At 40.1% G+C, this 129787-nt stretch overlaps 1 pseudogene; it reads left to right on the forward strand.

Moving 5' to 3' along the window:
• The first annotated feature begins 16718 nt into the window (after window positions 1-16718).
• On the forward strand, window positions 16719-121328 carry LOC149162984 (pentatricopeptide repeat-containing protein At4g01400, mitochondrial-like; annotated as a pseudogene).
• The last annotated feature ends 8459 nt before the right edge of the window (window positions 121329-129787 follow it).

The raw sequence follows: 129787 nt of genomic DNA on the forward strand, positions 1-129787 counted from the left end.
AAATTAATGTTGTTGGTAAAGAACATCACTTGTCTATGGAGGATTGTATGGAGGTTGTGGAGAAAAGTCATGATGTGAAAACACTCCAATATTCTTATAGTATTAATAATTTTAACAATGAAAAGGATATGGTTACTGAGTTGTATGGAGAGAAGCCTTCTTCGGAACAAGTCTTGGAGATTGTGAAGGAATAAGTTTAATTTATCAATGAAAAATTAAGGAACAAAGTGAAACTTAGATTGACCCTAGAACTTTTAACGCTGGTTTGAATATTGAATTGGGAGGTTGGATTAATAATGCAAAGATATTGGTTCCTATCACAGAAATATTAAACATCGTCTCTCAAAAGTATAAGCTATTGAAGACTTTTGATGCTCCTTGTTATGAACCGAAATCACAAAACAGAAGAAAAGATAGATCAACGACTTGAAAATTAGCCTCTTCAAGGGGGAAACCTCCTTTACGTCACATATTCTTGTATGATACAAATGAAAAGCTCTCATTGTTATATATAGGAGTCGAAGGGGTCACAATATAATCAGAGCCTACATAAAAATAATAATGTAAGGGCACAACAATAACAATAATGGGCTTCTATGGGGCACAACAATAACAATATGGGGGCTACATGGGAACAAAAATAATGATAAGGGGGATAAAATAATATTATAGGTACCTAATATGTCCCTCTCCTTCAAAAAAAGTGTTGTCCCCAACGCTTCAATAGTTCTAGATGCTTTTGTATAAAATTCTCATCCTCCCATGTGGTATCTTTAGCGGGTAAGTTCTTCCACTTAATGAGATGCTTTGAAATTGATTGATTTCGTAGCTGTCAGGTTCTTGTTTCCATGACTGCTTCAGCCTCCAATATGATTTTTCCTTCGTCATCAAGTTTTGGCAATATTGTTTGAACTAGGACCTTGTCACTTATAACCTTCTTTAAGCACGAAACATAAAAAATTGGGTGTACTCGAGAAGATGCAAACAACTCCAATTTGTATGCCATAGTACCAATCTTTTGCAACATCTTGTAAGGACCATAGTACTTGGGTGATAATTTACTATCCTTCTTAGCTTGCTTGAGGGGCATTTGTTTGTATGGCTGTAGCCGTAAAATACCTACTCATCTATGTCAAAGCTTCTTTCATTGTGATGCTGATATGCTTGTTGTTTCATTCGATTATGCACCTGAATGAGGTTATCCTTTAAGAGTTGGAGAAATTTTTGTTGATGCTCGATGTGATCTTCCACTACTTGAACCTTAGAATTTTCTCTTAAAGATGATGTGATGGACGATGAATGATATCCATAAAGTGCCATAGATTGGGTCATTTTTTTTGTAGTATGGAAGGAATTTTTATACCACCATTCAACCTGAGGTAACCGCTTGACCCATTATGTTTGTTTATCATATACAAATAAACAACAATATATTTCCAAACATTTGTTCACTATCTTAGTTTTCCCGTCAGATTGAGGATGATAAGATGAGTTATGAGCTAATTGAGTACCATGACAAGAAAATAATTCCATCAAAAAATTTCCAATGAAAATGGGATCTCTATCACTTACAATAGTCTTTGGGTTTTCTTGTCAATTTTGAATTGTTTACATAAATGCATTAGCAACTGTACTAGCTTTAAAAGGGTGAGATAATGCACAAAAATGTGCACACTTGGTAATTCTATCAACTACCACCATGATGATACTCTTTCCTTCATAATTGGGTAAAAATGTGATAAAACCATTAAGACCTCGTCCCAACACTAACTTGGAATGGCTAAAGGTTGTAACAGACTTGGGGTCTTAATTGTCTCAACCTTTTTTTGTTGTAAAGCCAAACATTCTGCCATAAACTTCTGAATAACAAATTTAAGGCCATCCTAAAAAAATTCCTTCTTGAATCTATGGTATGTTTTTAAAAATCATGAGTTCCCTCCTAAAGGAGAGGTGTGTGATTCCAAAACAATCTTTTTTTGAGTTGGGAATTCTTACATAGATATAAGTGATATTTGTACGATGACGAGTCATTTTTCCAGATAAATGTATCAGATGTACTAGGATCTTGTTGAAACTTTTGAATGAGTGTCCACACCTCTTTGTGATTCTTCCACTCCTTCCTTGCTTTATTTATCTAGTCAAGTTGGATAATAGAAATGACGTAGAGAAATGATTCAACATCCTCATCCCTTCTTGAGAGTGCATATGGCAACAACATTTTGCTTCCCTTTTTTGTAGATGATTTCAAAGTCATAACCCAACATCTTAGTGACCCATTTTTTTTGCTCTTCTGGAGATAATCTTTGTTTCAAAAAGTATTTAATACTATCATGATATGTTTTTACCTTGAAGTGTCTTCCCATTAGGTAAGAGCGCCATTGATTTAGGGCATGTAGTATTGCCAACATTTCCTTCTCATAAATAGGTTTGTGTAAATACTTTGACTTTCAAAAGCAATTGGTCTTCCTTCTTGCATTAAAAAACACCAATTCCATTTCCCGAGGCATCAAATTCCACCATAAAGGTTTTTGTGAAGTTTAGAGTAGCTAAAACTAGAGCTTGGCACATTGCCTCTTTAAGATGTTCAAAGGACTTAGTTTATTCTGGAGTCCAAAAAAATGCATCTTTCTTCAATAATGTTGTTAGAGGTGCTGCTATTTTCCCATAATGCTTAACAAACTTGTGATAATACCCTATCAACTCAAGAAATCCTTGAAGATGCTTTAGGGTTGTGGGGATTTTGCATGCCTTGATGGCTTTAATTTTGTTATGATCTACCTTAACATCCTCATGAGATACAATATGATCCAAATATTCCACCTCCTATACCCCAAAGAAACATTTGGAGGCTTTTGCATACAATTATTTCTCCTCCAATAGTTTGAGCACACTGTCAACATGTTGAACACGATCCTTCCAAGACTTGTTATAGATTAATATATCATCAAAAAATACTAACACAAATTTTCTAAGGAAGGGTTTGAAAATGGAATTCATCAAACCTTGAAATGTGGAAAGTGAAATAGTAAGGCCAAAAGGCATGACCAAAAATTCATAATGAACTTCATGAGTTTTGAATGTTGTTTTCAGAATGTCTTCAATCTTCATTCTAATTTGATGATATCCTAAACGATTATCTTGCTTGGTGTAGTAAATTGCTCCATGTAATTCATCCAACAATTCATCAATGAAATGAATGGGAAATTTATCTTTAATAGTGAGCTTGTTGAGCTCCCTATAATCTGGACACATACGCCATGATCCATCCCTCTTATGTACTAATCCTATTGTAGTAGAGAAACTTTGGCTAGGGTGAATTATACCTACCTGTAGAATTTCTACAACCATACATTCAATTTCACTCTTTTGGGCATATGAATATCTATAAGGTATGATGTTTGGAGGAACACTTCCTAGAATCAAGTGAATACCATGATCATGATCATGAATAGGTGGGAGGCCTTTGGGAGTCTAAAATACCATGGAATGATTGTCCAAGATTCTTTGGAGATATGGAGAAACAAATGATTTTAATGTTTGAACATCTAGTGAGCATAATTGTGCAATTATGCCTCATTGTTCTTTCTTTAAAAGATTTGTCATGCCATTAGAGATGTTTATCTTCCCTGGTTTCACTGCGATGTCCCTTAATTCAATTTCCTTTCCTTCCCAAGAAAATTTCAAGCTTTTTTTTTTTTTTTTAAATTAAAAGTTGTCGTCCCCAAAGATTGTAACCATTAGAATCCTAATACAACATCAACACCACCCATTGGAATCGAAAACATTTGAATATTTGATACATATTTTTCCATGGTCAGATTGATATTTTGACATTACCCTTGTTGGCATTATGACACAGGTTTGGCACTATGACACAGGTGTTTTCCTTGATGGCAACTCACTCAAATGACAGATCACAGTTCAGGCTCTCAGAATAAAGGAAAAGGAGGTATACGCAGGTTCTCTTTGACGAAGTCGCGTATACATGCGTGATCGCCGATCAAAAGGCACGTATGCGTATGCATGCACTTTCATTCAAGGAAAAGCGCGTACATGTGGGAAAACTTGTTTTTAGTCCATGGTATTTAGTCCTTGGTATTTGGACCTATGGTTTTGGACCATGGTATCTCATCCGAAGTGTTGAACCCAAGTATTGGGTCCAAGGTATTGATTCTATATGGTTTTGGACCATGGTATTGAGTAAGGCCTAAGACTATAAAAGGGGAAGGAGATCATTAGGCAAAGGCACTCAAGTATTGGATATCTTATGAAGAACAAGATCTATAATATTGGTCATTAGGTAATGGTGCATAGCTAGCTCTGAATCAAGGAGGAACCTGAGCGCTAGAAGAAGGATAAGTTCTATTGATGGGTCAAGATCTCAAGGCTTGAAGAGAAGTATATTTGTGTGATTTTGATCTGTTACATTTGGCGCATGACTTGATCTATAAATCTGATGATCTGGGTATAACTTATGTCTAAATATTTGAAAAAGGGTAAATTATCTTTTATAGATCTGTACGCAGGTTCCGCATAAAAAAGGCATGTATGCATGTTGGTTCGGTATATCAAAACTGCGTATACGGAGGTTTGCCTTAATATAACAACATATGCACGTAGGTTACACATATTGAAGTAGCGTACGTCTCATGAAATATGTTTTAGCTACCTCTGTTTATTGCTGCAGTGTTCTGGGTTCAAGATTGGTTTCTGGTTGCTATCATTGTATTTTGGTTACAACTTTCAGAAAAGTGATTTTTTGATTCAATTTTGGTTGGTACAAAGGAGATTGGTTGATGCATATATCTTTAATGTTTGATTGATGTTATTGATGGATCCAATCTGAAAATTTATGAAACATGGTCCCTAGAAGAAAAGAGAAGGTTGTAGCCTTCTGTAGGTCAGCACCTACGTACTAGTACATCGGCTAGTACAAGAGCAATGGGGGTTGTAGCTCCCTTCTAGGAGAAGCTGGAGAACAAGAGAAGATTGTAGCCTTCTGCATGTAGAAGCCTACGTACTGGTATAAGACTACACCAGTAGAGAAATATTGTAAAAAGAAGTTTCTTATTAAAAGAAGATAGAGATGAATTGTAGCAGGTGGTTTTCACCCACATTGGGTTTCCACCTTATATCTTGTTTTCATGTGTGTGATTGTCTGTACTGTTTACTGCACTTGATTACTATTTTATGGTAGAATTCTGCAAGATATACGTGTTTTTCTCTAAACACAGTTGCGTATATACGCAAGTTTAATTAACAGAAGTAGCGTATATCAATTTGTTTATGGAAATGAAAAATTGTTAAATTGATAATACTGATTCACCCCCCCTTTCAATAATATTTTCAACAATTGGTATCATAGCAGGTCCTTCAGAAGAAGCTTGATCACTTGAAGGAAGATCTATCATCATGAGCAACTACAAAAAAGAGGCATCTATCAGGCCACCAATCTTTGATGGGAGCAACTTCGTCTATTGGAAGGTAAGAATCACAGCCTATCTTCAATCTCTTGGTATAGAAGTTTGGGACATTGTGGAAGGAGGATACACATTTCCATCAACAACTCCTACAGATACGGCTGGTAAGAAGCAGTATGAAGCAAATGCAAAGGTTGTCAATACTCTATTAGGGATTTTATCTCAATCAGAATTCGTCAAGGTTATGCAGCTCAAGACCGCCAAAGAAATATGGGACAAGATCGTTCTGAGCTATGAAGAAGATGATCAGGTAAAACGTGCAAAACTACAATCTCTCAGAATTCAATATGAAACTCTAAGAATGAACAATGATGAAAGTGGGGCTAATTATTTATTATGTATAGATGAGATTGTTAATCGTATGAAAAACTTGGGTGAAGAGATAAAATAAGTTACTTTGGTTGAAAAGGTTCTAAGATCTTTGTCTTCTAAGTTTGAATCAAAAGTTTCTACCATAGAAGAAAAGTAGAATCTACAGAGTATTACCATGTCACAGCTGCACAAAATCCTAACTACTTTCGAAATGAGAAAAGGGGTTCCATCAGACATGAAAGAAGCCGCATTCAAAGCTTCGGGAAAAGTAGAATATAATGAGTCAGGACATACATCAGAAGGAGAGGAAGAACCAAACTTTGTCAAAACCTTCAACGGGGTTCTGGAAGATTCAGAGGAAAGCTACCTTTCAAATGATTTGCTTGTGGAAGAGTCGGTCATTATGCAGCCAAATGTTCTCATAAAGACAAGTTTGATAAAGGTAAGGAACCAGTTAAATGGAACAAAAAACAGAACATAAGTAAGAAGAGCTATTGTACACATGAAGACAGTGATGGATTATCAAATAGTGATGAAGATGACCATGGTAATGATTATATACTTTTGATGGCTTTTGAAGACGATGATTTCTTGGATGCTTTAGATGAAGTTGATCTCTATGAAGAAATTTCTAAACTTAAAATCTGTTTAGAAGAAAAGAGTATGATTATAGATACTTTGACATTCCAACTTGCTGAAAGGGAAAAACAAAATGAAAAGTTAGAATGTGAAATTGTGGGACTTAGGAAATATATTGAGAAAACAAAAGCTCTTAGTCTTCGATTTGCTAAAGGATTTGAAACTTTAGATGAGATTATCAAAGTGAAGTGTTCTCCTCTAATCAAGACAGGTCTTGGATATACTGAAGAAGCATCTCAAGCACAGAATCCATCCACCTCCAAAAGTTATCTTGATGTAGCAATGAGAAGTGAACAGGTTGACAATCGTCAACAAAGGCATAAAGCGGATCACCAGGTAAATCGGGGTCAATCTACTTCAAGGATGAACATAAGCTACAACCAACCGCACGTAAATCATTCTCAATTTGCCTTAAGAATGAATGCTAATGGAAACTACAATCACCTGGTCAGTGGATTTGATAATCGCAGAAATTTCTTTAATGGCCAATATTTCTCATGTCATAACTTTGGACACAAAGCTGCTCAATGTGTTGCCTACAAGACTATCATGACTAGATAAGCATGAAATCAAAGGAGTGTGACTGGGATCATGAAGAGGACCTACAATAACTTTTCTGCTCTTGAAAATGAAATAGAATTCTCTATTTGTAACAACTTCGGTCATGAAGATTCTGAATGCAGGAGTAAGTTTCGGCAAACATCTCAAAAGGAGCAAGCGTCATTGGGTCCCAAAACATGGAGAAAGAAAGAACCACAACCAGAAATATGTGGTATAGCCTTATATGCAGAAGGACAGGAAAATCAGTGGTACATAGACAGTGGATTCTCGAAACATATGACATGTGATAAAGAAAAACTTTAGTCGTATAGTGCCTTAGAAAAGGAAAGGAAGGTCTCATTTGGAAATGACACTCCTGCACTCATAAAAGGTAAAAGCTCTTTTCTCTTAAAAGAAAAGGTCAAAGCTGGAAATGTTATGTATGTTGATGGATTAAAGCATAATCTATTTATTTTTAGTCAATTATGTGATCAAGGAAATGAGGTAGTATTTCGATCAAATGGATGTATTGTTTGTGAGCTTGATATAGGAGAAATAGTGATCAAAGGCATAAGAACTCCAAATAATTTATACATACTCAAGGGAAGACAACAACAATGCTATCTAAGCAAAAAGGATGAACACTAGCTATGGCACAGAAGATTGGGGCATCTAAGCTTCCCTCAGATAAGGAAAGCATGCAAATATCAGGTTGTTCACAATCTTCCTGACATTAGAATTCCAGACAATACGATATGCAAATCATGTCAATTTGGTAAGAAAACCATAACACATTTTCCTGAGAAGGAAGGATCAGCTAGTAAGCCACTTGAACTTGTCCATACTAATTTATGTGGTCCATCAAGGAAGAAGTCACCTCATGGAGAAGAATACTTTATATTGTTCATTGATGACTTTTCTAGGATGTGTTGGATAGGACTTCTGAAGCATAAAGACGAAGCTTTAGAAAATTTCAAGCTTTCAAAGCCTTGGTTGAAAATGAATCAGATTGCAAAATCAAATGCCTCAGGTTTGATCGAGTAGGGGAATTTACCTCGGATGAATTTTTCGAATTTTGTGAAGAACATGGAATAAGAAGGGAATTCTCTACCACAAGGACTCCTTGGAAAAATGGAGTAGTGGAAAGGATGAACAGAACGGTTCAACAAATGGCTTGTGCTATGCTTGATGAGTCTAGAACTCCTGCAACCTTCTAGGGTAAAGCTTCATTTTCTATCGTTACTATTCTCAACAAAACAAACATCTAGGTAAACAACGCTCAAACTCCTCATGAAATTTGGCATGGTAAGACTCCTACGGTAAAATACTTCAAAGCTTTTGGAAGCAAATGTTACATCAAAACGACTGATGAAAACCTTGGCAAGTTTGAACCTAGAGCAAATGAAGGCATTCTCCTTGGTTACTCTTCTTGAAGTAAAGGATATAAGTGTTACAATAAAAGACTTGGAAAAATTGTTGAAACTATTGATGTGGTGGTTGATGAAGCAAGCGACAATTCCAAACAGATAAAAACCGAAGATTTTGAAGATGAAGAGGACTATCCTTCAACTTCAATCAAACGAATGATGAAGAAGAAACCTATGAGGCACCAGAAGAATAGATAAGGGTAGAAGAAAAGACTCCATCCAGGTTTGTACAGAAGAATCATCTAGAGACTCAAATTTTGGGGCAAAAAGAGGTAGGTGTTCAAACAAGAAGAACTATTACAGAAGCTTCAAGCTATCTAGCATTGCTCTCCTCCATCGAACCACGAAATGTAAGTCAAGCATGCAAAGATGAATGTTGGGTCAAGGCCATGAATGAAGAACTTGAGCAGATTGAAAAGAATAACACTTGGGAATTGGTTCCTAGACCTAATGATAAGAATGTCATAGGGACCAAATGGATATTCAAAAACAAGTTGAAATGGAGATGTTATTAGAAACAAGGCTAGACTTGTTTGTAAAGGGTATGATCAACAAGAAGGTATAGACTTTGAAGAAACTTTTGCAACAGTAGCTAGACTTGAAGCCATAAGAATGTTCCTTGCTCTTTCTAGCTTTCATAAGTTCAAAGTATATCAAATGGATGTGAAATTTGCCTTTCTAAATGGAGACTTACAAGAACAAGTGTATATTGAGCAACCGGATGGATTCATCCTTGGAAATGATCCAAAACTTGTATGCAGACTCAGAAAGGCTCTCTATGGTCTTAAACAGGCTCCAAGGGCTTGGTATTATCATTTGAATAAATACTTCCATCAACAAGGTTTTTCAAAAGGATCAGCAGATAGCAATCTATATATAAAAATTGACAATGATAAATTACTAATACTTGTTGTGTATGTTGATGATATCATCTTTGGTAGCAATGAAGAAGCCATGAGTCAAAACTTTGCCTTGGTGATGTAGAAAGAATTTGAAATGTCCCTCCTTGGTGAGCTCACATATTTTCTTGGTTTACAAGTGCAACAAAACAAAGGCAGTATCTTTCTATCACAAACCAAGTACCTCAAGAAGATCTTGAAGAAACATGGCATGGAAGATTCGAAACCAGTATGTACCCCTATGGTAACAGGATGCAGTCTCAACGCAAATGATGAATCAGTAGCAGTGCATCAATCAACCTATAGATCCATGATTGGACGTCTACTCTATCTGACAGGTACCCCACCAGACATCATGCATGTAGTGGGAATAGTTGTAAGATTCTAGGCTGATCCAAAAGAAGCACACCTTCAGGTAGTTAAAAGGATTTTCAAATATCTTCAAGGAACACAAAATTATGGCTTATGGTATCCTAGAGATACAGATCTCACACTTCATGCATATATAGATGCAAATTGAGCAGGAAGCGTGGATGACAGAAAAAACACTAGTGGTGGTGCATTCTTTATGGGTTCCAGATTAGTATCTTGGTTCAGCAAGAAACAAAGCTCAACTGCATTATCTACAGTTGAAGCAGAATATGTGGTTGTTGCATCTTGTTGCACACAACTCCTTTGGATGATGCAAAATTTGCAAGACATTCAAATCACTTGTACTCCACCTATCTCCATTTTATGTGATAATACAAGTGCAATCAGTTTTTCAAAGAATCCAGTCATGCATTCAAAGACCAAGCACATACCTATCAAATATCATTTTCTTCAGGAACAAGTGCTTGAACAAAATGTCAAATTGGAGTATGTTCCCTCCAAGGAACAGGTTGCTGATATATTCACCAAACCACTGCCCAGGGAGACATTTGAATACCTCAGACAGAAGCTGGGAGTAGTTGATGCATCATCTTGTTGTTGAAACTTATCTGTTTAAGAAAAAAGTGGTTGTACACGAGTTTCATGAAGCGTATCCGCATACATACGCCGATTTTTGTAGATACAGTCACATATATGTTGGTTTGAAGACAAACAGTGGGCCAGACTCAGGATGAAAAGAGTTTGATATGGGTCTAACGGAGACCATCTGGCACAGGTTCAGGAGGAGCATATACTTCTAATAATGCATTGTTGGCATTAAATTAGAAGATCTTGGTTCAATTTCACAGCTATTTTTGTTTCAGGTGGAACAGGTGCAGAGGGAGATCATGGTTGCTAGTCTGGATGATGATTAACAGATGCTACTGATAATAGTTGTTGATGGCTATCAAAGTCTTGTTTTAGATATTTTGTCTCTATGTCATGTATTTCTTTTATTATCAAGGTCATGTAATGACCTATCTTGTTTCCCCACTATGCCTGGGATGGATAATGTAATGTTCTTAAGCTTTTGATGTATTCCCACTTGGTTGGGTGGATGAGTGAATCTTGGTATATCCATACTTCGTTGAGAGATGGATGTATGTATGACTCTTTGGTGATAGGAAGGTTATTTATGATGTATAAAGTCATGTTCTGCAGACCCTGCCTACAGTTAGGGGGAGCATGGACAGCACAGCAGAATAGAGATTTCAGCATGTACTCAGGGGGAGCATAACCCTTTGCCCTTGATGAAAAAGGGGGAGAATAACTTTGAGTGACTTGGGGTTGCCATCAAGTCCAAAGGGGGAGATTTTTGGCATTATGACACGGGTTTGGCACTATGACATAGTTGTTGTCCTTGATGGCAACTCACTCAAATGAAAAATCACATTTCAAGCTCTCAAAATAAAGGAAAAGGAGGTATACGCAGGTTCCCTTTGATGAAGTCGTGTATACACGCTTTCTCGTCGATCAAAAGGCACATATGCGTATGCACACACTTTCATTCAAGGAAAAGCGCGTACATGTGGGAAAACTTTTTTTTAGTCCATGGTATTTAGTCCTTGGTATTTGGACCATGGTATCTCATCCGAAGTTTTGAACCTAGGTATTGGGTTCAAGGTATTGATTCTATATGGTTTTGGACCATGGTATTGAGTAAGGTCTAAGACTATAAAAGGGGAAGGAGATCATTAGGCAAAGGCACTCAAGTATTGGATACCTTATGAAGAACAAGATCTAGAATACTGGTCATTAGGTAATGGTGCATAGCTGGATAAGTTCTATTAATGGGTCAAGATCTCAAGGCTTGAAGAGAAGTATCTTTGTGTGATTTTGATCTGTTACATTTGGCACATGACTTGATCTATAAATCTGATGATCTGGGTATAACTGATGTCTGAATATTTGAAAAAGGGTAAATTATCTTTTATAGATCTGTACGCAGGTTCTGCATAGAAAAGGTGTGTATGCATGCTGGTTCGGTATATCAAAACTGTGTATACGCTGGTTTGCATTAATATAACAATGTATGTACGTAGGTTACACATATTGAAGTAGTGTATGTCTCATGAAATATGTTTTAGCTACCTCTGTTTATTACTGTTGTGTTCTGGGTTCAGGATTGGTTTCTGGTTGCTATTACTGTATTCTAGTTACAGCTTTCAGAAAAGTGATTATTTGATTCAATTTTGGTTGGTACAAAGGGGATTGGTTGATGTAGATATATATAATGTTTGATTGATGTTATTAATGGATCCAGTTTGAAAATTTATGAAATGTGGTCCCTGGAAGAAAAGAGAAGGTTGTAGCCTTCTGTAGGTTAGCACCTACGTACTAGTACATCAGCGAGTACAAGAGCAATGGGGGTTGTAGCTCCCTTCCAAGAGAAGATGGAGAACGAGAGAAGGTTGTATTCTTCTGCAGGTAGAAGCATGCGTACTGGTATAAGACTGCACCAGTACATAAATATTGTAAAAAGAAGTTTCTTATTAAAAGAAGATAGAGACGAATTGTAGCAGGTGGTTTTCACCCACATTGGGTTTCCACCTTATATCTTGTGTTCATGTGTGTGATTTCCTGTACTGTTTACTACACTTGATTACTATTTTATGGTTCCGATACATAGATTAAGATCAGCTAACTAAACTAGAAGTCTGCAAGATATACATGTTTTTCTCTAAACATAGTTGCGTATATACACAGGTTTAATTAATAGAAGTAGTGTATATCAATTTGTTTATGGAAATGAAAAATTGTTAAATTGATAATACTGATTCACACCCCCCCCCCCCCTCTCAGTATTATTTTCAACAACCCTGAGCAATTTATAGTTCCTCCATTTTCAATCATCACTTGACACTCTAGTGGTGGATGTTGAAAGAAATTCAATTCCTTGGAAATCTTACAATGAATAAAATTATGGGTACTACTAAAATAGATCAACACCATTACCTTTTTTTCCTAATATATCCTTCTATCTTGAGAGTTTGAGGAGTGATAATTCCTACCAATGCAATCCAAGATATGGTCGAATTATTTCTTCTTTCTTTGGGGTTGGTTCTTGATGTATATCTTCTTATTTCGATGTTTATTGTTCCTTTTCTTCCTCCTCTTCACAATCTATGGAAAATAATTTCCTCTCAGCACACTTACGACCCTTAGTGCATTTTTTTATCACAACTGTAACAAATTCCTTTTACTCTTTTTTCCTCCAGTTTTTGTGGTTTCAACCTTGTAGGTTGTGGGAGACTATGAACAACAACACTTTAATGTTTATAGTTGTGAGCGGTAGACTTCCTTGTTGCCATAAACTTTCTTTCAACTTTTCTTGCCACCTTGAATGCCTTGTCCAATGAATTAGGTTTGCAAAGGCGAACCTCATGTTGGATGTTATCCTTTAAAGTCCCTATGAAGACATCAATCCTATGCTCCTTTAGAATATCATTTACCTTGATATTCAATATTTGGAAGTCTTCAATGTGCTCCTCCATTGAACCATTTTGTTTGAGATTTATGAAATGGTTAAAGAAGATATTTCTCTTTGTATCCTCATAATTTGCTACCAATTCTTTCGTAAAAGTTGTCCAAGTGACAATTGATTTATGATAACAAAGCCATCGATACCACACAAACTGATTTTGTTCTAAACATAATGATGCAATTTGTGTGTGCAACGCATCATGTAGATCAAATAATTCCTCCATAGGTAGTATCCATGTTACTGGATCCATGCCATCAAACTTCCTCATATCTAAATTCCATCAAACTTCTGATAAAGAATGAGATTAACTCAGACACGTTACAGAAAAACACATATAAAAGCCAGAGACACAATATTGACGGAAAAAGGCTGAAGCCTCATGTATTCTCTCTCACTCTCATTCTTACATCAAAATAATTGAAATACTGTTACAAATAAATAGATGAGAGACAGTGTTCTCAAGATAGTGTGTGCTCTCTTAGACACCTTTGGTTGAGATAATTTCTCACCAGACACACCAATATAGGAGTTACCTAAACTAACTCCTATCTTAGAGGAACAACCCAAGAGTTAGGCACAAATTCCTAACTTGGAATTTTTAATTAATTAATTTATTTTTGGATTTATTATTGTTTTATGAGAGAGGCTAACATTCCCCCCTTCAATGATAAATCCAAAATAAGAACGAGGAACCATCTTCCAAGTTCTCATGTTGATCCTAAAAAACATTGCCTGAAAAAACCGCCAAATCTGGATGCTGAACAAACCGCAAAATGAAGAGACTGAGTCAGCTGCATGACTGATTCATCTCAGAGGGATGCTTGACAACTCCATCATGTGCCAAGCCGCAAAAGGATCCAACTGTCCTTTGCTTGAAAACAGCATCCGGTGTCCACTGACACAATTTGATGAATGCCCACTGGCGTGTTTGCTGATGATGATTGCCCACTGGCTGAAGATGTCGAAAAACAACTCAATGTTGTTTTTGCTATGATGAAAGCTGCTCACTGCTGCTTTGGTTTTCGATCGCCCACTGGCGAATTTGGTGATGCTCACTACTGATGACAAATGCCCACTGGCTGATGAAGATGCCCACTGGCTGCTTCGCTGATGTTGTCGAGACTTTCAGTCTGACAACCACTTGTCAATTTCATTGACATTTTCCCCCCTTTGTCAGCTGAAAGGAGAGACAATCTTCTCCAAAATATATTTGACCTCCCCCCCTTCACGTGTAGGAGAGTTTCACTGTCGTACTCCCTCATTCAACTGCATGAGAGTACCATCATCTGTTCACTGCTGGCTGCACTATGTGTGATTGTAGTCGGTTGTAGAACTGAGACAATCATTTGACTGTGGATGACCATTCCCAAGGATCAATCCATTCGTAATGTATCTTCAATCTGCCTGATTTTTTGTGGTTGTGACATTTTGCTGAGGAATGATTGGGCTTGCCACAATGGCAGCACGGATGGAGATCAAAACACTGATCTTCCATATGATCGACTCTTTGACAATGAGAGCATTTCGGTTGAACATGAACTTCAGGTTGCATGCAATTTCGTTTGTCTACAACTTTCTCAGAACCTACTGAGGTGAGTGGTTCAAGAAATCCTGCACTCACAAACTTAATTGGCTTGGAATAATCTGGGATATGTAAGTTGGTATCATCAGTGACATATCCTAAGCCACGTCTATTCTTGTTATTTTGAATTTCTTCCCAGGGCTTGATGATGGGTTTGGAAGAAATTTGAATTTGATCATGAACAACTTCGACACTTGAAGTTGTTGGGATGAATGACTTATCATCTGGATGGTTCAAAGACTTGAAAGTATCACTCTTTTCTTGCAATTCATTCCTTTGAAGTTGGGACTCAAGCTGAAGAAACTCAATGGTTTCATGCGTTCGCTGTAGATGCCGTGAAATATCAGCAAGAGTTTCTTTGCTGACGTGCACCATGTCTTCATCACTGGAGAGGATCAAACTGTGAAGAATGTTTAATAACTGAATATGCTGCGCCATCTGAACTTGCTCACTTGAAATCAGGCTCTCTTGTTGTAGATGTCGTGCTTTGAACTGTTGCACTTGATATTGTTACTTGGATGACAGGCTCACTTGCTATGGGACTTGACTGGCACGCTTGCTTGATGACGATTGCGTTTGTGTGAACGCTCACTTGAATGAATAACCACGCTCGCTTGATGACGATTGTGAACTTGTTTCTTATTTGCTTTAGAATTAAAATTCGTGCATTCAATAGAGTCTGCTTAAAGGAAGGGTGTCGAACACTGTCGAAAATGCACCCAAAAAAGCGTACAATGGTTTTAATGACTCACATAAAACAAGGAATTCACTTGTCTTAATTTGACTAAGTTGAAGAGAATGGACGTGCTTGACTTCTGATCAAATCAAAACGTGGGTGTCGGTTTCAACCGAGAATGCACCCGTACAATGCAATGTAATTGGAATTTGATTCACAAGTTCTTAAATTTGTTTGCAAGAATGTTGATGTAGACTTTGCTTTGAAATGCTTTAACTTGATTAAGTGAAGTTGCTTTTTGATGTAGAATGTTGATGTTGAGAATCTATGATTTTGAGTTGTATTTGCACAGATGCAAGTGTCGAGTTCAATTGTCCTTCCTTGACGCTATTCTTTTACAAGTGTTGTGCTTGCTTGCATTGAACTTTATGTGTGTGGTAAATGCGATCATTTATGTGTCACAACTAGACACAAATCATAAGCAACAACATGAAGCCATAAAAACACTCGCCATCACAAATACACATGGTGTACCTAAGATCCCCTTATTCAATTTCGGGCGGATCTAGGACACAATCACCACAAAAAATATGATATCTTTATTAATCACTGAGTACATCTGAAGCAATGATAATGCCAAGCTGAAAACCCTTTGAAACAACTCGCCTTAAAAATCTGAATGGATAGTGACACGATCCCTCTCAAAGTAAAACAATACTTTGAATTGCAACAACTTTCCCTTATCACTCCAAATAAAAGATCACTTCTTACTTCAAAAAATTACAAAACAAAATTCACCTTATTGAAGGAAAGGCATATTGCAGTGGAAATTCTCTGGATTTATCGGAATAATTGAATTTGAAACAATGTCGCCAACTACATCTGTTGATCTGAAGTTTCTGGGTGTTCATAACGCGTCTGTGGCAAAAAAACAGGAATAGTTTGGAATTCGGCTCTGAAAAACAGCTACAAAAGCTGAAATTCATGCAAGACCTGTCGCAGATAAAACCGCAGATGATTCAAAAGGCGCTTTCGTCGATCGGGATTTCAGAGTACAACGAATGTCAATTTAACTCATGTCAATCTTCAAGCCGAGGGCTTTAACGGAAGATCTGAGTCATCAAGTCACACTGAAATGTTGAACTTGTTTCCCATAAGCACCTGCACCGGTTCCAGTTTCGGTTCAACTTCAGCAGTGGACTGTACACACACACACATGATAAAACAACAATTAACTCAGAAAAATATATAAATCAGAGATCATTTTGTACAGTTTCCCCGTTATTTCATCACATTGCGATTGCCTCTTCTATTGATGCATTCATGAATAAGGCCGGGTTGCTCCGCAAATCCAGTTGGATTACTAAACCCTTGCCATTTTTAAGCACCCTTCTTAAATTCTCGTCATATTCTTCAAGAGGGGACCATTCCTCTGATTCTTCTTCTATTTCACACTCGTCCAATATCCAAAATCAATCTCCTATGCTCACCCCTGCGCGCGTGCACAAATTAATTGCTAAGCAGACAGATGCATTGTTAGCAATGGAAATTTTTGAAGTTGCATATCGGCAGCCCGGTTTCAAGCACAATTATTCTACTTATCATACCCTTATATGCAAACTGGGGCGCGCGAGGCAGTTTAAAGCAATGGAAGGTCTAATCCAGCAGATGAGAAAGGATGGCTGTCCATACACACCAGGTCTGTTTGTTGATATAATTAAAATGTATGGAGAATTTGGAATGCCCAATGAAGCTATTAAGGCTTTTCATCAGATGTTAGATTTTGGTTACGAACCATTGGCAAAGTATTTCAATGTTCTATCGATTGTGCTTATCGAAAACAAATGCCTTGAGACAGCTCTTTCCCTTTTCAAAAAATTGCATGAATTTGGAATAACCCCAAATACTAGGTGTTGGAAATAATACTGAGAGGGGGGGTGAATCAGTATTATATAATTCTTTTAATAAATCTTCTTTATTTGTTCTTTGAATTATTTTTGCATGTCAGTACCATAAAATAATGAGCATGAACAAAAGAAAACAGATAGTCACACCAAAGAACACAAGATGTAAGGTGGAAACCCAATGTGGGGAAAAAACCACCTGCTGCAATATGTCTCTATCTTCTTTCAAATTAGAAACTCCTTTTACAATGGTTTTGTACTGGTGCAGTCCTTTACCAGTACGTAGGCTGCAACCTGCAGAGAGCTACAACTCTCTCTCATTTTCCAGTCTCTTCTGGAAGGGAGCTACAACCCCCTACTTCTTTTCATACAAGGACCACTTTTCATAAATTTTCAAACTGGATCCATAAGCATCAATTGATCATCAAGTGTAAGAGAATCACCCAATCAACTGTAGTAACCAGATCAACAATAATAGGACCAAACCCAGAACACAACAATGATAAACAAAGATTTTAAGAGAAGGAAGCACCCTGTTCAACTGCTAGCCTGAGTCCGGACTCACCCTGCTCAACTGCTAGCCTGAGTCCCTGGACGCACCCTACTCAACTGCTAGCCTGCGTCCCGAACGCACCCTGCTCAACTGCTAGCCTGCGTCCCTCGCACTGAGTCTATTGGACTGCCTGCGTCCCGGCGCACCTGAACCCTTCTGCGCCTGCGTCCGCCGCACCTGAAACGCTTCGCTCCTGCGTCCCGGACGCACCTGAACCCTTACTGCACCTGCGTCCCTCTGGGCATAGAGAATTTCAAGACTTTAGAAATGACCCAGACAGTTAGATCTACAGATCCGAGCAAGAGCCGAAGAGATCTCGGTCCATCAGATTCGCCTTGTTTAGATCTAGACCAGATCTAGCCCTCATAAGATATTCAACCCAAAACCATGCTCAATCCAAATGATCTCCTTTGCTTTATATAGGCAAGCTCCTCCTAAAATCATGGAACAATACCACGAGCCGACACCATAGTAACCAAAAACTGTCGGCTAAATACCAAGAGTAAAGCATAAGAAACCCCCACGTGAGCTTTTTCTGCCTTGAAAAGTGTGCACTGGATGGACGCACCCCCTGAACGGCTGGCCTGCGTCTCTGGACGTGGACCCTGCATGGTGTACCTGTGGGTACACACCTTCTGAACTGGCTTCCTGCGTCCTTCATAATTTTTCAATAAAAAGAGAGCTGATCATCAACCTTTGCTGCTGACATGAAGAACAGTGATCTACCACCTGAATGGGTTGCCATCAAGGACAACACCTGAACCATAATGCCAACACTAGGACCTATAATATTCCATATCGATAGGTTAAGTCATGCCTATTTTCTTTTCAACAGGATGAACAAGCAGGGTTGCATTCCTGATGTTGAGACTTACAACATTTTAATGCAAGGTCTTTGTAGGAAAAGTTAGGTTAAAACAGCACTCGGTGTCTTGGATGAAATGTTAAACAAGGTTTATGTTCCAGATGCTCTTACCTTCAACACACTGCTGAATAGCTCTCAATTAATGCAATATCGATCTCATCTGCGTTTTCCTATTCCTCCAATGGTGCTTCCGGCTTCCCGCAAAGTTCCTAGTCATAGTCATTTATCGAACCAACATTCCAGGTCTCACAGAATTTCCTTTCATAGAAATTTCAGCCTCTCCTTCAAAAGATTATCACGTATACCGAACAATAGTGCTTCAATAGTCAACTGACAACGATTTAGTCGGCCACACATAATCCATTCTCCATAGGAAGATGCATTACACCTTTCCAAGCTCAGATCTAACCTCGCACTGTAGCCTCCTCCAAGCGTCGGACAGACAGTTCTTTTTCCATGCTTCTTTTCTGGTAGCACAATTGCTTTGGATAATTGGCGATGGTAAGATGGAAAACCTACTACAACATAACAAAATTCTTGTTCCACGCCGCAAATACAATCAATACCCACTAATAAAGTGCTCACTACATAGCGACACAACAACAAGTAGTTACCACTTCGTCGCTAATGAGCTAGTTGGAGGAGGCGTAAATAGCAGCGGTAACCAGATCTGCCAGTTCCTCCAATCCGTCAAATTGCCACCACAACTCTACTCAGGGATCCGCAGGTGTCATTAGATCTGCCGCTCTTCTTTATATGGGCACTGCTGCTTTCCTTTATCGCTTTTATTGTGTCATCGTAATCTTCTAACACTAGGAAGAGTTTCGTAGTTAATACCAGCTCTGATACCACATGATAAAGAATGAGATTAACTCAGACACGTTACAGAAAAACACATATAAAAACCATAGACACAATATTGATGGAAAAAGGCTGAAGCCTCATGTATTCTCTCTCACTCTCATTCTTACATCAAAATAATTGAAATACTGTTACAAATAAATAGATGAGAGACAGTGTTCTCAAGATAGTGCGTGCTATCTTAGACACCTTTGGTTGAGATAATTTCTCCTTTGGTTGAGATAATTTCTCACCAGACACACCAATATAGGAGTTACCTAAACTAACTCCTATCTTAGAGGAACAACCCAAGAGTTAGGCACAAATTCCTAACTTGGAATTTTTAATTAATTAATTTATTTTTGGATTTATTATTGTTTTATGAGAGAGGCTAACAACTTCCTCATATCTATCTTTGGAATGTGGTGGGTCTTAACCCTAGTATTTGAATTTGTAAAATCATATTTCATATTCCTTTTATCCTCGTCAAGATTTTCATGGATTACCTTGCCACCATTGGGAAACCTTTCTTATAGAAAATTTGTAAACCTTCCAACTTGATATTCATCATATCCATGTCTGCTTTAAAGAATCCCAAGTTTGCTTTTAAACCATCCTTCAAACCTTCCATCTTTCCTTTTATCTTTCTTCTAAACCATCCATCTTAGCTTCTAGTTCATTTTTGGTTATTCTTTATGAGAGCGAAATTTGTTGCACTTGGTCTCGTAATTTTGATGTATCATGTTGCATTTCTTCCTCTTCTTCATGCGTCATAGTAGATCTTTCTAATTTCTTACTAGGTGTATCCATTTTTTTGTTTTGAGGCATTTTGGAATCAAACAACAATATATATGCTTCACTATGTTCTTCGAATCACTTCAAACTATTTTTTCAAACAAAAGTTACGCAAAATTAAAAAAAAATAACACACTTTTTCTTGATTTTAGGAGCTCAATAATGAATTTGTTGTATCTTTGTAGTTTCAGATTCCAAAGGTTTGAAACTTTGTCTTTTGGTAGCCCTCTTAGTATTCTTTCCAATGCCACAAGTCAAAGCAATATTGGATTCTTCAGGATAATTTTATGCCAAATCTCCCATGATGACTTGATTATGGACTAGTTCAGTAGAGCGAACTTTTATGGGATGCCACATGTCACTGTTTCAACCATTAACCCTAAAATTGATATAAGAAAAATAAATTCCATGCAATTTTGGTTTGTTTTTACTAAATTCAAATCCGATGCTCGAAGAAAAATTTATGACGATTTTCCCAAATTCACACGTTTGAGACTGAATTCTGGAGCATGCATAAACCATAAATTCTTCGAACCATATCTTAGAAAATATAACAAACCAAGATTTGAAATTTTTACAAGAAATTCACTAAGATTTCGGCTCCACGTGGTCGGAATTTCAGCTTCTAAAGCCTCGTAGAAAAAAATTGAAGATGACTTGTTTGAAGTAGTGAAAACCTATAATTCAAAGCTTTGATAAAAAATTTATGCAACGAGATCACAAAATAGAAGAAAATATAGATCAACGACTTGAAAATTAGCCTCTTTGAGGGGGAAACCTCCTTTAAATCATAGAAATGAACAATTCTTAGGTGATACAAATGAAAAGACCTCCTTGTTATATATAGGAGTCTAAGGGGTCATAATATAATCAAGGCCTACATAACAATAATAATGTAAGGGCACAAGAATAAAAATATTGAGCTTCTATGGGGCACAAAAATAACAATATGGGGGCTACATGGGCACAACAATAAAAATAATGGGGCTACACTAAAAACAATAATAAGGGGGCCACACTAGTATTATAGGGACTTAACACTCCTCATGGAAAAGGTCTTGAAGAGGATGCTCTGGATCAAGATTATAAAAATCATCAACCTTTCTACATTACCTTGCTTGTCAATGGTGTTCATCTGTATAATTTAACGTTGGATTCATGTGCATCAAATTGTGTCATGACTAAGAGGGTCATGGAACAACTTAACTTAAGAGTCTCTAGACCATATCATAACATTTTCTCCATGGATTCCAAGAGGATTGAAGTTCATGGTTTGATTAAGTACTTGCAAGTTCATTTTTCTGTTTATCCTGATATAATGATTGTCATGGACATTGTTGTGATTGATGTAGCTTATGCTTGGGGCATGGTTCTATTAAGGAAGTGGGTTTTTGATCTAGGAGGAAGTATTTAGATGATTTGGTATTACACTACTATTCCCTCACCTACAGGTAGTGATTTTGTTAGACATTATAGGGAGCCTGAAAGGAGATTTCATGTGGAAGACCCAAAGATGCCAAATAATGAGATTATATATGAAAGCATTGGGAATTATTTTGTCCTATCTAACTCTATAGTTCCTTTGGATGAAAAAGCTGATGGTTTGTATAATCAAGTATGGCATATGTATTTCGATGGTGCATATTTTAAGCATGGTAAAGGTGCTAGAGTGGTGCTTAAATCTCCTCTTGGTCATACTTTCAAATATGAATTTAGAGTGGAGTTTCTAGCAAATAACTATTGAGAAATATAGGGCATCAAAAGATAAGGTATTCTCTTCTTTGATAATTGATTATGATTGCCCTTTTAATTCTTGATTATGATCTTCTCTTTCTTATGTTATTATTGTGTTATTTTCATCAAGAAAATTACCAATTTGTGAACAATAAAGAGACAACAGACACAATATTTAGGTTTTCATCCGAGGCCAAAACCTCTCACTCTTTGAGAGGAAAATCCAAACAAATTATTCTTATGGAATCTTCAACTGATGAATACCAAGACCATGATAAAGAACCTTGACACTAGAGCCCTTCCAAGACCAAGTCACAAGCCCCCTCTTCACCCTTAGATCAACACTTCCCTTCTTGTTCATCTTCTTGGCTTCCTTCAGAATTTCAGCTCTTGTATGTCTGCAAATTTTGCTTCACAACTGAAACCCTAGGTTAGATTTTGATCCTTGAATAGTCTCCTTTTAGAGGGAGACTCTTTTCACTTCTACTCAAATTCCTTTAGTGAAGTATTCACCAAATATAGATCACCCTTGTATGACTGCAACCTTCGGCCTCCCTTTACAAACTTCAGATTTGCAATCTTCAAACATGTGAGGGTAGACTAGCCCAAAAAGAGTCCCACAATGATGTCATTATATTCGCTATCCCTTCTTCTTCCTTCGCTGATGTTAGGGCTCATTCTAAGATGATTTTCACACTTGGTTATTTCAAACTTGCTTGATCGAATTGTTGGTATCCAAATGAGGTCGAGTACTACTATATATAGTGTTTTGTCCATGACTATGAGGCCGACCTTATCACTAGAATAGGACAACATCATCTTTCTAGTATTGTTTCTTTCATTGTAGGTCGACTTGAGAGAGAACTAGTGACAAGGTCTTGGAGGGTGAATTAAAAAAAAAATTGACTTTTACAAAGTGTAACATGCCTTAAATACATGACAATGACTCTTTAGACCTTTTATGGCTACATGACAAAAATCCCTAAGGGCTCGCAATGGGATCCTTTACTAAAAATAAAATCTCTTTCTCATGAAACTCATGAGGCAAGCGTTACAATAATTTTATTTTTCTTCTTTACATCTTTTACATAAAAAATAAAATTACAAGTCATTATGAAGACCAAACCTTGTTACACTTTTCAACACTCCCTCTTAACTAGGGAGGTATTCATAATGGTACTTAGTCATTCTCAATCTGAATAATTTATCATAATAAGAATCATATTGGTAACCAATCTGTATAACATCATATCAACCATCATTGTCACATAGCAAGGCCTTGAATAACAACTCTATCTCTCCAAAATATCTGAGCTCAATGTTGGTGAGACTAATGATTTATAAACACCCTTATCATTGTCTCTCCTGGAACATACCACACCCGGATTCTCAGGGTGTGCTCCATCAGGAATATTTTTATCCTGGATTCCCACTCCTCAAATAATATCAATGCTTTATGACTACTCTTATATTGAATTAGGCCTATCTCATCCTCAAAGAGAATTAGATGTCAGATGATTACCCAATCCTCCATTCTGTGTTTCCAAGTGAAGATCAGAATGATGTGTCTATCTCTCCCTCTCAATTAGAGAGGAAATATTGCTTCCAAGTTTCTATCAAGTAAGAAAACTTGTTTTAGGCTCCCTCCTAGCTAGGGACCTATAATAGTTCCTCATGTGGAGATGAAGGGACAACCAGTTGCTTGAAGAGTTCCTTCCTTCGATGTCATGAATTTCTTCTTTGTCACATAGTTTTCATCTTTTAGGACTTCTTTATAGGGCACATACCATCCATCACTTTCATTCACAAGTAAGTCATGTTATCATTTCTTTCATTAGGAATTGATCTATCAGTCTACATTTGGCCTTGATTCATGTCATTTTTCCTTCTTCATGTTATCTTCTTCGGAAGTATCTTACATCATTATACATGGTTCTCTTGGAAGACATTCACAATTCTTAGCTTAATGGTCCTCCATAAGACCATCCAGATATTTGTTCAAAAATAACAAATGAACTTAAATTAAAAAATAACTTTGTGATGGTCATTCATCATGACATATTTCTGTTGGCATCAACATCTTGTATACAAGTTGACACATTTCCCAAACATGTATATTGTCAAGGGTCTCCATCTTTTTCAAAATTCCATCAAAACCTCCATATCTTTCAGTGAGATCTCATAGTTAAATGTTTTAGTTCCCAGATGTTGATTGCCTTCTTCCATGGTTGCATAATGTATGATATCTTCCTTCCTTTCTTCACATGTTTCATTCCCTTGAGCTTCCAATCAAATTTCCTCCAGTTATTGTCAATCACCTCATATTCCATATGAGAACATATTATGTTGATTTCATCTAGTGTGACCCATGCTTTGCTACATCCTTATATAGAAGAAGATCCTTTCCCTTTGATCATGCTTCTCAAGATAGAGGAATGATCCATGTTACCTGTAACTATTTGACATGAATTTATAATTTTGAATACATAGATACCTCATTTTTCTTTTAGGTCATCTAGGCTTCTTTTAGCGGCTTACTTGATTGAAAAGAGCTTCAATCCTTGATCTGCTTCAACTCTTATGTCATCATATCATCATCCAATGAATTCTACAAGTTGGATTTCCTAAAGAAACACTTGCTTCCTTTATATATTGGTGAATATTCTGATGAAGACTTTATCAAGGAATCTTGAGGATCTAACATATCCCTATCAAACAAATGTTAACTTTTGACTGATGTATGATAAGCCTCGCCCTAGATGACTTCTTAATTTTTCCCATAGGTTTCATTTGAGCTTTCAATGAGATTCTCAAGAGCTATATCCTTCATAGTTTACTGCCATAGATTTTGTGTCAAACATTCTTCATGTTTCCTATGGTGATGTCACAAGCTCTTACTTCTAATGATTCTCCCATGATGTCATCTTCTAATACAATGCATTCTACAATGCTTCCTATCTAGATAGCTATTATTTACATAACTAAAGGGCACTTAGTGGAGGAGATTATCTCAATCATAGTAGAGATCTTTCACTTCCTCCTTCGTAAGCTTATTTTTCTCATGCTCTTCCACTTATTTGGCAATATGGGCTTCTTCCTTATTTCTCTTATTGTTGTCCTTCTTAAGTTTAGGAAAATCTCTTCTACAGTGCCCATAATCTTGAAAACCATAACATTGAATCTTAGCCATGTCCTTGTTCTTTTTATGAGGACCAAATTTACCAAACTTTCCTTTCCTCTTTGTCATAGCAGCATATGCTTGATTTTTCTCATTTGATCCTACATCAGTTTTTGCCTTCAGCCTGGTTTCTGCAATCTTGCATAGTGACCATAGATCCTGGAAAGGAGTGCTTCTTTCTTCCCATAAACACTTGAAGTTAAGTTGCCCCATTCCTCTAGTAGAGAGTTTAATACTACAATGTTCATTTCTCTGTTAGACATTATTTCACCAAGATCTTGAAGTTGATCTCTTATTTCAGAAATCCTCATGAAGTATGAGACTATTCCTTCTCCCTTTGAGATCTTCAATTCATAGATTTCTTGCCTTAGTGAGATAACTTCTCTTGCAATAATCACAAAAAACAACTCTACCAATTTGTTATATATATCTTTTGATGTGCTTAATTTTGATACATATGGGATGAGGGAGACCTCGATGGATTCTATGAGAATCCTCTGACCCCTCACTTCCCCTTTCATGTACCTAGCAAGTGCTTGAGCATCTTATTTAGGAGGTTGGGTTATTGACCCCTTGATGTGTTCCATGACTTCATTCTAAAAAAGGTTTAGACTATTCTTTTCTTCCATGCAAGAAAATTTGAAGCCCCAACCAATTTGTTGTTCTCCTTGCAAAAGGAAATTTTGATAGATTCAAATGAAGTCATAGATATACTTCCTTGAGTAGATGTTGCTTTCTCAACTTTCTTCCTCCATTAACTTGATAGTGATATGGATAGTAGAATACTACTTCTTGATAGATTTATTTTACAAGAGTAATATTTGATCTCTTTGGGAGAGAGATCACTTTGATGGTGTTCCTCAAAGGTTAAAGCTTTTCTTTAATGAGAGAGATCTTGCCTCACAAACCCTTCTGAATATGATGAAAATGTTATTCGATCTAGCCTTCTTTAGTATTTGAAAAATCTTCTATTCCTTAGATGATGATTGAGTGATGCTTCTAAGGTTTTTGGTCTTTCTTTTTGCTTCCTCCTTGATGATGATTCCAACTTGCTGAAGTAGATTTCTTCGATCTAGGGTTTTGGTATGATGTATATCTTGAAATTTCGCTTTAGTACTCTTCGAATCGTTTTGACCTCTTTATTGAAACTTGACCTTGTGTGTCTCTTTGATTAGATGTCCTCTTCATGAATTTGCCACCTTAGCTCTAAAAACATGCTAAGAAATCTAGGGCATCAAAAGATAGGTGATTTCTCTTCTTTGATAATTGCTTATGAGTGCCTTTTTACTTCTTGATTATGATATTCTCTTTCTTATGTTATTATTGTGTTCTTTTCATCAAGACAATTACCAATTTGAAAACAATAAAGAGACAAGAGACACAATATTTAGGCTGTCAGACAGGGCCAAAACCTCTCACTCTTTGAGAGGAAAACCCAAACAAATTATTCTTATAGAACCTTCAATTGACGAGTGCCAAGACCATGAAAAATAACCTTGACACTAGGGCCCTTCCAAGACCAAGTCACAAGCCTCCTCTTCACCCTTAGATCAATGATTCCCTTCCTGTTCCTCTTCTCGACTTCCTTCAGAATTTCGGCCTCTTCTTATAGGTATGCAACTTTTGCTTCAAAATCAAAACCCTAGATTAGCTTTTGATCCTTGAATAGTCTCCTTTTAGAGGGACACTCTTTTCAATTCTAGTCGGCTTCCTTTAGCAAAGTCTTCACCCAATCTAGATCACCCTTGTATGTCTGCAACCTTCAGCCTCCCTTTGCAAACTTCAGATCTACAACCTTCGCACGTGTGAGGCTAGACTAGCCCAAAAACGGTCCCACAATGATGTCACTATCTTCTCTATCCCTTCTTCTTCCTTCGTTGATGTTAGGGCTCCTTCTAATATGATTTTTGCACTTGGTTATTTTAGACATGCTTAACCGGAATTTTTTTCTCCAAATGAGGCCAAGCACTGCTATATATAGTGGTTTGTCAATGACTATGAGGCCGAGCTGATCACTAGAATAGGTCAACATCATCTTTCTACTATTATCTCTTTCATTGTAGGCCAACTTTAGAGAGGAATAGTGACAAGGTCTTGGAGGGTGAATTACAAAAACAAAATTGATTTTTACAAAGTGTAACATGCCTTCAATACATGACAATGACTCTTTAGACCTTTTATGACTAGATGAAAAAAATCCCTAAGGGCTCACAATGGGAGCCTTTACTAAAAACAAATCTCTTGCTTATGAAACTCATGAGGTAAGCATTACAATAATTTTATTTTTCTTCTTTACATATTTTACATAAAAATTACAATTACATGTCATTATGAAGACCGAACCTAGTTACACTTTTCAATACTAACAAAGTGGTTGAGTATGAAGCCCTTATGTTAGGTCTTGAGTTGGCAAGAGATCTAAAATGTTAAATTTCTTAGTGTTAAGGGATATTTTGGTCTCATTACTGAACAAGTCAAAGCTAAGTTTTATTATAAGAATGATAGGCTCAGGAAATATCGAATTGCAGTCTCGGATACTATAGATGTAGTGTCCCTTCTTGGTTAGTTAGTTTTGGTGACATGTGGAGGGTGATTTTGATGGACTGTATAAAGATTATATATCTCAGACTTATGTATATGCGTGTACACTATAGAACTGGTTTGGGTCACATGGTTGTTGTATGCTTATGATAATATCTATGGTTGTGTGTATAAGACTGATTTTGGTCAAGTGCATATTATCGATGTTTCTCTTTTGGCATCCTATTTTTACTTTGGTGCATGACATGAATGATGGTCTATGATTGTGACACATGAACAAAAGCTACTATGTGGAGTATCTAACAGACCATAATCTTGTTGATGATCTATGAATTACATGATTATGCATGCTTAACCATGTATTTAGTAGGAATTGGCAGGGAGCTTAGTTACTTGTCGAGAAGGATACTCAAATAATAAATGGCCGTGGAGGTCATGTAGATAGTTGGGTAAAATGTGATCAAATTAATTCATTATGAATTTCAACTGATGTGTTTAATATACAAGGTTATGATGCATGCAGGCCTGGGGAAACAAGACCTTGCCAACAAATCATCAGATGAGTATGAGCTCACAACCACTACCTTGAGGCAAAGCATTGAGCTTCAAAGAAGCATATATGGAAAATTGGAAAAGATTAGGGCACAAAATCCTAATTTTCTAAAGATCAAGGTGTGGAGTCTTGGATCTTTGCCATAGATCAAGTCATGGAGTCTTGATTCTACTAGGATGCAAAGTCCTAGGTACATGGCAAGGGTGCATAGTCCTAACAAGTTGAGAGAGGTTCAAAATAGGGGTGTGGAATCCCTATTCTCTTACTAACAATAAACACCACTTAAGAAATTACATCAAATAGGTGAATTAATCTAAGTTAAACTTTCAATTGAATTAACTCTAATTTACCCACTTTAGAGGGTCATTTGAATAAAATTATTTTAATACAAAAATATTAATTGCCTATTTTTGAAAAATCAATAATAGAAAGTTTTATAGAAAGGACATATGGGGGGTGAATATTAGATCATTAAAGTAATTAAATAATTAAGAAAAAAATGAGAGGTTTCCACCTCACGGGAGGGTGGTGAATAATATGAATTATAATAAATTAAAAATAGGTTAAGTTTTGCATGAAGGGGCTGAGGTGTCACTCCACTCAATGCTTATAGAAATTGAAAGAACTTTCCCCATGGGAAAGGATACCAAGAAGAGTAGGGAGATGTTGTTGAAATGACTACTAAATTCCTAAATTAAAAATCCCAATAAATTTTCCTAGTTGATGGAAATTGACTGGTGTGAATGGAAGATAAGATAGCTTCCTTAGTTTGCCCAAAGTTTCTCACGAGGTTTCCCAGAACCAGTTCATCTTGAGATGGGGAGCCAAGCCTCCCTAGATTTAAGGAAGTTGTTGGAAACTTCAGTTGTATAAATAAGGAGGCCTAGAGCCTCATTAGGATTCGTATTTTTTATGGAAGATAACTAAGAACTTTCAAGTTGAAGGATTGTGGCAAAACACTGTTATGTATTATTTTTTTATATGTTAATGAAAATGAGAATTTCCTTGATCCAGCACTAAGTGGACTCAGAGGGTTGAAGCTCTTGGGTTAGGGCCCAACCCTAGTAGCATAGATTCCTCTTATTGTACTTGTATGCTTATGTTATTTCATATATTACTTGTTGAATTAATTTTGCCATTATTTCATTGCAAGTATTAGTGAATTTGATTAGTGTGCTTCCATTTGTGCATTTCTTTAGTAGTAGCTTTAAAGAGAGAAAGGAATACCAAAAAGGTTGATAACAAATGGTTATTGCCTCACTCCTCCCTTCAGGGACCATGGTTTGAAGGAAAAACTCCCATTCAACCCAAAAAGACAGAATTCTGATTTCTTATGAAACATAGAGTTTTATGTTAATTAGGCTAGCATCTTCAATTTTCAAGGATAGTTTGCAGTTGTTATCTCTGTTATCTCCAACTTTGTATTAGATTTTATGATGTTTCACAATAGGCTGCAAAGTATTTCCATGCATGAACTAGGCAAATGATTGATGAAATTATGTTTTCTTATGTTGTTGGAGATCTTTCTTGTTTTGACATGATTTATGGATAAATTCCAGTGATGTGTGTATTGCGGGAGTTTCAAGAGTGTAAGAACACCTCATGTCAACAGCCCTAGCCTAACCTCATCTATCCATAATCACCAAAATCCACTAAGTCCATAAATTGAGTTATCATTTGATAAGACCAACTTGCCATGCTTGTTGAGAAAATCCAACCATCCTAGAAACATTGGTTTGAGTTCTGAGGGAGTCCTAGCCACTTCTTTGCCTTATTCATTCCATCACTCACCTTCCCTAAGCCCTATGCCATTACCTAAATTAGTCCTTAATCTTTTGGCCTGATCCTCTAGGAATACAGGGGATCATATAGGTACATTAGGACATCCTATAGACACCCTGTAGGATGACCTGTAGTGGCATGTTTTGAGGCCAGCTTGTGAAAATGGAATCAAGAAAGATAGGAGAAGACCCCTGATTTCCTCTCAAGCCTTTTGACCCTTCACAACCACCTCTCTCCAAACCTAACCCACCTGCCATTAAATCAAGAAGAACTAGCATTCATGTTTTCACAAAAAGGACAAAAAGAAAAGGTTGTTGTGTTCATTCATATGCACAGCAGTCAAGTGTTTTGATTAGGTCAGATTGCATGCTTAGGATAGTTATGATTCCACATGTGTTAGTTTAGAATTATTCTAAAGCAAGATATCTTAACAGATAGCTAGATGAGTGGTGTGTTTTAAGCATTTATTTCATTATTTCATTATTGCAGTAGATAATATTTCAATTCTCTCAATTAGGGAAAAATTCCCCTTTCTCCATTGCTAATCAAACTTCTTATAAATCAATAGAAGGTTGGTTTGAGAAACCCTAGTGGTCTATCGCCAGCTTAGCAGTGACAAAGAGTGGATCCATTGCATCTATTTGTGTTTATAGCACTGTCACTTCCAAGTTTGTACAAACCCCGAGTTGATAAAGTAAAGTTGGTATCCCCAGGAGTCAAGAAGTGAATTCTTGGTGAAACTTCTCAACCATGGGCATCGTAGTGAGAACAAAACCAAATGGTAGAAAATTTATGGAAGTATGTTCATAGGTGAAAGAAATGCTGTAGAAAGTATAGTGTCTAGAGTTCATGGAAAAGTTTGATGGTTTTAACAAGGAAGTAACCAAATCATTTGCGAGATCTTTTGATGGCGTAGAAGTTGAAATTGGAGACATCAAGTTTGCAATGACAAAATCTCTTATTGTTGAAGCCACCAAACTGTTAAGAATCAGAGAGAGATGGTTTAAGAACATGGTTATTGAAGGGGAAGAATGGAAGACTTTCTTGAAAAAACCATGTATAGATACCACTCTTTTTAAGAAAGGAATTCCCAGTACAACACTTAAGGGTAAATGGAGAAATTTGTTGCTAGTAATTCAGAAATTTGTCACATGTGAAGGAAGATTTGGTTGTATGTTCTTTTACCACATTTGTTTGATGATGCATTTTCTCAAAATGAATGAAATCAATCTTCCTTATTTTCTGTTAAATAGCTTAAGGAAAATGTCTGGGAATATTCAGAAAAGGATCCAATTCAAAGAAAACACCATGTATCACCACGACCTTATAAAAATACTCATTGAATTTCATCTGGAAAGCCCAGAAGATAATTGGTATAGCTTCCTAGGTAGAAATAATTTTAAGAAGCGGGATCAAGAGCCACCTAGCAACAACAAAGCAAAAAGTGGAAGGAAGAGAATATCTGAGAATCCTATTAAAAACTTACCTCAACAACAAATACAAGAACATTCAGAAGATGAGACTCCTATTGCAGAAATTTTAGGAAGCATTAAAAGGAAATTTGTTAGAAGAAAGTGTTGGAAATACTGAGAGGGGAGTGAATCAATATTTCTTTTTCTCACTATTGTTTTACTAGTTAAAACATATATGTTCAGAACACAAAATGAACAGCAGGAATAAATGCTTTTAGTAATATAACTGTGCAGAAAAATAAATACAATAAATAGATTGTCACAATTGGTTGCCAAGCTCCAACTTGGACTTTGGTGAGGCTCCAACCTCCTAAGCACCAACTCTATTTTGCTAAGACACCAATCTTGGACTTAGGAGCACCAACTCCCAAGGACTTCAATCCTGTTCAATTCTGAGGCTCCAACCTCTTTGATATACACTGGTGTGCTGTTGCGCTCTTTTCAGCTTCCACTACTTCTGCTGCCCCATTTTCTTCTGTTGTTTTCACTATCTCCTTCTCAGGTTATACCGTTCACGAACAACCACTATAGTTCTCTGTTTTTGCTGCTTTTATATGCTCCATGCCCCTATCCATTCATTTCCTCTTACATGCTGGCTCTTTGGCTTCCTCCTCACTTCATCGCTTGACACTTCGGCTTCCATTCCTTTGCTTCTTCTGTCTATACAAGTGTTCCAAAGTCTGAGTAGAAAAACCCAAACTCCCCTTTCTTAAATAAAACTCGGCCCTTGACCTGTGGTTAATACCTTAAAGGCTTTATCGGAGACGTTTAATCACCCATCAGAAGCCACCACCCGAGTGTTTTAATCAACCATCGGAAGCCACCACCCGAGCATTTTAATCACCCATCAGAAGCCACCACCCGAGTGTTTTAATTGCGCATCGAAAGCCACCACCCGAGCTTTTTATCAACGATCGGAAGCCACCAACCGAGCCTTTAATCAACCATCATCGAGCACTTTAATCAACCATCGCACAGGTTTTAATATATACCTTAACCCCGCGGCCATTTATCATATAATACACGAAAAACATTATAAACCCCTGCTCTAATTCAAATGCCGGACTTCAATTATTATGCACCCGCCTTTACAATTATCGGCGGGTCCGGATTTCGGCGGTCGCAATAACTCTTAAGCCCAGACCTCCGACGAGGTGCGGACCCGATATGGTTTTAGACTCCCTTTAATATTGTTTCGGGTCCGATGAGCATCGGCGTTCGCTGTAAATAATAGACCCATTCCTCCAATGTAACGCAGACCCGATGCCTCCTTACATTTCTTCCTAAACTGAATTCAGATCCGTCATATCAGCGGATTCCTTATCGGCGAGTCTTGATGGGTTGCGGACCCGATCTCCTTTAGGCTACTCCAAATATAATTTCGGCTCCGGATGATTTCGGCGATCGCTACCTCCGCTGCTCCGATGCGATACAAGAGTTCTGCGGACCCGATATGGTTGTATATTCTGCTCTATAAGATTTCGGCTCCGGGCTGTCGGCGGTGTCACATATCGCATCCCCCGATCCTTCCGACGCGATTGCTCCGATATGCCGATTGTCGATTAGATCTCCGCCATCCATTATTCCTTCAGATCAGATGATCAGCGCTAAATCGCATATCGCGTCCACTCTCACCCCTAAGGGTTCCGATACGATATCGCTGCTATTTTCCTCCACTCCCGATAATCGTTAATACATGCATATGTGGGTTTTCATTGCCCGAACAATCGCCCGATAGTATTAATGAAGGAATATATGGCTCAACAGCTCCCGATAATGTTGTCTGAGGCATATATGGCTCTGTTTGCTTCACTTGCTCCTCCGATGGCTCCTCTTGCTTTGGCATGTATATGGCTCCTCCGATATGGCTCCTCTTGCTCTGATATATGTGGCTCCTCCGATATGTTCCTCTCTGCTCCAATGTGGCTCCTCTGGCTTGGTCCGCTCCTCTTGGCTCCTTTTGCTCCTCTTGGCTCCGATATGCTCTGTCTCCTCCTCTTGAATATTGCCATATTGACATCAATGACAATCTGTGTCCAACAATCTCCCCCTTTGTTATTGATGGAAATATTCTTCTGCCTTCTCCCCCTTTGACATCAATGGCAAAGGAATGCAGACGAACTCCCCCTGTCAAGTTTCTCCCCCTGTCCTGCTGCATCTTTATGAATAGACTTGAGTGATGATAAGGGAATAACCCCCATCTTTTGTCGCAGGTGTTCGAATGCTTCCCAAGGAAGAGGTTTTGTGAAAATATCAGCTATCTGCTCCTTAGTACTGATATATTCCAGAGCGATGTTTTGTTCAGCTACTTGCTCACGGAGGAAATGATACTTGATTGGTATGTGTTTGGTTCTTGAGTGCATCACTGGATTTTTGTTGAGACTGATAGCACTAGTGTTGTCACAATAGACGATAATCGGTTGATTTGTACATATGTCGAGATCTTTTAGCGCTTCCTTCATCCAAAGTATCTGAGAGCAACAGTCTGTTGCAGCATTATACTCGGCTTCGGTTGTGGATAATGATATGGATGACTGTTTTTTGCTGAGCCAGGATACCAAACAGTCTCCTAGGAAGAATGCATTCCCACTAGTACTTTTCCGATCATCTATGTTTGTAGCCCAATCAGCATCGGTGTATGCAGTTACAGTCAATGTTGAACTCTTTGGGTACCAGAGACCAAAATCATAAGTTCCCTTCAAATATTTGAGAATTCTTTTTACAGCTAATAAATGAGATTGTTTGGGAGCCGATTGAAATCTTCCCACCATTCCTACTGCTTGCATTATGTCTGGTCATGTGGCTGTTAAGTATAGAAGGGGTCCAATCATTGACCTGTAATGAGTTGCATCTACTAGAGGGGAGTCATCATCTTTGCTCAGTTTGCAGTTTGTGGTCATGGGAGTGCTCATGGGTGCACGGTCCTCCATTCCATATTTTTTGAGCATGTCTTTTAGATATTTGGCTTGAGATATACACAATCCTGCTCTGGTTTGAGATACTTGAAGTCCAAGGAAGTGGGACAGTTCACCTATCATTGACATCTCAAATTCTTTTGCCATGCTTTGAGAAAATTCATGGCTCATTTCATCATTATTACTAGCAAAAATCAGATCATCGACATAAACAAGAGCAACTAGTAACTTACCTTGATCTGTCTTTATGTATAGATTGCTTCCAGCCACTCCCTTTCTGAAGCCTTGTTGTTGGAGATAGTTATCCAGTCTTGCATACCAAGCTCTAGGAGCTTGTTTCAACCCATACAAAGCCTTTTTCAACTTACAGACTAGGTCCTTTCCTGCTGTCAGATCAAAACCTTCTGGCTGCTCCATGTAGACTTCCTCCTTGAGTTCGCCATTTAGAAATGCTGATTTCACGTCCATTTGATAGATTTTGAATCCTTTCGAGCAAGCAAATGATAAGAACATCCTGATAGCTTCCATACGGGCCACTGGTGCAAATGTCTCTTCAAATTCAACTCCTTCAATTTGTGAATAGCCTTTGCAGACAAGTCTTGCCTTGTTTCTGATAACCTGTCCTTCCTCATTCATTTTATTTTTGAACACCCATTTGGTTCCTATTATGTTTTTGTCCTTTGGACAAGGTACCAGCTCCCATGTCTTGTTCTTCTCAATTTGGGACATTTCTTCTTCCATTGCTTTTACCCAATGAGGATCCTTACTTGCTTCTATGAATGTTTTTGGTTCTATCATAGATAGGAGGGCAATGGCTTTTCTCTTGGGTGAGGTTGTTATCCTTCTTCTGGTCTGCACACCTTCATCTTTATCGCCAATGATCTGTTCTTCTGGATGATATCTTTCTACATACTTCATCTTTGAAGGGGTATGAGGTGGTTCTCTTTCATCTTCTTCTTCTTCATCATCTATCTTTTCTTCTTTAGATTCTTCTTCTTCAATGAGAAAGTCATCTTCTTGTTCTTCAATTTCCTTTTCTGGAAGATCTTCATCAACCTTTACATTGATGCTTTCCACTATTTTCTTCAGTCAAAAATTGTAGCACTTGTAAGCCTTGCTCCGTGGAGAATATCCAAGAAATATCCCCTCATCAACACGAGAATCAAATTTTCCAGGTGAACCATCATTTATTTTTATGAAGCACTTGCTTCCAAATATTTTGAAATACTTCACTGAAGCAGGTCTCCCTTTCCATAGCTCATAAGGAGTTTTGTTACAACTTGGTCTCAATTGAGTCCGATTCAATGTATAGGCAGTTGTCCCTACTGCTTCCCTCCAGAATTTAGGTTGTAGGTTTGCTGCTAACAGCATGGTTCTTGCAATTTCTTGGACAGTTCGGTTTCGTCTTTCAACTACCCCATTTTTCTGAGGTGTTTTGGCAACCGAGTATTCCCTTCTAATTCCATGAATATTGCAGAACTCTCTGAACTCGTTTGATGTGAATTCTCCTCCTCGGTTTGTTCTGAGACACTTAATTTTTGAATCTTTTTCATTTTCTACAAGGGCTTTTAGATTCTTAAAACACTCAAAAGTTTCAGATTTATACTTTATGAAATATATCCACATCATTCTAGTATAATCATCAACAAATAATACAAAGTACCTTTCTCCTTGGAGTGCTTCATTTCTAGTTGGCCCACACACATCAGCATGTATGATTTCCAAGGGCTTTGATGTATAGTGTTCCTTTGTCTTGTGGCTGGTTCTGGTCTGTTTTCCATGTTGAAATGGACCACACATAGCTTGATTTGGTTTGGACAACCTTGGGATGTCTTGTACAGCTTTGATCTTGTTGATATTGACCAGATTTTCGAATCTGGTATGTCCAAGTCTCTTGTGCCACAACCAACTCTCATCTGCCTGAGTCAAGTAGCATTTGTTTTCCTGAATCTTGTTCAGAACGTAAATGTTGTCTGATGTTCTCACTCCTTTTGCCACAAGTTTCCCTGAGGCAGAGTTCCTTATTTCACAGTCTTTGGTGCTGTAAAAAACCTTATGTCCTTGATCACAAATTTGGCTGAAACTCAGAAGGTTGTGTTTGAGTCCGTCAACCAGCAGAGCATCTTGAGCTTTTCCTTTTCCATTGATCATAGTAATTGTTCCTCTTCCTGCAATTTTGCCAGTTCCGCTTCCAAAGGACACATTCCCTTCCTTTTTGCTCAATGAGATAAATTTCCTTCTGTCTCCTGTCATGTGTCTGGAGCACCCACTATCCACAAACCACTGGTTTCCATTATTTTGCGCAAATAGAGCCAGGCCGCATTTGTCCATTGTAGAGATCTTGCTGCTTGTCTTTCTTCCTTTGAGTGGATAGTTTTGTTCATAGTGTCCATTATTGTAGCAAAAAGAGCAAGTCAGATAAAATTTAGTCAAGGGATCGAATGAATTGAAGGTTTTGATTTGTCCCTGTCTTTTGGGAGCATATGAGTTGATTACTCGGTCCTTTTGCATTGTCTTCTCACTTCTGCGAGCCATACAGTGTCTAGCTTGGTGACCGAAGTTTTTACAGTGAAAACAGTGTCCAAGAAATATGGTTTTGAAGTAACCACGGTTTAATTCGCTTTCCTTTCTGAGAATTACTCCTCCCTCGTCCTTTGGATTTTTGATGGGCCCTTGGTGGGGTACAGATTTGTATTTGCTGTAGTGTCCATGATTCGACTCCACATTCTTCTTTGGAGTAACTCTTTCTTTATTCTTGGAATCTGGGATGCACTTTTGATAAGATACTTTTTCATCTTTTGGGTTGCAAGAAAGTGCATCGGCATAGCTTTTCACACTATTCTTAGTGATTGAGGATTCTCCCTTGAAACCTATTCCAAACTTATCATGTTGAGGTTTTTGATTTTTCAGAATAGTATCAAGTATTTGAGAGCTTTTACAACCCTTTTTAATTTGCTCCAACTCCTTTCTCAGAGATACTACTTCGGCCTCACGTTCTTCACAAGTCTCTTCTTTTTCCTTAAACTTTGTTTCCAAGCGATCTTCTCTCCTTCTTATTTCCTCTTTTTCCACTTTGAGAGAGATAATTTTGTTCCGCAGTTTCTCGTTCTCTTCAATGGCACTTATTAACAGTTCATACACATTTCCTTTTGGCCCCGAGTCATCATCATCTGTGAGTGCCATGAATAATGCTTCTTCGCTTTCATCATGATCGCTTTCCTCATCTGATTTCTTTTTGATGACCATAAACTCATCCTCATCAGACTCACCTTGCTTGGAGAGAAGGTTTTTCTTATTGAACCCTTTCTTTTTGTATGTCATTCTTTTAGAATTTCTTTCATCATCACTGTCTTGTTTATGAGGACATTTTGCTGCATAATGACCTATTTTACCACATTTAAAACAGATAAGAAGATACTTGCCTTTAAGCTTAGATCCTCTCTTCAGATTTCGTACATATTGAGCCAATTCGGATTCCACATCTGACTCATCACTACAGTCATTCCTTTCTTTCCCTTTCTTTGACTTTGAGGCCTTGAATGCTGCATCTTTGGAGCTAGGTCCACCTTTCCTCATTTCATAGGCAGTGAGAATTCCATGGAGTTCATCCATTTTTAGGATGTCAAGATCCTTTGATTCTTCTATAGAACTTATTTTGGAGTCAAATTTGTTTGGAAGGGACCTTAATACCTTTTGTACAATAGTACTTTCTTCAACCTTTTCATCCAATCCTTTCAGGGAATTTACCACTTCAGCTACTCGGAGGAGGTATGCTTCAATATCTTCTTCCTCTTCCATCTTCAAACTTTCAAATTGTCTTCTGTGAGTTTGAAGCTTTGCCTTTTTGACTTTTGAGTCTCCATCGTACAAGCTAACTAGCTTCTCCCACATTTCTCTGGCAGAGTTGCAGTGCATGATTTTTGTAAACTCGGAATCAGTGATTCCACTGGTGATAGAGTTCATGGCTTTTGCATTTGCAATGTAGGATTTCCTCTCATCTTGGTCTGTTGGAAGAGTGGAAGTCGCTCGGTATTCAGTTTGACAAAAATGCTAGACTTCAGGTCCAAGGGACATTAAATAGTAAGTCATTCTTTTCTTCCAAAACCCAAAGTTAGTGCCATCAAAGAGAGGAGATTTTCCTGATGCTTCATGATTTCTCATCATGGTTGTTGATCCTTCTTCAAGATGTTAGGCTAGAATGAAGAAGCCGGCTCTGATACCAATTGTTGGAAATACTGAGAGGGGGGTGAATCAGTATTTCTTTTTCTCACTATTGTTTTACTAGTTAAAACATATATGTTCAGAACACAAAATGAACAGCAGGAATAAATGCTTTTATTAATATAACTGTGCAGAAAAATAAATACAATAAATAGATTGTCACAATTGGTTGCCAAGCTCCAACTTGGACTTTGGTAAGGCTCCAACCTCTTGAGCACCAACTCTATTTTGCCAAGACACCAATCTTGGACTTAGGAGAACCAAATCCCAAGGACTTTAATCCTGTTCAATTCTGAGGCTCCAACCTCTTTGATATACACTAGTGTGTTGCTGCGCTCTTTTCAGCTTCCACTGCTTCTGCTGCCCCCTTTTCTTCTGTTGTTTTCACTATCTCATGCTCAGGTTATACCGTTCACGAACAACCACTATAGTTCTCTGTTTTTGCTGCTTTTATATGCTCCATGCCCCTGTCCATTTGTTTCCTCTTACATGATGGCTCTTTGGCTTCCTCCTCACTTGATCGCTTGACACTTCGGCTTCCATTCCTTTGCTTCTTCTGTCTATACAAGTGTTCCAAAGTCTGAGTAGAAAAACCCAAACTCCCCTTTCTTAAATAAAACTCGGCCCTTGACCTGTGGTTAATACCTTAAAGGCTTTATCGGAGGCGTTTAATCACCCATCGGAAGCCACCACCCAAGCATTTTAATCAACCATCGGAAGCCACCACCCGAGCGTTTTAATCACCCATCGGAAGCCACCACTCGAGCGTTTTAATCGCGCATCGGAAGCCACCACCCGAGCATTTTATCAACCATCGGAAGCCACCAACCGAGCCTTTAATCAACCATCACTGAGCGCTTTAATCAACCATCGTACAGGTTTTAATATATACCTTAACCCCGCAGCCATGTATCATATAATACACGGAAAACATTATAAACCCCCGCTCTAATTCAAATGCCGGACTTCAATTATTATGCACCCGCCCTTACAATTATCGGCGGGTCTGGATTTCGGCAGTTGCAATAACTCTTAAGCCCAGACCTCCGACGAGGTGCGGACCCGATATGGCTTTAGACTCCCTTTAATATTGTTTCGGGTCCGATGAGCATCGGTGTTCGCAGTAAACAATAGACCCATTCCTCCGATGTAACGCGGACCCGATGCCTCCTTACATTTCTTCCTAAACTGAATTCGGATCCGTCATATCGGCGGATTCCTTATCAGCGAGTCTTGATGGGTTGCAGACCCGATCTCCTGTAGGCTGCTCCAAATATAATTTCGGCTCCGAATGATTTCGGCGATCGCTACCTCCGATGCTCTGATGCGATACAAGAGTTCTGTGGACCCGATATGGTTGTATATTCTACTCTATAAGATTTCAGCTCCGGGCTGTCGGCGGTGTCACATATCACATCCCCCGATCCTTCTGACACGATCGCTCCGATATTCCGATTGCCGATTAGATATCTGCCGTCCATTATTCCTTCAGATCGGACGATCAACGCTAAATCGCATATCGCGTCCACTCTCACCCCTAAGGGTTCTGATACGATATCGCTGGTATTTTCCTCCACTCCCGATAATCGTTAATACATGCATATGTGGGTTTTCATTGCCCGAACAATTGCCCGATAGTATTAATGAAGGCATATATGGCTCAACAGCTCCCGATAATGTTGTCTGAGGCATATATGGCTCTGTTTGCTTCACTTGCTCCTCTGATGGCTCCTCCGATATGGCTCCTCTTGCTCTGATATATGTGGCTCCTCCGATATGTTCCTCTCTGCTCCAATGTGGCTCCTCTGGCTTGGTCCACTCCTCTTGGCTCCTTTTGATTCTCTTGGCTCCGATATGCTCTGTCTCCTCCTCATGAATATTGCCATATTGACATCAATGACAATCTGTGTCCAACAATCTCCCCCTTTGTTATTAATGGCAATATTCTTCTGCCTTCTCCCCCTTTGACATCAATGGCAAAGGAATGCAGACGAACTCCCCCTGTCAAGTTGCTCCCCCTGTCCTGCTGCATCTTTATGAATAGACTTGAGTGATGATAAAGGAATAACCCCCATCTTTTGTCGCAGGTGTTCGAATGCTTCCCGAGGAAGAGGTTTTGTGAAAATATCAGCTATCTGCTCCTTAGTACTGATATTCCAGAGCAGTGTTTTGTTCAGCTACTTGCTCACGGAGGAAATGATACTTGATTGGTATGTGTTTGGTTCTTGAGTGCATGACTGGATTTTTGCTGAGACTGATAGCACTAGTGTTGTCACAATAGACGATAATTGGTTGATTTGCACATATGTCGAGATATTTTAGTGCTTCCTTCATCCAAAGTATCTAAGAGCAACAGTCTGCTGCAGCAATATATTCGGCTTCGGTTGTGGATAATGATATGGATGACTTTTTTTTGCTGAGACAGGATACCAAACAGTCTCCTAGGAAGAATGCATTCCCACTAGTACTTTTTCGATCATCTATGTTTCCAGCCCAATCGGCATCGGTGTATGTAGTTATAGTCAATGTTGAACTCTTTGGGTACCAGAGACCAAAATCATAAGTTCCCTTCAAATATCTAAGAATTCTTTTTACAGCTAATAAATGAGATTGTTTGGGAGTCGATTGAAATCTTCCCACCATTCCTATTGCTTGCATTATGTCTGGTCATGTGGCTGTTAAGTATAGAAGGGCTCCAATCATTGACCTGTAATGAGTTGCATCTACTAGAGGGGAGTCATCATCTTTGCTCAGTTTGCAGTTTGTGGTCATGGGAGTGCTCATGGGTGCACAGTCCTCCATTCCATATTTTTTGAGCATGTCTTTTAGATATTTGGCTTGAGATATACACAATCTTGCTCTGGTTTGAGATACTTGAAGTCCAAGGAAGTGGGACAGTTCACCTATCATTGACATCTCAAATTCTTTTGCCATGCTTTGAGAAAATGCATGGCTCATTTCATCATTATTACTAGCAAAAATCAGATCATCGACATAAACAAGAGCAACTAGTAACTTACCTTGATCTGTCTTTATGTATAGATTGCTTCCAGCCACTCCCTTTTTGAAGCCTTGTTGTTGGAGATAGTTATCCAGTCTTGCATACCAAGCTCTATGAGCTTGTTTCAACCCATACAAAGCCTTTTTCAACTTACAGACTAGGTCCTTTCCTGCTGTCAGATCAAAACCTTCTGGCTGCTCCATGTAGACTTCCTCCTTGAGTTCGCCATTTAGAAATGTTGATTTCACGTCCATTTGATAGATTTTGAATCCTTTCGAGCAAGCAAATGATAAGAACATCCTGATAGCTTCCATATGGGCCACTGGTGCAAATGTCTCTTCAAAGTCAACTCCTTCAATTTGTGAATAGCCTTTGCAGACAAGTCTTGCTTTGTTTCTAATAACCTTTCCTTCCTCATTCATTTTATTTTTGAACACCCATTTGGTTCCTATTATGTTTTTGTCCTTTGGATGAGGTACCAGCTCCCATGTCTTGTTCTTCTCAATTTGGGACATTTCTTCTTCCATTGCTTTTACCCAATGAGGATCCTTACTTGCTTCTATGAATGTTTCTGGTTCTATCATAGATAGGAGGGCAATGGCTTTTCTCTTGGGTGAGGTTGTTATCCTTCTTCTCGTCTGCACACCTTCATCTTTATCGCCAATGATCTGTTCTTCTGGATGATATCTTTCTACATACTTCATCTTTGAAGGGGTATGAGGTGTTTCTCTTTCATCTTCTTCTTCTTCTTCATCTATCTCTTCTTCTTTAGATTCTTCTTTTATGAGAAAGTCATCTTCTTGTTCTTCAATTTCCTTTTCTGGAAGATCTTCATCAACCTTTACATCGATGCTTTCCACTATTTTCTTCAGTCGAAAATTGTAGCACTTGTAAGCCTTGCTCCGTGGAGAATATCCAAGAAATATCCCCTCATCAACCCGAGAATCAAATTTTCCAGGTGAACCATCATTTATTTTTATGAAGCACTTGCTTCCAAATATTTTGAAATACTTCACTGAAGCAGGTCTCCCTTTCCATAGCTCATAAGGAGTTTTGTCACAATTTGGTCTCAATTGAGTCCGATTCAATGTATAGACAGTTGTCCCTACTACTTCCCTCCAGAATTTAGGTTGTAGGTTTGCTGCTAACAACATGGTTCTTGCCATTTCTTGGACAGTTCGGTTTCGTCTTTCAACTACCCCATTTTGCTGAGGTGTTCTGGCAACTGAGTATTCCCTTCTAATTCCATGAATATTGCAGAACTATCTGAACTCGTTTGATGTGAATTCTCCTCCTCGGTCTGTTCTGAGACACTTAATTTTTGAATATTTTTCATTTTCTACAAGGGCTTTTAGATTCTTAAAACACTCAAAAGTTTTAGATTTATACTTTATGAAATATATCCACACCATTCTAGTATAATCATCAACAAATAATACAAAGTACCTTTCTCCTTGGAGTGCTTGATTTCTAGTTGGTCCACACACATCAGAATGTATGATCTCCAAGGGCTTTGATGTATAGTGTTCCTTTGTCTTGTGGTTGGTTCTGGTATGTTTTCCATGTTGAAATGGATCACACACTGCTTGATTTGGTTTGGACAACCTTGGGATGTCTTGTACAACTTTGATCTTGCTGATATTGACCAGATTTTCGAAGCTGGTATGTCCAAGTCTCTTGTGCCACAACCAACTCTCATCTGCCTGACTCAAGTAGCATTTGTTTTCCTGAATCTTGTTCAGAACGTAAATGTTGTCTGGTGTTCTCACTCCTTTTGCCACAAGTTTCCCTGAGGCAGAGTTCCTTATTTCACAGTCTTTGGTGCCGAAATCAACCTTATGTCCTTGATCACAAATTTGGCTGACACTCAGAAGGTTGTGTTTGAGTCCATCGACCAACAGAGCATCTTGAGCTTTTCCTTTTCCATTGATCAGAGTAACTGTTCCTCTTCCTGCAATTTTGCCAGTTCCGCTTCCAAAGGACACATTCCATTCCTTTTTGCTCAGTGAGATAAATTTCCTTCTGTCCCCTGTCATGTGTCTGGAGCACCCACTATCCACAAACCACTGGTTTCCATTATTTTGTGCAAATAGAGCCATGCCACATTTGTCCATTGTAGAGATCTTGCCTTTAAGCTTAGATCCTCTCTTCAGCTTTCGTACATATTGAGCCAATTCGGATTCCACATCTGACTCATCACTACAGTCATTCCTTTCTTTCCCTTTCTTTGACTTTGAGGCCTTGAATGTTGCATCTTTGGAGCTAGGTCCACCTTTCCTCATTTCATAGGCAGTGAGAATTCCATGGAGTTCATCCATTTTGAGGGTGTCAAGATCCTTTGATTCTTCTATATCACTTATTTTGGAGTCAAATCTGTCTGGAAGGGACCTTATTACCTTTTGTACAATAGTACTTTCTTCAACCTTTTCGTCCAATCCTTTCAGGGAATTTACCACTTCAGCTACTCGGAGGAGGTATGTTGCAATATCTTCCTCTTCCATCTTCAAACTTTCAAATTGTCTTCTATGAGTTTGAAGCTTTTCCTTTTTGATTTTTGAGTCTCCATCGTACAAGCTAACTAGCTTCTCCCACATTTCTCTGGCAGAGTTACAGTGCATGATTTTTGTAAACTCGGAATCAGTGATTCCAATGGTGATAGAGTTCATGGATTTTGCATTTGCAATGTAGGCTTTCCTCTCGTCTTGGTCTGTTGGAAGAGTGGAAGTCGCTCGGTATTCAGTTTGGAAAAAATGCCAGACTTCAAGTCCAAGGGACATTAAATAGTAAGTCATTCTTTTCTTCAAAAACCCAAAGTTGGTGCCATCAAACAGAGGAGGTTTTCTTGATGCTTCATGATTTCTCATCATGGTTGCCGATCCTTCTTCAAGTTGTTAGGCTAGAATGAAGAAGCCAGCTCTGATACCAATTGTTGGAAATACTGAGAGGGGGGTGAATCAGTATTTCTTTTTCTCACTATTGTTTTACTAGTTAAAACATATATGTTCAGAACACAAAATGAACAGCAGGAATAAATGCTTTTATTAATATAACTGTGCAGAAAAATAAATACAATAAATAGATTGTCACAATTGGTTGCCAAGCTCCAACTTGGACTTTGGTGAGGCTCCAACCTCCTGAGCACCAACTCTATTTTTCCAAGACACCAATCTTGGACTTAGGAGCACCAACTCCTAACGACTTCAATCTTGTTCAATTTTGAGGCTCCAACCTCTTTGATATACACTGGTGTGCTGCTGCGCTCTTTTCATCTTCCACTGCTTCTGCTGCCCCCTTTTCTTCTGTTGTTTTCACTATCTCATGCTCAGGTTATACCATTCACGAACAACCACTACAGTTCTCTATTTTTGCTGCTTTTATATGCTCCATGCCCCTGTCCATTCGTTTCCTCTTACATGCTGGCTCTTTGGCTTCCTCCTCACTTGATCGCTTGACACTTCGGCTTCCATTCCTTTGCTTCTTTTGTCTATACAAGTGTTCCAAAGTCTGAGTAGAAAAACCCAAACTCCCCTTTCTTAAATAAAACTCGGCCCTTGACCTGTGGTTAATACCTTACAAGCTTTATCGGAGGCGTTTAATCACCCATCGGAAGCCACCACTCGAGCGTTTTAATCAACCATCGGAAGCCACCACTTGAGCGTTTTAATCACCCATCGGAAGCCACCACCCGAGCATTTTAATCGCGCATCGGAAGCCACCACCCGAGCGTTTTATCAACCATTGGAAGCCACCAACCGAGCCTTTAATCAACCATCACCGAGCACTTTAATCAACCATCGCACAGGTTTTAATATATACCTTAACCCCGCAACCATGTATCATATAATACACGGAAAACATTATAAACCCCCGCTCTAATTCAAATGTCGGACTTCAATTATTATGCACCCGCCTTTACAATTATCGGCGGGTCCAGATTTCGGCGGTCGCAATAACTCTTAAGCCCAAACCTCCGACGAGGTGCGGACCCGATATGGCTTTAGACTCCCTTTAATATTGTTTCGGGTCCGATGAGCATCGGCGTTCGTTGTAAACAATAGACCCATTCCTCCGATGTAACGCGGACCCAATTCCTCCTTACATTTCTTCCTAAACTGAATTCGGATCCGTCATATCGGTGGATTCCTTATCGGCGAGTCTTGATGGGTTGTGGACCCGATCTCCTTTAGGCTGCTCCAAATATAATTTCGGCTCCGGATGATTTCGGCGATCGCTACCTCCACTGCTTTGATGCGATACAAGAGTTCTGCGGACCCGATATGGTTGTATATTCTGCTCTATAAGATTTTGGCTCCGGGCTGTCGGCGGTGTCACATATCGCATCCCCTGATCCTTCCGATGCGATTGCTCCGATATGCTGATTGCCGATTAGATCTCCGCCGTCCATTATTCCTTCAGATCAGATGATCAGCGCTAAATCGCATATCGTGTCCACTCTCACCCCTAAGGGTTCCGATACGATATCGCTGTTATTTTCCTCCACTCCCGATAATCGTTAATACATGCATATGTGGGTTTTCATTGCCTGAACAATCGCCTGATAGTATTAATGAAGGCATATATGGCTCAACAGCTCCCGATAATGTTGTCTGAGGCATATATGGCTCTGTTTGCTTCACTTGCTCCTCCGATGGCTCCTCTTGCTTTGGCATGTATATGGCTCCTCCGATATGGCTCCTCTTGCTATGATATATGTGGCTCCTCCGATATGTTCCTCTTTGCTCCAATGTGGCTCCTCTGGCTTGGTCCGCTCTGTTAGTGCTTGAATTTGGCCTCAGGCTGAAAAAGACAAAATCCAAGGCAACATCAAACCACTTAGCCTCGTAGCTAGCCCTACGGGGACAGGAGAGGGCTCTCTCCGGGTCTATCTCGGCAAAAGGTCTTCAAAGGGATGAGATGACCAATAAAGAACACTGATTTTAGGCTAGTAAGCTGATAGGGAAAGTTTGATTTTAAATTTTTAGGGTTTTGTTGGAAATCTGAGCACGACAATTTTGGGTGCGGGGATGAGACACAGTTTTTGCAGAGGTCTTTTTGGGGCAAGGTAGGAGATTGTCTTGATGCCTTTGAAATAAGTGAATGGATGGATATGACTGGTGAGGAGCTAAGGAGAGCAAGAAACCATCGAGAGTTCTCCTTAAACAGGTGAAAACATTGATATTAAGCAAACTTAAAGGCAGAGCATAGAAACCATGAATTCTACCTTAACACTTCATTTACTTATTTTGCAGAAGAGAATAGTAAGAAAATGATGCACATAAAAAACTTACAAGTACATGAGAGAAACACACCATCAACACAAATAACCACAGGAATCCCAAATAGTGCTGCAAAACCCTGGTCTTTCCTTTGCCAAATTGCAGAGATACAAAGTATAAAATAGTCTAAGCTTATCCCTCAAGAGTCCAACCTCTCCAACCATGAAAATGATTTAGAAAATACATAATATAGACCATGCCAACCCATTCCCTAGCCTCTAGGGGTCGAGCTCATCATCCTAGGAGCTGTTTCAACCAATTCTAAACAAAGCACTACAATCTAGGCAGTCAAAACAACTTGCCTCTATAAGCTAGGAAACCAATTCATTCATTAATTTTTTGCCATTTTATGAATGAATCTTCTAGAATAGGTAAAAAAAATGTCATGTAAACATGAAAATACATTAATTACATCAAGGAGGATGAAAAATCCCACCAAAAAGTCAAAACTGGTCAAATGATGCGTTTTCCTGAGCTGAAGGTGAAAAATTGAGAAATTGTCTTGATGCGTAGCGCGCCATTTCGCAACGCGTAGTGCGCCTTTGAGCCCACTTTTGGGGCACTTACCGGCATCCAAATGAGGCACAAGTGTGCTTGTTGGAAATTTCTAGATGTTTACTCTCTAGCCTAAGTGGAATTTCTCAATTTGGTGGCCATTTGCCCCTCCAAAAATGCAATTTCCCAAGACTGCTTCCTGTGTGTCCAAAAAGTGGTATAAGGTCATTTTTTGCTTGTTTTTTGACCTTTTGGGGCTCAAATGTCCATGAAATGTCTTGGCAGTGGCTGAGCAAGTGTATTTTGTCATGAAAAATCCAAAAATGCTGAGTTTTCGTGAAATGGACTTCCCCAACTTAAGGGTAGCGCGCAACGCGCTATGCGTTGAGGGAAAAAACCTGTTTTTGGCACAAAAAATTCAAAATTGACCAAAATTGCTCCAAATTTCCTGAATTTTGAGATGGACGTGTATCATTGAGCACCATGCTCCCTCAAGGTGGCTTCAGCCAAAATCTGAAGTGGATCGGGCCTTTTCCTCCGTTTTAGTGCCTTGGCCAAGCGTGCTTTGAGTACCTTCATTTTTGCTTTGCACACATGCATGCGGGCCCAATAATGATTCTTCATGTGACAGAGCATGTCTTTGTCCCTGTTTGCCTTGGTTAGCAACTTCTCTAAATTAGTGTTCACCTGAATGAGCATAGATCCTTGCTCAATAGGTGTCAAATCACCGGGTCTCTTGCGAGCCAAGTTCCGGTCTTCTCGGATCCTCCGCAACTCATCAAGAGTGTGTTCATCCTCCAACTGCTTGTTGCGTTGCTCTAAGTATGTGATTGTCCAATTTTCCATTTCCAACTTTTGCTGCAACAAGTCATTTTCAGCCTTTTGTTGCTGAATGATCTCCTTAAGCTCTAAGCTAGGAGAACTGATATCAAGGTCAACAATATCTATGTCTGGATCACCTGATGGCCCCTCATCAATCTTGGGATGCTTGCCTCTCTCTTGTACCTGTGCTGTTTTCGAAAGCGAGGCCCCTTCCACCTGATGTGGAGATAACACTCGTTGTGCTGATGAAGAAGGCGAGACCCCTTCCACCTGGTGTGGAGATAATACTCGCCGTGCAGATGCAAATAAGACCCTGTGGCCTCTCTGATATGTAACATATGGAGGAGCGCTGACATGCTCTAGCTCAGGAATGTCAAACTGATGTGAAGGCCCTCCCTCATCATGGACATTCTCGGGAGGTGGCTGTGGCACCATGAAGAAGTCGCAAGAAATGAAATCCTCCCAAGCAATACCCTGCTGTGCCAACTGATGCATCACTATGATCTCGATCATTGCATAATGATATATACTTTTGAGTTGCTGTGCGGGGTTCTTCCTTTGCACTGCGGGCACCATCTTCTCTATATTTCGGCACATGAAAAATGGAATGTTCATCATTCGTACCCAGGTGAAATGCATCAGCAAACGGATATGGTACGAATATAAACGTGAAAATCTGCCCTCACAAGTGAAATAGCGCATAATGAGCCTCATCAAGGGTACATACTCATACCTTAGGAATCTGAAAGGAAAACCAGCGGTTAGGTGTCTCATGCATCCAGGTTTGATGTATGGTTGATAATGGAATATGTCTAGCAGGTTGCGCTTGGTCCACTCTTCCCCAACATTTGGTATCCCGGTGGCTTGAGCAACCATTTCAGGTGATAGGGTGAAATCCACTCCTGCAAGGTTCACATGGCCATTGTGCAAATGTAGGACAAACAAGCGGACCAGTTCTCTATGGTGTTGAATTTGTGAGATCCTCTCACAATATCCAAAGCATGACTGATACTGAAAACATGACATTGCAAGTGGACAAGCTTGCAAATGAGCCAAAGAAGTGGGCTCTTCCCTGACATGCCGACCACCCTTACCACCCTTGTGATGCCTCCTTGGAACTTCTACCTCTGGTGTTGATTCACTGTCATAACTCTGCTCATAATCTGATTCGGTTTCTGACATGGTTTTGAAGGCAAGATGGCTGAAATGTACTGCTGAATTTGCACCCAAGTAACTGTTGTTTGACCTTTTCAAACGCTGTTACCAAGGGGACATAAATACAAGGGAATGGTTAGGGATAGGGGAACATGAGGGAATTAGGGAAAATAAACATAAAGAAGGAATTTAGGGAAGGCAAGCATGGGAAATCATAAAATTGTGGAATTTTAAAGTGAAGTAGGGTTTAGGAATTAAGTATGTTTTAGGAATTTTAGAGAGCGGAATTATGGAATTTCATGGGAAAAGTTGAAAGGAAAAGGTGATGAAAATGAGGGAAAAAGGGATTACAAATGGGCAACCTTGGACAACAAGAAAAATTTGAAACCCTAGCACCATTTAGACTTTAAAACTTTCACAACAATGTAGGGTTTTGATTTATCATTTTCATAGCCTTTGAACATATTAATTTTCTCTTTCATCTTGCAAAACCAAATCTAGCCATGGAGGAGAGGCCTACCTACAATTTTCCTGAGAGAAAAATCGATTTGATGGCTTGCTGGCAGTTTGTTGAGCTGAATACCCAACGCGTAGCGCGCCTTGCCCAATGCGTAGTGCCCCTTTGACGTGTAGCGCACCTTGCCCAACACGTAGCGCCCCTCTGACGCGTAGCGCACGTGCAAAATAACACTGAGAAAGGCTCCCTGACGCGTAGCGCGCCCTCCCTGACACGTAGCGCGCCTCTGAAACTGCTCAATTTGCTCAAGAACTCCTAAAATCGCCTTTGCAAGGATTCACTTAGCTTGTGAGAGGCAAATGAGTTACTAATGGAGAGTGATGTGATTTTATAGGCTTCCTTTAGATTTTTACTTGCCCAAAACCCACTTTATAATGTTTTGAGTGTTGACACTTTTTGAATTAATTAGCTCTGACTTTTGGTTTCTTTTCTTTGAAAAATTGGTTGAAATGATGATTTCTTCTGAAAATTTTTGCAGGGATAGCTTCTAAGGTGCTTTGGCAAAGGAGACCAAGGCTGCACTTCGACATTTGGAGAGTTTGAAATTTTGAGAATTTTTACAAAAATGAGATAATGACCTTTGTTTTTCAAAAACAGAGTTTTGAAAACAAGGTGAAAATTTAGTTATACAATAGTGAGAATTGTTGAAATGATGCTTATGAAGAACATCCCTCTGGCCTGCTGGTCCTTTATGAATTCTCAAGACAAAAATGGACTCAACCCTAGACCTAAGACCTTGAAACTTAAAGCAAGATGAATGACCTTTTGAAGATTTTATTTACTTAAACAAACCTGAACCAGCAGTGCCAAACAAGAGGGGAATAAAAGACACAAACTTCCTCCACTGGGATTATGGCATGCCTAACGGAATGCAACATGATCACACTGATGGGACACCTAATCATGAAATGCAAAGAGCTTTGATCCCTGGTGGAGGGCTACTAGACCGACTCTAACATTGGCTCCAATGGGGATGGTAGCTCCTTGGAGATGCCAAGAACCTCAGACCTCTGGGAGAGCAGACCAGTGCTTTCAACCATTGGGCGATGGAGTCATTATTTACTCACTTGACACAAACTCTGACAGCTTTATTGACTGCAAATTTGATTGAAAATTGGACACAACTTTGACCCAAACTAACTCAATTGTGGACAGAAAATGGACTGATAGAAACACCTTGACAAACCTCAAATCAACCAATCTTCATCTTCAGAATTATAGCCTTCACTACGGGTCCCAGACTGAGGATGAAAGATCAGTACACACATGCGACAAAATAAGAGTAAAACGGTATGTACAATGATGGTGACAAGAACAGAAAATGCTCAGACATGGTACCTCTTTAGCAACCGACCATTGATCGACCCTCCGAGATAATCATCTCCGTTCATTTCCTTGAGAAGAAAAGCATTTTGGCCACGATATGTTGCGATCTTATAGGGAACCTTCCATAAATTATCAAAATTGTCCCACCTCAAAACCACATCATCTATTTGGAAGTCATCTGGTTTTGCTTTCCTGTCATAAATCTTCTTTATGCGCTCTTGCAACTTGAGGGTATTGTGAAGAACTTCCTCCCGTGTCTACTGTAAATGAATCATTTGATTAATCCACCTCTGCATGGGATCTTCCTCACTATCCGCTTCTTGAAGCAATTTGACCACAGGAATAGAGAGCGAAGTAGGAAACACTACATCTGTCCCGTACACCAGCTCAAAAGGAGACATGCCAATTGACTTTTTCTGACTTACCCTATCAGCCCACAGTGCATTCACTAACTTTTTATGCCAGCTCTTCTTATTGATTTCCAGCAACTTTTTAATGATATTTACCAAGGACTTATTTGAAGATTCTGCCAACCCATTTCCTTGCGGATGGTAGGCGGTAGAATGCCCCAAGCTGATATTGTATTTGTAGCAAAAGTCAACCATTCTTTTTTATTTAAATGTTGCTGCATTATCTGTAATTAACTTACTTGGACAGCCAAATCGTGACAGTGTATTATTTTCAAGGAAAGAAATAATTACCGCATCCGTGGCCTGCCGGGTGGGAATGGCTTCAATCCATTTTGTGAAGTAATCTGTAGCTGTCAATATCCATCTATGCTGTCCTAATGATGCCGGGTGAATCTCGCCGATAAAATCCAAACCCCACTGCTGAAATGGTGCGCTGACTTCAATTGGTTTGAGAGGAAATGGCTGTAATTTTTGTTTCCCTTGAAAAATTTGGCACTCGTGACAATTCTTGACAGCTTTATATACATCTGAAAACAATGAAGGCCAATAAAATCCTGCCCTTAGGATCTTATTTGTTGTAGTATTCCAAAACAAATGGCCCCCGCAGTCACCATTATCAAACTCTTCCACCACTGTTTTGGCTTCCTCCTCAACCAAACAATTCAGCAATATTCCACCGGGGTCTTTCCAATATAGTGCAGATTTGAGGATGCAAAACTTGGCTGCTTTCAATTTCAATGTCCTACTTTTATTTCAAGGCATCCCGGGAGGTGAAGACAAATTTTGAAGTACATATATAATATCAGCATACCAAGGAGAAGAAATAAAGATGTCAGATACCTATTGTGCTGAATTCTCTTCGTCTTCATCGGACATGGCAGCTATCAAATTGATATCTAGGACGTGGAGATTAGTTTCAGCCATCAATTTGGCAAGACCTTGACCTTTAATCAACTTAGTGGGTTTAATTTCCACATCATACTCTAATAGAGCAGCAATCCACCTACCGCGCCTTCCTTCTGGTTCTGCCTGTACTAAAACATCCTTTACTGCTGCGTTAGGAACATATGCGATAATGTGGGAATTCAATATATACACACGGAAATCCTTCAAGGTCTTCACAAGCGCAAGCGCTTGTTTTTCGATGATGTTATACTTCAATGCTCTATCCCTTATAATAGGGCTGAAAAAAGCAATAGGCTTCTCAACTCCGTCTCTTTTTTGCATTAGTACAGCTGCCAATGTGTGCTCAGAAGCAAATGAAAATAAAATAAAATCTTGTGTGTAATTCGGACTGATTAGAGTAGGGGCTGAAGATAGAACCAAATTTACCAAATTGAAAGATTTTACCGCCTCTTCGGTCCACTTTAGCAGGCTGTCCTTTTTCAGCATGCTTGTGATTTCTCTAAGATGCTCGGCTAGATTCGGAATGAAGCGACGCAGAAAATTCAACTTACCATTAAAGGACTGTATTTATTTTTTGTTCCGAGGCTACTCAATTTGCTGAATAGCTTCAACCCGTGCAGGATCTATACGGATGCCATCTTTGGAAATGATGTGGCCCAAGAGCTTGCCTTCACTCATGGCGAAAAGACTCTTCTTTGGATTCAGCGAAATACCATATTTTCTGCACTTTTGAAAAACCATTTTCAAGTGATATAAATGTTCTTCATCTGATTTCGAAAATACAGTCAAATCATCAAGGTAGACAACTAAAAAGACATCTTTCTCGTTGGCAAAGGCCATATCCATCGCACGCTGAAAAGTGGCACCTGCATTTTTCAAACCAAACGGCATCTTTGCATAATGAAATGTTCCCCATGGAGTAGTGAATGCAGTTTTGTCACGATCATCCTCATTTACCAAAATCTGATTGTACCCGGAATAGCCATCGAGTAGCGACATCATTGATGCTCCAACTACTCGCTGCAGTATATGATCCATCTTGGGCAACGGATAATTGTCTTTTAAAGACACCTTATTCAAATTTCTGAAGTCAATGCATAAACGGATCTCACCGGTCTTCTTTCTTACGGGTACCAAATTAGATATCCAATCGGAAAATCTCATAGGTACTATGATTCCAGACTTGTACAACCTATTCACTTCTTTTTCTATCAATGGTAGTAATTTAGGATTGATTCTCCTCAACTTTTGACGGAAAGGTTTCTGATTTGGCTTTATAGGAATAGTATATTGAATGATATTAGTGTCATATGTTTTTAGATCTGAATAATCCCATGCAAAGACATTAGAAAACGAAGATAACAATCTGACATACTCCTTATTTACCTTTGGTGACGACGACTTTGATAGCTTTACCATTTTGGGATTCTCAGCTGCTCCAATGCTTACCTCTTCAACACCTTCTTCAGTTGGTCTCAATGTCGGTTTGCGAGCCACAGCATCTTGATCAAACAGCTCTTCGAAAGGAATCAATCCTTTAGGAATAAAATTATCCTTAAGTTGTAGCACATCCATTTGATTTACTTCATCTGATTCTGTATCTATGGAAATGTCTTTAAACTCACCTTCAATCTACAGAAAATCTTCAATTTCTTCATCATCCTGGAAGACTTGCCAACATCTTTGATTATCCAGAACTGTGGGGTGGTGTTTCACATAAATCTCAATTTTTTTGCTGGAATTCATTGGAATTTTTAAGTTACTTGCTGCCTTGGCCAGCACATCCGCAACACCATTTTGTATGCGGGTCACACATGTCAAAGTATGTTCAGAAAATAATTTCAAAATATCTAGGACAACATTTCGATATGCCCTCATACGAGGATGCTTGGCCTGAAACTCACCTTTAACTTGCTTTATCACCAACTCGGAATCACCATAAACTGCAATCTTCTTTGCTTTCAACTTGCAAAGAATTTTAAGACCAGAAATGAGAGCCTCATATTCTGCCTCATTATTTGAACAATCGAATGCTAGTTTATAAGAACACACTCTCACCTTGCTTGGGACTTTGTCTCGGACAGAAAAGGGACTTCGAATCCACACACCAATACCAGCACCGTCGCTGCCCACAACGCCACCAAAATCCATGGTCCAAAGGCCATCTTCATCTTCTTCCAACTGCTGAAATTGTGTTGCCTTTGTTTTTTCTGTTTGCTGCCCCTTAGCTTCAGCTGTTTGCTTCGTGGCAGCTGGCTTTTCTTCTCTTTCCTTTTGCAGAACTTCTCTAAAGTTTTCGGTAATCTATGGTATATTCTCTGCCTGAACTAACTGACTATCTATCTCATTAAAATTATCAGCAAACAAAACAAACGACTCCAAATTTGTATGTACATAATTTATAGGATGATTTATTGGCTTTTCTTTGCTAGTTATCATGTATTTCATCTTTTGCTCCCGATATAACTTTCTCATTTGACCGAAGACTGGAATTGTAGCATAAGAAAAATCTAGTTGAAGTGTACCTTTCAACTTAGCTCCCCAAGACCTTGAAAGCAACATACCAAAACGCGGAGGAATATCCACCACAACCACATCCATCAAGACATTCTTAGCTGGAATTTTATCTAGGCTTACCACCAAGTCCTTGATCAATCTGATACACTTTACCCGGCTAGAATCAAATGAATACAAATCATGATATTTTCTTGTGATGTCTAATCCCAGCTTTTCCATAATTGCTTTCGGCATCAAATTGTGTGAAGCACCCGAGTCAAACATAACATTATGTAAAACATACTCGTGCAACCTCAAACTGATATAGAAGGGAGGAACATTGCTTTCAGGAGACTCACCATCTAAAGCAGGCCCAAAAATTAATTCCAGTTGATCATCTTCTACATTTACCGTGTCAAGCATTGGATCAATATTCAGAATTTTGGAAATTTGACCTCGGTAGCTGGTATTTTTCATGATTTCAGTCAATGGAATAGACACTTTTAGCTTTGAAATTTCATTCTCCAAACTAAATGCTGAAACCTTTTCACCTTCTTTTGCCGGAACTTCTCTTCTTTCAACTTTATCCCTCATTGTGCTTGGTGGCTAATTTACCTTATCTGCTGAAGATGATTGACTTGCTGGGGGATCAATTATCTCTTTTCCTTTTTTCTGTGGGGCAGCTGAATCATTTTTTGCTGAAGTATCTTTCTTCTTCTGAATGGGATTTATGGGAACAACTCGATTTCTTAATTGTCTCGGCTGAGCGGACAAAGCATTGAGATATCCTCTTTGGTACTCCTCTGATTCTTCCTCAAGGGCTGCATCATTTGATAAGATATAATTCTCATCCTGATGGATGATGGAGTTTCTCACAAATTCTTCTTCTTCTGTAATATAGGTAGGCAGATCATCAGGAGTGAAAAAATGATTTTCCTCCCCGATAGTATGTTGGCATTATGATTCAAGTGTTGTCCTTGATGGCAACTCACTCAGAGGATGGTACAGGTGCTCAGAGGTTGGTACAGGTGATGGCAACTTAATCAGAAGACAGATCTTAGTACAACATGCCAAGGAAGTTCATATACGCATGTTCGTTAAGCCCAAGTCGCGTGTACACGCTAGTTGGATTCAGAAAAAGCGCGTGTATGTGGAAAAGTATCTTTGGTCCATGGTGGTTAGTCCTTGGAAGTTGTGCCTATGATTTCGGATCATTGTGTCTCGACGGGCGTGTCGATCCCTAGTTTTGAAGTTGATGGTATTGTGTTACTATGGTTTTGGCTCTTGGTATTGAGCTAGGCCTAAGACTATATAAGGAGAAGAAGATCATTAGGCAAAATCATCTTTTGACAAGGCTTGAATATCTAAGAGAGAAAGAGATCTGATATGCAGGTTCTGGGTTGCTTGATCTAAGCCAAGGAGAGATCACATCGGTTGATGGAAGACTAGATCTAAGGATAGATCGGGATCTAATGGTTTGAAATGCACTATCATGATATGGTTGATTATGCGTATTTCTAGATCTGCATATTGTCGCAATGTTATGTTCTGGGACTAACTAATGTCTGGTACAGCTGCAAATTGAGAAAGTTTATTTTTAGATCTGTACGCAGGTTGGCTTCGGTAAAAGCGCGTGTATACGCGGGTTTTGCTCATTGAAGTAGCGTATATCTTTTGAAGCTTGATTTTGGGTTTTACAGTGGGGTCTGACTGTTATTGCAGAGTTCTGTAGTCTGCTCTGTGTTCTGGTAACTGGTGATTGACAGGGTTCAGTGGTTCAGTGATTCAAAGTTTGGTTGTTTTATGCTTCAATGATCTATTGTGGAAATTGAATGAATTGTGGTCTTCAGATTGTAATGTTGTGCTTCAGGAATATCCAAGTCTGAAAATGTATGAAAAGTGATACCTGAAAGAAAGAAGATTGTAGGTCAGCACCTACGTACTAGTATCTTGGCTAGTACAAGAGCAAAGGGGGTTGGAGCTCCCTTCCAAGGAAGTTTGGAGAACGAGAGAAGGTTGTAGCCTTCTGCAAGTTGTAGCCTGCGTACTGGTATAAGGCTGCACCAGTACAAAAGATTGTAAACTGAAGTTTCATATTAAAGAAAGATAGAGACAACTTGCAGCAGGTGGTTTTCACCCACATTGGGTTTCCACCTTATATCTTGGTGTTCATGTGTGTGGCTTTTGATCTGTTCCTGTTATACTGCACATGTTTACTGTTAATGTGGTGAATAATGTCCTGATGCACTTAACTGAAGAATAAGCTAACTAAATTGTGAGTTTTCTTCTTATACGTTGTTTTACTTAGTCACAGTAGCGTGTACACGCTGGTTCACTTAACTGAAGTAGCGTATATGTTTCTGAGCATTGAAAAAGTTTGATTGATCTGATAATACTGATTCACCCCCCCCCTCTCAGTATTATTTCCAACAATTGGTATCAGAGCAGGTCCTTCAGAGAAGCTTGATCGCTTGAAGGTAGATCATTCATCATGAGCAACTACGAGAAAGAAGCATCAATCAGGCCACCGGTTTTTGATGGAACAAATTTCAATTATTGGAAGGTAAGAGTTACTGCGTATCTTCAATCTCTTGGTACAGAAGTTTGGAACATTGTAGAAACAGGCTATGCTTTTCCTTCAGCTACTCCTACAGATCCAGCTGAGAAAAAGGCATATGAAACAAATGCAAAAGCAGTCAGTACTCTATTAGGAAGTATATCCCAAACAGAATTCATGAAAGTCATGCACTTCAAATCAGCAAAAGAGATATGGGACAAAATGATCACTAGCTATGAAGGAGATGAACAGGTAAAGCAAGCTAAACTTCAAACTCTCAGGATTCAATATGAGACTCTCAAGATGTATAATGATGAAAGTGTGGCTAATTATTTTCTTCGGGTAGATGAGATTGTTAATTGTATGAAAAATTTGGGTGAAGAAATAAAAGAGACTATGGTAGTTCAAAAGATTCTAAGATCATTATCCCCCAAGTTTGAATCTAAAGTATCTGCAATAGAAGAAAAGGAAAATCTCAAAGTTCTCACTATGTCTCAGCTACATGGAATTCTAACTGCTTATGAAATGAGAAAGGGAGGTCCATCAGACAGAAGGGAAGCTGCTTTTAAGGCATCAGGAAAAGAAGATTACTATGAAGCAAGCCATGTTCCAGAAGAAGAGGAAGAAGAATCAAATTTTGTCAGAAATCTTCAAAGGGGTGCTGGAAGGTTCAGAGGTAAGCTACCTTTCAAATGCTTTGCTTGTGGAAGAGTAGGTCATTATGCTGCAAAATGTCCTTATAAGGATAAAGGAAAAGAACCTGCTAGATGGAACAAGAAACAAAGTGCAAATAAGAAAAGCTACTACACCCATGAAGATAGTGATGGCTTATCAAACAGTGATGAAGATGAACAAGGTAATAAATATAAGCTGTTAATGGCATTTGAAGATGATGATTATGAGGATGCTGTAGATGTGGATAATCTCTATAATGAAATTACTAGACTCAAGAGATGCATAGAAGAAAAGAGTGTGATCATTGATACTTTGCAATTTCAAATTGATGAAAAAGAAAAACATCTTGAAAAACTAGAAGGTGAAATTGTTGGTCTCAGAAAAGAAATTGAGAAAACAAAAGCTATTAAACTCTCAACTTATCATCAAAAAGTTTCAGAGTTTACAAATGTACTGGGGTAAAATGCAAATGAAATGTTGTATTCACAAGCTCACGGAGATGGACTGAAGCAGCGTTTATCTACTTCCGCTTATGCAAAGCAAAAGCGTTTCGAAGGCTACCTGGCATAACTTCAGGCTCCGTCTAAGACTTATGAAACAAACACATCAACCCACAAAAAATTTTGTTCTCCCCAGTATGGTCGCCAATATGTTAGCGCTTGAATTTGGCGTCAGGCTGAAAAAGACAAAATCCAAGGCAACATCAAACCACTTAGCCTTGTAGCTAGCCCTACGGGGACAGGAGAGGGCTCTCTCCGGGTCTATCTCGGCAAAAGGTCTTCAAAGGGCTGAGATGACCAATAAAGAACACTGATTTTAGGCTAGTAAACTGATAGGGAAAGTTTGATTTTAAATTTTTAGGGTTTTGTTGGAAAACTGAGCACGACAATTTTGGGTGCGGGGATGAGACACAGTTTTTGCAGAGGTCTTTTTGGGACAAGGTAGGAGATTGTCTTGATGCCTTTGAAATAAGTGAATGGATGGATATGACCGGTGAGGAGCTAAGAAGAGCAAGAAACCATCGAGAGTTCTCCTTAAACAGATGAAAACATTGATATCAAGCAAACTTAAAGGCAGAGCATAGAAACCATGAATTCTACCTTAACACTTCATTTACCTAATTTGCAGAAGAGAATAGTAAGAGAATGATGCACATAACAAACTTACAAGTACATGAGAGAAACACACCATCAACACAAATAACCACAGGAATCCAAAATATTGCTGCAAAACCCTGGTCTTTCCTTTGCCAAAATTGCAGAGATACAAAGTATAAAACAATCTAAGCTTATCCCTCAAGAGTCCAACCTCTCCAACCATGAAAATGATTTAGAAAATACATAATATAGACCATGCCAACCCATTCCCTAGCCTCTAGGGGTCGAGCTCATCATCCTAGGAGCTGTTTCAACCAATTCTAAACAAAGCACTACAATCTAGGCAGTCAAAACAACTTGCCTCTATAAGCTAGGAAACCAATTCATTCATTAATTTTTTGCCATTTTATGAATGAATCTTCTAGAATAGGTAAAAAAATGTCATGTCAACATGAAAATACATTAATTACATCAAGGAGGATGAAGAATCCCACCAAAAAGTCAAAACTGGTCAAATGCTGCATTTTCCTGAGCTGAAGGTGAAAAATTGAGAAATTGTCCTGATGTGTAGCGCGCCATTTCTCAACGCGTAGCGCACCTTTGAGCCAACTTTTGGGGAACTTCCCGACATCCAAATGAGGCACAAGTGGGATTTTTGGAAAGGTCTAGATGTTTACTCTCCAACCCAAGTGGAATTTCTCAATTTGGTGGCCATTTTCCCCTCCAAAAATGCAATCTCCCAAGACTGCTTCCTGTGTGTCCAAAAAGTGGCAAAAGGTCATTTTTTGCTTGTTTTTTGACCTTTTGGGGGCTCAAATCTCCATGAAATGTCTTGGCAGTGGCTGAGCAAGTGTATTTTGTCATGACAAATCCACAAATGCTAAGTTTTCATGAAATGGACTTCCCCAACTTAAGGGTAGCGCGTGGCGCGCTACGCGTTGAGGGCAAAAACCTGTTTTTGGCACAAAAAATTCAAAATTGACCAAAATTGTCCAAATTTCCTGAATTTTGAGCTGGAGGTGTATAATTGAGCACCATGCTCCCTCAAGGTGGCTTCAGCCAAAATCTGAAGCGGATCGGGCCTTTTCCTCCGTTTTAGTGCCTTGGCCAAGCGTGCTTTGAGTACCTTCATTTTTGCTTTGCACACATGCATGCGGGCCCAATAATGATTCTTCATGTGGCGGAGCATGTCTTTGTCCCTGTTTGCCTTGGCTAGCAACTTCTATAAATGAGTGTTCACCCGAATAAGCATAGATCCTTGCTCAATAGGTGTCAAATCACCGGGTCTCTTACGAGCCAAGTTCCGGTCTTCTCGGATCCTCCGCAACTCATCAAGAGTGTGTTCATCCTCCAACTGCTTGTTGCGCTGCTCTAAGTATGTGATTGTCCAATTTTCCATTTCCAAATTTTGCTGCAACAAGTCATTTTCAGCCTTTTGTTGCTGAATGATCTCCTTAAGCTCTAAGCTAGGAGAACTCATATCAAGGTCAACAATATCTATGTCTGGATCACCTGATGGCCCCTCATCAATCTTGGGTTGCTTGCCTCTCTCTTGTACTTGTGCTACTGTCGAAAGAGAGGCCCCTTCCACCTGATGTGGAGATAACACTTGCTGTGCTGATGAAGAAGGCGAGACTCCTTCCACCTGGTGTGGAGATAATACTCGTCGTGCAGATGTAAATAAGACCCTGTGGCCTCTCTGATATGTAACATATGGAGGAGCGCTGACGTGCTCTAGCTCAGGAATGTCAAACTGATGTGAAGGCCCTCCCTCATCATGGACAATCTCGGGAGGTGGCTGTGGCACCATGAAGAAGTCACGATAAATGAAATCCTCCCAAGCAATACCCTGCTGTGCCAACTGATGCATCACTATGATCTCGATCAATGCATAATGATATATAATTTTGAGTTGCTGTGTGGGGTTCTTCCTCTGCACTATGGGCACCATCTTCTCTATATTTTGGCACATGAAAAATGGAATGTTCATCATTCGTACACGGGTGAAATGCATCAGCAAACGGATACGGTACGAATATAAACGTGAAAATCTGCCCTCACAAGTGAAATAGCGCATAATGAGCCTCATCAAGGGTGCATACTCATCCCTTAGGAATCTGAAAGGAAAAGCAGTAGTTAGGTGTCTCATGCATCCGGGTTTGATGTATGGTTGATAATGAAATTTGTCTAGCAGCTTGCGCTTGGTCCACTCTTCCCCAACATTTGGTATTCCGGTGGCTTGAGCAACCATTTCAGGTGATAGGGTGAAATCCACTCCTGCAAGGTTCACATGGCCATTGTGCAAATGTAGGACAAACAAGCGGACCAGTTCTCTATGGTGTTGAATTTGTGAGATCCTCTCACAATATCCAAAGCATGACTGATACTGAAAACATGACATTGCAAGTGGACAAGCTTGCAAATGAGCCAAAGAATTGGGCTCTTCCCTGACATGCCGACCACCCTTACCACCCTTGTGATGCCTCCTTGGCACTTCTACCTCTGGTGTTGATTCACTGTCATAACTCTGCTCATAATCTGATTCGGTTTCTGACATGGTTTTGAAGGCAAGATGGATGAAATGTACTGCTGACTTTGCACCCAAGTAACTGTTGTTTGACCTTTTCAAATGCTATTACCAAGGGGACATAAATACAAGGGAATGGTTAGGGATAGGGGAACATGAGGGAATTAGGGAAAATAAACATAAAGAAGGAATTTAGGGAAGGCAAGCATGGGAAATCACACAATTGTGGAATTTTAAAGTGAAGTAGGGTTTAGGAATTAAGTATGTTTTAGGAATTTTAGAGAGGGGAATTATGAAATTTCATGGGAAAATTTGAAAGGAAAAGGTGATGAAAATGAGGGAAAAAGGGATTACAAATGGGCAACCTTGGACAACAAGAAAAATTTGAAACCCTAGCACCATTTAGACTTTAAAACTTTCACAACAATGTAGGGTTTTGATTTATCATTTTCATAGCCTTTGAACATATTAATTTTCTCTTTCATCTTGCAAAACCAAATCTAGCCATGGAGGAGAGGCCTACCTGCAATTTGCCTGAGAGAAAAATCGATTTGATGGCTTGCTGGCAGTTTGTTGAGCTGAATACCCAATGCGTAGCACGCCTTTCCCAACGCGTAGCACCCCTCTGACACGTAGCGCACGTGCAAAATAACACTGAGAAAGGCTCCCTGACGCGTAGCGCGCCCCTGACGCGTAGCGCGCCTCTGAAACTGCTCAATTTGCTCAAGAACTCCTAAAATCACCTTTGCAAGGATTCACTTAGCTTGTGAGAGGCAAATGAGTTACTAATGGAGAGTGATGTGCTTTTATAGGCTTCCTTTAGATTTTTACTTGCCCAAAACCCACTTTATAATGTTTTGAGTGTTGACACTTTTTGAATTAATTAGCTCTGACTTTTGGTTTCTTTTCTTTGAAAAATTGGTTGAAATGATGATTTCTTCTGAAAATTTTTGCAGGGATAGCTTCTAAGTTATAGACCGACTCTAACACGCTCCTCTTGGCTCCGATATGCTTTGTCTCCTCCTCTTGAATATTGCCATATTGACATCAATGACAATCTATGTCCAACAATCTCCCCCTTTGTTATTGATGGCAATATTCTTCTGCCTTCTCCCCCTTTGACATCAATGGCAAAGGAATGCAGACAAACTCCCCCTGTCAAGTTTCTCCCCCTGTCCTGCTGCATATTTATGAATAGACTTGAGTGATGATAAAGGAATAACCCCCATCTTTTGTCGCAGGTGTTCGAATGCTTCCCGAGGAAGAGGTTTTGTGAAAATATCAGCTATCTGCTCCTTAGTACTGATATATTTCAGAGCGATGTTTTGTTCAGCTACTTGCTCACGGAGGAAATGATACTTGATTGGTATGTGTTTGGTTCTTGAGTGCATCACTGGATTTTTGCTGAGACTGATAGCACTAGTGTTGTCACAATAGACGATAATCGGTTGATTTGTACATATGTCGAGATCTTTTAGCGCTTCCTTCATCCAAAGTATTTGAGAGCAACAGTCTGCTGCAGCAATATACTCGGCTTCGGTTGTGGATAATGATATGGATGATTGTTTTTTGCTGAGCCAGGATACCAAACAGTCTCCTAGGAAGAATGCATTCCCACTAGTACTTTTCTGATCATCTATGTTACCAGCCCAATCAGCATCAGTGTATGCAGTTACAGTCAATGTTGAACTCTTTGGGTACCAGAGACCAAAATCAGAAGTTCCCTTCAAATATCTGAGAATTCTTTTTACAGCTAATAAATGAGATTGTTTGGGAGCCGATTGAAATCTTCCCACCATTCCTACTGCTTGCATTATGTCTGGTCATGTGGCTGTTAAGTATAGAAGGGCTCCAATCATTGACCTGTAATGAGTTGCATCTACTAGAGGGGAGTCATCATCTTTGCTCAGTTTGCAGTTTGTGGTCATGGGAGTGCTCATGGGTGCACAGTCCTCCATTCCATATTTTTTGAGCATGTCTTTTAGATATTTGGCTTGAGATATACACAATCCTGCTCTGGTTTGAGATACTTGAAGTCCAAGGAAGTGGGACAGTTCACCTATCATTGACATCTCAAATTATTTTGCCATGCTTTGAGAAAATTCATTGGCTCATTTCATCATTATTACTAGCAAAAATCAGATCATCGACATAAACGAGAGCAACTAGTAACTTACCTTGATCTGTCTTTATGTATAGATTGCTTCCAGCCACTCCCTTTTTTAAGCCTTGTTTTTGGAGATAGTTATCCAGTCTTGCATACCAAGCTCTAGGAGCTTGTTTCAACCCATGCAAAGCCTTTTTCAACTTACAAACTAAGTCCTTTCCTGCTGTCAGATCAAAACCTTCTGGCTGCTCCATGTAGACTTCCTCCTTGAGTTCGCCATTTAGAAATGCTGATTTCACGTCCATTTGATAGATTTTGAATCCTTTCGAGCAAGCAAATGATAAGAACATCCTGATAGCTTCCATACGGGCCACTGGTGCAAATGTCTCTTCAAAGTCAACTCCTTCAATTTGTGAATAGCCTTTGCAGACAAGTCTTGCCTTGTTTCTGATAACTTGTCCTTCCTCATTCATTTTATTTTTGAACACCCATTTGGTTCCTATTATGTTTTTGTCCTTTGGATGAGGTACCAGCTCCCATGTCTTGTTCTTCTCAATTTGGGACATTTCTTCTTCCATTTCTTTTACCCAATGAGGATCCTTACTTGCTTCTATGAATGTTTCTGGTTCTATAATAGATAGGAGGGCAATGGCTTTTCTCTTGGTTGAGGTTGTTATCCTTCTTCTGGTCTGTACACCTTCATCTTTATCGCCAATGATCTGTTCTTCTGGATGATATCTTTCTACATACTTCATCTTTGAAGGGGTATGAGGTGGTTCTCTTTCATATTCTTCTTCTTTAGATTCTTCTTCTTCAAAGAGAAAGTCATCTTCTTGTTCTTCAATTTCCTTTTCTGGAAGATATTCATCAACCTTTACATTGATGCTTTCCACTATTTTCTTCAGTCGAAAATTGTAGCACTTGTAAGCCTTGCTCCATGGAGAATATCCAAGAAATATCCCCTCATCAACCCGAGAATCAAATTTTCCAGGTGAACCATCATTTATTTTTATGAAGCACTTGCTTCCAAATATTTTGAAATACTTCACTGAAGCAGGTCTCCCTTTCCATAGCTCATAAGGAGTTTTGTCACAATTTGGTCTCAATTGAGTCCGATTCAATGTATAGACAATTGTCCCTACTACTTCCCTCCAGAATTCAGGTTGTAGGTTTGCTGCTAACAGCATGGTTCTTGCCATTTCTTGGACATTTCGGTTTCATCTTTAAACTACCCCATTTTGCTGATGTGTTCTGGCAACTGAGTATTCCCCTCTAATTCCATGAATATTGCAGAACTCTCTGAACTCGTTTGATGTGAATTATCCTCCTCGGTCTGTTCTGAGACACTTAATTTTTGAATCTTTTTCATTTTCTACAAGGGCTTTTAGATTCTTAAAACACTCAAAAGTTTCAGATTTATACTTTATGAAATATATCCACATCATTCTAGTATAATCATCAACAAATAATACAAAGTACCTTTCTCCTTGGAGTGCTTGATTTCTAGTTGGCCCACACACATCAACATGTATGATCTCCAAGGGCTTTGATGTATAGTGTTCCTTTGTCTTGTGGCTGGTTCTGGTCTGTTTTCCATGTTGAAATGGACCACACACTGCTTGATTTGGTTTGGAAAACCTTGGGATGTCTTGTAGAGCTTTGATCTTGCTGATATTGACCAGATTTTCGAAGTTGGTATGTCCAAGTCTCTTGTGCCACAACCAACTCTCATCTGCCTGACTCAAGTAGCATTTGTTTTCCTGAATCTTGTTCAGAACGTAAATGTTGTCTGGTGTTCTCACTCCTTTTGACACAAGTTTCCCTGAGGCAGAGTTCCTTATTTCACAGTCTTTGGTGTTGAAAACAACCTTATCTCCTTGATCACAAATTTGGCTGACACTCAGAAGGTTGTGTTTGAGTCCGTCAACCAGCAGAGCATCTTGAGCTTTTCCTTTTCCATTGATCAGAGTAACTGTTCCTCTTCTTGCAATTTTTCTAGTTCCGCTTCCAAAGGACACATTCCCTTCCTTTTTGCTCAGTGAGATAAATTTCCTTCTGTCTCCTGTCATGTGTCTGGAGCACCCACTATCCACAAACCACCGGTTTCCATTATTTTGCGCAAATAGAGCCAAGCCGCATTTGTCCATTGTAGAGATCTTGTTGCTCGTCTTTCTTCCTTTGAGTGGACAGTTTTTTTCATAGTGTCCATTCCTGTAGCAAAAAGAGCAAGTCAGATCAAATTTAGTCAAGGGATCGTATGAATTGAAGGTTTTGATTTGTCCCTATCTTTTGGGAGCATATGAGTTGATTACTCAGTCCTTTTGCGTTGTCTTCTCACTTCTGTGAGCCATACAGTGTCTAGCTTGGTGACTAAAGTTTTTACAGTGAAAACAGTGTCCAAGAAATATGGTTTTGAAGTAACCATGGTTTAATTCGCTTTCCTTTCTAAGAATTACTCCTCCCTCATCCTTTGGATTTTTGATGGGCCCTTGGTGGGGTACAAATTTGTATTTGCTGTAGTGTCCATGATTCGACTCCACATTATTCTTTGGAGTAACTCTTTCTTTATTCTTGGAATCTGGGATGCACTTTTGATAAGATACTTTTTCATCTTTTGGGTTGCAAGAAAGTGCATCGGCATAGCTTTTCGCACTATTCTTAGTGCTTGAGGATTCTCCCTTGAAACCTATTCCAGACTTATCATGTTGAGGTTTTTGATTTTTCGGAATAGTATCAAGTATTTGAGAGCTTTTACAACACTTTTTAATTTGCTCCAACTCCTTTCTCAGAGATACTACTTCGGCCTCACGTTCTTCACAAGTCTCTTCTTTCTCCTTAAGCTTTGTTTCCAAGAGATCTTCTCTCCTTCTTATTTCCTCGTTTTCCACTTTGAGAGAGATAATTTTGTTCCGGAGTTCCTCTTTCTATTCAATGGCACTTATTAACAGTTCATCCACATTTCCTTCTGGCCCCGAGTCATCATCATCTGTGAGTGCCATGAATAATGCTTCTTGGTTTTCATCATGATCGCTTTCCTCATCTGATTTCTTTTTGATGACCATAAACTCATCCTCATCAGACTCACCTTGCTTGGAGAGAAGGTTTTTATTATTGAACCCTTTCTTTTTGTATGTCATTCTTTTAGAATTTCTTTCATCATCACTGTCTTGTTTATGAGGACATTTTGTTGCATAATGACCTATTTTACCACATTTAAAACAGATAAGAAGATACTTGCCTTTAAGCTTAGATCCTCTCTTCAGCTTTCGTACATATTGAGCCAATTCGGATTCCACATCTGACTCATAACTATAGTCATTCCTTTCTTTCCCTTTCTTTGACTTTGAGGCCTTGAATGCTGCATCTTTGGAGATAGGTCCACCTTTCCTCATTTCATAGGGAGTGAGAATTCCATGGAGTTCATCCATTTTGAGGGTGTTAAGATCCTTTGATTCTTCTATAACACTTATTTTGGAGTCAAATCTGTCTGGAAGGGACCTTAATACCTTTTGTACAATAGTACTTTCTTCAACCTTTTCGTCCAATCCTTTCAGGGAATTTACCACTTCAGCTACTCAGAGGAGGTATGCTGCAATATCTTCTTCCTCTTCCATCTTCAAACTTTCAAATTGTCTTCTGTGAGTTTGAAGCTTTGCCTTTTTGACTTTTGAGTCTCCATCGTACAAGCTAACTAGCTTCTCCCACATTTCTCTGGCAGAGTTACAGTGCATGATTTTTGTAAACTCGGAATCAGTGATTCCACTGGTGATAGAGTTCATGGCTTTTGAATTTGCAATGTAGTCTTTCCTCTCATCTTGGTCTATTGGAATAGTGGAAGTCGCTCGGTATTCAGTTTGACAAAAATGCTAGACTTCAGGTCCAAGGGACATTAAATAGTAAGTCATTCTTTTCTTCCAAAACCCAAAGTTAGTGCCATCAAACAGAGGAGGTTTTCATGATGCTTCATGATTTCTCATCATGGTTGTTGATCCTTCTTCAAGCTGTTAGGCTAGAATGAAGAAGCCGGCTCTGATACCAATTTTTGGAAATACTGAGAGGGGGGTGAATCAATATTTCTTTTTCTCACTATTGTTTTACTAGTTAAAACATATATGTTCAGAACACAAAATGAACAGCAGGAATAAATGCTTTTATTAATATAACTGTGCAGAAAAATAAATACAATAAATAGATTGGCACAATTGGTTTCCAAGCTCCAACTTGGACTTTGGTGAGGCTCCAACCTCCTAAGCACCAACTCTATTTTGCCAAGACACCAATCTTGGACTTAGGAGCACCAACTCCCAAGGACTTCAATCCTGTTCAATTCTGAGGCTCCAACCTCTTTGATATACACTGGTGTGCTGCTGCGCTCTTTTCAGCTTCCACTGCTTCTGCTGCCCCCTTTTCTTCTATTGTTTTCACTATCTCATGCTCAGGTTATACCGTTTACGAACAACCACTATAGTTCTCTGTTTTTGCTGCTTTTATATACTCCATGCCCCTGTCCATTCGTTTCCTCTTACATGCTGGCTCTTTGGCTTCCTCCTCACTTGATCGCTTGACACTTCGGCTTCCATTCCTTTGCTTCTTCTGTCTATACAAGTGTTCCAAAGTCTGAGTAGAAAAACCCAAACTCCCCTTTCTTAAATAAAACTCGGCCCTTGACCTGTGGTTAATACCTTACAGGCTTTATCGGAGGCGTTTAATCACCCATCAGAAGCCACCACCCGAGCGTTTTAATCAACCATCGGAAGCCACCACCCGAGCGTTTTAATCACCCATCGGAAGCCACCACCCAAGTGTTTTAATCACGCATCAGAAGCCACCACCCGAGCGTTTTATCAACCATCGGAAGCCACCAACCGAGCCTTTAATCAACCATCACCGAGCGCTTTAATCAACCATCGCACAGGTTTTAATATATACCTTAACCCCGCGGCCATGTATCATATAATACACGGAAAACATTATAAAACCCCGCTCTAATTCTAATGCCAGACTTCAATTATTATGCACCCGCCTTTACAATTATTGGCAGGTCCGGATTTCGGCGGTCGCAATAACTCTTAAGCCCATACCGCCGACGAGGTGCGGACCTGATATGGCTTTAGACTCCCTTTAATATTGTTTCGGGTCCGATGAGCATCGGCGTTCACTGTAAACAATATACCCATTCCTCCGATGTAACGCAGACCCGATGCCTCCTTACATTTCTTCCTAAACTGAATTCTGATCCGTCATATCGGCGGATTCCTTATCGGCGAGTCTTGATGGGTTGCGGACCCGATCTCCTTTAGGCTGCTCCAAATATAATTTCGGCTCCGGATGATTTCAGCGATCGCTACCTCCGCTGCTCCGATGCGATACAAGAGTTCTGCGGACCTGATATGGTTGTATATTCTGCTCTATAAGATTTCGGCTCTGGGCTGTCGGCGGTGTCTCATATCGCATCCCCCGATCCTTCCGACGCAATCGCTCCGATATGCTGATTGCTGATTAGATCTCCGCCATCCATTATTCCTTCAGATCGGACTATCAGCGCTAAATCACATATCACGTCCACTCTCACCCCTAAGGGTTCCAATACGATATCGCTGCTATTTGCCTCCACTCCCGATAATCGTTAATACATGCATATGTGGGTTTTCATTGCCCGAACAATCACCCGATAGTATTAATGAAGGCATATATGGCTCAACAGCTCCCGATAATGTTGTCTGAGGCATATATGGCTCTGTTTGCTTCACTTGCTCCTCTGATGTCTCCTCCGATATGGCTCCTCTTGCTCTGATATATGTGGCTCCTCCGATATGTTCCTCTCTGCTCCAATGTGGCTCCTCTGGCTTGGTCCGCTCCTCTTGGCTCCTTTTGATTCTCTTGGCTCTGATATGCTCTGTCTCCTCCTCTTGAATATTGCCATATTGACATCAATGACAATCTGTGTCCAACAGAAAGAAATCCAGCAAAAAGGAAGAAATCACACCCAAGAAAACAAAGGAAGCTAAAACATAAAAGAACATAGCTAAAACTAAAAACCCTCTTCCATCAAAAGTAACAAGAAGTGTCAGGCTTAATCAAAAACCATCTCAACAATCTACAAATGTTGTTAATTTGGAGAAAGAAGAGGAAATGAAAGTTCCATCACCTATTGTCATCTCACCTATTCATAGCCCAGGCTGAAAAACACCATAAATAGTCCTGTACAGCAAGAAATCTATGACCACATTGAGTCTCTGGAGAAGAAAGTTGCAGAAAAGACATCTTTTTCTGCAATCCATGAAAAAGAAATCCAGTCTAACAATCCACAAGAACCTCTACTCGTGAAAACTCTAAAACAAGAAGTCTTTGAGTTAGAGACACTGAATAGACATCTGAAGACGGAACATGAGACATTAAAGATGTCGAATGACATGCAAAGGACTAAGAATGATTAGATTATTTTACATATGGGTTTATGGTATGAAAAGAACAAGAAGTTAAAGAAAAATAATGAATCTCTAAAAAGGAAGGTCATGAGTCTAAGATGCGGGATTTTGATGAAGAACCCAAAATGACAGTTGCAAGAAAAAAGGTAAGAAGGAAAAACTTGGATGTTCTGGCCCAAGTTTCTAAGAGAGAGCAGCAACAGAGAAAGAATTCCAGTTTTAAACTTTTGCATGAAGACATGCAATGGCCTCCATGTAGGGGAATGTAGAGCCTCGTGAATGCTTCATTTTGACACTCTCTCTTACTAATTTTTCCTATCCTTGACCATCATCATCGACTTAAAAGGCGTCAAACTATAAGTTTTTTGGCATGGTAAGGTATTTAATTGTATTATCTTTCATATTTAATAATTTTCCTTATTCTTGAATTAATTTTTGTATTAGCTACCAAATTCATGCAATTCTGCAGCTAATCTATGTTTTTGTAGTTGATTCCAAGGTTTATTAGGATCTGAGGTGCTAGCTAAGAGGAGAAAGATATGAACAGGTGGAGGTTGATCCCTTTAATGATTTCCTCCTATTCATCTGAACCAGATCATCAAAGGATTGTTCGATTGTGTGGTCAAAGGGTAAAAATCGACATGTTTCTGAACAGGTGAGAAAGAGTCTAAAATCCTTGCGCTTCACGTTTTCTTTTCCAAATAGAAAATCATGAGCAAATGATATTTTGATATTTGTTAGAAGTTAAAATTAGAACTATGTTAACTAGGGTAGGCAAAAAATCCTCGAACAGTTATTGACACAGCATTTTATAAATATCGTGCAACTAACATGAACATGAGGTTAATTATATATGCGACAATACTATTTTAAACTATGTTTTTACTTGTTAATGATGAATGAAGTTTTGATGTGTAGTTGATTGTTTGATTAAAGTTCAATGACCACCTGTTTGTGGAGGGACCCTACAAATAGTGAAGGTTCTACATTTTCATATCTTTTCTTTATCATTTGTTACAATGATTTACATGTTTTAGAATCATTTTGCAGTGTTGATTTCGATCAGATAGCGATAGCGATAGCAATATTTCACTAACCATTCTTTTCAAGTTGATTTATAATGATGCTAAATATATTGTAATCACTTTTCATAGATTTCATTATAGTTTCATTTCATAGCATGAGTGATTTCTTTATAGTATTTCATTTCAGAGCATGATTGATTTCTTTACAGTATTTCATTTCAGAGCATGAGTGATTTCTTTACAGTTTTCATTTCAAATCATGAGTGATTGATAATGAGAAAATGTGTAGTTTTCGTTTTAACTAGAAGTCAAATTCATTTTGGTTTTTATGCAAAGGATTGCTAGAACATTAGATGAAAAATTTTGCTTTTAGAGATTAAATTTGTGTTGCAATAGATTGGTTAAGTTATCTTAATTTAATGAGATAGTATGAATTTTCTTTAGTTTCATTTTGCAAGTGTGAAGAGCATTTTTTATTTCATAGAAAGGAGTGAAGAAATTTTAGGAATTTTTAATGTGTTAAATTCATTTTCTTTAAAGAGTAAGATAGGAATGCAAAACATCCTTAGAAGCAATTTTCAATAACCCAATCATATACATTAATAATATGATTTAATAAAAAGGACTTCTAGCATATTTAGTGCACTTGCACTTCACTGGTTTACCAACTCCGATCGATAATTTGTGTAACAATTTAAGACAATTAAAGTGACAAACACCTCCTTTCGAATAAGGAGGTGGGATATCACAGGGGAAAGCCCCAAGCTTACTCAAAAGAAAAGATCTCTTTTATTAATATTACAAGAGAAAACTCTCTTATAAAGTAAGAGAGGGTTTCAAATCTCTAAGGAGGTATTACAAAAGTATGGAATTTTGGAAGAAAACTCTCCTAAATAAGAAGGAAATGGAGATTTTACAAGGCTATAGAAATGAAATATAATGAAATTTCCCCGTTGATCAACTCTAAATCCTCCAATGATTTTCTCTCAAACCCTAATCACTTAAAAATGAAGAAATTATTTGTACAAGAGAGAAGGAGATACCCTCCTATGCTCACGACCAAGGAAGAAGAGACCTTAGAAAAATTATATTAATTTTACAATCCTTAAATGAGTGCTTTTTCTTAAAATTTTACTTAAATTTCTCCTCAAAAAATTAGGCAAACCCGCACCAGGAGAAAAAATGTGTCTCTATAGTCTTGCGGCCAAAAAGAGGCTTGAAAGATGGATTGCTTTAACGAAAAATTATAGATCTGAATTTTTTATGGCCTCCAAAGGTGTCTCTTTCCCAAAATGACTTGAAATATTCCTCATAAAACTTTATTTTTCCACAAATATTCGATGGATCACATTCAACATAGGAGGAGGAAACCTCTTATGCTTGCGGCTAGGAGAAATCAACCTCCAAGTGTAAATAGTTTGTAAATAAAATAGTGATCTCAATTCCTCAAGCTTCAAATGATAGATCAGCTGCCAAATCGACTTGAATAAGATCTTAAAGAACTTAAAGCCCTAGCCATATAGGGTATGTGCAAACTCTTAGAGAGAAGGAGGGTTTGATCAAACGCAAGTGTAATCATGCCTTCAAGAAAAAATTGATTTTCTTTTTATCTTCAAGTGTTCCACTTGCAAAAATTTATGTGATGAATTTCTAAGCAAGGAACCATCCTCCTTGATCTAGATATACGCAAGGAAAAATACAAATACAAGTATATACAATTAAAAATTATTATATACAATGAGTGTTAGAGATCTATGCAAAAATATTTACAAAATTTACAAATCTATTAACTTGTTGACGTCGCGATCAACACCCTCCAAAAAATTTCCTACACTTAAATTTTTGAGCCTACTGAGGATCATATGATCTTTTTTTCTATGGTCACTTCATTTTATATTGATGTTGTGCTAAGTGTTTAAGTCTTCTACCTAGTTTCTAACTGTCAAAGTCACTTGCTCACACATGCTTAACCTTGATGAATTCGTAAGTGAACTTCCTTTATGAAATATTTAATGGGCATAACACAATCCATCAAGATAGTTTCTGTGCAATGTTCAACCCATGTTGACAGTCAGAGCACACCTCCCGACAATCCATCTCACTTTGGTCGTAATTGTACTTCTATTTCAATGAGTTTTCACAATTATCGCTTTTCCGCACCTCTACTTTCATAAGTGTCTCTTTCTCATTTGTGACTGCCACTTTTGCTTGATTTCACTTTAACAAGTGTCATTTTCATGTTATTTTTACTCTGGCATGTGTTGCTTTCAATTTATTTATAATTTACAAGTGTCATTTTCACATTTGCTTACAGTCGCAGGTGTTGCTTCTAACTATTTCAACTCTCATATGTGTCACACCTTTGCACATCACTAGAGTTAGTTCTTGAACACTCTTCTACATTATAATATGTGCTATCTTAGAACACTTTTTGGTTGCATTCAACACTTCAATCACAACTTGTAATCTAAGTGACACAATGTTGCATTTTAACTGTCGCACTTAGAAATAAGTGCCACTTTGTTGTTGTTTCAAGGTGTGATTGTTGTTCATGAGTTTTGTGTGTTCCCATAGCTTGTATTGATGGCTTCCATATGTGTGCTCCATGTTTGAGTCTTGTTCAGATGATTTTCCCTCCCTTACTCTATTGATCCCACACTTAGCCATTTTGGAGCTTTTCTTGGTCCTATTTCCCAATGCAAGTATAAAAGCTTCAACCCTTCTCCAGGTGATGAGAAATACCCATTCATGACCCTTATTAATGAAATTTCACCTTCCCATACTTGTGCACGAAGCCTTTTCATGGTCATCTCTTACGGATTCACCTTTAAAATCCTCAAAGCATAGTCACCTAACCCTTCTTTCTTGCACTAACTCAACATGTTGAGTTTTGAGCAATTCTACCTTCTACAGTGCATGAAGCATTTCTAGTGGCCCTTTGCAAAAGTAAATTGCGCCATGAAAGGTCTCTTCCATATCACAATGCATTAAGCCTTTCCTAGGGTAAAGTGACATCCCATTTGTTGATTGTGTTATAGCTCCAAATCTCACTCTTATGGTTTGTGATGCTGTACTCATGGCCTAGGGCAACCCCTCCTTCCAGACCTAGTCCTAAAATTAAAAAAAACAGTGTTTTATCCCTTATACGCGACATTGCCTTGAGTTAAACGCGTGTATACGCGGGTATGTGTATAGCCAACCTACGTATATGTATTAAAACACTTAAAAAGATATAACACTCCTTATTTTCGGGCAGAGATCGTTGGTTTTACCTGCTGATCACCTGTTAGTGCCTGTGGCCCTACTGTTCCCAACCAACTCCTAACTAAAAAACTACTTTGGAGATGGTATAAAAAGACCTCAAAGGGAAGGCCTAAGGGGAGAGAAGAGAGAGAAAGGTTATTATGCTGAGATTTTTCCCTTGACCAGGTTTGAAGTCCCTTGTGCCTTCTGCACTTCCCCCATTTTTTACAGGAAACCTTTGTTTCCTTGTGTGTTGATGTTCATCCACCATTTATGACATCATGGAGAGAGTCATGGAAGGAGTTTGTTAGAGGCTTGAGGCTGGAACGGATCCGGAAGGAAGCTTTGCTTGGAGCCTGTTGAAGGTGACTCATGTGAAAATATTCCTTTTTATGTACTTTATTTGTCTATAATAAAAGAAACACATGTCTTGGTTTCCGAAATGAATCTTTTTTATGTTAATGATATTCATGTTTAGAATTCATATATAAAAGGTTGTTTGGATTTCATAACTAACTACCTTTCTTTATAACATGAAGATGGTTTCTTTATAAGTTTTTGTCCATGTACTGTTGTGTTCTTTGAATTGGTCGTTTTGCAGGACAAAAGAGAAGAAGGGAACTCCAAGAAGGGTTTGGACCCTAAAGGCCTTCTCAAACGTAGGACCAAAGGTACGTACCCTTATCATAGAATTTGTTTATAATAGCATAATGGTTGTATGAATGCATGTTTCTTTGAATAGATAACTTTCAGTCTGCTAGGGTTTCAACCCAAAAAGCCCTAGGGGAGTAATTCCCTCTATCAGAATTGGCGACTCCACTGGGGACAACACTCTTGTTGTTCCTAGTTTGGGTGTTTTTCAAGCCAATCAGGGCTCAGCTGCCTTGTCTGCTTGCTGTTACTGTCTGGTCTGTTCTTGAACTTTAAGCTTTGCTAGTTTCTTCAGTTTTTTTTATTTTATTTTTCTTGAAGCTTTTCATATACGATGTTTTTCTTAGATACAGAGGTGTATATACGCTTGTTTCTTTGAGTAAACCCGCATATACGCAGGTTTCCTCAAACACAGTCGTGTATACACGCAATCTGTACTTAAGTACAGTCGCGTATATATTGCAATTTTCAAGTTTTATAAATATTTTTAATCTCTGAAGGTTTTTCTGGTGGTTTGAGTCAGTCGAAAAATGAAAAAGTGCATGTGCATGTAGTTAAGTTTTTATTAATTTCTTTTGCGTCAAAAAACACCACTAGTTTCACTTCTGTTACCTTGTGACTTAAAGAACAGCCTAATAAAATCAAGCGCTGACTAAAATTCACTAGAACTTTTTGTTTTAGTCAGTTACACCAACAAGATTAGGATTTTAGGGCCTTGGATTAGGCGAGTGAAGAGTTAACTCTCCAAGGCCATATAAACGTCAAACGTGGGAGTCTGAATAACGAGAGAAAATCCAATAGCGTTAGGAAGACCAGGAAAGCTCCGAATATGGGAGTTAAGCACGAGGGTCTGTGAAGACAGGGAAGAGAGATACCCCCTCTCCTACTTGTCCGAACTTACCTCACAACTGTTCCGCCTGGCTTCTACGACGAGTTGGTATCCATAGTTGCTACTCCTAGGGAACTACACAGGTGGGTGCGGAGGGGAATCCCGTGGCACCTGAGGTTGACGTTGCATCACTCTCGACAGTACTACTGGAGGGCACCCTTGCGAAGCTTGGGGGCTTGCACCAGTGTAGGCTGTTGTTAGGAGGTCAACGTAACTTCCTCTGATACCTTCGCTGATAGGACTGGGCCCTCATCATCCCAGAATATCTTCGGAAGGCCCCTTAATTCACTTTCTCGTATTTTGGTGTCCGGTCTTAATCACCCAGAGCAGAAATACTTGGAAGTTGTTTTGACTGGCTGTATCTTTAGGGACTTTATAGTGTGTGCTCTGTGCTCCTAGTTGGCCTAGCTTTCAAATTTTTGAGTCTTTAGTTAGATCATAACAAAAAATTCAAAGTGGCTGACCGATCTCCAAGATGGTCTCGAAGACTTAGTGGTCTTTCGCCACCAAGTTTAGAGCCTTCTCCTAGAAGGCGCAGAGGCAATACTACCGGTGGGTTCCGTCCCACGCCGGTTGATGCATCGGGGATTGATCCTCCTCTCAGGGGCATTAGCGGCCAAGAAAGGCCTGACACTTCTGAACAAGAGAGGGACACTCCAGTCCTTTCTCGAGTTCTCTTTCAAGCGGAGAATAACATAGAGGTAGAAGAACTTTCAGAGTCGTTAGCGGCTCCAAATTCTCCTCTACCATCTAGTCATCCAGACATACTACAATACGTTGGGACTCTGACGCATAGACCGTCAAGTCCAGGTTACGTTACGTGCTTACCATCGATTACCACTACTGGAAGCATGGCTTCTACAAGTGCTACGACTATGCAAACCCCAACATCGGTGCAAGGGGGAGGAACCATTTCCATCTCCTCTGCTCCCTTGTTTGGATCTTTTGCTAGCACATCTTTAGTTGGGTCTACCTCCATTCCGTCCACGAGTGGAAATCCCCAAACCAATGCTTTTGGTACTGGATTCTTCCCATTTGGCACCCACTCACAGGGTATTCCATCAGTTCCGTTTAATGCCACTACGTCCATGATGGGCGGATCGGCTTCATTCCAGGATTTTCCTTTTGGAAGTGGTCATATACCACATTCCAACCCGACAGTAGGATCCATGCCTTTTTCTTCTGTGGGACAAAGTAGCAATCCTTTCCAAGGTTGGAATAACCCTGGGGTTAGTAGCGCGGGAACTGGGAATTCGTTTATCGGCCAACAAGGGAATAGGTTGTACTCCACGATTAGTTCGTTTCAAACTATTCCTCCTTTAGCTTCGGCTTGGAATCCATATCAGGGGTTATCAACTCCTTACAATCCTTTAGGAGGAAACTTTGCTGGTTATGGAGGTTATACGGCCAGAGTTGGTCAAACTCTGAATTTTGCTGGATCACAAGGCTTGCCTTTTGGTTCAGCGGGTTCTACTGATTACTTCGGGCAGCCTGGTGCCTCTCAAATTCCAGGACAATCTTTTCACAACTTTGGGAGTTCTGCCCAGTCTGGGTGGAATCCCCAAGGTCCTCCTAGGCTTCCGTTTCTGGCAACGTTAAACTTGCCAGATCTCACTAAGTTAACAAATGACCCAATCAAGTACAATCCGGCCTGGCCTCCGGTCCCAACCAAACTCCCTTCGGACATTCCAAAATTTGAAGGGAAGAGTGGTGAGGACCCAGGCGACCATGTAACCACATTCCATTTGTGGTGCTCATCTAACTCCCTTATCGATGACTCGATTAGGTTGAGACTCTTTCAGCGCACCTTGATTGGTAATGTGGCCAAATGGTATATAGAGTTGCCAGGGGGCAGCTTTACATCATTCGCTGACTTAGCCAATATTTTCTTAAATCATTTTCAGTTGCCTGTCCGCTATGATGCTGGAATTGAACTTCTAGCCACCTTTCGTCAGGATAAGGCAACCCACATTTCTGACCATATTCAGGAATGGAGACGGAGAAAGAGGCTCATTAAAGCTGAAATCCTTCCGAAGTACCGTCTCGAGTGGTTTTTGAAGTCTTTACAACCCGAGATCTCCAAGGATGTCTCCATGTCTGGAGTCTATTCTGAGGAGCAAGCCATTTTTAGGGCCCAACAATTAGAATTGATCTACTCTTAGTCTGGGATCCTACAGAAATACTTGCCAGATGCTCCTGGATCTACGACTGACATAGCTAAGTCGAAGCCAGGTCCACACGCGGATGGTATCGTTGGGTCAGTAGACACAACTACAATGAACTTGTTGAATCAATTACAGCAGTTGTCCTTGCAAGCAGCTTCTAACAACCAAGTCACATTGTCTAATCCGCCTGCTTCCCAAACTTCTTCAATAAATGTCGTCCAATCTGATAACCCCAAAGGAAATCAAAATTCCAATGGGAAAAAGAAAGGACGAGGTAAGAAAAAGAAACAGGATGGGAAGCCTGATGCAAATAAATCCGGCAACAACGCTGGTGGTGGTAGAAATGAGTCGAGAAAGAAAGTCAAGTTTCCATGCAAATTGTGCAGTGGAGACCATCTAACTCATCTCTACCCTAAGATTGAAGACGCTCAGCACTTGTTAGGAAAGCAAGGGACTTCTAGTTCTCAAGCTGTGTTAACCAACTCGTTTCCCCAAGGGCAACAACTTCTTGCTGGCGCGGGTTCAAACCCTGGAACCTCTGCTGGGGGCCACCAGGAAGGGGAAAAATCGTCAAATGTTTTCATGATGGGTTCTAATGTCCATGTGGCTACTCGGTCACGTGATTATGGTTAAGCAAAAACTTCCAAGGACAAGACCGTTCCCAGAAGTACTGACCTTCATATTGAGCGACCCCCTGTTGAGACTATACCACGAATACCGAAAGGTTCCGCTAAACGCGCGACGATTAATCCTAATGCTAGGGCCACCCAGAATTACTCCATTGTGAAGGATCTGGCCCAGAGTCCATGCGCCATGTCCGCTTTAGAGGTTCTCCAGTCGTGTGCGGCTCAGAGAAGTACTTTACTCTCCGCGATTGGAGCAGTCGATCCAGCTAACTCTTTAGTGCTCACTTTTGACATGTTAAATGTCAAAAAGCAACTCCCTCATCATATGGTTTTCCAAATAAAGTCTACATACCGAAAAATCAATATTTTTTGCACAGTGATAGATGAAGGAGCTTCCACATGCGTCATGTCGATGTCATGCTGGAAGGCTATTGGATCACCTTCGGATGTTCCTTCACCCACCATTTTGACTGCATTTGATGGTCATTCTCATAAGCCGCATGGGATTATCCCGGTCTTTCCTATATGTGTTGGGGGAAAGGTCGTCAATATTGAAGTAGAAGTCGTAGACGCTAACCTAGACTATAATCTCCTATTAGGAAGGAACTGGGTATATGAGATGGATGTCGTTGTTTCGACTCTGTTTCGTGTCATTTGCTTTCCTCATGAGGGGAAAATCATTAAGGTTGATCAATTGGACTATTGTCCAGTCGATCCTCAAGCAAGCTCTGACTCTACTGTCCCTTTAGTGGATAACCCTTGCCCACAAATTGAGAATTTAGGAGTAGGGATGTATTCCTCATTGATGGGTACATTTGATCTTCCCTCTCCTTTCACTAAAGTCAATGTTATTTCATCATCAAAGGAGTCTCCTCGAGAAGAGTTCTTTCGAACACGTTATTTTTCAGACCCTTGGACCTTGCCTTCACCTACAACCACATTAGTTGAAGGACATGTAAATGGAATGGCATTCCCTATATCTGCAGCTGAGCTTAGATATCAGTCTATCGTAGACTCTGCAGACAACCGTTCTACTCCTTTTTCCAAAGAGGAGTTAGATGGTCATGTGGCCCTGGCTTGGAGCCTTGATTCTACCTCTGCCTTGGACTGCTTAGATTCGGTTTTACCTTCTGAAGAAGCAATCCTCGAAGTAATGATGGGTATAGATCGACCTTGGGAAGACTTACACCATCGTTCATACTTTCTTCCTCCATTGCAGGAAGTAGAATTTAGATTCTCCGAGCTCCTCACTAGTGATGTTTGTACGGTGTCAAACCCCTTGGCTCTAGCACACATTCGTGCCGAAGGTAATATGTCGGTAATTTCAAAATTGATACCTATAAACATCTCTAGGGACCCTAGCGTCATCGAGAATATCTTCATCGGAATTGAGTGTTCCCCTGAAGAAATTCAAATCTACACCGACCTATTCAAGGAATATCGTGATGTATTTGCTTGGTCTTATGAAGAAATGCCTGGCATTGATCCTTCTATAGTTCAACATGAGATCAAGACGTATGAAAAGGAAAAACCAGTTCATCAAAGGCTTCGGCCGATTAACCCTAGGAAAGCAGCAGCTATCAAAGCTGAGGTTGAGAAGCTACTAAAGGCAGTTTTTATATACCCTGTTCCTCTTACTGATTGGGTTTCTAATCCAGTCCCTGTGGACAAAAAGCAAGGAGAAATCCGAGTATGCATCGATTTTAGGGACCTAAACAAGGCTTGTCCGAAAGATAATTACCCCACGCCATTCATTGATGAGATTATCGACGAGTGTGCAGGTAATGAATTTTTTTCCTTCATGGATGGTTTTTCAGGTTATAATCAAATCTCTATCCGTCCTGAAGATCAACATAAGATAGCTTTTATATGTCCCTGGGGTACCTTTGCATATAAAAAGATGCCTGTTGGTCTTAAAAATGTTGGAGCCACTTTTCAGCGGGCCATGTCATATGCTTTCCACGAAATCAAACATGTCATCGAGGCATACTTGGATGATCTCGCTGCTCTTTCTCGAAAGAGAACTGATCATCCTAGTCATCTTCGATTGGTTTTTGAACGATGTCGTTTTTATAAAATCCGGTTGAATCCCAACAAGTGCGTTTTCGCGGTTACGTTCGGTTGGTTGTTAGGGTTCATTGTGTCTAATGAAGGGATTCAGGTTGATCCCTTCAAAGTTGAGGCAATAATTCAGTTGCCTCCCCTGTCCTCAATTCGACAACTTCAAAGTCTTCAAGGGAAGGCTAATTTCTTAAGACGGTTTATAGAAAACTATGTCGAGATCACTAAAGGGTTTATGCATTTGCTACCGAAAGGAGTTCCATTTGTTTGGGATGACTTTGCGCAGTGGTCGTTTGATGCTTTGAAAAAGGCATTAGTCTCTGCCCCGCTTTTGAGTCCACCGGATTATGGTAGAGACTTCCTTTTATATCTTCCTACAGCAGAATCAACCATTGGTATGGTTCTCGTTCAGGAAGACGATGCTCTTGCCGAGCACGTGATTTATTATTTGAGCCAAGGCTTAATAGGTCCTGAACTTCGCTATTCTCCGGTTGAGAAGTTGGCCTTGGTAGCTGTTCACGCTATCCAGAGGCTCCGTCATTATATCCTGCTACGCAAAACTTTTGTCTTAGCGGCGGTCAATCCATTTCAATTTGTCCTCAGTAGGCGAGTGATTGGGGGCAAATATAATAGATGGATAGTCATTTTGCAAGAATTCGATCTCGAGTTCTTGTCAGCCAAGTCTACGAAATCCATGGTTTTCGCAGAGCTAATTTATGAGCTTCCTTGTGGAGAGGATACTGTTTATGAGGAAATTTTTCCCTACGAACATTTATTCCTCATCTCTTCACTCGGCCCTTGGTATGGAGATATCATTGTCTATCTCTAGACTTCGAAGTTTCCCTCTACTTTCTCCAAGGATGAACGTCGAACATTACGTCACCTGGCTAAAAACTATGTTATCATTGGTGACACATTATACCGTCGAGGGGTTGATTCAATCCTTCGGCACTGTTTAACCTTAGAGGAAGCAGAGTCTGTGCTCAATGATTGCCACAGTGGATCTTGTGGCGGTCATCTATCAGGGCTTGCTATAGCCCAGTGCATCTTACGTGCCGGATATTTTTGGCCTTCACTCTTTAAGGACTGTGTGGAAGCAGTCAAACGCTGTCACCCGTGTCAAATTTTTACTCGAAAGATGCACGCGCATCCAGCTCCCCTTTTTCCCGTTGTCGCTGTCGGTCCCTTTACCAAGTTGGGTATTGATTTTACAACTTGTAATCCGCCTTCAGCGGCGAATCACAAGTACATTATCGTGGTTGTAGACTACTTTACGAAGTGGGCTGAGGCCATGCCTACTTATAAGAACGATAGTGACACGACAACTTTGTTTCTTTTCAATCAGGTTATCTCAAGATTCGGTATCCCAAGAGAGATTGTCACTGACCATGGCAGTCATTTCCAGAATCAACTGATGTCCGAATTGGCTCTTAAATTAGGTTTCTGCCAGGAGCATTCGTCCCCTTATTATCCTCAGGCCAATGGACAGGTCGAGGCAGTCAATAAAAATCTTAAAACGATACTCCAACAGACAATCGATAAAAATAGGTCCAATTGGCACATTATGTTGTATTCGGCTCTTTGGGCATACTGAACCTCCATCAAAACGGCTACTGGTTTTACTCATTTTCAGTTGGTTTATGGGATGGAATCTATCTTTTCGGTTGAATGTGAAATTCCATCTCTTAAGTTGGTTGTTGAGCTTCTTCCTGAGACTTCGAGTCTCGAAGAGTGCCTAGTTCACTTGGAGCATCTCGATGAGCAGCGTCAAGATGTCACCACGATGAATGAGGCCCATAAGAAAAGGGTTAAAACGCAGTATGATAAGTCTGTCCGTCCTCGAGTCTTTTCCGAAGGTGACCTTGTCCTGGTCTATGACCAAGATAAGGACGCCTTGGGGGCAGGCAAATTTAAGCCTATGTGGTACGGTCCGTTCATTATTAAACACATTTTAGAAAAAGGGTCATATGAGTTAATCAACTTTGAGGGAAACAAGCTGGCGGAGCCCCGAAACGGGCTCTACCTAAAGAAGTACTTTGCTTAGTTTCGACCAGGTAATGGCTTCTTTGTATTTTATGTATATTTGTACATATATCATCGAGAGTTTTCTGATATCAGCACTTTTTGGTCTGCTGTGGCAGGTGTTGATGGATGATTTGGTCTATTTTGGGTTCGCTGATGGTGCTAGTCGGCACACTCGGAATCTTGCTTCCGCAGCTTGGGTACTCTATTATCCAACTGGTCAATTGATGGCATCAAGAGGCGTGTGCATCGGTCTTGCTTCAAACAATATGGCCGAGTATACTGCTGTTATTAATTTATTATCCAAGGCAATCTCTCATGGGATCGACTCGTTGGTAGTATATCTTGATTCTCAATTGATAGTGTCTCAATTAAATAACATTTATCGGGTACAGGATCCATCTTTATATCGCCAGTATTTAAGGGTGAGGTTGTTGCAAAGATCATTTACTTATATTAATTATTTGCATATTCCAAGATCTCATAATTGGTTGGCTGATTCTATCGCTAATCAAGCATTAGACTGGCATATCAATCATTCATCACAATAAAATCAAGCATCAAAAAGTCAAACTGTATATATATATATATATATCGTAAAACGTCTCGAGCGTACACATGTGTGTCCAAAAAATGTACAAAATTGGGACTCAAATGCCCATAATCATGTCCGGCATATCTAATGCCTCGGCTCAGGATGAGCGTCTAAGTATGTTACTATAGCATTGGCCACACGCCGAAAAATGCGAACCCAGTCACGTGGCATGCCAACCACATGATGCTGCATATCCTCAGGAAGGTCCTCTATGATGGCCATCGGTACTCGGCAGCTCAATCTCACCAAGTGTCGTTGGACGTTGTTCAGAGTCCATTCTGTATCAGCAGCCGCCTCTTCGGCTCCTCGGCCATGTCGTCCATGCCGCGGGAATCCATCTGGTCGTACCGGCCCGATGTCTAGAACATGATCATCATATCAGCCATTTGAATCTCATCAAAAATATTTTTTAAAATTCATCATTATATTTGAAAAATCCATAAAATCAAAAAATCTTACCAATCTCGCCCCATGCTGCATTCGGTGGTAATGCTAGATCAGGATCTCCTCGGAAATCCAGCCCAGCATAGGGGTAGTCATCCACGGCGATGATCTGTTGATCCCACCAGGTGAAGAAGTCATCGTCAAAGGCAGTCCTTGGGACCTCCCCACCCCCCAGACATTTCATCAGATCAGCCCACCGACCCATGTGTGGATCGCGTGGGGTGCTGATGGAAACTGCTACCCTGGGGCGGAGTGTGGGAACCTTCTCGAAAAAGAAAGTAGAAAAGATGCTCCCATATCCAAAGTTTTTAGTCTGACCCCTCCTGATAGAAGTGAGTTGGCTCTTCATGTTGGCCAGAAGAGGAGTACACCAGTCAAACACAGTAGTGAGACAGTCAACTGCCACGCTCATGTTTTTCCGTGACGCCTGATGCAGAGAGGATGATCCGTTCACCCGAGCCATGGTAAACAGGATTATCCTAAGTGATAAACTCGCCACATGTGTGATGGAAATATGGCTCCCAACCTTCTTAGGATGTCCCGGGCAGTATATCTGTACATAGTCCTCTATCGAGAGGGCAGCCCCGGGGCTGTACTACCTCTCCCCTTCTGGATAGGCCCGTGATAAAATAGATATCCTCCACTTCTACCCTAAGCGGCATCAGATCGATCATAAAAGCTTCCTCATCGACATCCCAATAACCAATGAGCATCTCAAGCAGACACGTGTTCGCTTTCATATTTGGCAATTTGAAAAATTTAAGCAAACCGCATCCTCGTAGGGCATCTAATGCTTTTGGACTGTTCATAACTTCATTGTCTACCACTGCATGCTCTCTTTCACGCCACGTGACAGGCATCCTGAGAAAAAATCGATTCAAAACCATTAGTTTCTGTTTAAAAAATGGTTCGCGGTGTATACGCGGGTTCCTATGCACACAGTCGCGTATAGGCCCCGCGTGTACGCGGGTTCGTTATTACCAACCTGCGTATACGCCGCGAGGAAATTTTGGACAAAAGTTCAACGGTGAAACATCAACCAAAAATCATAAAACCTGTCACAATCAATTGCAAGCTAAGTATAAGAGTTACCTGGAGGTTTTCGACGAATTTGAACGGTTGAATCTGGCTGTGGGAAGTTTGCTCCTTTTGCTCCAAATCCTTTGCTCTCAAACTCAAATGATAAAAATGGTGAGTCCAAAATGCTTTTTATAAGTTTTGAAAATGCAAAATTTTTTCAAAATTTTATTTTGTTTGGCCTCATGTGACTTTTAACTTGGGAGCTTGGAATGTCGAGATTGGTCTGTTTTTCAGGACATTTTGGACGTTTTTTCAGTTTCGAGACGGTTCCATGACTACTGACCCGTCATGATAGGTATCGTGTTCTTACTGGCATATAGGATAGGGACACCATTTTTCCGTTGCATTATGCATACTAGCCTCCATTTGACCGATACATCTGCCATAGGGTCGATCCCATCGTGTTGTGGTTCGTAAGCCATCTTCACTCGCCGATTCTTTAAATCATGACACGATGGTAGAGCCATCCTTTACATGGGCATCCTAGTTAGCACCTCACTGACATTTGTTGCCCATGTTGCTTCGTTTTGGGTAGGCTCGGGAGTCCATTGTAGTCCCGCCATGACTTATGCGTTGAAGACTCATTCCTCTTAGCTTCTCCGCTTTGTTCTGGCCATATACCCTAGAGGCTCCTTTGTGTTGAGTTGTACTACTGCATTGCATGTTGACCACTTGCACCTTTTGGCCTAGAGCCGTCTTCACTTGGACTCGTGTTTAAGCCAACTTTTGACCATGACATCTGCAAAATCAACCTTGCATACCCTTGACTTCTGCAGCTTGACACACCTTGACCCATGGAAGGAACATACCTTTGAGTGTCACTGACCAGTTGTCACCTCCCTGCATTGAGCATAGGAATGTTCCTTTCCCAGGAACTAGATCATCTGTTTCACCGACACTCGTTCTTTCCACTGTACCATAGCATTCTTTTATTCTTTTTCCGGCTTAACAGAAAAAGACAAAAAAATTAAATATTCCAAAAAGAGCGGGAACGGGACATTATTTCCATTTATTGTTGGCAGCTAGAGTCAGTCGTGTCGCCCTTGAACAAAGCACTTAAAACAAAGTCTCCTCCGTATGGGTGGGATTTAGTTTGACTTAGGTACGCCATAACCTTGTTATTGAGTCAGTTCTCCACCGATTGGTTATATCTTCCAATCATATGGAGGGTTCATTCGTGCCTCCTGCATGGCGAACTTATAAAGAGTCATCATATGCTGCCACATAGTCACATTGAGTCGTGCTTTTGTTCAAGGGAAGTTAGCCTGAGTCGGCCTCTCTGCGGTGTCTCTTGACTCATTTTTCAGTCGGCCATCCCTGGTTGTCAGTGTCATGTCTATCATCACATCAATTATATTGGTCCTTTACTCGTGCCGGTTTGAGAAGGTCCCCATTGACTTCTTGCTGGCGGGTCTTGTCCTTATCAACGACGACATCTTGCTCTGAGGACAGGCCTAGAGCTGCACCCTGGCCCTATTTTCATTATTGATAGGTTACCTTGTGCTCAACATCGATCAGTATCATGGGTCTTTGACTGAGTGGTTTCCCTTGTGTTCGACATCAGCTTACATTATCACACATTGGGATTCATGCATTACCTTGGTTTCCATCTGACCCTATTGGTGGATACCTCGCCTCTGTGTCAACTTTCATTATTGGTTGGTTCAGAGGGTTTCTGCCGTGCGCTAGCCACATCTTGTGTATGCCGGAAACGTACTTCGGTTGGGTTACTACATCTTTTTCATCTGATTCCTTCCACATTATTGGCCTACGGGTTACACTCGCGCTAGATTGATGAAGGATGCCTTAATGCCTTCTAGCAGATCTTTCCCTATCGACTCCGACTCATTGCTCTGGGGCAAAGATCTAGAGTCCATTTGGCAGTACCTTGGGGTTTGCAGTCATTAGTGGCAGATCCTTCGCTATCGACAGTGGGAAACCATCATTGTCTCCTGATCGATAGATTCTTACAGGTGTTCGACTCCAACTCATCTATTCACACTTTTTAGATTGTAATGGGTACCTTAACGCTCATTATCATTATCGGTGAGTAGTCTCGCGTTTGTTAACGGTATACATCAATGACCGGTAATCAAACGATTTCTCACATGGTCGACTTCAGATCATTTATTCCCATGGTGTAGAAATGTACCACGGTGGTCGGTGAAGACCTCAGGTTGTATCAGCATTCATTGGTTCACTTGACGGTTGCTCCTGTTGCTGCTAGTTGATACCACTCCACTTTATATGTTGCATTCAGTCATGGCGACATTCTATATGCTGGCACCTGAGTTTGCAATGTAGTACCATCCTATTCCATCATGTTTAGTTGGTACCTTTTGGGGATCATTCTTTTATATCAGTGATCCGTTGCATCTTTCAGCATCATTGACAGTCTTATATGTGATATTCAGACATGTACTTGTTCATTATGATCAGATGATCCATTATGTATCTTTCAGTCATTTATACTTGTATACTTAGTGGATCCGCTTGTACTTGATATGCGGACATGCTTTACTTTTTCTGAGCATGGGTATGTGTTGTTGGGAAAAGTATCCATTCGAAATGCCCCTATCCCACTCTAAGGTGTGATAGTGCCTTAGCAACAAACAAGGAAAACTATCTTCGTATTCTTCTTTATGAAATGTAAATGGAGAAGAAGGATGTAACTAACCTGTGTCTTTCACTAGTTTGTTGATCCAATTGCTCTCTCCTTTGTTTGCTTCCCGCTGCCTGCTCTCTCACTGGTCCAGCTTCACCAAGTTCCTGCAAGATCACAAGAGAGGAAAACTACACAAACATAGATTTACATTCATAACTAGTTTAGGATCAGATTAAACTAAACATGAAAATATAATAAAGCATCATTGGTATACAAGCATATAGGAGAAACTCAAATAGTTTTATTGATATGATAATAAAGTCCAAGAGGAGATACAACCAAGTGAGTCCCGATCCATCATCTACCTCCCAGCAAAGGAATCCCTCCTCTCCTCCAACAAAGCATAAATCACCCAATGCACTAATCTCAATCTCAAACCAACAGCAATTCTCCGCAAAGTACAAAATTCCAGCCTCCTGGACCTCTGGGTGAGAGATCCATATATAGATGTAAGCAGAGAGGATGAGTCAGCTTATGTTTTGACTTGTGTCTTCTCTCTGTCAGTTCTTGCTTCCACTTGGAGGTTGAGAGCCTCTTACTCATCACTAGTTGAATTCATTGAGGCAAGTGTCATTGGAGAAGATTCTGGAAGCTTCCAGTGTCTTTCCACCTCGTTGACTGAGCTTGCCATTTGTCATTTCCCACTCAATGCACCCTGGTAGTGCATCCACCTGCGTTGCAACACACCTAGCCAGTGTATTTGGGTGCTTTGCAACGCAGACAGCTAGTGGAGCCTCTGAATTGATCCTGATTTGACTAGTTTTGGGCAGTTTCTGGTGGAGAACTTCTGGGAGAAGCTGTCATTTGTTGACCTTGTTTCTTTAGGAGCTGGAACAACATATTTAGGGACTTAGGATCCCTTGGTTTATGGACATTTCATGCTTATAGCTGTAAGGCACAAAAAATTCTATAACAGTTGCCCCCTAAAGTATGAGGCCGTTTATCGGGTGAAATGCTTTATTAGGAGGATCCAAAGTTCTTTCAATGCTGGGAGGAGACCTGTAATAAGATACAATACAATACATTATTTTTCATACTGTTTTCATGATCTAGCTGAGGCGGGCATTCCCATGCTTAGCTTTATAAATTCATTTTGATGTACATAGGACAGAAAATCGTCTGATGGTAGACTGATGATCTTGATGAAATCATCATCCTTTTGGTAGGATGATTATCTGTGCTGTAATGATGTACATTTCAATGTCTCTATTTATCCTGAATATATATCGCAACCCGGATGGATGAAACTAGATCCGGGGTCTTCAATCTCGTCCGATCTTCACTCTAAGTACAAGTCGATCCATGTGAGAAATGTTCTGAAGTCGAACATGGAAAGACATCGCTTGATTACCAGTCAATGATGTAAACTGTTAACAAGCATGAGAGGAATCACCGATAATGATAATGACCCTCAAGGTACTACAGTACAATTCATGTGGTGTGAATAAAGGACTTGGCGTCGAACACCATGCAAAATCTTTCGGTCGAAGGTCATTGATGTATACCTGTCGCCGGAAGTGAGAAACTTGCCATTGAGGTATGCAAGCTTCAAAGTACTGAAGGGGGTGTTCCTAGATCAAATTCTTGGATAATGAGCTGGTGTCGACAAGGAGCGATCCGTCAAAGGAGGGCCTTGATGTATCCCACATCAGTGACACGGAACGGAGCAAATGATTTTGATGGAGGTGAAAACGATCTAATGATATATGGTTCAGGGTGGCGGTCATGAATGAATGAAGTATAATGTATGGTAGTGGATGGGACATGGTTGACTTCTCTAGATGACTTCTCTTGAACATATCGGTGACACTTGTGTGATGGATTGGTAGCATTTACCCCAAAGGTGGATGGTATGGTGAGACCATGGTGATGTGACCGGTGAATGAAACAACCCAACCCGACTCAGACATGGAGTGGAAGTGTCATGTTCAAGAGCGACCTGCTACCAATAAAGGTTCTTTGAGTTTCTTCCCAATTTTTCCCTAGTCATTGCTGACCAGTACCTCTTTATTTTTGTCAAGCTTGAGGAGGATAACATATGCTTGTTCTATAATTTTCCCTTCGGGCAAACCCATCGCTATGTTTTAACGAGCCTAGCGATAGTGAAACTCGTTCTCGTCTAAAGACAAGTTTGTCGCTATTAATGTTTTTAACGAGTTTAACGACAAAGATAACTCGGTCCTTTTCATTTTTAGAGAGTCTGAAAAGGAATGTAAAGGTAACTCCGGAAGTCCTTTTTCGTCATCTAATCCCTTAAGTCCGAAAAAGTATAAAACAATACAGAAGGGATGAATTTTCGATAGTTTTAACGAGCCGAACAAAACAAGCGCTTGATCTTTTTGTGAAATAATCCCTCAGGTCCAAAAAGATTAAAATCTAGAGGAGGGATAGCACTTCCGGTCGCTTTAACGAGCTGGAAGGCCAAAACTCGGCAATCTTTTCATATTTTACGAGTCAACTGAAAAGAGCTTAAAGAAAACTCGTCTTTCGAGGAACGAGTGATAAGATGGGTAGCAGCTGCTTCCAGGTAAGGGTTGGAATTTTCCAAGCACGACAGTGTCACAAGGATGGCTAGTGAAATCACTCTTCGCAGCTGTTCCTCAAAATGGGTAAACAATCAAATGGAGGTGAATGATTGGCCAATGGAAAAGTGGAGGTGACAGTGCAAACACGACCAAGGCTTTAATGGCTGATAATGTTACATTCACGGTGGTTATTTACCGGGTAGTTCATTTTTTAACGAGCTTAAACACGGATTGAAACACTTGCTTGATCTTATGTTTATTTTTTAACGAGCATGAACTATGCGCTAAAACTGCTCGATTCCAGTCATATGATAAGAATGTCTCATTTAAGATTCCATTTTTTATGGAGCTTGCACCTTATAAAGCTTTGCTCCGGATCCTTTCTTTATGCAAGTTAGGAAACGGCTAACCCAAAAAACAGATAAATAACCGCTCTTTGCTTGCACTCCGAAAGGTTTGCATGCCCCCAGGTATAAAATAGAGTTTCAAGGTTACCCCTCAATTTGCAGGAAAAACATTTGTTTAACCGGGAGAGGCCTACCTCTTTCAGGTTACCAAAGATTGTCTCATTTGCGCAGCAAACAAAACATTTCTTCGGCGATGTCTACCGAGATAGACAAAGGTGAGAGACAACGAGTGCCAAACACATAACTTTGACAAAAGAATCTTATTCCAGAACAACCCCTCTTCCAATCACGGACGGGGTATGGACTAGTCATATTCTCCCACGGAAACCTACCCTATACCCAAAGTTTTCCTGCCGAAGCAGACCAGGACGCATGCCCCCTGGGTTCCAGTCATATCCTTCCGAATCACTCGCGCTCATCGGGAGGACGGACCGTGGGTTGAGACATTTCTTGCGTGAAGAGACCATTTAGGGATGGTATATGACTATTTGCGATGCGTGATCCGGGAAATGAAAGCTGGTCCACGAGCTTGACCACTCTTCCTTCGTGCGGAAAACACATTACTCTAAAGAGTGAGGAGACGATGGCTCCCATGCAATATATATAGTCTCGTCCAAGGAGTAGGTTATAATCCAAGGGTCCTTGAACGACCATCACGTTCATTTGAACAGTCTTCCCTTTCAATGTGATAGGCACATTGGGGAGGATCCCTAAAGGTCGACTGGTTCCTTTATCGAAGCCTGTCAGATTTCTCATCTCAGGCAAAAGCGATTGCGAACCAAGCGCTTTCCAAGCAATAGAGGAAAGGATACTCACAGACGCCCCCTCATCAATGATGGTGCCAGCCATGACCATTCTGTATATTTGGACGATAATTCTGAATGGTATGCTTGCTGGCAAACGGGGTCTGCCTAGTTGGTTCCAGTCGAAGGATACAACTAGGTTGCTTGGTGGTGGGACCGAGTAGACGGCCGGGTATCGCTCTGACGAACTTCCTTCCTACGATAAAGGAATGGGTGGATTTCCCCCGTGTTCGTCGGAGTCTGTGTTGATGAAGAGAATTTGGATGGTGTCATCCTTATCCTCTTTAGTGACTGTATCATTCGAAGATAAAACCTCTGAAGGCAAGACCGGGTCAACTGCCGCCTTGACCTTTTGACTTTCGTCAGGTATGGATTCAGTGGTTTCATATTCAATGACAGGCGCTTCAACTGACCACTTGAGCGGGCCAGCTGGATTCTCAACTAACGAAGGACTTGGCAAGAGTTTTTTATATCCAGTTGGAAGTCGTAACGGTGAAACCGGACGATCTTCCAAGACTCTTTTAGCCTCGTCTAAGAAGGGACAACGGTGGAGGGCATGGTCGCCTTCGCACAATCTACAAGGAGGTCTAGCTCTCCCTTTTTTTCCTGGAACTTCACTTTCGCTAGTTGACGGTATGCTTTCAACATGGCTATCAGAGGTTGACGACACCGGATTGTGAAAACGAGGAGACCAGTCCCTTAGTATCCAGGGGATGCAAGGACAATCTAGGTGAAAGTGGTCTCCTCTGCAGATGACACATGGCAATTTAGGCCTGGTCAGTGCTGTGTGTGGATTTTCATCAGATGACACTTGTTTTCCCTTATTTGCCTTTGGCTCCTTCTTCTTTTTCTCTTTCTTCTTCTTTTCCTTTTTCTCCTTAGGAACTTGGTTTTTAGCTTTACCAGTCACGTCACACGAAGCGGAAGGAAGAGAGGAAGAATTAGAGGAAGTAGAAGGTTGGTGGGAAATTCTGGACTCGTCTAACTGATGATTCGACTGTTCAGGAATAGTGGTGTTCTGAACGACATTGGTTGAGAAGAGCCAGACCGGCAAGCCAATTGTCAGTCCTGGAAGCGACAATGTGGCCATTTGGGGTGCACCAACATCTCCCCAAGAGGAGAAGGGACTAGGATTTCCACCAAAGGGAATTCCTTGGTTGGTGGGCTCCATTTTCTCAACCTCAAGATCAACGCGGGAAAAGGGTATGAATATTCCGTTTAAAATAAATTTTAACGACGCTTAGACACAACTTGCTTTTTCAATTTTAAAGAGTCGAGAAAAAGCAAAAGATGACTCTAGTCTCCTTCGATTTTTAATGAGCCTGAAGTGACAAGTGCTCAGATGGACCTTTTCTGTTAAGGAGTCTGAAAAGGAACGAAAGGCACTACTCTGGAGTTCTAGGTAGAGGGTGTGCCAAACTTTTCGCAAAACCGCATAATACTTTTTAGGGTACGGGCGGTCAATCTTCCCGAATGCTGTGTTCAGTGCATTGCGATCAGTAGGGCGGCCAACACGGCTTCCTATGGATAAAGGTTTTATGCCTATAGGGGTCTCCCAATATATACTCGACGGTACGTGGGAGCACGATCCGTACTGGCACTTATCGTCTCTCAGGAGGAATCACCCAACCATCAGTGAGGCGACCAGTGACCAGGTTACGACGCCAGAACACGTCTCTAGCCTAGACCTCTATGTTGTGCGTTAAGTTACAAAGCGTTGTTAAGTTCATTCAATTTATTTTAGGTTGATCTTTCTTAGAAGTTTGCCTTTTTGGATCACCACGAGATGTATAGTACAATTCCTAAATGCAGTCTAAAGATGATAAGCAAGCTTTTATATATTTTCAACAATGAAAATCCTAGCTACAAGGGGAAAAGAAAGACACAATCTTTTCTCAAAGAGCATAGAGCACACTGTAAATGCACTTTTCCTAAATCAATCCATACAAATTGTCAAAATGCAAATGCACATATGCATGTATTTGTTTTCACTTTCTTAATATTGATGCCTAAAAAGAAAGCTGTTGAACAAATTTGAATTCGATTTCAAGTGAAAAACACAAACAAGCTTCTTTTTGAAAACAAAAAGACGATTACGACACTTATGATTTTGAAGTAAACACTTGTTTCGACACTAGAAATTCACAAATTCAAACCAAAAGACAAAAGTAAAAGCGCAATCAACTGTCAACAGCAAACAAACTTACTCCTAAGATCAAAACGACACTTACGACAGGTCTAGATCTAAGGGCGACAGTATGACTAGTTTACTTTTGTAATGGGAAACTGCAAATGATGTAACAAATACACAAAAGCAAATACAGTTTCTTTATACAACTGAGGCGGAATTAAGGCAGAGAAAAGGGGTTTTCAGATAGGTACACACACTGATAACAGGCTGCAAAAATCAGAGAGAAAACTGAGCAAAAGGAAGCAGAGAACCACAGCTGCACAGGGCAAGGGCTGATCAACGCTCCTGTTGTTCAGAGAAACTGAATTGCAGTGCAAGTAGCCCTCTCAGGACCTGTGTTGAAATGCAGAACCTCTTCACAGAGCCTGCGCTGAAGCAGAAACGAGAATTGTCTCTGGGTTCTGGGTCACGGTTTGCAGTTTAATCTATGGTTTTTGGCCGGATGAAAGCTATCAATTAGGTACAATTAGAGGGATGATTTAAAGGAGGACTAAGATCTATCACAAAGGGCTGTTAGAGCATTTGTGGATCAGTTTTTTAAATCATAAACAAATCCTAGTGGAAGGATTGAAGCAGCAGCTACTTTGCATTTGATAATGGAAAATGCTTTTCGATTGCTACTTCTTGTGTTTATGAAACAAACAATCAATAGAAACACAAATAAACTAACTAGATGCGATCCCCAGCGGAGTCACCAATTTGTTGTTGGGAAAAGTATCCATTTGGAATGCCCCTATCCCACTCTAAGGTGTGATAGTGCCTTAGCAACAAACAAGGAAAACTATCTTCGTATTCTTCTTTATGAAATGTAAATGGAGAAGAAGGATGTAACTAACCTGTGTCTTTCGCTAGTTTGTTGATCCAATCGCTCTCTCCTTTGTTTTCTTCCCGCTACCTGCTCTCTCACTGGTCTAGCTTCACCAAGTTCCTGCAAGATCACAAGAGAGGAAAACTACACAAACATATATTTACATTCATAACTAGTTTAGGATCAGATTAAACTAAACATGCAAATATAACAAAGCATCATTGGTATACAAGCATATAGGAGAAACTCAAATAGTTTTATTGATATGATAATAAAGTCCAAGAGGAGATACAACCAAGTGAGTCCCGATCCATCATCTACCTCCCAGCAAAGGAATCCCTTCCTATCCTCCAACAAAGCATAAATCACCCAATGCACTAATCTCAATCTCAAACCAACAACAATTCTCTGCAAAGTACAAAATTCCAGCCTCCTGGACCTCTGGGTGAGAGATCCATATATAGATGTAAGCAGAGAGGATGAGTCAGCTTATGTTTTGACTTGTGTCTTCTCTCTGTCAGTTCTTGCTTCCACTTGGAGGTTGAGAGCCTCTTACTCATCACTAGTCGAATTCATTGAGGCAAGTGTCATTGGAGAAGATTCTGGAAGCTTCCAGTGTCTTTCCACCTCGTTGACTGAGCTTGCCATTTGTCATTTCCCGCTCAACGCACCCTGGTAGTGCATCCACCTGCGTTGCAACGCACCTAGCCAGTGTATTTGGGTGCTTTTCAACACAGGCAGCTAGTGGAGCCTCTGAATTGATCCTGATTTGACTAGTTTTGGGCAGTTTCTGGTGGAGAACTTCTGGGAGAAGCTGTCATTTGTTGACCTTGTTTCTTTAGGAGCTGGAACAACATCTTTAGGGACTTAGGATCCCTTGGTTTATGGACATTTCATGCTTATAGCTGTAAGGCACAAAAATGTCTATAACAGTATGCCTGCCTCAGACAGTGTTTCTTTCTGATCTCCTTTGGTGGCTTGGCAGGCTGAATTCTGGTGAAGTCCTCCTCGGTTTTTGACAGACTTCCTTTCCATGTACTCGCATAATATATTTCGGCCATCATTTACCCCTTCTGACCTCATATATTAGGGGGCATCTGTTATAGCTCCAAATCTCACTCTTATGGTTTGTGATGTTGTACTCATGGCCTAGGGCAACCCCTCCTTCCAGACCTGGTCCTAAAATTTAAAAAAACAGTGTTTTATCCCTTATACGCGACATTTCCCTGAGTTAAATGCGTGTATACGCAAGTATGTGTATAGCCAACCCGCGTATATGTATTAAAACACTTAAAAAAATATAACACTCCTTATTTTCGGGCGGAGATCGTGGGTTTTACCTGCTGATCACCTGCTAGTGCCCGTGGCCCAACTATTCCCAACCAACTCCTAACTAAAAAACTACTTTGGAGATGGTATAAAAAGACCTCAAAGGGAAGGCATAAGGGGAGAGAAGAGAGAGAAAGGTTATTATGCTGAGATTTTTCCCTTGACCAGGTCTGAAGTCCCTTGTGCCTTCTGCACTTCCCCCATTTTGTACAGGAAACCTTTGTTTCCTTGTGTGTTGATGTTCATCCACCATTTATGACATCATGGAGAGAGTCATGGAAGGCGTTTTTTAGAGGCTTGAGGCTGGAACAGATCCGGAAGGAAGCTTTTCTTGGAGCCTGCTGAAGGTGACTCAGGTGAAAATATTCCTTTTTATGTACTTTATTTGTCTATAATAAAAAAAACACATGTCTTGGTTCCCGAAATGAATCTTATTTATGTTAATGATATTCATGTTTAGAATTCATATATAAAAGGTTGTCTGGATTTCATAACTAACTACCTTTCTTTATAACATGAAGATGGTTTCTTTATAAGTATTTGTCCATGTACTGATGTGTTCTTTGAATTGGTTGTTTTGTAGGACAAAAGAGAAGAAGGAAACTCCAAGAAGGGTTTGGACCCTAAAGGCCTTCTCAAACGTAGGACCAAAGGTACGTACCCTTATCATAGAATTTGCTTATAATAGCATAATGGCTGTATGAATGCATGTTTCTTTGAATAGATAACTTTCAGTCTGCTAGGGTTTCAACCCAAAAATCCCTAGGGGAGTAATTCCCTCTATCAGATTACCTTAGCTAATTGCACAATATCCTCTTGTAGTGAGACCGCTTGGGCATAAAGCATGTATTTAGTGAACAGTTAGCCAATGTTGAAGAAAATTATTCCCAACAAAAGGATATCCCTTTATGAGTGCACTTCTGGAAAACAAGGGCTCTCTGATCGCACTTCAGGAAGAAAAGGACCCTTTGTCCCTTCAAGAGCGCACAACGCAATCTCAATCAACAAGCCTTAACCCTTTGTTCACTAAGCTTCCCCTCTACGTTGAACACCTACTCAAGTCTCTCTTATTAGCACATGGTGCAGTCTTAGGGGATAGTGGAGCTTCCTATAGATCATTGTTGAAGAAAATTTCTCCTTCCCTTAAGCATGCCTCTCATTTATAGCGCATGGCATTGTTTTAGTCAACAAGCCACCACCCTTGTCCATTGAGCTCCCTCATTGCACCCAAGAGTGAGTCCTGCCCTGCCTTATGAGTGCATGGCACACTGTGAAGCTCAACTGCACTCTCACTATCTCCTTCTCCTTTGAGCCTAGCGCATAGCGCAGTTTTAGTTATCAAGCTCATCATACTGTCTCTTGCACTTACCACTGTGTTGGACCTTGAAGAGCCCCTCCTCATCGTGCATGGAACAGTTTTAATGAATAGTGGTGCTTTCCTAAGCCACTGTTCAGCTCAATTATTCCCTCCTCATCAATCCCTTCCTTCTTAGTCCTTTCACAGACATACCATAAGCAGATTCTTCCATGAGCAAAGTAGGGATATAATCGATGGATTTTTAGATGATCTTGCCTTGTCATGAGTAATATTCATTGGTGGGTGTCTGATCTCAACATGACAAGCTGATATGATCAAGGAATATGTCAAGGAAAAGACACAAAGTAGCACTTGCAGAGAAGAAGCACATAGAAGAACAATCATGAAGACATGAAGCAGATCTTGGACTATGATAGAAAGGAGGCATTGCATGATAACTCAAAAGGCCCTTATATGGATCACTGGCCCTTTGGAGGGTGAAGATGAAAAACAAAGCAGATATTTCATTAAGATGAAGTATTGATCATATCTATCATGAAAAATGCAAGAAATAGCAACAAAGACATCATCTTGGAATTTCCACATCAACATGAAGTTCCACGTCATCAATACCAAGGCATGGCTTGTACAAGTGTCGTCACATTGTTTTATGTGTCCATGTGCCTTGCCAGATTATTTGTGGATTTAATGTTGTAATTATCAAACAGAAAATTTGAAAATGTAATGTGTGGAAGTCTAAGTGTCATATGTGGAATATGTGAATTCACAAGTGGACAAAAGAGTCTTATAGAATTCTAAATGTCTTATTGAAGCCAAAATGTCGCATTAGAAGTTCAATATCCGTGAGGATAGTTCAAGAGTCATGGGGATATGAAAGGTCATTCCTCTTGTTATAAAAGGAACCTAGTGACTTAAGAAAAGGGCTTTCGGAGGCTTAGACTTTGAAGAGTTATCCTTGGCTTCTTCAGCTTGCCATGGGAGATAATATCATTCATTTGGAGAAGCAAGAAGTGACTTAATTTTCCACTATTGGAACTAGTGCCTCACCATTGTAACTATGTACTTGGATATTTCACTTAATAATCAGAATCTCATTGAACCAACACATTTTTATGCATGTATAGTGAATATTGTAGGATTATTCCTTGGATGTTTGTGGTATATGTCATTCTCATAAGTACTAAAGAAATTGAACTACTTCATTGGCTTTGGTGCTTACCTTGTTGAAGGTGTGTTGTATTTGCTTTAATGATCATTGTGTCTATCTAAACTATTTCGCTCGATAGCTAATGAATCTTTTTTGGCTCTCATGTGCCTCTCTTAAGATAGTACTATTACTTTCCTTCTAGAGACTCATTCTTGTCTCCCATTCGTGAAGATCTCCTTTTCACATTGCAATTGGTGTTCCACAATGTCAACTTACTTTTTTATTCAAAGGTTATGTTTATAATATCTTATATTATCCACTGATACCAAGGAAAACCTTGAATTATGGTGGTTGGGCCAATACTCGAATGGGGATCCTACTCCAAATGGTGTGAGGTCTAATTTGGACTTCACATTGGGGAGACCCCCTGTATGTTGGCGGTATCTAGCACCCTCAACATTTTGGTAGTAGAAGGAGGGTCAGATGACAAGTTGTGCCCATTGAGTCTATTTTGAATCTCTTATCTTGAATGGCTCTTTCCCAATTATACTCCCGCGATATTTTTCTAGTAGATCCAATGATCAAATTTTAATCCTTGGTGAACGCCTTTATAACTTGTCTCAATTAAAGTTTGATGGTGAGGGTGAAATATCCATAGCTGAGCACATATCTAATTTTCTTTATTTTTGGGAATTTTATGAAATAGATTGTGAAGATGTTGCTCTTATACTTTTCTTCCTCAACCTTGAAGGTTGATTTAACCATGCATGTCATACCTTACCATCTGCTTCCATTCATTCATTTGATCAATTCCTCAAGGAGATTCATCAAGACTTTGATAAGTAAGATTATCGAGATGTTCTTGAAAGAATTAATCAAATTAGAATGTACCCTAATGAATCAATTGTTTATTTTTCTAATCGATTCCTTCACCTATGTTATGAGTTCCCTAGAGAAAATATGGATTGGGATTTCTTTAAATGGAAGTTTCAACATTTTGTTCAAATCTCTTTACATTGTGAGCCTAAACCCCCGAATGATTTTGATCTCCAAACTTTTGCAAAACATTATCCACCTCTAATTCCAGGGGAGGAACCTACTACTCCTTTTGTTCCTTTTCCTCCTCATTTCTTAGTACCAATTTGGGTTCCTTCTGGTGATGATGATGAAGTTAGGAATTTTTCAAATAAATTATCGATTTGTCTCTTCAACATTCATCCACTTTAGATTATTTAGATCTAATGGAGGAAACTTTAGAATGGTTAATGGAGCCTAGGGTGAAGACTAATACATCCATTCCCCAAGATGGTATTAACACTCATAACTTAAATCTTGAATTTGATTTGGATATTTTTCATCCTCTATCATCTCATTCTTATCACCTCTTACCCCTTGATATGCTTGATCAGTCTCTTCCCAATCCAAGTAGTGATTTGGTGCAAGGTAGTCACATTTTACAGGTATAGGATCATAAAGGTGAGGATTATTTCGATATTTCTTCTCTTTTTCAAATTCCTCCATGTGAGGATGGTGTTTCTCCATTCTTGGATGATATTGAATCTATTAATCTCGGTAGTCAATCAAATGAACTCAATTTGTCTAAGCAACCTAAAGTCTTCGGAAACCATCATTCCAATGGTGGTGACTATATTGATGTATATGATGATGAATGCCCAAGTGCACCAACTCATCTTTTAGTTTCTCAAGGAGATTTTAATTTGAAATATTTAGATCTAGAATTCGATTCAGCCAAAGAAGATCTTCTTATGGAAACTTCCTCTTCACCCCAATATCCCTTGTACACTACTGTTTGTAATGCATTAACTTGTGAAGAATATACTCATTGCTCTTCAAGTTCATCATCTAATGAGTTGGATATTGAATTGATAGAAGGTAGTGAGATTATCCATGATGAAGAAGGGAGAAATAAAATAATCAAGTATCCATTCTATCCCTTATCGTTTCCAATCTTGCATGAAGAAAATTATTTTGTTTGGGTTACTCATGAGATTTATCCAATTTATCCATCCTTACATGTGCAATTATAATAACCTTATGACTTGGGTAATATATTTGTTGGAGTTGGAAAATCCAATCAAATAAGTGATGTAGGTGGCTACCATCTTGATAGTAGTGATCTTGTTGAAGTTTTTATAGTAGTTGTCAACACACCATGCATGATCTAATCCAATCTTCAAAATGCAATTCTACAAACCTTGAAATTTCTAGGACTTGTCAGGAATTCGAGGCACTTCAAATCTCATTGATGGTTATGTCAGGTTCTTGCAACTTTGATAATGTTCCCAAACTAAATCAGATCTAGGTTTTCTCGCAAAATTCTTTTCTTTGCATGGTTTCATTGAATGCAAATTCCTTCTTCAAAGATATTTAGTATTTTGGACATAACTCTTTCAACTTTAAAGACTTGGTTTTTTATTACATTGAAGATTATGTTTTAGTTGTTTCATCTTCATGTCAATATCTTGTATCAAACTTGGGTTTGGAGTGTATACATTTCATGGATGCATAGAGTTGTGAAGTTGATCATTTCAAAGATTATCCTTGGCCGAAAGATTCATACCCATCAAATATATTTGAAAATAGTCAACTCCTAGTTTTTCTTGTGAATGTTATAATGCTAATCATTTTATTCATGACATTATATATCCTCTTCTGTGTTATTTAATGCTTTTTTAATCTAGTGAGTCAAATTCCTCTATCTGGTATACATGTTTACCCGTTGTATCTTGACTGGTTCCATGTCTTTGCTATATTGGCATTCCTTTTCAATTCTTTAGATGATTGTGATGTTGGTTCATCTTGTAACCAAGTAAAAAGAAATGGTTTGTTACATATTACATATGAGGAAGATGATTCTATTATTCAAAGCATTTGCAAATTTTTTCAAACTGATCTATCTTTATTCTCCACTAATCGAGTGTTGAGAAATCTAGGGGGAAACAAGTGTAGGTGATTTCTCTTACTTTAATAATTGCTTGTGGTGTATTTTTACTTTACTTGATTAAATTTTTATTCCTTTATTATTATTAGTGTTCTCTATCATCAAACAACTACCAAATCATAAATAACATTGACACAATAGGACACAAGATACAGGCAATCAACGAGGGCCAAAACCTCTCCAACTGAGAGGAAAACCCATCATAATCCTTCTCTTATTATAGAACTTCAATTGATGAATTCCAAGACCTATGACCCTTGACCAATTCCCTCCAAGACAAAGTCATCCTTCCTTCTTGAAAAGCTTTCCTTACACATCTTCCAGCAACAAAATTCGACCTTTCAGCAACTTCTACCCCAACAACAATTTTTGCAACTTTGACCTAGCAGCTTCAGCAACTTCGACCTAGCAGCTTCAGCAACTTCGACCTAGTAGCTTCGCAACTTCAACCTTTATGCAGCTTCATAGCTTTGACCTTGATGCAGCTTCAAAGCTTCGATCTAGAGGTAGCTTCACAACTTCGACCTTGCAGATTCATAGCTTCGATCTTACAGCTTCACAGCTTTGATGCAGCTTCAAAATTTCATCTAGCCCAAAAACTATAGAAACCCTAACAAAAGAGAGAGAGAGAGAGAGAGAGAGAGAGAGAGAACCCAAAAACTATGATCTTGATCTTCTTCTTCTTTTTTGTCCTTTTCTATATTCTATCTTGAGGATATCGAACTTGCTTGAGTGAGTGTGCAAATGAGGTTGAGTTTCTTCTTATTTATAGGCTTGTGAGGGGTATGAATTTCTCTCTTTAGTCCGACTTGTCCTTCATGTAGGCCGACTTGATCTTTGTGTCATGACAAGGTCTTGGAGGGTCTTTTAACTCTATTTTAACTTAAATAAATTTTCTTTACAATATCTAACATGCTTGAATGGGTCTTCAATACATGACAATGACTAAGTTGACTTTATGACAAACCTAGAAGCATCCAATGGGTGCTTGACTTAAAATAAATTTCCCTTGAGCATGAAACCCATGCCTCAAGAATAATAATAATAAATTTATTTTTATCTTTTCATTAAATACATAAAATCATGATTGCATATGTCATTATGATGACCAACCCTAGTTACATATTTCAACACTCCCTCTTAGCTAGGGAGGTATTCATAATCCATACAAGGTACTTGGACATTCTCAATCTTAAGAACTCTCATAAGAAGAGTCAAATTGGTAACCCATATATTTAGCATCATATCATCCAGCATTGTTACATAGCAAGGCCTTAACTAATATCTCTATCTCTCCACAAGATCATAGCATAGTGTCGGTGAGATAAATGATTTAAATACACCTTCATCATTGTCTCTCTAGGAGCATACCCCGCTTAGGTGTTCACGGGATATGTCCTTCCAAGACTATTATTATCTTGGATTCGCAGTCCTCAAATAATACCAGTCCTTCATGAATCCTCTTATCTTGGATTCCCTACCACATCCTCAAAGAGTATCGAATGTCATATTCTTACCTAATCCTCCATTATTTCTTCCCAAGTGAACACAAGAATGATCTGTTTATCTCTCCCTCTCCACTAGGGAGGATATACCCATTCCTATAAAGGAATGTTCTTAAGTTCCCTCTTATCCAAGGACTTTTCTAGGCTCCCAAGGACTTTCTTCCAAGCTACCTCTTAGCCAAGTACTTTTCCATGCTTCTAGGGACTTGGTTCTAAGTTTCTACCAAGTTATAAACTTGTTTCCAAACTCCTTCTTAACTAGGGACATGTTTCTAGAAACAACTTTTTATTCATTGGTGGAGATCATCGAACATTTCGCTACTTGTAGCTCTCCTCAATTTGATGTCATGAATTTTATTTTTAATATTATGGAGCCTTCATCTTTGCAGAGCATCAACCATCCATCACTTTCCTCAAGTTAGTCATGTCATCCTTCCCTTTATTGGAAAGTGATTTTCTAGTCCACGCTTGGCTTTCCTTCATACAACTACCTCTTCTACATCATGTTTCCTTTAGGATATTCCATCCCACCACATGAGTGCTAGTTGTAAAAAGCATCCACAACTCTTTTTCTGATATCCTTGCATTAACCCATCCAAATGTTATTCAAAAACCAAAAAAATGAACATCAAATCAAAATTACCTTTTATGATGGCCCTTCATCATGACATGTGTTTAATGTATCAACATCCTGCATTCATATTGACACATCTCCAAAAATATATTAAATGTCAAGGGTCATATTCCTTTCTATTCTTCTTCAGAGTCTTCATACCTTTTCCATGGAGATGTCACAATCAATTCTTCTAATTATCAGATGTTGATTTCATTTTCTATGTGATAGTAGTTGCATCTTTCAAGGTCTCTACTTACTTTATTCACATATTGCTTCTCAGAAACTTCCATTCATAGTTCCTTCATTTTTATCAACTACCTCATATTCCATATGAGGACTTATTATGTTGATTTCATCTATTCAATATGTGAACCATGCCTGTATGAGTCCTTCTAAAGGAGGAGATCCCCTCTCTCTTGATCATGCTCATGAGGCAGAACATTTATCCATGTTATCTGCAACTATATGATATGACTCACTTTTATCAAATACAAGCATACGTACCTCATCTCTTCCTTTTAGTCATCTAGACTTCCTTCATCAGCTTCCAACAACTTAAATCACCTTGACCTTCTTCACGTATTTTGGAATCATACCATCATTCCATGAATTCCATACAAGGTGGAATTCTTGGTGAGACACTTGCTTCTTCCAGTAGGTGAACCTTCTGATGAAGATTCCAACATAGGATCTTGATCATCCTCTACAAATGCTCCATTTTGAATGATTTATGATGATCTCTATACTAGATGCCTTTGTTTTTCTCATAAGTACTACTTATTCTTCTAATGAGGTCACCAAGAGCTACATACTTCTATAGTTGAAAGCCATAGGCTTCCATTTCAGTTATCTTTCATTCTTCTTTATGACAATGTCATGAGCTCTTTATTTCAATCTTATACTTCCATGATGCCATCTCCTAACATGATGAATCCTATCATGCTTCTAATGATCCCTACCATGATAGTTATACTATACAACTTGAAATAGAAACTTGAAAATAACTATGTGAGGAAGACTATCTCAATCATAGTGGAGATATTTTCTTCCTTCCTCTTGGATTTCTTATTTTCAGCTTCTTCCACTTCTTCAGTGATATGGGCTTATTCCCTTCTTCTTTTGTTTTTTTCCTTCTTAAGCTTTGGACAATCTCTCTTGTAGTTCCCATATTCATGACATCCATAGCATCGAAACTTTGACAAGTTCTTCTTCTTTTTCTGAGGACCAAGCTTTCCAAACTTCCATTTTCTTCTAGCCATGTGTTAATGGTGATGGAATACCAACATGTCAAGGGGATCTCCCCTGTAAGAAGTCCCAATTAGACCTCAGAACATTTGGTGTAGGAGTCCCAGAAGTGGGTCGTAAGGTAATGCCTTGACCGTTGTGTCGCACAGAGGCAAGTAGAATAACTCTATCAATAGCAAGGGTGTGACTAATGTAGTGAGTCAAGGAAGGTGTATGAGAGGTTCCAACACTTCGAAGGGGGAAGGAGGTGAAGGTGAGTTCCAGGTTGAAAGGGATCAGTCCCAACTCGGCTAGGAACATGCACAGCTTCTGGTAGAGAAATCCAATAGCATGCGGCAATCACATCATACAAGGTAAGATAACACGTACAAAACTCACGAATCAGTCTGAGACAAGTGTGATAGTTGTTATAACAAGGTTCAAGTGAAAGGTCTATTTGATGTCCGGAAGAGCAATTGACATGGAAGGTGACAACATTAACAACATATGCAACACATTAACAATAAGATTCATATAATTGCATGTGAATCAGTTCATACACAAGTATGTAAGTTAAACAACACATATCATTAAAGAAACCAGATCAGTCCAACTACAATAACAACATATGCATGAAAATGTGCTGGCTCTTATTATATAAAGAAGTGTAAGTCACAATCATACAATACATCCATGTAAACCTGCTAGCCCCAATAGTGGAATGTTACAGCCACATCCGCCTGCTCCTCCAAAGAGATGTACTAGCTTCGTGCAGTGGAGAAGCCAAGGCGCGTTACAATATTGTCCAAGACTTCTTCAAAATAATCTTAGTAGAAACTTGGCTGACCAAAAGCCTATACAATGAGTTATGAGGGACTATTTATAGCAAAGCGTGGGGTGACCCTTGACATTCCCCTTTGTGACCATTCAACTACCCTCATGACTCTTCACCTACTCTATGACTGTTACATCCACTCTTGACACTTGAATTACACCTGACATGACTCGACATTACAATGCACATGTACCCATGTGAACAATGGCTTGGACAAGCCAAGCTAGACATCATTCGGACTTAGACAACCATAGAAGTCTAACTACTCGACATCCTCATGCTGATCAACAGTGACATATTGATGCCAAGATTGGTAGTCCTTGAGAGTGTCTGTGTGTTTTGCTGTGACATTTGTCTGAAACCTGAACCTTACCTCCATAACATCTGGGTACACTGCTCGGGCTCCTCTATCCAACTCATCTGTGAGCATGCGCATCATTTTCTTTAGTGTGGCCAGACCAGCAATGTACTTGCGCATGATGTCTGCATTGATAGGCAAGTATGGGCTGGTGGCAGTGCGCATCAACTTGTCGAAGTACGAGTCAAGCTCATGTTGGACCTATTTCTTGGTATTCGCCTGGGTGAGGGTCCCAAGTGATGGGATCGCATGAGTGTACACCATAACCTCCATGCTTTTGAATACTCGTGCATGGGAAGCATGTATGATAGTGATGAGTTGTGGTAGGTCTTCATAGTTCCAGATTTCACTCTAGATACGTGCTTGCAGCTTGACCGCATTGGCCTTCATCATCTTAGGCAAGTGAAGTGGGGCTCCCTTGTACTTCATCATCCATGCTTGCATGTTATCAATAGTAGTATGTATGTTCTTCAAGATGTGTGCTCTTCTTGCACATCGTTGCTGCCATCCATAGAGATAAACGACTACTTGATGCATAGTACCAAACTTGGAGTACAATGCTTACATAATTGTGTCCAAGGAAAATACTTCATCTAGTATTGCCTTCTTCAGTTCATCTTGGGAGGACATTGTCACCAAGTCTCCTCCCTGCTTGGCCACCTATAGTTCCTTCCCCATTCACTCATTCTCGGCTATGAGAAAATGAACACTTGAGCTAGTGGATTCAGCATACACTCTAGTTGCATCGACCAATGCAACTGGTGCTTGTGCACATCAGTCACGAACACTTGCTCTTCAAATTACGCAGGGGGTGTTTGGTCCTCCGGAGTCAGTATTCCCTGAGACTGCAGAACTCTGTGATGAGATTCGTCAAAAGAGATATTGTGCATCTCTGCTTCCGGTTGACCACCAAGGATCTCAGTGCCTCCTTGGTCATTAGAGACTTGCTCATCATCAGGATGCAATGAAGCGGGTGAGTCGACCTCTTTATGGTGAGGCATGATGTCGGTATCATGTTCCAACTCCTACTGCTCCATGGTTGCATCCAATTGTTCAAGCGCCTATTCTATCTCATGAGAAAAGTCTTGCCCCTGCAATGGTTCACCTTGTTCTCTTGATACCAACTGTTAAGATGAATCAACTACTTGTACGAGCATTACTTCATCTATCTGCACGTGATGCACCCTCTGCTGAATCTGTTGTTGATGTGTTTCCTGCTCCTGTTGGCGCAGCTCTTGTTCTTTCCAGAGTTGCTCCCTCAACTCATGTAACTCCTCTGCTTTTTCCATTCTCTTCTTATCCCTCTGCCTTCGCACAATTCTCTTGTCGCGTTGTTGCCTCTTCGCCTGAATAGCCATAGCTTCTTGTTCTACAAGTGGTGATCTAGGTCTAGGTATGATGAAGGACCCTTCCAAGACCTTTTACTTTCATGATGTGTTAAATTGCATTTTTAAAAGAAACATAAATGGATACATCTGCATGATGTAAAGAAGAGGAACATGACAATCATCAGCACATGAAAACATAAGCCATTGATAACGGAGTTCATCCAGGAGATACTACGTCTCTAGGCCCCGGTGTCAAGATGGTGTAGGCCACTGCATTAGGTGTTGTCAATAGTGATGATATACACAAGAGATGATGTTGCTATCATACAAGGAAAATTCCCTCACGCAGGAGTGGCTCCAAGTGTAGAAATTTTGAATAATAAACACTTATTCACAGAGATTATCCCGATTATACACTATTGTGGAATAAATGCATAATAAATAACCTCCTCTAAACTGATCATCAATTGAGCAACATTAAAAACAATGAAACATCAATCGCATGTACACATTAACACAGTATGTAAACCGGGAAAGCTTATAGCTGAAAACCCCATACTATCTGTATATTAATGATTGAGAAAATGTAACAATACATAGTACAATACTCCTCTCAAGTATCTAGCACTACCTCCACCTGTTACACACAAAACTAACTCAGATCCGAACAAGTCACAGGTTCAAATCTCCTCCGCTACTTTGCCTGCCTCTATTGAAAAATACCAAGTGAAAATCACCCACAATGAAAATCATGTGAGCACGGGCTATATCACTAGGCATATACTGTGCAATCCTCATGGGCATACTCAATCCATTGATTGTGCAAGATCTCATTCACAACTATAGTCACAACTGATAGCAATCTCAACCTCTAACACCTGTCTCCACTGAACTGTACATGCACTGAGTTAACTGATGTATTCTTCAGTTGCATTATGAGTTAATAATTAGTGAATTAATTTAATCAATTAATTCACATCACTCATCACTAGTCTATTTTTAGTTAGACTAATTACAACTAGTTTAACCAAGTCAAACTGAACACAACTCCATCAACTCCACATCCAACTCCACATAACTCACATGCATGAGTTCTAATTGATGTCATGCATGCAATAGCTCAACTGACCCACAAAGAAAGTGTATTTCCTTCTAACAGCTGCATGTGCCATATCTGTAGCTCAAACTGAAGTGCTCCAAGAGGATAAGATAATGTTTATAGTCTAATTATTATTATGAGACAATAATATTTGACTTTTCTATTTTTAGCTTGGCAGTCTAAAAATAGACTTTGATCACTCTGCTGTGAACCAGAAATAGAAGTCCATCTATTTTTCACAACATGACCAATCATCCATAAACAGCATCCTGCAACTCATAGACCATGATCCATATGTCTAAAAATAGACATAGTCTAAAAATAGACTTTGCGCCAAAAATACCCTGCGGGCCCACTTAGTGAAGGTGACTTCTTTCCACTAAGCTCCATCATCTTGTTGCATTCTCAACACTCCCTTTCAACAAGATATGGATTATCAGTAACCCCTATCCTACCTCGGTGGTATTTGAATTTTCTCCTGGTGAGCGCCTTCGTCAAGATATCAGCATCTTGATCCTCCGTTGGAATGTATGAAAGTAACATGATTCTCCACTGCACATAATCTCTAATATGATGGTACCTAATGTCAATGTGCTTAGATCTATCATGAAATACAAGATTAGCTGAGAGTTTAATGAAACTTTGGTTATCACAGTAAATCACAGTAAGCTCCAAGTGAGAACCGAACAAACTGACCAGAATCTTCCTCATCCATATAGCCTCGCATGCAGCCAAACTTGCTGCCATATACTCGGCCTCTGCTGAACTGAGTGCCACGGATCTTTGCTTCCTGCTGTGCCAAGAAACTACTGTAGACCTGATACTGAAGACCCCTCCTGATGTGCTCTTTTTGTCCGTTGGGCTCCCTGCCCAATCTACATCCGTGAAGCCACATAGCTTCACCTCATCCTCCTGTCTGTGCCACAATCCATATCCCGATGTGCCTCTCAAATAACGCAATACATGCTTGCCTACCTTCCAGAAGAGCTTGGTTGGCTTAACCATAACTTGTGAAAGCTGGTTAACAGCATAGCATATATTGGGCAGTGTATTGACCAAATACATAAGCGACCCCACCAATTGTCGATAAACAGTGGCATCCACTTCTTTTGCCGAAGTGGCATCCTCCTTCCTCCAACCTCCAGGAAGAGGAGTATCAACAGGCTTGCAGCCATGCATGTTGAATTTCTCTAGTATCTCCCGAGCATACTTACCCTGAGAAACAAATAGTCCATCACTGCGCTGCCAAATTTCCATTCCCAGGAAATAATGAAGGAGGCCCAAGTCCTTCATCTCAAACTCCTTAGAAAAATCATCCTTGCATGAAAGTATCAACAGCTCATCACCCGTTAGAATCAAATCATCTACATAAAGTACAATGATAAGCAACTTACCCTCCACCATAATTTGGTATAGGTTAGGATCCACCTCACTTTTGGAGAATCCAAGTCTGATGAAATAACTGTCTATCCGTGTGTACCAAGCACGTGGTGCTTGTTTCAACCCATACAGCGCTCTCTTGAGCCTGCACACATGCGACGCGCTGCTGAAGATCTCAAAACCTTCGGGTTGTTCTATGTACACCTCCTCCTCAATGACTCCGTTGAGTAACATAGTATTCACATCCATCTGATGAATGCACCATCCCATCTGCGCTGAGAGAGCAAGAATCGTCCGTATGGAAGAATACCTTGCGGCAGGTGAAAAGGTCTCCTCATAATCGATCCCCTTTATCTGTGAAAGGCCTCGTGCAAAAAATCTTGCCTTGTACTTCTCCACACTCCCGTCAGCTGCCTGCTTAACTTTGTAGATCCATCTCGAACTCACCACTGATTTCCCTTCCGGTCTAGGAACAATCTCCCATGCACTGTTTCTGACAATCGAATCATACTCTAACACCATGGTGTCTACCCATGCGGGATCCTCCATAGCTTCCTCGAAAGAGGATGGCTTAGTCACAACACATTTGCTTATAATAGCCATGTATCCAGTGTACTGATCAGGTGACTGTCTCTGCCTGTGTTGGGTTGTAGGTGGTCCTACAACTTTCTCTGCATCTAGAGCCAGTCGCTCAGCTTCTGTCAAGCGCTTTCGCCCTTTGATGGTTGGTGCTACATGAGTGGTCTCTTCCACTCCATGAACTTTGTCCTATGGCTGATCCACATCCTAAAGCTCATCTTTAGGAACTAATAGCTCCTCATCTACATGCAAGTGTGGCTCCCTCTCAAGCGAACACTTCATGGCTTTCTCCTCCAGAAATTTTATATCCCATCGCACAACAGTCTTACCGCTGTCTGGTAAATGCACACGATAGTTGTGGGGTGTATCAGTGTACCCCACAAATATCCCAACCTTTGGGTCGGCTCCAACTTCTTCCTGGCATCCTTCGTCACATGCATGTAAACATTAGCACCAAAAATCCTCAAATGAGAAAGATCATGCTTCTTACCAGAATAAGCCTCCTCGGGTGTACTCATGCCAAGTATCCTATGAGGACAACAGTTCTGCACATATACTACAGTATTGCATGCTTCCGCCCACAAGTGAAGGGGTAGGCCCTGATCATGCAACATCGCCCGTGCAGCACCCACGATCGTTCTGTTCTTCCGCTCAGCAACCTCGTTTTGCTATGGGTTATGGGGAGCTATGAGCTCTCTTTGAATCCCTGCTGCACTGCAAAAGTCTTTGAACTCGCCAGATATGTATCCACCACCATTATCGCTCCTAAGAGCCTTCACCTTCTTCCCCGACTCCTTCTTGACCAGTACTTTGAACTCACAGAACTTTGAGTATGTCTTGCTCTTCTTCTGCATGAAGAAGATCCAACACTTACAAGAGAAATCGTCAACAAAGATCACATAATACCTATGTTTTGCTGTCGAAGCTACTGAGAAAGGTCCACACACATCTATGTGAATTCTCTCAAGGATCGTCGTGGCGCGACTATCCTTCTTGTGAAAGGTGGCTTTCACAAACTTTCCCAAAGTACACCCCTTGCACTGATCTGACTGCGCAAGAGTTCCTTTAGGAAGCCCTGTAGTGATCTGCTGCAGTATCTTCAAGGCTCCATGGTGAAGGTGACCCAATCTCCTGTGCCACAACTCGCCATCATCCTGGCTCACCAATCCTTCTTCCTTACATGCCATTGCTGCACATCCATCTACATGCAACTAATAAAGGTTCCTCACTAAAACCCCTATCTTTCGGGTTTCTCCAGTTGTCTTGCTGCGCAGGAAAGCCTTTCCCTCACTGAAAACAACATCATATCCCTTGTCTTCTAACATCGCCATAGAGATAATATTCTTCTTCAATCCTGGAACATGCATCACTTCCTTCAATACGAAGGGTTTACCAGACTCCCTCTCAAAGGAAATGGTACCGATACCTGTCGGGTTGTATCTACCATCATCGCCCATCTCGATGTGCACTCCAAGATCTTTGTCCTCCAGATCAGAAAACAAATCTCGATCTCCTGTCATGTGAAAAGACACACCACTGTCCAAGAACCACACCGATCCCATCACACTTGAAACCAAGCATGCGATCAATGAAAAATCAAGCTCAAACTGTGAGGCTAGAGCCTCTCCTACTGTAGATCCAACAGCTTGCTTGTTCTTCTTCTTCTGCGGACAATTAGTGGCATAATGTCTGTGTTGGTGACAGTGAAAACACTTCACCATGGACATATCCTGCTTCTTGCCTTTTGCACCAGTATGAGAAGCTTTCTTGTTCTTCCCCTTCTTTGCTTTGGCAGCCAAAGTGCAATTTTCTTCATCAGGTCCCTTTGATGAAGATCCATCCCTGGTATTCCGCCTGATCTCCTCCTGCACAAGATCTAACCAAAGTCTCTCCCATCTTGGAAATTTCTCCTAACCATTGACAGAGTCCTGATAGGAATGCCAACTCTTCAAAAGACCAAGGAGATCCAAGCTCACCAATTCCTCATCATCGATAGTCACCCCCACACTTCCCAGCTCATACCTGCACTGAGTGAACTTTGTGAGATACTTGGGCATACTGTCTCCCTTCTCACATTTGATGTTTCTGAGCTTATCCTTGAGCGCCAGCTTCCTCTGATCACTCTTGATTTGGAATAGATCTGTCAATGCTTTCCACATCAAGTATGGAGAAGCATTTCCATGCAGGCTGGACACAATGTGACCCTTCATGCCCTCCAATAGAATCCTTCGACACTTTGTTGTGTTCTTTTGTAAAACCTCAGCTTCAGCAGCATCAGTAGGCTTTGGGACCTCAGCCTCTATGAACTCCTTCAGCGCATTATCATCTAACACCGCCTCCATCCTTTCCTTCCATGCAATATAGTTCGAGCTGCCCTCAAGAGCATACTCCAATCGTAATCCGTTGAAAGACATTGCAACGTTGACACCAAGAAAACACTGATGCAAATTTGAATTCCACCAGCTCCAAACTCAATCGCCTCTGATATAAGATTCGTGAGAACAAATTATTTCTCGTACAGAGACTGACTGTATGGGCTTTTACCAGATACCTCACCTTCCAAAGGAAGGATGAATCCAGAGGCTACCTGGCCCGATTATAGACTCTACCTGAAGAAATAGAATGTAAACACTTTCTGAATAGTAGATCTGATGATCAATAGCTTTGATACCATGTAGAAATTTTGAATAATAAACAGATATTATCCCGATTATACACTATTTCGGAATACGTGCATAATACATAACCTCCTCTACGTTGATCATCAATTGAGCAGCATTAAAAACAATGAAACATCAATCACATGCACACATTAACACAGTATGTAACACAGGGAAAGTTTACAGCTAAAAACCCCACACCATCTGTATATTAATGATTGATAACATGTAACAATACATAGTACAATACTCCTCTCAAGTATCCAGCACTATCTCCACCTGTTACACATAAAACTAACTCAGATCCGAACAAGTCACGGGTTCAAATCTCCTCCGCTGCTTTGCCTGCCTCTATTGCACAATACCAAGTGAAAATCACCCACACTGAAAATCACGTGAGCACAGGCTATATCACTGGGCATATATTGCGCAATCCTCATGGGCATACTCAATCCATTGATTCTCATGCACAACTATAGTCACAACTGATAGCAATCTCAACCTCTAACACCTGTCTCCACTGAACTGTACATGCACTGAGTTAACTGATGTATTATTTAGTTGCATTATGAGTTAATAATTAGTGAATTAATTTAATCAATTAATTCACATCACTCATCACTAGTCTATTTGCAGTTAGACTAACTACAACTAGTTTAACCAAGTCAAAATGAACACAACTCCATCAACTCCACATCCAACTCCACAGAACTCACATGCAGGAGTTCTAACTGATGTCATGCATGCAATAGCTCAACTGACCCACAAAGAAAGCATATTTCCTTCTGACAGCTGCATGTGCCATATTTGTAGCTCAAACTGAAGTGCTCCAAGAGGATAAGATAATGTTTATAGTCTAAATATTATTATGAGACAATAATATTTGACTTTTCTATTTTTAGCCTGGCAGTCTAAAAATAGACTTTGATCACTCCACTGTGAACCAGAAATAGAAGTCCATCTATTTTTCCCAACATGACCAATCATCCATAAACAGCATCCTGCAACTCCTAGACCATGATCCATATGTCTAAAAATAGACTTTGCGCCAAAAATACCCTGCGGGCCCACTTAGTGAAGGCGACTTCTTTCCACTAAGCTCCATCATCTTGTTGCATTCTCAACACCAAGAGATGTTCCACTGCAGGAACTCCTAGTCAAAAGACTCCTATCAGTATGACACAAACTCATGCATGATGAGCATCCCACCAACATGGCATAAAAGGGACCTTAATGCAAACATACATGATGACAACATGAGTATCCCATCAACATACAACAAAGGGATATCAAAATATAACAAGATGAATCATTACCACAAGTACATCACATAGACGATTCCGCGTCACATCAAGTAGGAATCATAAAAACAAGTAATAAACAACATCCCTCATCAACATCAAACAGGGATCTGTGCAGCACAATGCATAGAAAAAGAAGTACATGAACACACTGCATATACCTCACAACCAGGGGCCATCTGAAGAAGTGGATGTCAAACTGATGAATTTGTTCATGCCATCGATCTCATGGAATCGAATCGCATGGAAAGCATTTCTCGCACATGAACGCTGACACCTGCACTCCACTTAGAAAAGTGGATGAAAAATAGAATGATAAAATGGAAAATTTGAATGCACCATCATATTTGTGGCATCAAATAGTGCAAAATCGACTGTCAAATTTCTGAATTCTGAGAAAATGAAAATCTGGGGCTCAAGGAATCTTTTAGATACCCACTAGATTCCTCAAAGATTTTGCTCCATGGGTGGACTAGAAATGTTCAACTCAAAAGGCGAATACAACCTTGCCATTGCGACCCCTACGGAAAACCATGAAAAAATACTATAAACTTGACTATGTTCCGACAAAATTAAATTTTACCTCCTCGGAGAATCTTTGGGCATCAAAGAATATTCTACCTCGAAATGTGTGTCAAGGTTTTGTCTCCTCTGTCTCAAAATCCGTGCCTGCTCCTAGTTCCTCCATCTGCCTATGGGTGCACTAAAAAATGAAGGGTTTATATTATTTCCCAGGCAGATTAACCAAAGCAAGAGGTTTGGCATAGTGGTAAATAAGGAAAAATGGTTGAGGAGGGGTCGGGGGATCAAATCCTACCCCTCCCAATTTTAACACATTATTGTTTTTTGGTTTAAACCGCACCGATTTTGAATGGGGGGTCGGGTTCGCATTGGGCGGCCCGCCCCATACCTTCGTATTAATGTGTTGTTGACCGTAGTTTTTTTTTGGTGGTCGTTGCAATATACTTATGAGTGTTATATGGGGTTTCGTGAGGGTACCCAGGAGGCGGGCCGGCCACACCCGCTGGGCGGGTTCAAGCCCCACCACCCTCGGTTCATTATAATATGGTGTATGGTATGGGTGTGGGGTGGTGAGGGTGGTGGCCCACCACCTCCCATTATATATATATATATATATATATATATATATATATATATATATATATATATATATATATATATATATATTTAATATAATAATGAGGCATTTTCGAAAGTTTCAAAATTTTGCCAAAGGAGTATTTTTTACGAGGCAACAATTTTGCCCAGAATCTGGCCTAGGTTGGCTAGAACTCAGTGGCCAAGTTTTGTCCAAATTGTGGCCTCCTTAAGCCTGCCCAATCAGCAAAAAGTCAACCAAACTTTAACTACTTCTAACTTTCACATACGGACTCAGTTTGACGACCCATTTACACCACCGCAATCAGGACGAAGAGATCTACGCTCTAAACCTGGTTTGAAAGCATTTTGATCAGTTTGATTTTTGAGCTTCCATAAGCCTTCATTGTCCTGTGTGTGTCTCTGGAGTCACCTGGATCAAGTGGATCTGCTTGAAACTCGCAGCTTTTCTCCTCCTCCATGTGGTCGACAATCTTCCTCTTCCCTTTGTCACGCATAGGTATGCTTGGCTCTACTACCTCTGCTACTGCTGCTACTACTATTGGTGCTCTCTGTGGTGCTGCTTCATGTTGCTTTGCTAACCACTCTACGATGAAGCTAACCTATTCATTGGGTCTGGAGGATTGTAACAGTATCTCCATGAGTCCTCCTTGGCCCATTGACATGCCCCATGGATCTAGTTGAACTGAACTCTCGTGTAGTGATCCTTCACAATGCAATGTGGGTCATACAGGTTGGGAGGTCGAAAGGATACTTCCTCATCTGCTCTACTTCGGCATCTTCTTGCTTGATACTCCAGATCTCATATAGCTCAGTCCATAATGGGAGAGCAAGCCAAGGTGCCTTCTTCTTCTGCTGCAGTCTAGCTATCAATCCTGCCGAGATGTGGTACGCTACTTCCTACATGACAAGCACGTCCAAGGTGAACTTTGGTAGAACATGTGGAGACTTCTCCGCACTGAACTCTCGGATGAACATGTCGGGCGGTGAGGCATACCAATCTGCAATGCCTTCATCTCTTCCTCTGACATGCAGGGTGGATCCTGTTCGAATATCAACCTATACACTGGGGTAACAAAATGGTCAGACAGCTGTATGATCGCTCCTCTAAAGCTGCATTCGGACAATAGCTTTGAATATGTGTTCACAATAGTCTCTGTCAGTGACCATGCCTAATCCAAACCCAGGAACTCACGTCAGGCAGAGACTGCATCTAGAATGTAAGCGAACATATAAATCTCTGCATGCATACCATCGGGTGACTGTCAAGCCTTCGTGACTTTCTCCTTCAACTAATGAGCCAAGATGTTGGACCAATTGCATGGTCTTCCTTCTCTAGCCAGTTGGTCCAGTGCAACCACCCAACTCTGAGGGAAGGTCTCAGTACTTGCTTTGCCACTTAGTTGACATGTGAATATGACCAAGAATTGGTATGCCTTCCTCAATATCTTTGTCTTATAAATTTGATTGGTTGTCATCCTGAAACGAGCTAGCTCCTTTACCCAATCCTTCATAATGTCTCTGGAGTGGCCTCTGTTGTTGGGCAAGCTTAACAGGGGAGTCATGACAGTCATGGGCTCAATCATCTAATACATCTCATTGTAATCTCGTGCCTAGAAGGTTTCAAGCTTCGTCCCACTGACACTACTCAAGGTCATCGTCTCGGGGTAAGTATGAGAGACGATCTAGTGAATCATATCCACGCATGGGAACACGGGGTATCTGCATGAAATCTACTACAAGACAGACTTATGGATGTTCACGTACACCAGACGGTCTTCAAGGTCTTCCCCAAAAGTACCTGTCTAGATACAGCTTCATATCTTCATAGATTGGAAAACCAGAGGACACCTGCTCAGCTGCTACTCCAGCTGCCATACCATAAGTGTCCTGAGATCCTGTTCTCTTGGAAGCCATTGAGACAAATGAACACCTGAAAGATCTAGAAACAAGCAGCATGCATGGCAAGAAATATGTCAGTGAAAACAAAGAAAATCCGGGGAAGGACACAGCACATACCTGGGAAACTGATGAGCAAGATTGCGCAAATTTCACTGGGAGGCTGAGTGAATGGCTTCCAGAACTGTGCAAAAGGTAGTCTGGGCTATCTGGGAGGCTGGACTGGTTGTTGGATCTATGAAATGCACAATCTAGTTGGGCAGCTGGCTACTGGGATTGTGCAATGTGCAATCCTAGTCAGGAAGGACTGCTGGCCCAGGGACAGATTTGCACAATTTCTTGGGCCAAGCAGCCACTATCCTCCAGGAATGCGAAAAACAGTCCAGGAAGCTAGTGTTGGTCCAGAATGCACAAATTTGGAGAGGAAGGTGAGCCTTCCTTCCCCAGATTGCACAATGCAGCCTTAGTGAAGGCAGAGACTGGGCCAAGGTTGGCCCAACTCGCCGATGGGCAACTGAAAGTAAGCAAGTTGATGAAATGCATGGTGATACTAAGTGATAGAAGAATTGATAAACAATGCATGCAAAACATGAATGTAATATTCAGCAAACAGATCAACATGCATGTGGGTGAGGTTGTTTGCCGGTTAGGTGAACATCCGTGCAAAACAATTTCATGCATGCGACAACGGTGAGATAACGATGAAAACTAAAACGGAGCTAGGAAAATCTAGAATACATGTAAACAACAGTAGGCACCCAAAGAAATCAAGCAAATAGCACTCACACAAGTGAATACCAAAAAGTGACAGAAATGCTGAAAAAGACAAGTTGAGGCCACTTACCCATGAATAGTTGAGCCAGATGTGTCAAAGAGTCTTGGATGTGTTGTGGGATGCAATAGCTCCAAGATTGATGTGAATGAATGAGCTCTGATGCATCAAATAAATAATTTTTGGTCTTATAATGTGCATGCCACAAATCTAGGAAAAAGCAACACTTGGAGGGAAACTTCTAAAACAACTTTGTATGTAACCCCCGACTGCTAAAAATAGCTCCCTGAATCATGGGATGCCTTTTGCATGTTGTCTCTTGCTATTCCAGGAAGATCAAGTCATGCATGCATGTAGTTCAAGTTTCCTCGGTCCCAGGTGGAACTGGTCAACCAGACTATTGATGCATGTGAGTGCTCAACTGCTTAGGAAAATGTGCATTCCTGGCTTGGAGCTGGGCTAACTTCCCAGGAGGTTTACACAATTTCTGGCAGAGCAGCTGACTGTGGCCTAGATTTACATGAATCCTAGGCTGAACAGCCTGTTGCTAGGACAAATTGGGCAAATCCTGCTGGGGGGGGTTGGTTGGTAGGATTGCGCAATCCTAGAGCCCAACATGTTGTCAGAGAGGATTGTGAAATTCCTGGAGGTAAGGCTATCTTCCCTCCAGAAATGCACAATTTTCCAGGGGAAGTTGCTTAGCCTGCAGTTGGACCAAGTCCGGGTAAGCAACCTATGAGGGGAATGGATCGACTGTGATCGACAGGCTGCCTTTGTGCGAGGAAAACACTGAAGCTTGAGAACTTGATGAAGCAAGACAAGCTACTGTGAAAAGTTGGAAGGGAGGCTCCAAAACAAAGCTAAGGCAAAATTTTGGAGGGCAGTTGTAGCCGCTACAACACCATGGAAGGAAATGCTTGAACTTGCTCGCTTGATCCTACATCAATTTTTTCCTTTAGCCTGCACAATGACCATACTTCATTGAATGGAGTTGCTTCCTTCTTCCCATAGATGCTTGATGTGAAGTTACCCCATTCCTCTAGTAGTTCATTGAGCACTATGGTAGTCATTTCCTTGTCTGGAATTATTTCTCCTAACTCTTGGAGTTGGTCTCTTATTTCTGACACCCTCATAAATTATGAGGCTATTCCTTCTTTTGATATCTTCATCTTGCAGAGCTTGAGCTTCTTCTTTTGGCAATTTGACAACTAAACCCTTCACATGACCAACAAATTCATTTTCTATGAGGACTCTTCTTCCATGCAAGAAAGTTTCACGACCCAACCAATGTGTTTCTCTCCTTGCAATATGGAGTCATTTTGACATATTCAAAAATAGATATAAAAATATTTACTTTTCAAGTGAATATACTTCTAAATGATGAAATTTTCAACTTGATGCCTTCTTGATTTTGATTATGATGTAGATAATAGAAGATGTCTTCTTGGTGAAGATGTCTTTTTTCAAAATTGATCCTTAACTCAAAGAGGACAACCCACCAGAATCCTTCTCTTCTTATAGAACTTCAATTGATAAATTACAAGACTCATGACCCTTGACCAAGACCCTCCAAGACCAAGTCAACCTTCCTTCTTGATGAGATTTCCTTACACAGGTTCCAGCAACAGACTTCGACCTTCCAGCAACTTCGACCCTAGTAACAATTTTTGCAACTTCGACCTAGAAACTTCATCAACTTCGACCTAGCACCTTGACAGCTTTGACCTTGATGCAGCTTCACAGCTTTTCTCTAGAGGTAGGTTCACAGCTTCGACCTTGCAGCTTCATAGCTTCAAGCTTGCAACTTCACAGCTTCAATGCAACTTCATAATTTCATCTAGCCCAAAAATTGTAGAAACCCTAATGAAAGAGAGAGAGAGAGAGAGAGAGAGAGAGAGGCCCAAAAACTTCGATCTTGATCTTATTCTTCTTTGTCATCCTTTTCCAGCTTCTATCTCGAGGATATTAAATTTTCATGAGTGTGGAAATGAGGTCGAGTTCCTTCTTATTTATAGGCTTATGAGGGGTACGAATTGCTCTCTTTAGTCCAACTTGTCCTTCATGTAGACGAACTTGATCTTTGTGCCATGACGAGGTCTTAAAGGGTATTATGACTCTATTTTGACTCAAATAAATTTTCTTTACAATATTTAACATGCCTCAATGGGTCTTCAATATATGACAATGACTCAATTGACTTTATGACAAACCTAGAAGAACTCAATGGGTGCTTGACCTAGAAATGAATTTCCCTTGAGTATGAAACCCATGCCTCAGGAATAAGAATCCTAAATTTATTTTTTTCTTTTCATTAAATAGATAAAATCATAATTACATATGTCATTATGAAGACCGAACCTAGTTACATATTTCAACATCGAGAATCATATGCCTTAATCGATCCATCTGATCATAATTCCAGTCCTAACAATTATCATTTGACTAATCATTTTACCACTAGTGTATCTAATGATAGTTGTTTTGCATCAATTGATCTTTATGGTTTATCATATCATTATTTAAATAATTTTCAAGCAATTGAGGCACTTTAACCTTTGTTGACGGTTATGTCAGGTCCTCACTATCTTGACAAGCCTTTTGAATATGATCAGATTTATTTTCCCTTACAATATTCTCATCATGATTCCATGCCATTAATTGAAAACTCATTCTATCAAGGAGTTCAAGGCTTTCAAGAGGATGTTTTTGAATTCTATGATCCAATCTATGGTTTCCTGGAAGCATCTTACTTAGGAAACCCTTATGTTAACAATAAGTTTCAATCTTTTTGGATGTTTGATAAGAAGGACAACACACATGAAGATACATTCACAATAGGTTTCAAAGGTTTGTTTTATTATGGTCATAATCAAACAGTTAAGGAGGAAGGTTGGTTAAAGTTAGTTATCATGACATATTTTTCTACTTTTAGCAAAGGCCTTATATATTTTGTGCAAAGTATTCAAGCTCTCATCTTTTCTTTTGCACATTATTTTATATTTGTTTTAATCGCTTGTATCTTTTTGTTTGCAGGTCGGGAACAATAGTGGTTACATTGGAAATTCCATTACACTTAGCCCTAACCTTCTAGCTGGTTAGATTAAGAGTAGGTCTAATTACATTCTAGTTTCCCTTACACACTCATCCTGCATTTTCTCTCTTTAGCCTTTCCTTTTTTTCTCACTTCTGTCTCACATGTTGATTGTTTTAGTCTAGTCCTCCATTTTCTTTGTCCTTTTGATCTTGTTTCCTTATTTTGTCATGTCTTTTCTTTTATGTTTTGCTTAATAAGACCCTACATGAAAGATGCTCCTTTTGGCTCAAAAAGCAATGTGGAAAAGCTTTGAAAGGAAATTGTGGCGACAAGTAATGCTTAGCTAATATGTTACCTCTTCTCTATTTGGGTTTACATATATTTTAAAGTCGATGATGTGTAAACGGAAAATACAATTCGTTCTAAACAGAAAACCTTTGGTTGAACTACGAAGCTTGTATCTCCATTAGGATCTTAATTCCTAACTCAACCTTGTATTAAGTGGTGTATCCACATGTTGACTCAATTGAGTAGAAAATAGAAAGGAGAAAACTTAAAATGAGCATATTAACTTCAACTATCTTTCAAATCCCTTAAAAAGGGAACAACCTCTCTTTCTCAGAAATAATATGGGATCCCTCTTACACCCATGTTACAAATGTTCAATAAATGCTTCAAACATATATTTAAGAAAATTAAATAAAGTGAAAAAGAGAAAGGATTCTTGTGCAGGGAGGTGAAGCAAGCAACTTCATTGGAGTACTGAACAGGCCTGCTAGCAGCGAAGTGATTCTTGTGATTACTTGAGGTTGATGAATTTCCATGATCTTGGGTCTAGGTTAGAAGCTTAAAATCTCTAACGCTACCAAACCAATAATCTCAACGATACTACTTTGCACAGCAGAATATAAACAGGAGTAAATCACATATGCACATAATATAGACAATTTTTTACATTTTCAACCCAACTTCATTATAATAAACAACTTATAATACAACACTCTAGGGCTCTCATACCAGGGATAATAGCCCTCATACATCCACTAGTACAAGAATACAAACGGGGGCTTGGTGTTAGTACATTGACAACCAATCTGCCCTCAACAAGATACTCTGACCATATGGTTGTCGCATGCTTTCTCAACTCCTCTCGGTTGTACCCTATACCTGTCCATTCTTTCAGCTCCTGGTCTACAACTCCTGCCTCTATCAATGCTTCAAATCCATCTGGCCACTGAATCTCAGCTATCAATTTTCTCACTAGTTGTGCCTTAGTTCATCAACGGCACAACACATCGAGACTCCTGTCAAGTTGTTCACAACTCCATTTGTGTACAACTCTCAATCCTCCCACTGTTGCTCCTTATCTACTCAGGGACTTCAACCCACTATGGTCTTCCTATGTTGCACTGATGAAGACCAACATAGGGCATGGAGGGTTGCCACCTATCACTGCAAGATGTCCATCTCCAACAATGAACACGGGCTATGAGGACTACCCATCACCTGCTATAGAAGTCCTTCTCCACACATAAGTTTAGGGCTGCTCAACGGCTCCTCTAGTTCGTCAACCCTTGATCTCAAAACCTTCCACTCTCACAACTGCCTGTTTCCATCAAGGTGTTGTACATTGAGCTCTAAATTGGACATTATCATGTTTCCCTCCAGCATACCATAAATTCCCAATCCACGTTCACACTTGGTCCACTCTCACGATGCCCTCCAACAGTCCATGAGTGGCCAATCCACGATGTAGCATCTACACCTATATAGGGCATCCTCACACTTAGGGGACCCTTCTGTTGGTTGCCAAAATAATTCTCCACATCTGCACTTTTCTCTGCAATAGAGGATCTATTGCACAAATATAGGCTCCAATGTATTGTTGCAACATCTTCCAACTGATTAGGGCATCTGATAGTCCATGTCAACCTAATAACTTGGCTACTATATTATTCATCAACATGACATCCATTCACCGTGAGATCTGCTCCTAATTTTGGTATTCAACACTCCATGTTAACCCCAACACGTGGCACCCACAGGCTGCATATGAATATTATCTAATCACCAATCTTCACTATAGAAACTACCCATTGGTTAGGGATTTTGACCTCCATGTCAGCCCTCCCTCCTTCGCTTCCACAGGCTGCTCATAAAATGATCGAAATCTAGTTAAATAAATGACCCAACACAAGTCACTAATGGAGAAGAATACATATTTTTTCATTTTTGTTCATAGACAGTATTCTAGTCACTAATTAGGGCTCCCATTATAACCTACGCCATCCCAGCAATTATGCCAAAAACACACCTTAATTTATGTGGCCTCCTCTCCTCTCCAAGCTAGGTGACCTCATTATTTGAGAAGGTACCTATAGCTCCTTGTATAAGGTTGTTTGACCCTCAAAATAGAACCTACAGGCATGTGGCCTAATCACAACAAAAGGATCCCTTACTCATCCTATTTCATGAGGATATCCCTATGTTTTCTATCCTAGAATAGTACCTAATTATTGCGGACCTCTAGCAAGATACCTCGGCCTCCTTCCAACAATATTGATCCGTGAACTAGGGTAGAAATAACCTTGTCCTTCTTAGTTGGTCTTCCTCTTCTTGTTGCAACCCTCAATATAAGTATCCCTCTCCTCTACGAGCTCTAATTCTATTTCAACACTGCCCTTATGTTGCACTTGTTGGATGATTAATTGACCTCCACAACACCTTCTATTTATACACCAAAAGAAGGGCTCCTCCAATGTCATTCTAAGGCTTGACAAGTTGTCACAAGCCTAAATAACATTAAGCTGACCTTGATGCTTCTTGTGTCAACCCAAACTTTGACTTCAAAAATTAATAACTTCATTTCTAGAGCTCTGATTTGAGTGGTTTTCGAAGTGTTGGAATTGGCACGCCAAGCTCTATCACCTCAAATTTTCTCATGCTCAAATTATTCATGGTTTTGGCCCAAATCACAATGGGTGAAAAACCCCATGCTTTGGTTCGAAGCCCACAAGCCTACTTGTGCTGCTTTTCCCTCCAAACCTCGAACCCTAGGGTTTGGAGTGCCTACCAAGCTACCAAAAATCAACACTTCCTCTTAGCGAGGGAGTTACTTCCAAGACTAGGAAGTAACCATCATCATCTCTGACGACACTAGCCCATTTGGTGTCCATCACTACAATATACCCTATAGAATGAATCTGGTAATCTCAGTAGTGCCTCTAGCTCATCACATCTGAACCTGAAGATCCCAAACCTCCATAGGGTTTCTCCCCCTGAGGATAGACTCCCTCTAAGACTACATGATATCCATTGGCTCAGTCCTATAAGCACTCATCCTCCTGGATCAAATACAACTCATGCAAATCTCTCCAATCTCGAATATGCAACATCATAATTGGATGAAGACTCTAGCCTACCAATATGAAGTCCATCACATGCATCCATCTCAATCACCCTGATCTTTTCCAAGTCAAAGAAACCCTCCAGTTGTCCCAACCATCCATGACAAATCAACACAAATCCTTGATTAACAATCTGCCCTACAACAAATTTTTGTTCACCAGGCTCACCACCAATCCACTATAACTCCCATCCAATCTTGATGCCAAGCCAGTCAAGACCACATCTCCATGTCTTCAGCTAAACCCTATGCTCCATGATCTAGACACCCACAACTCTCTCTGAGTTGCTTCGTTGTGCACACTCTGATTCACTGTCCCTCAAAGTAGCTTAGACACGCTACGATACCATGTTGAATTTCCATGATCTTGGATCTAGGTTAGAATCTTAAAATATCTAATGTTTCCAAACCATGAATCTCGACAATACTACTTTGCATAGTGGAATATAAACAACTATAAATCACAGATGCATAGAATATAGACAACCTTTTACATTTTTCAACCCAACTTCGTTATATTAGACAACATATAATACAATAGTCTAGGTGTTGAGATTGCAACAAGATGATGGAGCTTAGTGAAAAGAGTCGCCTTCACTAAGTGGGCCCGCAGGCAAATTATGGCACAAGTTCTATTTTTGATCACAGTGTGGATGATCACAGTGTGGGTGACCATAGTGTGAGTGATCATAGTGTGAGTGATCACAATGTGGGTGACCAAAGTGTGGGTGACCACAGTGTGGGTGATCAAAGTCTATTTTTAGACTGGCTGTCAAAAATAGAAAAGTCAAATATTATTGTCTCATAATAATATTTGGACTATAAACTTGATCTTATTCTCTTGGAGCACTTCATTTGAGCTACAGATGTGGCCCATGCAGCTGTCAGAAGGAAGTACGCTTTTCTTATGAGTTAGTTGAATTGTTGCATGCATGACTTCAGTTAGAACTCAATCAGTTGAGTTTGGTGGAGTTGTGTTCAGTTTGACTTGGTTAAACTAGTTGTAGTTAGTCTAACTGCAAATAGACTAATGATGAGTTGTTAAACTAATTATTAACTCATAATACAACTATAGAATACATCAGTTAACTCAGTTGCATGTCAGTGCATGTTCAGTTCAGCAGGGACAGGTGTTAGAGAATCAGATTGCTATCAGTTGTGACTATAGTTGTGTATTAGATCTTGCACAATCAAGGGATTGAGTATGCCAATGAGTTTGCTCATGTATTTTCCCAGTTTGTAGCTTTTGCTCACGTCTTACACATTGTGAGTGATTCTTTGGAGGTGAAATACGAGTTTGGTATACCATTCTCATTCATTCTTGAGCTGGTATTGAGCAGTGGAGGCAGGCAAGCAGTGGAATAGATTTGGAGATCAGATCTTAGCTGTATTGTGTGTAACAGGTGGAGCTGGTACTGGATTGCTTGTGATAAGCATTGTACTTTGTAATGTTACATGGTCTCAATCATTAATATACAGATAGTGTGGGGTTTTTAGCGAGATGCCTTCCCCGGGTTACATATTGTGTTAATGTGTGAATGCTCTTGATGTTTTATTGTTATTGATGTTGCTATATTGATGATCAACGTAGAGGAGCTTATGTATTGTGTATGTATTCCACAATAGTACATGATCAAGATAATCTCTGTTGAATATGTGTTAAATTATTCAAAATTTCTACATGGTATCAAAGCTATTGATCATCAGATCTACTATTCAGGAAGTGTTTACATTCTATTTCTTTAGGCAGAGTCTGTAATCGGGCCAGGTAGCCTCTGGATTCATCCTTCCTTTGGAAGGTGAGATATCCGGTGAATGCCCATACAGTCAATCTCTGCACGAGAAATATTGTGTTCTCACGAATCTTAGATCCAAGGCAGTTGAGTTGGAGCTGGTGGAATTCAAATTTGCAGCAGTATTGTTGAAATGTCTTTCAACGGATTGCAAATGTTATTCCAAAGCAAGAGAGACCTGGTGCTCAAGGATAAACTCATAAACAATAAAGGTGAGAATGGATCTTCATCAAAGGTATCTGATGAAGAGAATTGCGCTTTGGCTGCCAAAGCAAAGAAAGGGAAGAGCAAGAAAGCTTCTTAGTCTGGTGCGAAAGGCAAGAAGCAGGATATGTCCAAGGTGAAATGTTTTCACTGTCACCAGCATGGACACTATGCCACTAATTGTCAGCAGAAGAAGAAGAACAAGCAGGCTGGTGGATCTTCAGCAGGAGAGGCTCTAGCCTCACAGTTTGAGCTTGATTTTTCATTGATCGCATGCTTGGTTTCAAGTGTGATGGGATCAGTGTGGTTCTTGGACAGTGGTGCGTCTTTTCACATGACGGGAGATAGAGATTTGTTCTCTGATCTCGAGGACAAAGATCTTGGAGTGCACATCGAGATGGGCGATGATATACAGTGCGACCGGTATCGGTACCATTTCCTTTGAGAGGGAGTCTGGTAAACCCTTCGTATTGAAGGAAGTCATGCATGTTCCAGGATTAACGAATAATCTCATCTCAGTGGCGATGTTAGAAGACAAGGGGTATGATGTTGTTTTCAGCGAGGGAAAGGCTTTTCTGCGCAGCAAGACAACTGGTGATACCCGGAAGATAGGGGTTCGAGTGAGGAACCTTTATCAATTGCATGTAGATGGATGCGCAGCAATGGCGGGCAAGGCAGAAGGATTGGTGAGCCGGGATGATGGCGAGTTGTGGCACAGGAGATTGGGTCACCTTCACCATGGAGCCTTGAAGATACTGCAGTAGATCACAACAGGGCTTCCTAAAGGCACACTTGCAAAGTCAGATCAGTGCAAGGGGTGTACTTTGGGGAAGTTTGTGAAAGCCACCTTTCACGAGAAGGATAGTCGTGCCACGACGATCCTTGAGAGAATTCACACAGACGTGTGTGGACCTTTCTTAGTTGCTTCGACAGCAAAACACAGGTATTATGTGATTTTTGTTGATGATTTCTCTCGTAAGTGTTGGATCTTCTTCATGCAGAAGAAGAGAGAGACATATTCAAAGTTCTGTGAATTCAAAGCACTGGTCGAGAAGGAGTCGGGGAAGAAGGTGAAGGCTCTTAGGAGCGATAATGGTGGTGAATACATCTCAGACGAGTTCAAGGATTTCTGCATGGCAAAAGGGATTCGTAGAGAGCTCATAGCTCCCCATAACCCATAGCAGAACGGGGTAGCTGAGTGGAAGAACAGAATGATTGTGGGTGTTGCACGGGCAATGTTGCATGATCAGGGCCTACCCCTTCACTTGTGGGCAGAAGCATGCAATACAGCAGTTTATGTGCAGAACCGTTGTCCTCATAGGATACTTGGCATGAGTACACCTGAGGAGACTTATTCTGGTAAGAAGCCTGATCTTTCTCATTTGAGGATTTTTGGTGCTAACATTTACATGCATGTGATGAAGGATGCAAGGAAGAAGTTGGAGCTGACCGCAGAGGTTGGGATATTTGTGGGGTACACTGATACGCCCCACAACTATCGTGTGTATTTTCCAGACAGTGGTAAAATTGTTGTGCGACGAGATATAAAATTTCAGGAGGAGAAAGCCATGAAGTGTTCGCTTGAGAGGGAGCTACACTTGCATGCAGATGAGGAGCTATTAGTTCCTAAGGATGAGCTTCAGGATGTGGATCAGCCACAGGACGAGGTTCATGGAGTGGAAGAGACCACTCATGCAGCGCCAACCATCAGAGGGCGAAAGCGCTTGACAAAAGCTGAGCGACTGGCTCAAGATGCAGAGAAAGTTGTAGGACCACCTACAGTCCAACGCAGGCAGAGACAGTCACCTAATCGGTACACTGGATACATGGCTCTGATGAGCAAGTGTGTTGTGGCTGAGCCATCCTCTTTCGAGGAAGCTGTGGAGGATCCCGCATGGGTAGACGCCATGGTGGAAGAGTATGATTCTATTGTCAGAAATAGTGCATGGGAGATTGTTCCTAGACTGGAAGGGAAATCAGTGGTGGGTTCAAGATGGATCTACAAGGTCAAGCAGGTAGCTGATGGGAGTGTGGAGAAGTACAAGGCAAGATTTGTTGCCCGAGGCTTTTCACAGATAGAGGGGATCGATTATGAGGAGACCTTTGCACCTGTCGCAAGGTATTCTTCCATACGGACGATTCTTTCTCTCTCAGCGCAGATGGGATGGCACATTCATCAGATGGATGTGAAGACTGTGTTCCTCAATGGAGTCATTGAGGAGGAGGTGTACATTGAGCAACCCGAAGGCTTTGAGGTCTTCAGCAGTGAGTCGCATGTGTGCAGGCTCAAGAGAGCGTTGTATGGGTTGAAGCAAGCACCACGTGCTTGGTACACACGGATAGACAGCTATTTCATAGGACTTGGATTGTCCAAGAGCGAGGCAGATCCTAACCTATACCAAATTGTGGTGGAGGGTAAGTTGCTTATCATTGTACTGTATGTTGATGATTTGATTCTAACAGGTGATGAGCTATTGATACTGTCATGCAAGAAGGATCTTGCTACAGAGTTTGAGATGAAGGACTTGGGCCTCCTTCACTATTTCCTAGGATTGGAAATATGGCAGTGTAGTGGTGGACTGTTTGTTTCTTAGGGAAAGTATGCTCGGGAGATATTGGAGAAGTTCAACATGCATGGCTGCAAGCCTGTTGATACTCCTCTTCCTGGAGGTTGGAGGAAGGAGGATGCCACTTCGGGAGAAGAAGTGGATGCCACTGTTTATCGACAGTTGGTGGGGTTGTTGATGTATTTGGTCAATACACGACCTGATATATGCTATGCAGTTAACCAACTTTCACAAGCTATGGTTAAGCCTACCAAGCTCTTCTGGAAGGCGGGCAAGCATGTATTGCGCTACTTAAGAGGCACATCGGGATATGGTTTGTGGTACAGACAGGAGGATGAGGTGAAGCTATGTGGCTTCACAGATGTAGATTGGGCAAGGAGTCCAATGGACAGAAAGAGCACATCAGGAGGGGTCTTCAGTATTGGATCGACAGTAGTTTCTTGGTACAGCAGGAAGCAGAGATCCGTGGCACTCAGTTCAGCGGAGGCCGAGTATATGGCAGCAAGTTTGGCTGCATGCGAGGCTATATGGATGAGGAAGATCCTGGTTGGTTT

This window comes from Pinus tabuliformis, chromosome 5_2 (genome assembly GCF_031772625.1).
Source record: "Pinus tabuliformis cultivar Carrire ecotype Pingquan chromosome 5_2, CPIR1, whole genome shotgun sequence".
Taxonomy (NCBI): domain Eukaryota; kingdom Viridiplantae; phylum Streptophyta; class Pinopsida; order Pinales; family Pinaceae; genus Pinus; species Pinus tabuliformis.